This window comes from Haliotis rubra, unplaced genomic scaffold (genome assembly GCF_003918875.1).
Source record: "Haliotis rubra isolate DU_JTF1 unplaced genomic scaffold, ASM391887v1 Scf499, whole genome shotgun sequence".
Taxonomy (NCBI): Eukaryota; Metazoa; Mollusca; class Gastropoda; order Lepetellida; family Haliotidae; genus Haliotis; species Haliotis rubra.
In genome coordinates, this window is record NW_025767189.1 from 599,497 (window position 1) to 743,675 (window position 144,179).

At 40.5% G+C, this 144,179-nt stretch overlaps 3 protein-coding genes across 5 annotated transcripts; 1 reads left to right on the plus strand and 2 right to left on the minus strand.

Moving 5' to 3' along the window:
- Nucleotides 1–11,364: 11,364 nt before the first annotated feature.
- On the plus strand, nt 11,365–21,733 carry LOC124291652. Its single transcript, XM_046728702.1, has 2 exons — nt 11,365–12,218; nt 20,637–21,733. Exons 1-2 carry the CDS (start codon nt 11,946–11,948, stop codon nt 20,910–20,912), a joined length of 549 nt encoding a protein of 182 aa, XP_046584658.1. The 5' UTR covers nt 11,365–11,945; the 3' UTR covers nt 20,913–21,733.
- Nucleotides 21,734–24,612: 2,879 nt separating this feature from the next.
- On the minus strand, nt 24,613–48,061 carry LOC124291644 (transient receptor potential cation channel subfamily A member 1-like). Its single transcript, XM_046728695.1, has 26 exons — nt 47,948–48,061; nt 46,452–46,608; nt 45,814–45,989; nt 45,374–45,481; nt 44,509–44,617; nt 44,117–44,203; nt 43,192–43,196; nt 40,629–40,817; nt 40,383–40,541; nt 39,467–39,630; nt 38,905–39,069; nt 38,306–38,420; nt 36,090–36,256; nt 34,503–34,587; nt 33,669–33,728; nt 32,315–32,410; nt 31,541–31,611; nt 30,965–31,136; nt 30,423–30,512; nt 29,914–30,083; nt 29,309–29,438; nt 28,629–28,823; nt 26,191–26,259; nt 25,847–25,957; nt 25,249–25,409; nt 24,613–24,892 (listed from the first exon to the last, which is right to left on the minus strand). The coding sequence occupies exons 1-26, from the start codon at nt 48,059–48,061 to the stop codon at nt 24,613–24,615; spliced, it is 3,405 nt and encodes a 1,134-aa protein (XP_046584651.1).
- A 3,295-nt stretch (nt 48,062–51,356) lies between these two features.
- On the minus strand, nt 51,357–95,053 carry LOC124291649 (transient receptor potential cation channel subfamily A member 1-like). 3 transcript variants are annotated; one of them, XM_046728701.1, is made up of 26 exons: nt 94,615–95,053; nt 73,835–73,991; nt 72,418–72,593; nt 71,888–71,995; nt 70,921–71,029; nt 70,238–70,335; nt 69,605–69,652; nt 69,101–69,289; nt 68,225–68,425; nt 67,952–68,115; nt 67,295–67,459; nt 66,486–66,600; nt 65,704–65,870; nt 65,233–65,317; nt 64,757–64,816; nt 64,372–64,467; nt 63,748–63,818; nt 63,238–63,409; nt 62,429–62,518; nt 61,371–61,540; nt 60,403–60,532; nt 58,207–58,401; nt 56,724–56,792; nt 56,356–56,466; nt 55,763–55,869; nt 51,357–54,765 (listed from the first exon to the last, which is right to left on the minus strand). In XM_046728701.1, the coding sequence occupies exons 1-26, from the start codon at nt 94,669–94,671 to the stop codon at nt 54,531–54,533; spliced, it is 3,345 nt and encodes a 1,114-aa protein (XP_046584657.1). In that variant the 5' UTR covers nt 94,672–95,053; the 3' UTR covers nt 51,357–54,530. The 3 variants fall into 3 exon arrangements, with proteins under 3 accessions (XP_046584657.1, XP_046584656.1, XP_046584655.1); XM_046728700.1 differs by lacking the exon at nt 94,615–95,053 and adding an exon at nt 87,341–87,806; XM_046728699.1 differs by lacking the exon at nt 94,615–95,053 and adding an exon at nt 79,975–80,471.
- Between the last annotated feature and the right edge of the window lie 49,126 nt (nt 95,054–144,179).

Consider the following 144,179-nt stretch of genomic DNA (forward strand, 5'->3'; position numbering starts at 1 on the left):
ATAAAATGTTTCATAATAATAGACACAAAATATTTCAGAAACGATATACTTATGATCAAGCTGTAATCCTTTTGTTTTGCTGTACCGTCAAGATGTTCGATAGATTTTGTAAAATGGGAAATGTTTCCACTGTGAAATACACAAGTAGCATGTCTTTAACTGACGTTTTCAAACAGAATATCAGGAAATTAAAAGCAGTATAACAACATTTTTGTAGATATTTTGGACACTGCGTATCGTGTGCTTGGACTGAGGTAACACAATGCAGGTTGAAAAATAATTACTAGTATGTTTGCTAAATTCATTGTTCCAGCTTTATAATGGCTTGTAAATAATCGGGTCAGGATGAGACAAGGTAGTGACTGATGGTGTGATCAACGTTTGAGTGTTTGGCTTTTTGCCGCGCTCAGCAATATTCTTGTCATATGACACGGACTGTTATCGAGTCTGGTTTAGACAAACTAGTGATTGATATGATGAGCAAAGTTTGATTGTTGTTTAATGTCGCACTCAAGCTGTTTGAAACAACTGTATACGGTTCCATACATCAGGAATGTCTGTGACCGTATCACCTTGTTGGTGTATATACATGCATGTTGCCCGTACACCTGTAATTGAATTTCACTTAACTTTTTCACAATGGTGGTTTGTCGTTTGCCCGTTAGTTTATCATCGAGTCTGAATCAGACAAACTAGTAATTAATGGAATGAGCAGCGTTAGTACCTGTTGTTCAACGACACACTCCAGCTTGACGACGGTCACAAATATATCGTCGGAATTGACAATACCAACGATTGATGTTAAGAGCATCTACCCACACCATTGGAGTATGTATGTATGTATGTATGTATGTATGTATGTATGTATGTATGTATGTATGTATGTATGTATGTATGTATGTATGTATGTATGTATGTATGTATGTGTGTGTGTGTGTGTGTGTGTGTGTGTGTGTGTGTGTGTATGTATGTAGGTGCGTGCGTGCGAGCGTGTGTGTGGTTTGAGGTGATGGTGAGGAGAAATTGGGTTTAACGTTGTGCTTGAGAATATTACGCTCATATGACGACGTGCATGCGTGTGTATTTGTATGTGCGGCTGCTTGTACTAGCCCAGACTGAAGCTGGTTTTATAGTGCTAGCCCACTGAGATACCACGCCGCAGTGAAGCATGAATACCCCACTCAGACACATTATACTGATTCCGAGCCGACCAGTCCTTGTTGTACCCATTGATGCCGAACGCCAGGCAGGGACCAACAAGTACCATATTTTAACGTCTTTTGGTATGACGCGGTCGGGGATCGAACCCGCGGACGAACCGGGCGGACGCTCTAACCACTACACCACGGAGGCGGTCGTGTGTAGTTTGAAATATTTTGGTTTAATCCAATTCTCAAGTGTATATTTAGGGGCCGGGCAGTTTAGATCATAAATATACATATTTATCCACTATACCCCTGCAGCAATATAGGCTTAGCGTTTTAGTACAGTTAGTCGTACTTTAGGGTGGGGATATTTCCCTCTTTGTTAATAACGGTCCTTAGCCAAACTGGCACGTCTTGCATGAAATTCAATGGATCATATGACGCACAAACGCACCTCTCAGGAAAGTTATTAAATATGTTGTATGGGACACAGACACGGTTAAGTTAGTCGTTTTGTGACTTGAATCACACCATCGATCATCCAGAAATGATTTGTTTGGTATTTACGTGAGAGGAAAATCAACACCTTTTGACAACTCGTGGGGCCATGGCAGAGAAGGTTGACAATACCTGTACACTACGTCACCTGTAATTGCATATTGTTGTACGTGACAAAGCTATCAGTATCACCGCGACACCGGAATAACGAGTGCGGTGAGGGGGTCACTCAACCATGCTGCTTCGGCACCTGTGTACCTGTCACCCGGTGACGTCACGCCAGATCACCGGGATACATCACACGCGACGGGAGAACACACAATGGGGACAGGTGCCCTTGTAGCCCCACACCCCGAGGGTACCGTTCCCCACCCCCTCATCCGTAACTAAGCACCGACACAATTTGATGAAAGTTTGTAAACACAATACAGTCGCAATACTTGTTGATGAAGTCCGGCGCTGGTGTTTTTATTTCTTGATTAATGATTTGTTTATGAAGAGTTTCCCTCGCCCGAGGCTATCTCTACATGACGGCGTAATCGCACGTAGAATATTATGTATTCAGTTTGACTCAGTCACCAGGTGACCTGCGGGGTACGGACTGTGGGGTCACGAAGTACTTCCTCCACAGTGTGTTGTATCCTGACATACACTGACCCCTGCGTCTCCTTGACCAGTCCAGTACTAACGATCAGTTGACAGGTGTTACATGGATCGCCAGCTGATTGTATCCGCTCTTTGCAGATATATACCAATTAAAACAATAATTTTCTGTGGTGTGGGTTCGAATCCCGGATGGGACTCAACCCAACAAAAGTACTAGAATCTGTACCTAACTGCGAAAGGGTAATCCCAAATATATCATATGTTGCATCTGACCACTTTCTAAATGACAATGTCATTGTGTATTCATAACTATGTTTTCTGTACAGCATACACCGGTTAATCCGGAACACTAATCGTCATTGTTCACAGGACATCTTTTCAAAAAGTTACTAAATTAACATTATACGTTAATTCATACATATTTTAGTGCGGTTTGACAAATGTCAGCTTCACACATTTCAATAGGGACTGTAGTGATACCTAAGTAGTTAACTGTACCCATGTCGGGAATCAAACGTGGGTATAGGCGTGACGAGCGAATGTTTTAACCACTGGGCTACCCGCCGCCCCCCGATGCAGGAACAGAGGTACCATATGTGAATCTGCTATGCTGTGTTCACAGTATTGATTTGAATATTGCTGAAAGTTTGCCAGAAGCATCGAAGAAACACTGACATTTACTTCAACAAGCAGGGTTTTTCCAAATAATTCAATTGTTTAAGAACAATGCTTATACCTTTTTTTTTCATTCACGCAACAGTTTTATATAGAAGGATGTGACATTTTCATTCGCATGAATTACTTTTTAAGGTATAGTCACTTTCTATGGAAAGTGTGTGTGTGTGTGTGTGTGTATGTATGTGTATAGTGTGTGTGAGAGTTATACACAGTGTATTCTGAATATATGATGTCTACAATAGTTTTACAGTAAGCATAAAATCATGAAACCCAGTGATGTGCACTTATACAACAGTTGGCAACAAAATGATCCCACAAAGAAAACGTAACTACTTCAGATTCCTGTAAACAAGCTTTAAACAGACCTGTTAGGTAGTAAATTGATGAGTGCATAATTGAAGTTAACTCTGCCCTGAACCGTAGTTCCACCCCAGGCCGTAGACGCGTAGCAATATGAATAATCTACTAGAATATGGTAAGGATAAACCAAGAATCACAATAATGACCAAACTACGATGTCGGTCTACCGATAGAGGATCCTTTCAGTTTTAAGGGACTTAACTCTGTCAGAGAACTGGCGTAACATTAGACCACTGAACCACCCTTGCTCTACATATATACTCATGCAAATAATGGTTGTCACCCCCTTCATTTTTTTTTAATCAGAGAGGGGGTGTGGGGTGGGGGTTTGAGGTGTATGGGGGTTGGGGTGGGGAGGGGTTGACAACCATTATTGGCATGAGTATATATATGTAATCGAAAACGTGTTACTTTGAACTCATGAGAGGGTTGTTAATTTGATTCGAATTTGAATTTAGTTTTGACAGTGTTGCTATCAAAATAGCCAAGATGAATAATATCTGGGTTAATGTGCACATAAAAACTGAACAAGGTGAACTCAGCCTGCACAGTGAAGCTGGTGCTAACCAGAGAGGTAGTTGACGTCAGTGCTGGTGCGGAAGGGATTTCGTTTTATTGTAATGTTTGATACATGTAGATATCTCACCTTGGCAGGGTCACGCCAGCACCTGACTGGACACCCATGTTATATAGTTGGACGGGTGGTGTTACTTGTAAACCTATCGGTGTAACTGTATTAGATGTACACTTATCTGTCTGAGTTATATAAACACCTTTATGTCTGTGTATATGTACACTTATCTCCTACCTGTGTTATGTTTACACTTTTCTGTCTATTTGTGTTATGGGTACACTTATCTGTCTATTTGTGTTATGTGCAATTATCTGTCTTCCTTTGTTATGTGTACACTTATCTGTCTATTTGTGTTATGGGTACACTTATCTGTCTATTTGTGTTATGGGTACACTTATCTGTCTATTTGTGTTATGGGTACACTTATCTGTCTATTTGTGTTACATGTGCAATTATCTGTCTTCCTTTGTTATATGTACACTTATCTGTCCACCTGTGTTATGTTTACACTTATCTGCCTATTTGTGTTATGGGTACACTTATCTGTCTATTTGTGTTACATGTGCAATTATCTGTCTTCCTTTGTTATATGTACACTTATCTGTCCACCTGTATTATGTTTACACTTATCTGCCTATTTGTGTTTTATGTACACTTATCTGTCCATCTGTGTAATGATACATTCATCTGCCCACCTGTGTTATGTGTCCAATTATCTAACTGTCTGTTTGTGTAATATGTACAATTATCTGTTTTCTATGGTTATATGTACATTTATGTGTCTAACTGCGTTACACGTGCACCTACCTTTCCACCTGCGATATAATATATCCATCTGTCTATAAGTATTATGCTTTATGCACACTCACCTGTGTTACCTGTACAAGTTGCTGTTTACCTATGTTACCTATCTACCTATAGCTGTACATTGGTCTCTCTACCCGTTTTATCTTACGCTTATCTGCCTTACCTGTACACCTACATTATTACACATATATGTCTTTCAACAACCAGTAATTATGTTAATACACCCATCTTCGTTACACATTTCGACAGTTCCACGCACTGAAACATCCATATGTTTGAATTTCCTGTACACCTTCACCTACCCGAATAACCTGTACATCCACCCCAGGGTATACAGACCTATGTACCTGTGTGACGAGGTCAGTAGGAGCGTGGAATCCGCTTGTCTCCCTCAATGTGACAACCCATCTCTGTACTGCGTTGTTCATCTCAGACGCAGAACAACAGTTCTCTGTGTCGGGCTGTCGATATCGTCCCAACTCGAACAATCAACACACACACAAGCAGACAGTGTCAGAGAACACGTCTCTGTTCAACGCCACTTCAAACTTAACATAAAAAAGGCACCACGGCGAGTGAATCGCTGTATGTTTCCCATGCAGTTCTTCTGTTTACTAAATGACATCTTTTATATTCATTCAGTAATGTATTCTTAATAGTTTCCGTTCGTAAATATATGGTGGGTTTGAGTGTATTTTCTATTTACATACATCGAATCACTCGACTTAAGGGTCATATTTCTACCCAGAGTTACACTTAATACCGTGTCTCAGTAGAGAGACTCACTGTGTTTGTATCGCCAGCCAGCAATTCAACTTTTAACACCCCAAGTTTTTATTTGTATAAGTGGCCTAGTTTTCACGCTCGATATTCTGTTCTTTAGAAAAGAGCATGCTTGTGCATGCATTTTAAGTTGAAGTGAAAAAACAGGCGAAACCTTGACAAAGTAATACCTGTTATTAACTGTCTATTTGCGATGGTGATGATGAGATCTTTATTGGCTTAGGGTAAACTGTCCCAACACTTTATATCAAAATACACCTCACAGTGTTTAAATTTGATTCGTTCCAACTTGTCAAGTTATTTGGCAATAACAAAACCAAAATTAACACGGCTAAAGACAGTAAAGAGTATATCTTACAACAAGTATGAAGTAAATACCGTAAGTAATTATTACACACACATTGTTATACACCCTTCACCTTCAAACGTTTATAGTGCTGCCAAGTTTTACTCGTCTTTGCGAGAGCAACTATCTATATTTTCGTTCGCTAAACTCTCTTTGGTTGAATTCAGATTAAGCTACATGGGTCTTGAAATGATAGGGAAAACATTAAAAATCCTAAATGCTTTGATCTGACAGATAAAAACTAACAAATAAAACAAAACAGAATAATATTGACTTAAGTTGGATGATTTCAGGGGCTACAGGTCAGCGACGTTTATAGGTACAGAGGCAGAGGCTTTGCACTTGTCTGATTTCGTTGCCAGCTGTGAACGTTCTTCTGTCCACGTAACGTACACAAACTGAAACAACAACACATTACATCATTGTAATTATAATTGGGATTTTTAATCAAAATTTACCATCAGTAGAAATATTCTTTCCATTCCTGTGCAAAAGACTATAGAAGTAGAGATGACAAAACTGTATGGAACAGACTTCTGAAGGATGAAGGATATGTGGTATTGGCGTGGAACCAGACTTCCCGTGATGTAGTGTGATTTGGCGAAGATGTGAGTGTGTATGGAAACAGACTTCTGAAGGATATTAGTGTTCGATGTGAAGTAGGATGGAGTGAGTGATATTGGCGTTCTGAAGATGTGAGTGTGTATGGAACAGACTTCTGAAGGATATTAGAAGTGGTGGATAGTGAGTGAGTGAAGTTAAGTAGTGAATACGAGTGTGCATGATATTGGCGTTCTGAAGATGTGAGTGTGTATGGAACAGACTTCTGAAGGATATGAGAGTGAGTGAGTGAGTGAGTATATTAGGGAATACGAGTGTGCATGATATTGGCGTTCTGAAGATGTGAGTGTGTATGGAACAGACTTTCTGAAGGATATGTGAGTGATTGAGTGAGTACGTATTAGGGATATATGAGTGTGTATGGTATTGGCGTTCTGAAGATGTGAGTGTGTATGGAACAGACTTCTGAAGGATATGAGAGTGAGTGAGTGAGTGATGTACGTATTAGTATGAGTGTGTATGATATTGGCGTTTTGAAGATGTGAGTGTGTATGTAACAGACTTTCTGAAGGATATGAGAGTGAGTGAGTGAGTGATGTACGTATTAGTACGAGTGTGTATGATATTGGCGTTCTGAAGATGTGAGTGTGTATGGAACAGACTTCTGAAGGATATGAGAGTGAGTGATGTACGTATTAGTATGATTGTGTATGCTATTGGCGTTTTGAAGATGTGAGTGTGTATGGAACAGACTTCTGAAGGGTATGAGAGTGAGTGAGTGAGTGAGTACGTATTAGGGAATACGAGTGTGCATGATATTGGCGTTCTGAAGATGTGAGTGTGTATGGAACAGACTTCTGAAGGATGAGAGTGAGTGAGTGAGTGAGTACGTATTAGGGAATATGAGTGTGCATGATATTGGCTTTCTGAAGATGTGAGTGTGTATGGAACAGACTTCTGAAGGATATGAGAGTGAGTGAGTAAGTGAGTGATGTACGTATTAGGGAATATGAGTGTGCATGATATTGGCGTTCTGAAGATGTGAGTGTGTATGGAACAGACTTCTGAAGGATATGAGAGTGAGTGAGTAATGTACGTATTAGGGAATATGAGTGTGCATGATATTGGCGTTCTGAAGATGTGAGTGTGTATGTAACAGACTTTCTGAAGGATATGTGAGGGATGTACGTATTAGGGAATATGAGTGTGTATGTTGTGTGTATGAGAGAAGCACGTATTAGGGAATGTGCCCGTGAAGAATATATGTGTTATGATATGTGTGTTCTGGAGGATATGTGTGTACCAGTTACATGACATTGTATCCAGCAGGCGTTGAGAGGGCGATTTAAGGTCGGAAGAGGATGCAGGTGTACAGTGGGGTTAATTAGGTCACCTGTCGGTCAGGTAGATGGTCATCAGTGCGGTCATACCCGTCACGGTCCGCTTGGCAGAAACATGCACATATGACCCCGCGGATACAGACGTGGCTTCCCCGGGGATACAGACAGCCGTACCTATCTCTATAACACCACACCTATCTTGTCTGGCAGAACATCCTATACCAACACATCCCCGACGGTTTCTGTTCCAACACATTAATGTGTAGCAATATTAGTTTGTTTATCAATAACTAATGAATCGTGTGCGTATATACCTATACACAAAGGAGCAGATACTGATTTGGCAACAGACAACCTTCTATGTTAAGTGTGGCCCTATTTCGCACATATGTGTTAAAACCTTGTTTTTTTAACGCCGCACTCAGCGATATGCCAGCTGTATGACGGCGGTCTGTAAATAATCAAGTCTGGACCAGACAATCCAGTGATCAACAGCATGAGCATCGATCTATGCAATTGGGATACGATTACATGAGTCAACGAAGTCAGCGAGTCTGACCACCCGATCCCGTTAGTCGCCTCTTACGACAAGCATGGATCGCTGAAGACGTTAGAGTCTCTAGTAATTAACAAAGCATAATTAAGTATGGAATATGCATTATTATAATCAAAGTAAAACAATATCACGCATTCAGAGACTCATTATTGAATTTACATGAATTTAATACATTAGCGTAACAATGCGTATCTATTCATACATCGTCATGCACAAATACAGACCTGTATGGTCATTTACATGTGACAGTTCGTACTTTTATGTTCATCGTCATGTAGCAGTACGTATCTGTACGTTCATCGTCATGTAGCAGTACGTATCTGTACGTTCATCGTCATGTAGCAGTACGTATATGTACGTTCATCGTCATGTAGCAGTACGTATCTGTACGTTCATCGTCATGTAGCAGTACGTATATGTACGTTCATCGTCATGTAGCAGTACGTATATGTACGTTCATCGTCATGTAGCAGTACGTATCTGTACGTTCATCGTCATGTAGCAGTACGTATATGTACGTTCATCGTCAGGAAGCAGTACGTATATGTACGTTCATCATCATGTAGCAGTACGTATATGTACGTTCATCGTCATGTACCAGTACGTATCTGTACGTTCATCGTCATGTACCAGTACGTATCTGTACGTTCATCGTCAGGAAGCAGTACGTATCTGTATGTTCATCGTCATGTAGCAGTACGCATATGTACGTTCATCGTCATGTAGCAGTACGTATATGTACGTTCATCGTCATGTACCAGTACGTATCTGTATGTTCATCGTCATGTAGCAATACGTATCTGTACGTTCATCGTCATGTACCAGTACGCATATGTATGTTAATCTTGATGCACCAGAATTTATCATCAGGTATGTAGTTATGTACCACTAGGTTGGGGGGAACACCAAGAAATTGGCTTCACCTACGTTGAGAATCTCGCCCGTAACACGAATGTACGATTGAACCACAAGGTTACCCCCAATGCCTCCATTTGTATGAACATAGATACAATTAGAATTTTAAATTTGCAAAACAAAGTATTCTTTCTCCCAGTCCCTTACGATATTATTTCCAATTCGGCCCAACACTGTTTGTAATGCAAACGTCTAGATTTCGTCAGATCTGAAACTCCCATCTTAAAGGGGCTCCTCAATTTTAATGGCGCTGTTTGTTTCTCTCAGTTATGCATTTTCATAGTCATGCTGTTACACTTCACGGAATAATATCTTTCAACGCGGATGTCATTCAAACGATAAAGTAACGCAGTACAAAGAAGGATACGCAAGAGTGTTTTGTGTTTGTGTTCTATTGGGACACGAATTACATTGATTTCACTTAGTGCAAGGATACCGGAGATACATATATATGAGAGAGAGCGTGGGAACGTGTGGGTCGATTTATCAGCTTACCCCCACAAAATGTTCTGCTTTCATACACAACAAAATGATACAAACGATAGTACACAAGACATACCGAAAGGACAGGTATTTATACCAATAATCACCTGTAGAACAATCTCGGGCATTAGGTCATATTATGTCACCCGTCGTTCCAGACTTGAGACAAAACTTGACAAATATATAGATTTAGGAGGGATAACATTATTTGGTAATCTTATCATACATTTAATGAAAGAGTTCATATAGGTTACCTTAACTCAGAAGAATACATGAACCGCCTCCGTGGTGTAGGGGTTAGAGCGTCCGCCCGGAGAGCGGAAGGTCGCGGGTTCGATCCCCGACCGCGTCATACCAAAAGACGTTAAAATATGGTACCTGTTGGTCCCTGCCTGGCGCTCGGCATTAATGGGTACAACAAGGACTGGTCGGTTCGGAGTCAGTATAATGTGTCTGAGTGGGGTATTCATGCTTCACTGCGGCATGGCATCTCAGTGGGCTAGCACTATAAAACCAGCTTAAGTCTAGGCTAGTACAAGCCGCCGCACATACACACACAAACGCATGCACGTCGTCATATGAGCGAAATATTCTCAAGCACGACGTTAAACCCAATTTCAACTCACCTCACAAGAATACATGACATGTTTTATGGATAAAAGCTTCTTTTTAATTCTGTATAACAACGTATCAGAGCTAATCCTTGCTCCTTCGTCAGGTGAATGACGGAGCAGGCATTAATCTCTGAAATGTCGCGATCAAGAATTAGAAAGAAGCTGTTATCCATAAACCGTGTCATGCATTCATGTTCGTCCTACTTCTGAACGACTTTCAAGATCTTAACTCACAACTAACAAAAGAAATCTCACATGGATACAGTTATTTATTTATTTATTTTATTTAGCGTCGCACGCACAACTAAGGTGTTTCGGCGACAGGGTAGTACACTTATTAAGACTGAGTTTGGTTTTACGCCGCTTTTAGCAATATTCCAGCAACATCACGGCGGGGGACACCAGAAATGGGCTTCACACATTGTGCCCATGTGGGGATTCGAACCCGGGTTTTCGGCGTGACAAGCCAACGCTTTAACCATTAGGCTACCCCACCGCCCCTACACTTATTAAGAAATGAGGGGGGACAAGAAATAGAAATTTTGAAAGAATGGTGTTACTACCCCCCAAAAAAAAATAGAAACGGAGAATTAAAGGAAATTTAAATGGAAGGATGAATGGATACAAATCTGGAACACAAAATTAACGAGGGATCTGTGTTTGTATAAGTACTTTCCGCTGGGCACATATTTGCGTACCTGTCTGTACCTGTATAAACCTTCCCGTGGAACCTTGCGGATAACGATCCTATCTAATCAGTTGTTCAATGTTGTTATAAGCTATTGAAGCTTTAACGTTTATTTATGTTTATATACATCATTTCTCATTACAGCAGTCTTTATATCTCACAGTTAAGGCTTGCTTTCCACAAAAGGACATTTAAGTTAGGCAGTCACACACGACTTATAATGTACACACACAACGTACAACACACACTCACCGTGTGTGTCATCGCTGTAGTAATTGAGTGACGCAACCGTCATTCTCCCCCCGCGCGTCACGCATCACGACTAACTGACAACTGAAGCAGCCAATCAGCGATCTCGGAAGCACATTACGTCAACAAAGCCCTCCTCTATAAACACGGCGTCTGTCAACTCTCATTGAGAAAACACCCTGGACAATCTCAGTGAGCACAGTAACTGGCTCAGAGTGTGCCTATACACGATACACCCGCTGTACCAATAGGTCGGCCCACAGGGAAAACACAATACATAGTCTGTTCCTTCTCCTCTATACCGGGTTCTTGAGAAATTTCTCACTTGAGTGGAAGACACTTGACTGATTGATTCTCCGAGCGTGTTGTGCAGATTTAACAGTGAAAGACTACAGGATTGTGACAGTGGTTCTGAACTTGACAGGAGCTGTAGCAACAGTGATCAACTGATCGGATCAGACAATACTAGAGCTGACTGCTTGCATACTGGGAGATCCCGGCAGAGAAGATATCTTCCGGAGAAAGACGTACCAGGAGATGTGGATACTGATAAATAATTATCTCTGATTGGACAACACGTTGGTGTCACGTTGATAAATACTAGGAAGCTTGTATAAGGAGAGTCAGGTATCCTGATACTTAGTCGGGATTAGATTAACCGATTGGGGAAATACGACACGTTGCCTTTCCAAGACTTGTGGATTAACTTTTGTAGACGTTACTCTGAGCATTGACTTGAACTATGAGGAGTGTCGTCGGCAGCGTAGAAGAGGGCGTCAGTGCCACCATTTTCGACAACAACAACATCAGCAGCAAGCCCATGGCAAGTGTCGTCTGCAACGAGCACGTGCAGAACGTAAAGGATGTGCAGGCAGCTGATAGCGTGAGTCTGCCCACGAGGTATAAGAAAAAGCTGCAGCAGAGAGGGAAAGAAACTGGCGAGGATGAGGAGAAAGATTTGGAATCTCGAGAGAAAGACCTTGGGGTGGCTCTCAAGTGGATCAGACAGGAAATAGTAAGTGCCATCTACTTTAATTTGTCTGAATGTTTCTTATTAATCAACAGGGGCGGTAAGGTAGCCTTGTGGTTAAATCGTCGTCTCATCATGTCGATGACCGGGTTCGATTCCCCTCGAAGTATGAAACCCATTTCTGTTTGTGGCTGGTATATTGATAAAAAACGGCGTTGTACTGTATTCACTCTTTATAACTATCAACCAGAGACTTAACGCCCACTCGAGGGACACAATCGTGTAAAACCTCGTACCCTCTATTCGCTTTTTAAAAAGTCACAATAACTGCCTAGAATGTCATCTATGTATTGATCAAATCTAATGTAGAAGAAAATCTGATAAATAGTTGCACTTATGGTTGGGGTTAAACTCTGAAGCATGGATTACGGGCGATAAACTTTCCACAGGTATTACATTGCCACACACTCCCATTCATGAACAGACCCTAAACCCATAAGCGCGAGGCTTTAACAACCGCCGATCTTATCTCGTGGTTTAAAACCCAAATGAAACCTGTTTCTATATTGGTGTACAATTGAGAGTCCAAACGGTATATGTTGAAACAGTCATTGAAACTTAAATTAGCCTTACTCGTTGACATAGGCTATATATCGCCTTGTTATCGGTGTGACACTCACTCAAGAGCTATGGCTCACACCGTGACATAACGCTGTGGTCGTGCTCACTGCCTACTCTACACGTGTTGGTTTGGGAGGGGCACACAACGTTGCTATCATGATCAAACGTGCAGGGCGTTGTTCAGAACTGCTGCTTGAAAGTGTACAAGACAATCCCATGTACATTGTATTTATAGACATACGTATAATTACCTGTTAAGTGATTACCGCTTGACGTTGGTTTTATGGCTTTACTGTTACACTACGGCGTATGTGATGCTAGGGAACAACCTTTGATATTTGGTGTCGAGGAGGGCAAGGACTAAGATATATTTGTAAAAATATTTTATCACACACACACACACACACACAAAAAAAAAAAAATAAAATAATTGCAACATTCCACAGAAACAAGTTCGTGTTATGATACTGTGACAGAAAGATTATTCTCTCTCTCTCAGAAATCTCAATCACCTCCACCCCTTGACCCTCACCCCTCAGGTTAATAAACTGCCTGTCCCCGGTAGACACCTGTGTCTGACAAAATATTCGTTTGAGTCTTCCTCAGAATTATACTCAAAAGCATGCATATCTATATTCGTCATTATTTTATGAGTGAGTGAGTTAAAATTTTACATCGCACTGACAATATTACAGCCATACAGCGATGGAAACAAGGTACCGTATTTTGTCTAATAAGCTCCGGGACTCTAATAAGCGCCGGGGGCAAAGCAGTTCACTAGCAATTACGGTAATTACACCCAGTGAGCGTAAAAGTGCCGTATCTGGAAGTCCTCATTAAAGGAAATACGGTATTCATATCAAACATGTTTTATGAAATAACACTCACACTATGCAACATAAGAATATCCTCTCCCCTAATTGTAAACAGATCGTAATGCTATTCATACCATATGCATTCCCAAACCTGCCCACCGACATTCCTTCATAACGCATTTCATAACATTCAATGTCCACAGATCAATAGTGCACTATAAAACACTCTATATCTACCTGGGATAATGGCTTCCGGAAATACCTTATCCAAACATACGCCTAAATGACATTTTCAATGACTGTTGACTGAAGATTTCAGCTATGCATGACATTATGCTAAGCAAATCCAATATTTCACAACCACAATACAACGCTTACGACACGCGATCGAGAGATAAATACACACAATTAAATACTAATACACTTAACTGCCGGACAACCAATACCAACATCTAAAGAATGCATGTCATGAGATATTACGCAACATGGTCGTACAACGTGGTACCATCGTGGAGTAACAGCCATGTAACGCTTGGGGATATTAATTCTATTTGGGTTAAATACCCTACTTTACCTGTCAATGTTTAGACAGAGGTAGTTCATTTTAGCAGGTGCGCGGACAGGCTTAATGGGGTCTGTAATAGCCCGCGGTCCGCTTGAAGTGACCGTAGGTAACTGTTGTTGTGATCGATGTAATGTTACCCCAATATTGGTAACATGAAGCGCAGGCCATTGACACTGACTGACAAGAGGTCCCGGCCGTACGGGTCGCCAAGTACATCTTCAACATTATGCTTTTGTTTTGGTTCGTTAAACTTAAGCCTCGAGGCATGGATATGAGTGCATGCGGTTCTAACTGCGTTGATAAGACATGCACAGGTGGCCGGGGTGTATTGTATGGCTCTATATGTTAACCTTGTAATGGATACAGGTACCTCGTAAGGATGGGAAAGCCGCAATAACTCGGTGCGCCTTGTGGCAGCAAGAGTTATATGTTCCCCGGGGAGCTGAAATTGATAATAAGATGTGCCGTTGACATCCACTGATCGAGGGAAAAAATACCAGCGCTTTGAGCATGCACTAGTGCATGTATATATGCGCTATATAAATATCAAATAATAAAATAAATAATAAATAAAATAAGGTACATTTTGATATACTCGAGGGTAAGTAGTTCAAATATCTTGATTTGGGCATATTTCGTGATTTCGAGTATCGATACACTTGATATATTACGGGATTATTCAAAGGGAACTATTGTTTACCAGCGCTAACTTCGTGTCATACCACACAAAGCCTATCACGGGCAAACCAGAGGTTGATAGTATGAAGAACGCCCATGTCGTCTGTGATACGCAATCAATCGAGTCATAGACAAATCGATTCATTTAGTCGACCCTTTCGACAAGTATAGGTTACTAGGGACCAGTCCAGATATGCCCGGGAAACCAGACGGGACCCAGTTTAAAGAATCAAGGGAACGGTGTATGAATCATGGTCATGGTAGGAAGGTCAGAAGCTCAATCCCTGGCCTCGTCTTACCAATATACGTTAACAATGATGCGTGTATCCGTGCCTAAGGCTCAGTGTTTAGGGATAAAACAAGGATACATACAAGGACAGACCAGCTCAAAGGCAATAATATGTGTCTGAGCGTCTGGAATAGCACATGCACTCTCAAACGCACATGCACTCGCAAACGCACCCGTGTTCATCTGTAAATTTAAGTGAAATACTCTGAAACGAGATGTTAGACCCATTTGACCCACCTACAGTATGTAGACGGTCGTAATAGTATTCGCCCAGAAACAAGGGTTTCCATACAAACTGTGTAGATAAGAAACGGTGCACGATAAGATGGGAAACTGAATGGTAAAGGCAAACAACATATTCATATATTAGCATTACACTACTGTTTAATTGTTCGATAGGGGACTGCAATAGTAAATAGAATTTCAGTTTGAACAACGGCATCACTTCAAGTGCACATTTATGATACATTTCCTCAAATTGTTCAGTCATTTATCGATCGTCTGTGAACTAAGCTAAGTCAAAATAATATTAGAAGGTTGGAAGACTATGCTACGATTGCAATCAGTTTATGTTTAAAGAAACACATCGTTCTAAACAGAATACGTAAAATGGTTTTTTTTTTCTTATCTATAAAAATATGCATAGCCTTTGTGACCTTTGACACTGGAAACCAAAATTCAGAAAACATCCTTGTGGAAAATGTAGGGTTCTGTGGATGTTCTCACCAGATACTTGAGTAAGTTAAGTGTTAGTGCTACGCCGCTTTTAGCAATATTCCAGCAATATCACGACGGGGTACACCCAAAATGGGCTACACACATTGTACCCATGTGTGCAATCGAACCGGGGTTTTGGCATGACTAGCGAACGCATTAACCACTAGGCTACCCCAACGTCCCTTACCAGATAAGAGATGCTGACCAAACACTATCACATGTATACTACAACCCCGTAATAAGATTTGTTCGGTGGTGCATATAAGACCCCGACACCACATGACGAGAACCGTCTGTTCGTAAAAGCCCCCGTACGTGGAAGCATGACTTATGAAGACCTACGGCATGTTGTACTGCACTACAGACTTATTGTGTGCGTGGCATCGTACTGTTAGAGAAAGGTTCACTGTAGGCATGTACATGGGATGTATAGATATCGTTTGTATCATTGTGTAAGCTGCAATTGTAGAACAAATATTGCATTCACTTGCAAGAACATGTAGAATTGGATCTTTCAGAAAGCGCGCATATCTGAGTAATTGTTTTGTGTGGTAAACGTGACTATGGTCGTAAAGAGCTGAATATCGATATCTAAATTTGTCTCTCTAATGCTAGAGACAATGTTTTCCACGAGTTATAGGTAGAACAGGGGCTTAACTTAAGCCTAACTTAATTTTACTTTGCTCGGAGTAATATTGTGAAATTGACACATCTCATAAGGCGGCTATATTTGGGAACACAACTTGACGAACGGAAGTCTAGTGTTCCTGAAAAATGATTTTGGAGGTCCTTCCAACTGTTTTGACAAAGCCTCCAAAATTTAACAACAGCACGAAATTCCAAGATCAACAGGAAGAATTTGTTCTGGTTGTATTTGACGAGGGAGGAGACGACGACTGGGACGGGGCTGGGACGGGGGAACATTTGACGAGGTATTGCGACACGTCTTCACGAGAAAATGGCGTAATTCAATTAACCTCGTCCTAAAAACATTGAGACTTATTGCCTCTGCCAACAATTCAGGGGATTGCAAAACGAACGTCCCCACGCCCTAACCTTGCCCCCCTCTACCCCTACCCCTCACGGACCCCACCCCTGTATGCATAGGATGTAGTCGTCGGCCGAAGCAACCTCAGCAATGTTTTTTCTCAAGGGTTTAAATGCAGGGGGATGGCTAAGGAATAGAGCTCCTCAAACATATTTGCTGACTTAGGCGGGAATGGCGGATTCTCGAAATCCCCTCCTTGTGGCCTGAAGATCACGGCCAGTTGGACGTCACGTGGTGAAGCACGGACGGATTAACAGATTATCCTTGTGTTTGTTTGGCCAACAAGAAACCCAGAGGCTTAATTGACCGAGGGAAGTGAGCGGGAGGCGAGAATGGAGGCTCGGGACAGATATAGAACCAGACAAATACTTAGGGATAAATACACAGGACTGTCTTACATGTATTTGGGGAGCATCTGTGTCTTTACATCTACATCCAAGTGTCTGTATACAGTGAAGGCGGGTAATTAATGCAACCACCTCGAACCACAGAATAGTAAAACTTAGCAAGAGATAGTGATATATGGCGAAACATTCTGACAAATAGTGATACATAGCAAGACATTGTTGAAATAGTGATACATAGCAATTCATAGCTAGAGCCAATAAACATTGCATGGCCCCGCTATCTCGCTATAAGCTGAATACAGCACGATTTAGCAAGAAATAGTAAGAGACAGGGTTTGGTTTGGTTGTTGTTTAACACCATACTAAGCAATATTCCAGATATGGCGGCGGTCTGTAAATAACCGAGTCTGGACCAGAGAATCCAGTGGTCAACAGCATGAGCATCGATCTGCGCTATTGGGATACGATGACATGTGTTAACCAAATCAGCGAGCCTGTCCACCCGATCCCGTTATTCGCCTCTTACGACAAGCATGGGTTGCTGAAGACCAATTATGACCCGAGTCTTCACGGGTCTGTAAGACACAGGGATATATTTCACAAAGGTTTGCAAAAGTTTGCAGTAAGACACAGAGATATATTGCAAACCTTTGCAAACCTTTGTGAGATACATAGCAAGGCATTGGTAGCACAACATTAACTTGTGTCTGAAGACCATAGGACCTAACTGTCGGGTGATCCGTGTGTGTAGCAGGAGGCGACCAAATATAGATCGGATTGACCCCGTAACGTAGCTTAATTGGGGTAACACTAACACCTGGGTCGTTGCTCATGTTTTCAGCCAGTGGTTTGCTGGTCCACGCGTGATCATGCATACTTCCGTGATAGAACAATGTTATTAATAACCGCGGTATCAAACGACATTCATTCAGACATATTTTTGATCGGCATTCCAGAAGCTTGTACCTCCATAAAATTATTTGCTTCATCATTGATTCATTGATTGACATCGGAATTTTGTCGTTTTCTCTCACATTGTTTTCTGTACCCTCTTCCCCTTAGCGTCACTCTCCCCCTCCCCCAACTCCACCATAGTTGTAACGCTGCTGCTAGGTTAGTAATGCTACGACGTATAGATAATCCAAGTCTTGTAACGTGTGATATTTGTGGTTACGCACTCTCTGAAAGAACTCATTCCTGTACTTTTTGGGGTTGAGTCTCATCCGGGATACCATTCCATACCTAATCGCCAGATCTAAGACTTCTTAATCCCGAAGGCATTGTCTGACTACCGATTACATATATGGACTTGACATATCAATGATTGCGTGCTATAAACCTGAGGTGAGGCGAAATTGGGTTTAACGTCGCGCTGGAGAGTATTTCGCTCATATGACGACGTGCATGCGTGTGTATGTGTATGTGTATGTGCGGCTGCTTGTACTAGCCCAGACTGAAGCTGGTTTTATAGTGCTAGCCCACTGAGATACCATGCCGCAGTGAAGCATGAATACCCCACTCAGACACATTATACTGACTCCAAGCCGACCAGTCCTTTTCGTACCCATTAATGTCGACCAACAGGGACCAACAAGTACCATATTTTAACGTCTTTTGGTATGACGCGTTCTCCGTTCTCCGGGCGGACTCTCTAACCACTACACCACGGAGGCGGTCGCTATAAACCAGAACTGCATAAAGCAGCGTTGATGACATGCATTGCAAGTATAATATACATAACGGGTTTGCCTGTAGAGCTAGTCACGTATTGTAAATGCAGCGCTAATCCTGTATAAAACTAGGCCGGTCTTCCAAGGGATAACACACACAGCTATGTGCATCCTTGCCTGTTGGATACGAGTACATATTCCCACTGCTCGCCACTTCCTGTTAGGATTTTTAAGAACTGCTTTAACTTGTCAAGGAAGCAGTATTTCTGTTTGTCTGTACACCGCCTGCAACAAGGCAATCACACCGGGTACACTTTTGACAAGTCAATATTTAGCTGTGGCAAGTGTTGATGTTGATCACGTGAGATGGACAAACTTCCTGTGTCACCTGATGCAACCCGCTGCAGCCCGGCCCAGTCGTGGGATCAAGACGTGTATTTTCACAAAGTCTCCTGGATCAGCGCCGCTTACACACACGGCAGTTATGTTTGATAATATTAACATGGAATCCGTCTAACCTTCACCCATGTCTCACCAATGGGTTGACAATGGTCTTATCGCTGCTTCAGTTTGACATTGACTTGCATAAGCGACACAGTCAGTGTTTTAGTCGTTTTGGTGTTTTGCCTAAAAGTATTCAGGTAAAGAAAGCACAGTTTCTTTTCAACGCCCACAACATACCACTGACTGGACTTACATCCAGTCTGAGGTTATGCAAATTGGATCAACCCTACGCAGCCTTATTTCACCACACTATCTTAGCTTGTGTATTCAATAATTTTGCGTCTCGTTTGGCTAAATTGTTTCATTTTCGTGATAGGAATTAACTCTCTTAGTTTTCATTTACACACGCATTTCTCTGTTTATCAAGATAATATTAAACCTATTCATCTACTTAGTTTCGACACCATATTCCTGTACGTAGTAATAATACAAGTGGTGAGCCTGCAACACCATCTCCCTTTCCTGGGGGCGGTGGGGTAGCCTAGTGGTTAATGCGTTCGCTCGTCACGCCGAAGGCCCGGGTTTGATTCCCACATGGGTACAATGTGTGAAGCCCACTTCTGGTGTCCCCCGCCGTGATATTGCTGGAATATTGCTAAAAACGGCGTAAAACAAAACTCAGTCAGTCAGTCAGTCTCCCTTTCCTACAGCATATAGTTCACGCTGTTACATAACCAGAATACTGTTCAAAGTGGCATAAAATTCAGTTTCTAGTTTTGTACAAAATTCAGTTTGATGGTGGATTATTTTAGTTGCATGCGAGAGGGAACACGATTTGTCAGAGTTCTGTGACCTCGCTTGCATGTGTATTCATGGACCAATCATATCTTGTGTGTAGACACTGACGAACAACTTAATCTGTAGTGATATGATATTTTACCAACAAAATAAGGACACGTTTTATTGTCAAGTGTATTGGAGACACCATGAAAGCTATTTTATTGGCATCTAATGGCCAATCTTCATACGACCGAAAAGAGAACCATATGGTAATATATGTGTGACCATGCAGATTATATTCCGTGTCGGTTGGCAGCGTGAACTGAAGGTAGACAACAGTTGTTTGCCTGGTCGAGATTCGACTAACTTCAGATCGCGGTGTTAAGGCTGCCACTTTGTTATACAGTTGGTGTAATTAGCCATTCGTACTTACAGAATACTAGCCATTCAATGTAAACCACCCGTAACACTTTCATTCTTTCTCCACAGCTACAGATGAAGGAGCAAGACAAATCTCTCCTCAAACAGTTCATCGAGCTCCGGGCGAACATCCTCCAGCTGAGATGCATGTACGAGTACCACTCATCCAACTCCGATGTCAGCAGCCTCGAAGGCAGCACCGCATCCCTCAACGACGCACACAAGCGCCGACACAAATTGCCACGGAGCGACAGTGACTTCACCTCACGAACCAAGTCCCTCCTGTCTCTGCAAGGCTCTCCCAGGTGTACTCGCATCAAGTGGAGGAGTGACGAGTACATCTGAACACGACAGATCGGGTACCTTATGTTTCACTTTAGTTGAGCTGTGATGGTTGATGGGTGTAGACGCACCCCAGCATGGACATCACACTGTTTGTGGATGCAGCTATGGGACAGCAGCATGTGCTGGACCAATTGCAGCTTCCCATTGAATGACTCCTGGATACAACCTTATAGATGAGAGAGTCGCCTGATGCTGACGTCAAGGTGTTGCTGATTTTCAGGAATGTTGCTGAAGGTTCCTACAGGGACTTATCCCATTGGACTGTGCATGTTAGCCCAAAGACAACCACCTAGTTCAGATCTCATTGGTCATTTTTTTTCTATGTCTTTTATCAGTTTTAATGAGTACGTATTGCAGTGTTGAGATGGAAACATCAGTTTCTACCAATAAACTGTAACACTGTTTACAGCTTAACAGCTGCCAAAGATCTGAGGATGCATGCCGGTAAGATGTTCCAGGTACGAGACATTCAAAGACTCGCTAAAATCTCTGATGACGATGTCATCACTAACAAAACCCTAAGGGTAACCAACGAATCAAGAAACGTCCGAGTCTGAACTGTGTCTGTATTGCTGTCTGCAGACATTCCAAGATCATTTAAGATGCAGTAGTTCAACATGCCCAACTGGGTTGGTCCAACATGGTGGTGAACGAAACATCTAGATCTCCCCCAGGACTTCATTGTGAAGATGACGTTATGAATTCCGGGCGTGTGTGAGAGAACTTCATATTGACAGTGTTTGTTATGTTGACGATGGTGCTATGTTAGTTTCATGTTAGCAAATACAAAGTTTATTCAATAAATTATTGCCCTTATTTCATATTGTCTCATTGGTTATATTTCCTCCCGAGACGATGAGTTTGTAGACATGTCTGGGACGACGTGAGGACAAGGCGGTTGTTCAAGGCCTACCATTGACTCAATGGTAGAGGAATGTTTCACAAATACTGTCCGCATAGATCAATACTATGTGGGGACTCACATTTAACATTTTTAAGGAATCTCAACTTTTGCCTCGTCCTATTCATGAAGCTTCTAATATTTGGATGATGTTATGACTTGTCCCATACGCGAAGACGCTGGCATTTTGGTGATGATATGCCCTATCCATGACATAAAGACAAGGATATTTCTACCCTGACCCACACGTGAAGTACCTGGCAGTTTGGAAATGCCATGAGTTCTTCCACACACGAAGTAAGACACTGGGTTTCAATAAAGTTATGGCTTGTCCAGAACACGAAAACACTGGTCTTTTGACCACATTATGATTTGGTCCTTACATAAAGACACCACCTATTTTTATTATATCATGCCTTGTTGCACACAAATAGGTACTCACCTGTTAATAATGTTATGGTTAAGACTCGAATATTTACATCCGCCATATAGCTGGAATGTTGCTGAGTGCGGCGTAAAACAACAAATAGACAAACAAATCATACGTGACGGAGCGCTTGCTTTCTCCATCCCTTCAGCCCCCAAAGTGATGGAGCTCCTGCCCAGGAAGGTCGGTGGTTTAAGATCAGACCGCGTCAAGACATTGCAGATGGTACCGTGATTGCCTTGTTATCCTGCATCATGTTCGAAATATGATAAGGACCAGTCGACTGAGACACATGCGTGAACGCACACAAGCACTCAACTACCTTACTGTCAGTGTTACGGTTAAAACGAGTGGGTGTATTACGCTATAATCTGCAACATCGCATCTACCAAAGCGATGGAAAGGACCAGGTTTAGGACCAGGTAAACCCTCATCGCAAAGCGACGCGCATTCACCTTGGTTCCATCTCATAATGACAGGATACTCGGTCTTGTTTTAATTCCGAGTAATATGTAACAATAAGGCTTGTAAAAATATACTAGTCACTGAAAGCCTCCAAGCCTCCTGTTTAAAGCAATCCAGGAGACAGGAGTGCAGCTCAAGCCGCTATGGTGCACAGAGTGCTCTCCCTTTTCTAGATCACTGAAGCACCTCTGAAACCGATCCATGCGAGTATGCTACGTTGTTGGCGATTAAATACGGAAGTTTTATTTTCTGAATAAAACTGTCAAAGTATTGCTAGAAACAGTTTCAGTTAGGTACATAAACTGATATAATGAAAACAGGCTGTACCTGGGAAATATTTTACCAGTGCGTCATCGCTATAGGCACTCCTCTCGAAAATGCTCAAACCGACAAGTGAAAAAGATCTATAATCACTCGAATTTATTGATTCCTGCAGCTGAATCAATAGATTCTTTCATTCCACTTCCGGAAACGAGTGATTTTTCCATGGATTGTTGATTCCATTTCCGGAATGAGAAGATTCAAGTGTTTTCTCCGTTGATTGTTGAAGATATGAAATAAAATGATTGGAAAGCTATGGACACTATTCATATTCAAGTAGATAGCAGATTGTAATGAGAAAGGTGGATTGTAGTAAATATATATTTATTCTTTTAAACGTGTGATATATACAGGAGGATACCAAATACGTATTCATAATATAACATACAAAACAATTACTAGCTGAAGACAGCCAGTGTTATGAACCCATAACAGTTAAATACATACAACACGTTGATCGTAAACAATTGGTATGAGTGCCTGAGTGGTTTTACGCCGATTGTAGCAATATTCTAGCCAATATCACGGCGGGGGTGACCAGAAATGGGCTTCACACTTTGTGCCCATGTGGGGAATCGAACCCGGGTCTTCGGCGTGACGAGCGAACGCCTTAACCACTAGGCTACCCCACCGTCCCACAATTGGTATGATACTAACGTCATCAAATATTCGTATCAAAGAATTTATAGAAATTGCAATACCCAGCCATCATTTTTTAATGTTATTGTGCCTTGTTTTGTGTTGTCACGACGTGTATGTTCTTCTGTCCATTGACAATCATGTAAAGATCAGTTTCCTAATGGGCACGTCATATATGTTTGGAGAAAGTGTCATTTCCTAAGCTCAGGAGATAAACACATATGTTATGCATGTGATTCAATATAACCTCTAAACAAAACGTGGTGAAACAAACCTGCTCCATACAACACCGCTGAATTGGTGGAATGCAGAAACAATCTTTTGACGAACGCACCTTGTACAGACACTAATGCTGTATTGTGACCACTGTACACTAATGGCTTCACCTTCAGTTCAGAAAAACACTACTATTACATTCCTGGTTTTACCCTGTGGTTTACTGTGCACGTATGGCAGGTAATCACAATGATGTGATTGGTTTGATCAATTCCTCAACATACCCTTTTCACATACAGACAGATGAGACGAAACCGGAATCAGGTTTATAGGACAATGGTTATTAAATATCAAAGGTAACAAAGGTAATTGTTTACCTGCCGTCAATTATACAAAAATCACGGCTTATATTAATATGATAAACACCGTTGTTTCGAGGTTGAAGTGCCCCGCGCAAATACAAATATCTAAAGTTCGACACAACCACAAAATGATGACTAAATACGGAATATGGAGGGAGCAAACCTTTTCTTCGAGACAACTGTATGTTGGACACATGAAACTTCGACATTTCACTGTAAATAATATTCTATACTCAATATAAAATACCTGTGGAGTAATGGGTTGTCAGTCACACCACAATTCGATATATGCTCAAGTAAACGAATACGTATGAACGGATTATGTACATAGTTCCAAGAAGTACCCCCCTACAGTATATAATCTTGACCTCATCTCCTGCCCCCTCGTCCCCGCCTTCCTCCCCCTCGCCCCCGTCCAGCGAACCGCTTCCACCGGGCCACCACCATGGACTGCTGCAGCATGACCCTCCCAAGTGACGTGGACGACCACTCCAGCGACTGGCCGTCAGGGAAGAGCAATGACTGGAGACTATCGGCAGAGGCGAGGCCTTCATCCCTGGCATCTTCCTCCGAGTGAATGTCCATCCCCCGGGCAATCTGACGCAGGAGGTCATGGTTCCGCTCCATCGTGCCCGACAACTCTTTCAACCTGGGAAGAGAGTGAACAGAATAATAACTTATTTCATTCTATAAATGAATATAGATGTGTACATTACTTGCTTGCAAAAAAATAGCATTTCAATTTGACTTGTGTAAACGTTAACTACTTTATAATGGTCCTTTTAATAGATAGTCTACGCCAGAAGAAAGAAGAAAAACTACCAGTGTATTGCCATAAGTACACAGCTAATGCAGCTTCTGCTTGGAAAGCATGTGAAACACGCACTAGTGTTACAGGAAGTGGCTTTAAGAATAGTTCGCAGTTTTGTGACTATTAATCGGCATGCTCGTGAGATCAATCATCGCACAAACTAACGAAGCCACCATGCCCTAATATGGGTGTACCTGTTCTTCTGTTTGTTCAGCTCCGTGTAGACGTATTGGTTGTGGGCTGCGGTTCGACCCTCGTCCATGCCGTTAAACTCGTTGTCGTAGGACATAACCTTGGACCACATCTGTAGTGAAACAAGCATGGCCATGAGACCTTCCACAGATAACCCAAAACACTGAACATAACAAACCACATACTTAACAAACCGTAGCTTAACCCTTACCACTGCCTAACCCTGGCCTAACCAACCCTACCCACAGCCTCCGCATGTTAAGGGACAACGAACAGGATCATCAGGGTATGGAACAGAACTCAAATGTGACATAACTCTTTGAGAATTAACCGTGCGTGTTATGTACAGTACGTTCTAAACGAGAAAGACAAATGTATTCCAAACCCATTAGAAAGCTCGTGTCTCTTAACCCACAGACAAGGCGACAGAGGATATGATCTGTCACACAAATAATGTTCTTTCTGATGTCATTATCAGTAAATTATCAAAAATATCTGTCAACTGAAATGCGACATTATGGTGCACATTGGGTAGGTGTAAGGTGAAGCATCCATTAGTATGCTGATTCCAGGTTCCCTGGACATGATTAGGGTACTGACGTTCTGGAGGAAGGTCCTCCGTCTGTTGGGGTACACTCTGTAGGTTTCCTTGTCCAGCTTCACCAGCAGCTCCCTCGGCATCTTCCTCTCTATGTCCGAGTGGAGGTTCACCTTGGAGACAGGAGATGGCGTCACAAATGTTACAGGAATATTAATACAGTTCAACACAATATTACTGCTGTAAGTACTTGATGTCTTATGAAATTGTATCTTACATCACAAAGAGGTACAAAAGAAGCAAACGTAATTTGTCATCAATCTAGAAAAACAAACAAACGACGACAGCCATTTGTTTCATAGAAGCGACTACACCCTGTGCGTGGGTGAAATCTCTGTTGTGTTACCTGGAGTGTCAGCCTCTGTAACCGAGCATTGGTCAGCACACTCTGGATGTCCCCTACAGCAAGACCGATCTGAAAAATCCCCACACAACATAGTGGTCATACTGGCAACACAGACAACATAGTGGTCATACTGGCAACACAGACAAGATAGTGGTCATACTGGCAACACAGACAAGATAGTGGTCATACTGGCAACACAGACAAGATAGTGGTCATACTGGCAACACAGACAAGATAGTGGTCATACTGGCAACACAGACAAGATAGTGGTCATACTGGCAACACAGATAGTGCGAAGACAGTGGTCATAGTGGTCATACTGGCAACACAGACAAGATAGTGGTCATACTGACAACACACCTGACAAGATAGTGGTCATACTGGCAACACAGACAAGATAGTGGTCATACTGGCGATAGACACAGACAAGATAGTGGTCATACTGGCAACACAGACAAGATAGTGGTCATACTGGCAACACAGACAAGATAGTGGTCATACTGACAACACAGACAAGATAGTGGTCATACTGACAACACAGACAAGATAGTGGTCATACTGGCGACACAGACAAGATAGTGGTCATACTGGCAACACAGACAAGATAGTGGTCATACTGGCAACACAGACAAGATAGTGGTCATACTGGCAACACAGACAAGATAGTGGTCATACTGGCAACACAGACAAGATAGTGGTCATACTGGCAACACAGACAAGATAGTGGTCATACTGGCAACACAGACAAGATAGTGGTCATACTGACAACACAGACAAGATAGTGGTCATACTGACAACACAGACAAGATAGTGGTCATACTGGCAACACAGACAAGATAGTGGTCATACTGACAACACAGACAAGATAGTGGTCATACTGACAACACAGACAAGATAGTGGTCATACTGACAACACAGACAAGATAGTGGTCATACTGGCACATAGTGAAGATAGTACTGGCAACACACAGACAAGATAGTGGTCATACTGGCAACACAGACAACAAGATAGTGGTCATACAGACAACACAGACAAGATAGTGGTCATACTGGCAACACAGACACGATAGTGGTCATACTGACAACGCAAACATGGACATGACCGTGATCATACAGGCAACACAGACAAGATAGTGGTCATCCTGGCAACAGACCACAACAACGCCAAAACCAGATTGATTTAGCACTGTGTGTAAGATTAGTAAGGGGAAATAACCGCGGAAAGTTTATTACGACAGGTGGCGGAAAGTCACGTAGCGTTTTAGTTCTCAACTTTGCAATTATGTTTACTTGTTCTCATTACAATAAAAACTTCGGTGTTATGCCTGCTTTATGTGGTTTTTCCCTGTGACATAGCTAAACAAAACGTAGTTTAGTGGAAATATAATGGCAGTATCAGTACGGGGGCGTTTTTGTTCTCAGCTTAGAGGTTTCATGAATGAAATTGTACCTCTTGTTTGCCTTCCCCGGGGCTATTGATGTGTACATTGTATATGATCTTGGATTTGGTGTGGATGTAGTTATTTCTGGACTTGGCAAATGAAGTTCTAATTGTTCCAGTTACAATAAGTCTGTGTTACCACTACTTAATGCTTTCATTTCCCCTTGATTTAGGTTTGCCAAAATCTATATTTAACCTTAACAATGAGTGCAACTGTGACTTCAAACACTGTTTGATGTCACGTGTTATTGTATTTGTATATGAAACCGGAATGAGTTGTTATAACAGGGGACAGGTTTCCCAGTTCTTGTACATATATATAATTAACCTTGAGTTGATCACATAAGTAGTAATAAATTACTGACTACGATGAGATATTATGGTACATAACAATTTTAAATCCTGTTTAAACCCTGGCATATAAATAATTATTGATCAATATAATTATTTACAAAACTGAAAAAAATATATAAGACCTCTATGTGGAAATAAAAAGTACAAAAGTGATACGTCAGGCGACTATTAATTTACCTTATGTCGCAAATTCTGAGGGTTGTGGGTGCTACTGAAAGCAAGACATGCGCTCGTTTTTTTCTGTCATCACTGATTTTTAGTGATTTATTCATATAATTTTCAACGTTATTTTCCGATAAACGTCCAATAAAACTTGTTTCCAATCATTCTCTGCTGTGACTTTACATATATTTAATTTATGTTATTATTTGTACTTCTATATCTGTGAACGTTTTGATCTACATATACGTGTATGTAGTATATACAGGTACACACATACGCGCATACAAATACACAATGTCATACACCTGTAAGCAAATGCAAGTGATTATTGTACAGGACAAAGACATCCTCATTAACATAAACTTCTTCAATTATTGACAACTCTGTAAGCAGATAAACCTATATGAACTTTGAGCACAACAACCTCGGTATTAGTTCTGAGAGAGAGTGAATGCCGCTTTTACAGACACAAGATTCTTACCAGGAGGTTCATGAGAATGATTGGCATGAAGAGAACGAAGATTGTCATGAAGAATAAGGTGCCATGGGCATAGTGAAGAGTGACAACCGAGTTGTCGTTGTACGGCTCGTTGTAGGTGTCCATGTATTCCATCTCCAACATCATCGTCACCGACCGCAACATCGCCAGCCCTGGGGTCGAATACGCATGCGACTTCTGTGAATGGACAAAACCCCGTGAATTGTCATCATCAAAATTTCATGATCATTCTAATTAAACATTCATTGCATTGTATCTTCAAATTGTTTAAAACGGCGAGGCTACCATATTTGTTCTATATCGAATTTTGATGTTGCTGAATTACAGTACTCTGTTCCTATCAGTGTCAAGTTCTTCATCAGGGCATCTACATGATTCGACCCAATATATACATAAAATGTATTTTGATTGTGTGTATTTGAAATGTGTTTTGATGTGCATAATAATGAATTTACCATTGGAACAATTCACAGACTCTTCTTAGAATCAGATATCCTTACTATGTAAATCCTATCATTTCATGTCACTTCCGTTCTTTAACTATGGATTTTTAACTATTGACTACGGATACTGAACTCGGTTATAGTCAATTTAACTATAGACTATGGATATTTAACTACTGAATATGGATATTGATCACGGTTAAGTTGACGTGCACATACTTCGTGAGACATGAGGATGTAGAATGCGAGGCCGAAGGCGATGACGAGGATGGAGAAAACGACGATGACCTGCAGGAGAGTCTTGAGGATCTCCACAAACATCACCACGTAGATGCCGAAGAAGTCGAACCTAGTGGACAATACGTTATACATGTCAGTCAGTATCACGGGAGCTCATGCCAGCCGTCTTTGCAAAGGAGTTTACTATTTCTAATTATGATAAATGTCCATTGTAGGTACAAAGGGGTCGAAAATGTTATTTGTTACTTCTTATGATGAGGATAAGTACATGATGCACTGGGGCACTCTGCTAGCACTTTTCTAACAGAAAAAAACACCACAATTGATGTGTCAACAGGTACAAATGTAACTTCAAGACAAGGAATATGAAGTTCCTTCTGATCATGTCAAGAAAGCTACACTTACCGCTGACGAACACCCAACTATTTTCACCATCATAAAGGGACTGTGCAAAAATTACAAAGGCAAGAAAGGTAGGGAACGCGGGAATTAAAACCACAAGACAACTGAACCACAGCAGAAGAGGTTTACTCATTTATGGAGAACACAAAGGCACTTCGTCAAGGAAAGTAGCCTGGATGTACCTCTGTAGGAAGACCAGACAGTTGAACCAAGCCAGGAAGACTGCGAATGCCCCGACCTCCCACTGCCAGTGTGTGGAGTAGTGAGCCAGGAAGGGGGACACGAAGACGAGGGTGAGGACGTACAACAGCCACTCCAGCACGTTCTGACAGTCTGTGAAGTAGCGCCACCTCTGTAAGGAGAACATCGACCAGATTAGAAACTGACCTGAGATAATACTGTACAAAGCTACCAAGGGATATAGCGGATCATGAATACGTTCTAAAACATCACCTAATACGGTTCAAAAGTGTACACCTGATGCATGTCAAACATTTGATTCAAATTTACAGGGTGGGCAGCCTTACCCCCTTTAAGTGTTTACTACGCACAAATCCAATGCCTCTAGCCATTAGTCAGGTGTAACCATCCAGTGTCTGTCGCAAACACATCTTTGTAAATACGCTGGTTCCAAGGAATGGATAGTTTGTGTTTTGTAATCATCCAAGAACCTAGTGTAAGCGGTAAATACCTCAGTAATCATCTGGAAGATCTCCTTGAGGATGTTGAGAGCGGCAAAGACCTCGATGAGCCACAGCAACACGGTGAATACAGGCGAGAACTGGTGTACAGAAAGAAGAACAAGGTATCATTGTGTCATCAATTTTCTGTTATTCTCTAACCCTATTCAGAAATATTCTTCATTTTTGAAATGAGAAATGAACCATCAGGTTGCGAGAAAAAACTACCTTCAACATGAACCGCGGAGTTTCAAATGTCCATTTGCATTTTGGGGCATACGACATTGTAATTGTATGTTTATGAATACTGTTTACGGATTCTTCCTTAGTGAAAGAGAAATAAACCAACTACCTGTAATTTACCCTTCAACATGAAGATGGCCAAATGCATACTGGGGTATCTGCGTATTGTAATTGTATGTTAATGGTATTCCCGAAATCGGCAACTTTGCCCACACCTTGGCTTTGGTTTTACCAAATCTTAAACTTTAGACAAAAGAGAAATATAAGGAAATATTGTTGATCTTATGAATATCCTCAAGGTTGAACGTACATAGTGTCCGCCAAGATGGTTCCCGTGCAGAACCTTGATGGTGGCGTTGTCGACTTTACCCTCGTCGAAGTGGTCCAAAGAGTCGTGGCTCACGACGAATGTGGTGAGAAAAGCGAGGAAGGTGAGGTAGATCAGGAGGTAGACGGAGCAGTACCATCGACCATAGTAGTTCCTGAAACACACAATGCAGAAAACTGCCAACAGCAAGTTATATCTCGAACGGTACCGGAAATCCACCCAGGGCATACTGGTCATGACCAAGATTCAGGACGTAGAGATTTGTATGAGAACAATGGGAAATATTAAAAATCAATGAATGCAGCTGATGGTTTGACTGCCGACTAATAATATATTTACGTTGATATGCAATATATTATCTAAGATTGTGTCATACAGGTGGTCCTGAACCATCAACACCAAACCCGTAGGAAGTGTTACCTTGATGGCGTGTTTATACTACTGGTAAGAACAGAGTCAATGCTAATAACGACTACCTGACTTAGATATCTATTTACTATCTGAATATATCGATACAAATACTCTTCAGTATCGTGAGCATAATTATCTTTGACATACCACTTCATCCTGAGGAAGTTGACGCACACAGGATGGGAGAGACACTCGACTCTGCCGGTCTTCACCATCATCTGTACAAAACAGCTACAGAACTTACTGTGTTATGACACAACGGATAGGCAATGTGTAATAAGATTATAATATGAACTACGGTATATGCATGAATTTTTCATACTAAACAAAGGCCATACCGGCACTAATGTTTGTTATGCGAATGTGTTGAAGGTTGGGTGTAGGAGGCCCGAAGTGATGCAGGTCTGAGACGTTTACTATTTCGGTGAAAACCCTAGAAACATAAACGGGAACAAACCCACAAACATAGATTTTCCTGGTGTGCCCAAGGGACGTAATTCACTGCGCCTCACGCGACTGGGCCACCCGTACCCTCAGGAAACATCATTTGACTGGTATTTAAGAATGTAACAGGTCCAGAACACCACCGGCTAACTGGATAGATGCTCCGCATACAGTAAAGAGCCAGACAATCATTCAAGATTTAGAGTGAGTGAGTGAGTGAGTTTAGTTTTACGCCACACTCAGCAATATTCCAGCTATATGGCGGCGGTCTGTAAATAATCGAGTCTGGACCAGAAAATCCAGTGATCAACAGTATGAGCATCGATCCGTGCAATTTGGAACCGATGACATGTGTCAACCAAGCCAGCGAGCCTGACCACCCGATCCCGTTAGTCGACTCTTACGACAAGCATGGGTTGCTGAAGGTACATTCTAACCCGGACCTTCACGGGTCTCAAGATTTAGAGAGATACTGACATTCAGCTCTGGCATAGGTTGGAGGGGCGCTCCGCCTTGGGTCTTGTCCAGTAGGGGCTTAATAGCAGATCGCAGGTACTTGAAGTTGAAATCTATCTGTAAACACACATACACCTGTATAAGGGGTATAAGGGTTTACCTGATCATCTATACAAAACGAACCCTAAGTCGAGACACCGTGAGTTTAATGACACAGTCAGCTGTGTTTGGCCCAAATTTATGTAGTATTGCATGATCAAAGAGTTTACGGAAATTAATGGTAAAACATCAATGTTGTAGTTATACATGATAAAGTTTAACATTATTAAATATTGAACAACAGGGAAAGTTATACTGATATACAGCTTCTTTATTATAATGTAAGCGACGTTTCGGTGTAGCTGGTAACACCGTTATCAAGCAAGTGGGTGATATAAAGAAGATGTATATCCATATAACTTTCCCCGTTGTTCATCACACCAACTTCTAAATGCACTCAAAGAAGTTATTATAAAGTATTGACAGGTCAAAATAAGTGGTATAGAAATGAAGGTCCACTTCTTAATGATAACACATCAAATCATCAAACTGTTGGGATTGCTGAAGGACATTCATCCTCGTAGTGACTGTTTGTGTAAATGAATACATCTTCTTTCTTACAGAAACGAAAATATTCGAAAATGGATGGTTTGGAGATTCCTATGTTTGTCTCTGAACTGCATCACTGATGTTAAGGGGGTGAGTGAGTGAGTGAGTGAGTGAGTTTGGCTTTACGCCGCTTTTAGCAATATTCTAGCAATATCACGGCGGGGGACACCAGAAATGGGCTTAACACATTGTACCCATGTGGGGAATCGAACCCGGGTCTTCGGCGTAACGAGCGAACGCCTTAACCACTAGGCTACCCCACCGCCCCGATGTTAAGTGAGAGTAAAGAGAAACGTAATTCACAGTTGGCCTATTAAATATAACCACACCTATCAGTAATGTCATCACAGTGTACATCAACCTCTTCAGTTAAAGGGACGGTGGGGTAGCCCGGTGGTTAAAGCGTTCGGTCGTCACGCCGAAGGCCCGGGTTCGATTCCCAACATGGATACAATGTCTGAAAGCCCATTTCTGGTGTCCCCCGCCGTGATGTTGCTGGAATATTGCTAAAAGCGGCGTAAAACCATATTTACTCATTCACCACTTTTCTGTTGAATAAAACCAAATATTCTTCCTGTATACATTCTCCTTGTGCATAATGGTGTGTATCACTTTCTTGATAACGGTGTTAGCATCTACACCGAAAGAAGTTGTCTATTCATACAACTTCATTATAGCAGCTTCTAAATGCCACTCAAAGAAGTTGGGATATTATTCAGCAACTCACGAAATAGTTCCTACTCCGAGGATCCAGGCTTGACAGCGACTGACAGCGTTCTAACACAACCTGCATGGAAATACATTAGATATATAAACATTGTATCTGGTGCAAATCGACCACAGGTGTTCGGAGTGACTCACCAAGGTTTATCGCTCTTCTGTTGCATAATATGAACTAAACGACGTGAGGGGTTGTTTACTTTACACCAAAACGCTTCCGGGAGAGTAAAACGCGAGGGGTTCATTACAGATAAACAACGACCACATGAGATACGAATAATGTAAACAATATTTTCAGCTTCTTTAAGGATGCTAATAACATTTACAAGCTTCAAAACATTATTGCCTGTATGTTATATGGGCGCCTCATTAAATATAGTCTCGCAAACCTGGACAAGTCCAATTTATGAATATTTATTTTGATGTTTCAGGTTTCAGCGTTAACAGTATTCAAAGGAAATGTGCCACATGTATAACTGACGGCCATTATCTGCTCCTTTCACCTTTTTACCAATTTCCATATCATGCCCACATTTCGTTGGTATGTTGGTAATTGCGTTCGGCCCAACCTCAACTAAGGGAAACAACTCACTACCTTCTCCGAAATAGCATCATCCAAGTCACGTCGTCATCAAGTTGAGCGAGTATGTTCGAATCTCAAGACATGACGTGATGATAGAACAATGTTTTGCAGTGAAATAAACCACTCCTCGTTCTTCGTTAGTTTTTTATTTATACGTCTTGTATTTGTGATATTTGCTCACATATGTGAGTCTGTTAAATAACATATATGTATGTTCATCTATGATCCAGTATGTGATATGTTCATATATTCACCCACCATGCAGACTTCGGGCAGCTGCCTTATGAGTCCCACCATTGGACACCCATACAGGGGTGACGTCATATCCATCGCTTCCTGCCACCTGTGAAAGGTCACGTGGTATCAGTGTTAGGAAACAATGCGGATAACGGTAAAAGTCACATGGTAAACAGTTTAACAATTGATGTACTCCACAAACAATAAGAGGGCATATATCGTGATTTTCATTGCACCGATATGTTTCTGCTCCTACAAAGTTGGTAAATTGGTAAATTCTTTAAAATGATATTAACGTGAAAGACATCCCACTGTAATTGTTTTCATTGCGCTCACGTATTGCACTACTTTCAAGAACAGTATTCTATCCTTTGAAATATTTGTGAAACTGACTAAACAATTGGTTTGTTTCTTGCGCAGATTTATATTTCTACTTCAAAGACAAAGCTGTCACATCCTTTGAAATATACATCAAAATGACAAAACAACTGTGTTTGTCTGATTGCTATAATAGTAACGTCTACTTCCTACTTCCGAATAAAGAATATCACAGCCTCTGAAGTGTACATGACAAAAGAATGGCTATGTCCTATTTCCCTGGCCTTGAGTTCTACTTCCTGGAAAATATTATTGAATCCTTTGAAACATACATGAAATTGATCAAGACAGTCCCGTAGTGCGGGACTCTATTGTCAGGTTACTACCACCACGTCCTGCACAGCGTGAGGGATTTTGCTGGCGTAGGCAAAGTCACGTCGGCAAATACCAGTCGTCACGTGATTTCCTGTTCATATGTGGGATGCGATACAGTGATTCATTAATTTGATTGCGTTTCAAAATATAATGAAAGATCGACATCTAATGAATAGAATCGTGTCGTGTATTTCACCTGAACTTGTTTTAAACTGAGTAATTGACAACACGGAAATACGATGAATGTAATGAAATTGTGTTACACTTATACGTGAGTAAGTCTGAGTTCAACCTTTAACAGTGTTCCTTTAATATCACGGCGTGACGGCTTAATGTGGTAGTTAAGAGCACAGTGATGCAATCACAGAACCGTGACATCATAAGCGAACCTGGCAAACCTTTAAACACAACGTTAACGAACCGTGATTCGAACCATAATCACAAGTTTCAGGCGTACCAAAGAGACGACTGGGCACCCGTTAGTCTTTACGGCTAAACGTGACCATAAATAGTCACAAATGTAAGCAGATAAGACAGGATTTACAAATTGTCTCAGATTCATTAAATATATGTAGGAAATATTTTGTGAGATACTTATGAATACAGTTATTTAGTTATTTATTTTTCTTTTGTACATAGGAAGGCATTCTCAGTGTCATCATAGTCGTTCAGGGCCCCGTTCCACAAAGCGATATTTACGCTTTGGTTGTATAAACGATATACTTTACGCTTTGGTTGTATAAGATACCATATACTTTAACATTAAATATATGCTAGCGATAGTCGTTAGAGCTGCGGGAAGGCATTTTCAGTGTCACGGGTTTCAGGGCTAAGTCGATTCCTGGACTATATACTTTAGGGATATCATTATATGTATGATGTATGTCACATTATATGTATGTGTATGTCACAGACCGTTTATGGATGACAATGCCCATGGCGACGTCAGCGCTTGCATGTTGGATGGCGTTGTCGAAGAACGTCCTCTCGTCAACATTCTGTGTAAAGCTGGCACCCATGGACATGAGGAGGGTGACGGCGCTGGTGTGGCCGTGAAGCGCGGACAGATGGAGCGGTGTGTCCTGAAAAACTGGGTACTCTCAGTGAGTGTGGTTTGTACACGGTATTAGTAATATCCTGGCGTGTCAACTAATTATAGTAATAATAAGACAGTTGACCGAAGTGATGATGTGCTCAGAAATTTACCACTTTGATGAAACCTCGAGCACGATTATTGTGCTGACAGGTCTGGAAACATAATCAGACCGATAGGTTCCCTGCCTAATCTTGGTGATATGAAACCACGAGTATAGGTTCCTGGCGCGTCAAAGGGACGCAACACTGATCTGCGAGTTAGATACTGGTCACATATTACAAGGGTGGGTAGGTCTGAGTATTTAATGCAATAATGTGCAGAATATAATGAAACTCCCCTAATACTTGTAACATTTTGGATGATTTTTGCAAGGACTTTGGACACATTTGTCAGGCGATTCCACGAAGAGACGAAATGAAAAAGGTATTTATATTTTGTTTAAAACAATCAAATGTTTCACGACCTACCGCAAATGTGTAATATTCTTTTTACCCTTTCCTAAAGGCTGTCATATATGAGTGTGGACCATACCGGGAGTCCTTCTGAACACAACATCCTATAATAGATGACTGACTGACTGACTGAGTTTAGTTTTACGCCGCTTTTAGCAATATTCCAGCAATATCACGGCGGGGGACACCAGAACTGGGCTTCACTCATTGTACCCATGTGGGGATTCGAACCCGGGTCTTCGGCGTGACGAGCCAACGCTTTAACCACTAGACTACCCCACCGCCCCTATAATAGATGACCAGTCACTTAGTCGACTGAGTCAATTGTGTGAGGTAATTGAGCCATTGAGAAGGCTGTAATACCCAAACTAACACGTGGTCTCAAAACATTGAAAGTTTCTTTCGGCACTAGTCCGCAGTACAGCATCTTGATAAAAGTTAAAGAATTAAAACCACACTGAGACAAATACAACAAATAACACACACAATAAAACCAAACAACCATTTCAACCGTTTTAGTCATTTAGTTTCGGGTTTGAAAACTTGCGCTTAAAAATACTGCCCCAGGGCTGCCTATATAAGCGATACAAGATGGCCACTCTGGGTTATTGCATTTTGTCGTGACTTTGACTCAGAGACTGAACCAAGCTGATTCAGTGTGTCATCCTTATCAGTATTTATTGATTACCACACCATCGATGCCTGGTTAGCCGGGCCTTGTGTCAATAACCCTTTAATATAGAATATTACACAATGAAACAATGATAACTCGTTTTCAATGTATTTCGGACAACCACCTTCTTGTCACAACATGTTAACATGTTTAATATTAGTAAATCGCATACAAAATATGAATAGCTCCCTATATGATTTAGAAACTAAAACACTCTAAGGCGTTTCACAGAAAGAGTCACAAGTACAGTGTACAGTGTACAGTGGACGCAGAGTTAAAGAGTGAGTGAGTGAGTGAGTGAGTCTAGTTTCACGCCGCTTTTAGCAATATTCCAGCAATATCACGGCGGGGGACACCAGAAATGGGCTCCACACACTGTGCCCATGTGGGGAATCGAACCCGGGTCTTCGGCGTGACGAGCGAACGTTTTCACCACTAGGCTACCGCACCACCCCCAGAGATAAAGAGATGTTTGTTATCGAAGTTACAACAACGTGCAGTAAACTTGGACAAAGTACTGTGCCTATATGTCCCAGTCACCCAGCTGTGAATAGGTACCTCGTAAGGGCGGGAAAGTCACATTAACTTAGTGCGCCTAGTGGCTGCAAGAGTTGTATGATCCCCAGGGAGTTGAGATTGATAATACGATGTGCCGTTGAGACTGACAATCTAATGATCGAGGTAAAAACAAAGATGCGATTTGAGCATGCATGTAGATGGGAGGGACTATAGCGCTACATAAATACCCATATAAATGAGGTAATTTATTGTCCCCAACAGAATTGGTTTATCTATAATATTCTCCTTAATGGTAACTTCGCTTGGCTTATCGAACAACGGATCCCTCGATATATTTCCACATAGAATTCGAGTTAACGGGGTCTAATGTACACCTGTGCGCATCACTTACGTCATCGTTGTTGCTGAAGTCCAGCAGATGGGGGTACACTCCCAGCAGTAGCCTCATGCAGTGTGTGTAGCCGCTGGACGCCGCCAGGTGGAGCGCAGTGTTCCCATCAAAGTCCCTGTAAGAACACCACGACAATATCATATTGAGATAGAAACGTTGACTGAAGGAACGAAATTCACCCGAAGCTGACTGTGCATGCGATGGCCAAATATAAGAACTGTAGTTCCTTGGATCAAGTTCTGCAGCTGATTAAATGCATACATTTATACGTGTCTTTAAAATTATTCGAAACTCGTCATAAGATGAGGGATATGTTTTGTGTGGAACAGGTCAGTTCATTCTGATCCTTTGAGCTCTTGTCTTCAGATGGTAAGTAATAGCATAGTGGTAAAATAGTTCTCAGGTTCGTTTCTCTAATAAGGCAATAATTTGAATTCCTCTGCTGGTGTCCAATCATGGCTTATAGCTGTAAGAATGGAGCAAAACGCTACTCATTGTCATGTCACACATAACCTTTAGTGACAGATGTATTTGATATTTAAGAGAGCTACCCTCATCAAACAAGTTTTTCATTCGGTTCCTATCAGAGGATACGCTACCTTCCAGCCATCGCTCCCTTCTGTAGCAGCAGTTTGACAACTTTCGTATGTCCTCTCTCCGCCGCCATGTGGAGCCCAGTCTGGCCATGTGTGTCCGTCTCGTTGATGATGCTTGCCCCTTGGTCACTGTCCAGTAGGCGCCGGCACGTGCTCAATCGCCCATTCCTAAAGTAAGACACAACAGCGACTTTAACAAACAAGAACATTTGTATTTTACGTCAGACGTGCCTGTTATCATCTTAGTCTCATACCTTAACTTCTTACTTAGCCTCGTGCACATCAGACCCGTGAAGATCCGGGTTAGAATTGGTTTTCAGCAACCCAAGCTTGTCGTAAGAGACGACTAAAGGGATCGGGTGGTCAGGCTCGCTAATGTGGTTGACACATGTCATCGTATCCGAATTGCGTAGATCGATGCTGTTGATCACTGGATTGTCTGGTCCAGAATCGATTATTTACAGACTGGTGCCTTATATCTGAATGTGGCGTTAAACAACAACCAATCGTACACATCCATGTTAAATGAACACCTCCCCGTCATGACAGTATTTGCCAAACAAACCTTGCAGCGAAATGGAACGGTGACCGTTTTTCATTATTCTTGGGACTGATGACGGCTCCCATCTTGAGGAGGTCGTCTATGGCCAACAAGTGACCCTCCTTGGACGCATAGTGAAGAGGTGTGCATCCAAAGTCATCCTTCTCGTTCAGGTACTGCTGCATCCCCTGCAACATTCGTGCAACTAAACATTGTTTGTGGTTGGGACAACGCGGAAATGAGGAAACTATCATGTGCATTTCTGCAATTTACTCAACGGGAGATGATCAACACGGATGTCATACTGTGATGTCACTACTCACGCTGAGTAACAATAGGCCATATGAGACAGGAAACTGTCATTCAAACCATGTATAGTTGTGAGAAAAAGTGTTCTAATACCATTAGCAATATAGCACTAAACACCTGAAAAGGTATTACGGCTGTTTTTGTTAAACAAAATTTTGTGTTTAAGGATTCATCTTATTCGACACATTACAACATTTACATAGAAACCTCCTGAGGAGAGTTAGAGAATTTGAGGGTGATATGGGTTGAGGGGGAGATGAAAATGGGTTTTATGTCGCAGTCAGTTTTATTGCATTATATGGGAACGTGCATGCACGTGTGTGTTGCTGCTTTGCTGTTCAGACCCGAAGCCGGGTTCTGAGTGCCAGACAACTGAAATACCTTCAATACCTCATTGACATGCAGTGTACAATCCGTGTTTTATCCCCTAAAGGCCGAACTCCATGTACCGGTAAGATGCGGCCAAAGGTTCGAACTATGGACCAGAAGCTCTGTCCACTAGACTACAGAGACGGACAGCGATATGCAGGTCTACTAACTATATATACAGTACAGCAGTAATGTTGTCTTGCCCTTCGTCTCAGTTACCTGTAACACATTACAGCCAAGGTCGTTTATTTTGCCACCGAACCTGATTGCAAGATGTAAAAAAGTTTCTGTTTTGATGATCCTTCACATGCATGTCTGCCTTGTTGCCAAGGAGACATGTGACTGTCTCCCAGCCACCCTTTGAAGCAGCCAATAGGAGAGGCGTCTTAGCCTGAGTGTCCTTGACATTCATATCAGCGCCCTGTTGAAGAAGAGGGTTCATATATTAACACCCAAAATGGAAAGGTTTATTATTTCAGCTGCTTCAGTGTAGTATTATGATTTGTACCTTTTCCATTAGAAATTCTACGACACTGAAGTGATTAAAGATGGCGGCTCTGTGAAGTGGGGTCATGTCGTCGATGTCGCGGACACTGAGGGCATCAATGAAGTTGTCAGGCTGCATCTCGTCCATGAGGTATACCATAGGGAGATTCCCCTGTGAGCAGGCGAAGTGGATAGGGGTTGACCCGTCATCCTGGCAACACGGCAAAGGGGAGACAGTGAATACATACAAGGGGTGCAACGTGAATTATTTTTAGCAATGAGAATGAGAGCGACACATATGTTCCTATACTTGTGGTTGCATGGATCTTAGAAAATTGTAAACTAAATTTGAAGAAAAATATAGAAAAGATTCATGCAACCACAAGAACAGAAACAGTGTCTCCAAGATAATGAAATAATTAAGTAAATTCTAAACAAAGCTAACTTCTTCATTGACTGACTGCAACTATGTATGTTTGTGCCAATACTTTTTAAACGTAGTATCGCGCTATACTTCGGCATCATTAATATGGCTATATTAATTACGTTGAAGAATACTCTGGCTCTGCTGTGGAGTCTTCTAGCAGATATACTGACTATGTTTAGACTTATTGCTTTTGTTTAGAACTCTTTACCTGATACCTTGATATAAAATGACCAAGTTCCACTATCTTAAACCTGCCAAGAGTCAAATTGATAACGAGCATCGGACATAATCCAAGGCCAGTTTCTCTTAAGCTAACAGAGCCAAGGTATTTCGGTTGTTTATATTCCACGTTGTACAAATCACGCGCGTACCAGATATACCTTCGTGGCATACTCGCAACTAGTCATCCATTGTACACAGTTATCATCGATACTTCAGTCAAACTAAATGGCACAATCTCAAGTTCACAATAACAACGTCATCGTAAATTTAATCAGTAAGTGCGAGTATCTGCGATAGCTGGAATAGGTACATAATACGGACGACATTCACACATCATTGTGTGGCTGGGTTATAAATTCACGTGTATTCACCAAGGTATGGTGTTGTGTGTGGGTTGGTATAGTGGTACCTCTTGCCAAGCGAGCTGATTCCCGCGTTGTAATATTCGTTGATGGAAAAGACACAAACCACACTCTGACGTTGAGGTGAGGTGAGGTGAAATTGGGTTTTACGTCGTGCTGGAGAATATTTCGCTCATATGACGACGTGCATGCGTGTGTATGTGTATGTGCGCCTGCTTGTACTAGCCCAGACTTAAGCTGGTTTTATAGTGCTAGCCTACTGAGATACCATGCCGCAGTGAAGCATGAATACCCGACTCAGACACATTATACTGACATTAAGCCGACGAGTCCTTGTTGTACCCATTGATGCCGAGCGCCAGGCAGGGACCAACAAGTACCATATTTTAACGTCTTTTGGTATGACGCGGTCGGGGATCGAACCCGCGACCTTCCGCTCTCCGGGCGGGCGCTCTAACCACTACACCACGGAGGCGGTCCTCTGACGTTGAACACTGTACACATGTGACCCCGAACATTCAGTGTTTGTTGGTAGGAACATGCTTTGCTTCAAACTGTATTAATATGCAAACCCACTAAACCCGAACACCATTATCATACATGTCATTAACACACGCTTTTCTCTTTTTAAAAAGAGGACAACAGACCATAAAAAATGATCGACATTGGAAACAGATTTAGTTGTTTACTTAAACATTTCCAGGGAGTAAAACATCAATACCAGCCTGTTATTACATAATGGTGGTGTACAGGTGATGCATAGCTGTGTTAAACATGCTAAAACTGGCTAATGGCACCTTGTGTTGGGTCGTTTATGTACTCAATGAAGTAATTTTGCCGTGAGTTGATTTCAAAACAACGCATGTAAAACGAGTCGGTTATATTGGGGTTTGACGTAGAATTAATTTAATCCCGGAGAAGTGCATATGTACTTTTATAATAGTATATGTGTAAATATACAACAATGTACGTTGTAATTGCAGACTAGATTATTCAAGATCACTGCCTTTAACTAGAATATTTATGAATCATCTGTTAACGAAAGGACCCCACTCCACCCAAAACCAACCAAACAACCGACCGATTGATCGATCGATCGATCAGACAATCAGTTAATCAAAGAATCAATCAAATATACAGATAAACAAACAAACAAGCAAATAAATACATAAATTAAAGATAAAAGTAATAATAATCATCCACAAATATCGTATATCAATGTTGTTTAGATACCTGATGCTGTACTGCAACTGACGAGCCTGCATTCAAACACACTTCAACAACCTGCAGAAATAAATGAAAGAATTCCTGTTTCAATACGTCCAGTAGGTAATTGGTTTTATAAGTAATGATGAGGCCTAATTAATGTTCTCTTAGCATGGAATGTCCGGAACTGAACGGCTTGACTGCCTCCACAAAGCCCCCGGTAATCACTCATCTTTAGATAAACCATTCAGCATAATAACTGAGAAAACATTTCCTACTAATATTATCTCTACATACAGGAAGTACGAGATAACAGTGATAAGGGCTAACTTTTCAATGTATGGAACGGATGATCAAGCCGCACTTACCTCTCCTGTAACAAATAAAGAGATGAAGCATAGGCCGTCTTCATCATTATGTGAGTTGCGTTTTAACGTTGCTTTGTACTTGATAAAAGTATTTCGCTTACATCATGGCGTGTGCAAGTAAACACGGAGTTATTGAGACCTAATGTTTTCGGTGAAAGCATATGAGCTGTGGTGCTGACAATGCTTGAAACAGGCCCTGGGAGAATCTTGGATTCAATCTGCTCATTAACGTCGCTATGTAGGGTATGTCACACACATCGCGGTGTGCAGCTTGATGTATAATAAGCCCGGGGTTATTAAGCCAATACTGCACTTTTGAATTATGTGACACGGGTATGCTGCTAAGCCTGGAAACAGATTCAGGAGAACCTGGGATTCAAACCCTCGATCTTTGCCTTATGGCAGGCAAGAACAACGCAACTCTGAAGAGTGATTTTCCAGTTTAACTGTTACACAGCAAACTACGTTCATATAGAACACGCTTATAACGAACTGATGGGTATAACGAGGGTGCTTTGGTCCAGGCCACTGGATTTTGCTTTTAGACAAAATCCGTTTATCGAACTACGGTTATTTCAAACTGGGATTAGTGGTCCCTTGAGTTCGATATAACCGACGTTTACCGTACATGTAGCTAGAGTAACTGTTAAATACATTATGTCATGTGAATTACTTTATTCATCATTGGTATTTTATGGGAAATTGATACCCTCATTTGTCTGACTACGAGAAACATTACCACACACATGAAGGTAATAATATGTGCAAAGAAAGTGTAATTATAACGTTACAAAAATGAGTATATAAATTGTTTTCTAAAATATCTTAAATTTATGAAATATTGACAGAGAAAATACATACAGAAATTGTGATAACAGACACGATTTGTTTCGACCTTAATGCTAACGGACTACCTTCAGATTACCACTGTGGACAGCGGAGTGGAGGGGCGTGTTGTTCTCTTTGTCCAGGAAGGACAGAATCTCATCGCGTTTGTAGCCTCGTTTGATTGCTGGAATAAACCATGTGATGTGGTTGACATTTCATTATTTACGCATTGATCACATAAGAGAATGTTTGCATTAATAACACCATCGATTGTCAATACATTCCGTTATCAGTGAAGGAGAGGGGTACATTTCAAGATTGAAGCATTTCCACATTGATTGACAGTACGGTTATGATTATAAACATAGCTATATATAGGAATAACGCTTATATGATAACGTATATATCAATGTTGGGAATATATAGGGATGAATCAAAGGATAACGCAATAATAGAAACTTGTTGTAGCTGATGGTGTAAGGGACTCACCGGCCTGGATGAGGACACTGAGAGTGTCTGCGGACGCCGACTTGGCGGCAGCGTGGATGGGATAAAAGCCATTGTCACACTTCATGTTGGGTAGAGCGCCGGCCTCCAGCTATTAAGGGAAAGGTACTGAGTTGAACCCATTTACGCTGGATTTTCTAATATGTGTATCATTATGTGTTCGTCTGTCTCCTATGTTGTGTTGTGTGGCATGATAGGATCGTAGGCACGAAGAAGTACCACTGCTACCACCGCCAGTACCCCTATTGCTGCTGCTGCTGCTGCTACTACTGCTACTACTACTTCTAATATTACTTTAGAGCTACTGCTACTGCTGCTTCTACTACTACTTTACTACTACTACTACTACTACTACTACTACTACTACTACTACTACTACTACTACTACTACTACTACTACTACTACTACTACTACTACCACTACTACTACTAACCACTATTATTACTACGACTACCCCTAAAGATCCGGGTTAGAATTCTGCTTCAGCATCCCATGCTTGTCGTAGCAGGCGACTAACGGGATTGGGTGGTCAGGCTCGCTGACTTGATGTTGATCACTGGATTGTCTGGTCCAGACTCGATTATTTACAGACCGCCACCATATAGCTAGAATATTGCTGTTAAACATTAAACAAACAAACAACGCCACTACTACTACTAATCATACTTCTAATACAGCTACTGCTACTACTACTACTACGGCAAATGCTACTTCCCGTACTACTACTAAAACACTGCTAAAAGAATAGAATGTTTTAGAGCAAGACAGAGGGTCTGTTTCTACATGCTAATCAGTTGTCATTCCCCAACGTCAACATGGAACCTCAGAGATGAACGTGTTTCTCACCAGCAGCCGTGCACATTCCCCCGTGTTCATATTAGCACAGAAGTGGAGCGGCGTCCCTCCCATCTCCCCCCGTAGGTTCACGTTGACATCCTTGTGCTTCACCAGCGCCTGCATGAATTGCAACAACGTTGATGACAACTTAGAAGATATACTTTAAATGACGTTAATGAAGTACGATGTTGGACAGTGGCAGTAATGACATAAGAGTGACGTTTAAACTCCTTGCCAAAATGTTCCAGCCTCAACAGAGAGGTGCCTCATGTATGGGCAAGAGACACTGACCCCTGCTTTAACTGAAGAAGTCAGTATTTTTTCCTGTAGTTAGGAGTATTCAAATTATATCACGTCGAGGGGTACCGGAACTGCGCTTAACACACTATACCTATGAGGGAAATCAAATGTATAAATGGAATTAGTCACTGTAGTCCTGCATATGTCACCTCGAGAGACTTGAGATATCCCCCATCAGCTGCCACGTGCAAGGCAGCCATGTTTTTGTCGTTGAGGACGTTGCTGTCAGCGCCAGCGTCCAACAGGAACTCGATACCTTCCACCTGTGACGCCTCGACGGCGTAATGCAAGGGGGTGTTGCCATGGTGATCCTTCAGATTCAAGTCTGGGAACGGAATGTAGTATCGTGCAGAAAACGCATTGTTTTACAGAGACGCTGTACTTAGTTGCATGCCACATTATTTAAAAGAAAATGTTCTACGACAATTTTATTTTATGTGTATTAAGAAAGGTAAGACTTTGTTTCAGAAAAATATTGAATTTCATGCAAATTCTTAGTGAAATTTTGTGAAAGTTCATTATAAGGTCCAACATGAAACTGAGAGCCATGCGCAGAGCTTGTCACTGCTATTGACATAGTCTGTCTCAGTCCCTGAACCGCATTATTTTCCCTTCTACCTAGCAAGCCTGCATTACTACAGCCTTAAATGAAGTCAGTTTAGATTTCCTCTGGTTCAGGAAATTCTGAATCTCAACGGGGCTCCTTCCCAATGTAATGGGATTATTTGTTACTATCAGAATTACATATATTCAGAGACTCGGCGTTAGTCTACCATGCACACATTACCTCCACCATGTTTCACTATTGACTGCAGAATGTTTGTGCGCCCTCTAGCAGATGCATGGTGAACAGGTGCTTTCCCCTTGGCGTCCTTGACATTCAACTGTGAAGGGTCTCTCCTGTAGACGAGTTCAAATTCTTCGAGGTCCCCTTGACCTGCCAACTGCAATACGGACCACGGAAAGAAAATAGGTGTGATAACAAACATCACCAATACAAGTTCATGTCATTGTAAATTTCGCTAACACAGCATAGTATCAATGTTGTTCTCAATTTACATGTCACCAAGATATATATATTATATGTTTTCGAGACTATATAGAGCATATTCTACTCAGATAAATTCTTTTACGATCTACCATTGAGTATCTTTCATAACCTTATTGATTGGTTTGGTTATTTATGGTTTACGATATTCCCAGGCGCCCTACCCTCGAATGTGAGTATGTCATTATTCATTGCCTTATGATAACAGCCTTGACCTATTGATAGTTTGCTTCATGTTGCGTCTACTCAGATAAATACTTTTACGATCTACCAATATACTATCTTTCATAACTTTTCTATTATTCATGGTTTACGACATTCCCAGGCGCCCTACCCTCGAATGTGAGTATATTTTCATTCTCTCATGACAAATGGCCTTGACCTATTGATAATTTGCTTCATTTTGATCCAGTTTCTATGACACGCAGCTAAATATAGTCGTCCGAGCAAGCAACACACATCAAAAGAGAAATTCTGTGTTTGAATAGTGATAAAAGAGTGAGCGAGTTTAGTTTTACGCCGCTTTTAGCAATATTCCAGGAATATCACGGCGGGGGATACCAGAAATGGGCTTCGCACATTGTACGCAAGTGGGGAATCGAACCCGGGTCTCCGGCGTGACGAGCGAACGCTTTAACCACTAGGCTACCCCATCGCCCCTAGTGATGTAAGAAAGTCATGTCCCAAACGAAACTTCGTATTGAAATGGATTCAGGATATTTATTACCGTAAGAAGAAGATAGTCTGGAAAATCGAGTGTGTTGGCGCCCTTCTTCTCTATAGAACAACTTTAGAAGCTTGATTTTTAAAATACGATAGGTTCAGAGAATCGAAAATTCGAAGGAAGCTACGTTTGGCAACTTTTATAAATCTGAAAGAATATAATACATACAGAGAGGACATCAACTTTACACAACACCGACAACATGAAGCCTTTCCGAGATGATATTTGTTACACTGTCTCTGCAATTTCACCAAATTGTTGCTATTATACGGTATAACTTAGCACGAATAAGATGGCTTAACACCTCTTTTCCGACATATCGCGGGTGATAATAGTCCACGACGAGTCAGTTCGTACACATATTCAATTAGGTGATATAAAAAACCCCATTGATATTGCGCTAGCACACCTAGTTTCATAAGGAGAGGGAATTTGGGATTCGAACACATTCTCAGCGGATCCTTGCAAGATAAAGGGACACGAGTTTTGGTATCTAATAACGATGACCTACCTCTGTGAGGGACAGGCGGACACTGGCGATGCTATCCCTTCGCTCATCATCAGGGATGGAGGGGATCTCCGATCTTCTCCATGACTCCAGCCATCGGTTTATTCCCTTTACCATTCTTGTCATATAAAACGTCAACACATGCAAGTTCGTATATTACTCCAAGAATAATACAGGAAATCTGTTCAAAGGTTGTATGTATATATGCTTCCGGCGGCTCCAAGCATCAGTTGTGCATAAATACCCGCATTAGTTACATAAAGTACCTCTTAAGAACGGTCTACATCACGATATAAATATATATTGGCTGTTTAACCTTCTCATAACCGATCCAGCAATCAATTCACAACAGCGTCTATACTTCACTGACGAGATCTAACACTTGTTCCAGTTATTGAGACTATCAAGTCAATGACGCTCACGTTTTGTCCACATCGGTGTTCTATCATTCATCGATGCATTTGACATGTGAAAGTCTCGTACACATAGAACTGAACCATCAAAGTTAGTTTCACTTTGATCTCAATTTTGTATGTCAGTGTCACGTGACTGGTCAACCGCACGAGCTGACACCCTGGTTTACTCAACTTCCTCGTTTCCCTGTACCGGATCAGCAGGAAGTCAGTGTTTATATCTCTTTTGTGGTTTATATCAAATATTCAGTGCATCAGCAACTCAGATTTCGGTGGAAAAAGTATCATTTGTGTTGAAGGAATACTGTCAGTTCTGTCTTTATTGTCTAGAGGTCAAGCAAACACTATAGTGTACTGGAAGAAAGAAAAGGTCACTTTCTCCAAAATGAACCCAGTATGTCTTTGTATATTTCAGGATACTTCTATCTCTATGCTTCCATGTAAACAATGGAGAAATGTAAATATAATCTTGCTTTAGTTTTTAATGGCAGCTATTCTCGCAGTTGTGATGTGTGTACTGGTGTATTGTATTCCTGTTGTATATGTGAAGTGTATGTGGTGTTGTATATGTGACGTGTATGTGGTGTTGTATATGTGGTGTTGTATATGTGACGTGTATGTGGTGTTGTATATGTGACGTGTATGTGTGTGTTAAGTGTGTGATGTGGTGTTGTGTGTGTGATATGTGACGTGTATGTGGTGTTGTATATGTGACGTGTATGTGGTGTTGTATATGTGGTGTTGTATATGTGACGTGTATGTGGTGTTGTATATGTGAAGTGTATGTGGTGTTGTATATGTGACGTGTATGTGGTGTTGTATATGTGAAGTGTATGTGTATTTGTGTATGTTATGTGACGTGTATGTGGTGTTGTGTATGTGACGTGTATGTGGTTTTGTATACGTTGTATATGTGAAGTGTATGTGGTGTTGTATATGTGAAGTGTATGTGGTGTTGTATATGTGACGTGTATGTGGTGTTGTATATGTGAAGTGTATGTGGTGTTGTATATGTGAAGTGTATGTGGTGTTGTATATGTGGTGTGTGTATATGTGAAGTGTATGTGGTGTGGTATATGTGAAGTGTATGTGGTGTTGTATATGTGAAGTGTATGTGGTGTTGTATATGTGAAATGTATGTGGTGTTGTATATGTGAAGTGTATGTGGTGTTGTATATGTGAAGTGTATGTGGTTTTGTATATGTGAAGTGTATGTGGTGTTGTATATGTGAAGTGTATGTGGTGTTGTATATGTGAAGTGTATGTGGTGTTGTATATGTGAAGTGTATGTGGTGTTGTATATGTGAAGTGTATGTGTATGTATATGTGTTGTATATGTATATGTGTATGTATGTGGTGTTGTATATGTGAAGTGTATGTAGTGTTGTATATGTGGTGAGTGTATGTGGTGTTGTATATGTGAAGTGTATGTGGTGTTGTATATGTGGTGTATATGTGAAGTGTGTGGTGTTGTATATGTGAAGTGTATGTGGTGTTGTATATGTGGTGAGTGTGTGGTGTTGTATATGTGGTGAGTGTGTGGTGTTGTATATGTGAAGTGTATGTGGTTTGTATATGTGATGTGTATGTGGTGTTGTATATGTGAAGTGTATGTAGTGTTGTATATGTGAAGTGTATGTGGTGTTGTATATGTGAAGTGTATGTGGTGTTGTATATGTGATGTGTATGTGGTGTTGTATATGTGAAGTGTATGTGGTGTTGTATATGTGAAGTGTATGTGGTTTTGTATATGTGAAGTGTATGTGGTGTTGTATATGTGAAGTGTATGTGGTGTTGTATATGTGAAGTGTATATGTGTATGTGGTTTTTGTATATGTGAAGTGACGTGTGTGGTGTTGTATATGTGAAGTGTATGTGAAATCTGTGTTGTATATGTGAAGTGTGTGTGGTGTTGTATATGTGAAGTGTATGTGGTGTTGTATATGTGGTGAGTGTGTGGTGTGTATATGTGAAGTGTATGTGGTGTTGTATATGTGGTGAGTGTGTGGTGTTGTATATGTGAAGTGTATGTGGTGTTGTATATGTGGTGAGAAGTGTGTGTGGTGTTGTATATGTGAAGTGTATGTGTTGTTGTGTGGTGATGTGTATGTGGTGTTGTATATGTGAAGTGTATGTGGTGTTGTATATGTGGTGAGTGTGTGGTGTTGTATATGTGAAGTGTATGTGGTGTTGTATATGTGAAGTGTGTGTGGTGTTGTATATGTGAAGTGTATGTGGTTTTGTATACGTGAAATCTATGTGGTGTTGTATATGTGAAATACATGTGGTTATGTTTAGCTTATGTGTATGTAATTTTGCATTCGTGACGTGAATGTGTATTTAGGTGATTCTTCGCTTATAGTGTATAGAATTTACATATCTTTATCATTAGTATTGCAATGTTGTTGTGTATGTGGTGTCCTGATGTTTTGGGTATTACGTTTATTATGTACTCTTTACATTGTATGCAATAATTTGTTTTTTGTTGTGTGATGTGTATCGTGTTATGAATTGTGTTGTGTGCTATGTATTGTTTCGAGACGTGCAATGTGGTGTATGTTGGATATTGCGTTGTGTAAATTACATTATGCTTAGTGTTCATTAATGCGTATAGTGTAGTGTGTTTTGTGTGTGATAAGTGGTGGATGTTTGTGGTATTTTGTGTTGTATATTTCATATATGGTATGTTGTGTCTTGTATTTTGTATGTGATAGCATGTGCCTATTTAGTTTGTGGTGTGTTGTCTTTCATATTTTGTATGAGTTATTGCGTTGTTGTGTGGTATATAGTGATGTGGAATGTGTAGCATCCCGTGTTGTATATTGTATATGTGGTATCCTGTGTCTTGTATTTTGTATGTGATAGCATGTGCCTATTTTCCTTGTGGTGTGTTGTCGCTTGTAGTGTGTCTAATCAATTGTATGTTGTGTCTTCAGAGGATGTATTTAGAATTTTGTGGTGTGTGGTGTGTGGATTCACAGAAAGACAACACGCTCATATATCAACAACAACTTTTATTACTCTCAATACATAAACAATAATCACACATTATCACCATAGAGACAAATGTATCACAGGAATCGTCCATATGTTTATACGGATTCAGGCGAAGGTCTAATCTTGCAATGATTAGATTTTGTGTTAGTGAGCTATTCATCGGTCTCAAATGAAACCAAACAGACTGTAAGTGAGGCGGTAAATCGGTGACAGAGGGAGCCAACAACAAATTCTCACGAACCTCTAAACGTAGTCGTGTCATCTGTCGTTGACAGTTCCGACTCCAAAAGGATTTATATGTATTGGTGGCCGGGACAATTGGGTTGATTGTGTTCATGAGCTTGTACAAATAGCTATAACATGTAAATATGGAGACATACAGGCCTTCGAGCCTTTGAGAAACCGTTAGTTAGTGGTACTCGAACACTTATTAATAATGTTTATATTTTTCCTCGTTTTTTCCCAACAACTTTTAAATGCTTATAACTGGAATAACATCCACTGGATGAGAACGTACCATATTGCTAAACGGGTACAATAGCCAGATACTAACATCAATACATTAATAACAGAATAATCTACTTTGCCACAGCAGGCACTCAATAACAGATGGACAAGAGACCTAAATGTTTCTAAAGATATTGGACCAATGTTGTGCTGTAACAATGATAAAAACAGGCAAATCTAGTTACACCAACAGCTGCTAATTTACACAGAAGATTATTTAAGGGGTAATTGTGCCGAACGCAAATGACGAGTGAGAGGGTTACCCGTTTGTTTGGTTACAGGACAGAAACACAAAGGTACCCAGGGTAAACATGGTGTTTTATGTCGGATCGATGGCCACACCAACTATAAGGTTCTAAAACAGAAGCACACTAGTAAACCGCCCCCTTGCGTCTTCCATACCCAATACATCCATTGATAAATCACTCTTGGGCAAACACACGATACTGTGAGTCGGAAACACGTGTTCAATGTTAGTCGAATAAACATGCCATCATGTCTGATTAACTGTTGTGAGTAATTACACTTGCCAGTTGTCTCTGAGATTATTACAATGTTGAACAAGGACTTGTGGTCTGACCATAAACAGATTTTAGAGGCTGTAATAAATGAAATTGCAAAAACACTGTCATCCTGACCCATAGAATGCATAATCGCACGGATGTTGTAGTATCAACATGAGTTTTTCAGGCTTTCAGGAACTAGATGGAAATAAAAGCGCGTCATTGTTCTTAAAGTTTGCGTTTGGCGTGACCATCTGAGAGGCGCCTCAAAGGCGTTTTTACCGATAATGTGAGAGTCTGAAAATGCATGTATAAATATTTTCTTGCACGAGATTTATTCACAGAATGATAATATGACCCTCTTGTTGTTTTTAAGGGTAAAGGTACTCAAAGATCCATACATCACAAGTTGGTAATATTGCCTCAAGGTCTCATGTATCGACATTTGCCAAAATTCAATCTTTAAAAGTCTCATTGTATAATCTGTTTAAGGCACATCGCGTGGTGTATAAAGAAATAATAACAATATCGTTTACACAGCCTGTATGCGGTCTGTAAAGGCACCAGTCTCTATAATGTAGATCTGTCTTATTTCCAATTGAAAGGAATTAATGGTATCTGATTGAAATTGAAATGTTTGGTGCATTGTTGCTTCTGGGTGTTTTAAGGGGTATCCGGGTATTGTGTTCCAACACGCGTTTCACCCTCACCCCGAGTCCACCAACCCCCGCAGTCATTAACTACAGAAGCTATACAGAAATACACGAAGTCATGTGCACACCATAATCCACATGAAACATATACACATGTCTATACAGAACAGACAGAACTTTAATTACCAAACATAAGTAAAAATTTAATGAACAAAATGATAATACATATCACATCAACACGTGCAAATGTCATACGATCCTATGAAATTGACAACGTATGAGACACACTACACTGATACTGATACAGACGAGATTCAACCTCTATATGAAATTGCTTACTATGAAAGGGGATCAGGTTTTAAAAAAATTCTTTTGCAACTTTCGGTATTGACATCTTATCAGTGATGCTGAAAACACTGTTTTATTTCTTTCTTCCTAAAAATGCAAAACTGATCAGTATCTGTATCAAAGGTTATGTCATGACTGAAACGTAATCACTGGACATTTTGCACGTGAACAATAAACATACATAAAAGTAAACAATAAAACATTTTGTGTGTAAATAAATGCACTTATTGACATTTTCGACTTCTTGTTTCGGAAGTTTTAGGGCAGCACAACCATGCTTAATGTATCGCCATCAAATTTCCTAGACGTCTTAAGTAGTTGTCGCGTGATACTTCATGTCTTCAGAATACCTGCCAGCATGCTTCATCAGAGGGAATATATTGTTTACGAAGGATAAAAATATATTCAGTACATGAAGTTTACTTGTTGAGACTGAGGAAGTAACCATCCCCAAGGAGGCAATGGGATCGTTTCCTAAAATGTCTGGTTTTGTTGCTGGAGTTAATGTCAGATACATACCATTTGCATTTTCGCACCACAGAGTTTTTTCAGGTCATTTCATCAGTATATGTCTGGTTATTAAATACTTCATGCATTATCATTATTTCTTCCCCAAAAGGATATATTTTGATATATCTAATCGTTAATCAATTTTTGCGATTCCAACTGCACGACTATGAAGTGGACCTTCAGGAATGAAGGTAAGGTTACCTGAGTAGACAGACTACATTCGCATATGCTGCGAATATCTTGTTGGTAAAACTTGTAATGAAAACTGATTTACCTTCGCTTGAGATCTGACTAAACTTATAAAACAGATCCGTTTTGCTATTTAAGTCCAACAGTTTCCGAATGGCGACACCTGTTGCGATTCCTGTACTCTGGCGCTTCCCAATTTAAGCTCTTGTCTTGGATTCGTTAGACCTTTGTTCTCTACATACCAACCCATGTGAACATGTTTTCCAGAGCGTCCTCAGCAATACAATACCCCGTCTTTACACACCAAAGTCTCACTCATTCCTTCTTCACACGCTCAAGACATTTCTCAAATGGTTTCACACTTCAATGCGTTGTCTTTTCAACTCCTTTGTCAGTCCGATTTCAGACACAAGCATTTTCTATTTTGCATCCATCTTCATCACATCTCATCGCATCGCCATCACATCTAATGCATGTTGCGCTTCCATCGGGAGACGACCATTGTCTTTTGCAATAGCTGCTTCCCACTCTTGGACGACGGCCACACCCCCTTGCCCGAGGGGTGAAGCATAGACTCCAGACTGTCGCAGGGGGACAGTCCTTCATCCCACACTTCATCCTCGGTCTGGATCTCCATCTTCTGGACAATCAGCCGCAGCAGCTGGTGGCTCTTGTCGACGGATGCGCTCAGGTCCTTCATTCTGTCCAACAGAAGGGTTACAGTAAAATGACTGACTGTCGGAAATTCAATGTTTTGGGACATCAAAATTACACTGTCAGCATGGCTGTTGGTTAAGTGGAATTTTTGGATGCGGGTTTCGGGGTAGAGGAAGAGGAATACAGATTTTATCTCTGAAAGCTGACCATGTTCTCGGTCCACAAAGCGATCTCGGCGCTTAAGGGATTGTAATTTCCACAATCCCATTGTATTGTGGCCAATCAGTTTATGTTCGGTTAAAGCGGACATCACTGCCAAATACCACAGCAATTACACATTCTACGTGTGCATGACACACCTCGCTAAAATCCGGATCCAACTGCACTTTTACTAGTGGAGCTTCTAGTGATTTGAGTGAATGAATGTGTGAGGTGGGTCAGACGCCGATTATAATATTACATTTATACGACGTCGTGTCAGCTAATTGAAAGACAAAGTTGATGAAGAAGTGACGGTCGCTAACGGTAGGGCATGCTTTAGCTTTACGCTAACAACTGGTGTCATTACTAATTTCCTGAACATTTCTATATTCAGCAATATTTGTAAACTAAAGCATAATGATCACTGTATTTTCTGGTCGAATTTGTCTGGTTACAGATCGTCGTTGCATGTCAGAAGAACGGCTGTGTGAATCATTTTATGTGAGTGTTGGTAGTGTTTGTTTAAAGCCGCACTCCGCAAACTACCAGCTGTATGACGGCGGTCTGTCAATTATCACATCTGGACCATACAACCCAGTGATTAAAATCATGAGCATCGATCTACGCAATTGAAATACAATGGCATGTGTCAACCAAGTCAGCCAGCATGGGTTGCTGCAGACCAATTCTAACCCGTATTGCTTGCTACAGGTAGAGCAGGTCCCACGAACACCTTGTGTCATCGCCGATTTACAGTGATATATTCGTATAGTTTTCACCACTACGTCACCGTGTACGCCCAATGGAATATGTTTCGTCGGATAATCGATATTTACGTACCTAGTTTTCTGCTTGTAGAGTTCTCCGTAGATGTAGTTGTTGTAACAATTCTGGCCGTCCGCAAAGTCGCTGCTCTCTTCGTCATATGACATTACCATCGACAGCAGCTGTGAAACACAGAATATATACATTCATTCACCTACCAGTATATAACTACTAAACTCTTCAACCAATCTTGAAATTGATATTTATAGGAAATCGGCGCTCGTTAATAAAAAAGTAGCGGCGGATGGGTAGCCTATTGGTTAAAGCGGTCGCTTGTTACGCCGAAGACTCGTGTTCGATTCCCAACATGAGAACAATGTGTGAAACCCATGTCTGGTGTCCCCGCCGTGATGTTGCTGGAATATTGCTAGAAGCGGCGTAAAAACATACTCATGCACTCGCAGAAAAAACGTTTATAAATATGTGGTGGAATTGGCGTTCTCCTTGAAAAAGAGTAAACACGAGGCTACCCAAATAATCCCCGAGATCCACCGATTCGAAAGTCATGGATATGTAGGCGTTGTATTCAGTAATGTTTATCCAGTACATGAAACATACAGACTACAATATATTTCAAACGCCTCTACATAATGGTACGTATTACGTACCTGGGAGACCATGTGCTTGCATTTGTTGGGGTAGATCCTGTGGGTGGTCTTATCAACTTTGGTTAATAGCTTGTTCGGCATTTTTCGTTCCATGTCTGTGTGGAGCTCAACCTGCAGTCACAGAATATGTCGTATATGTCAAGTATACCCAGGGATAGAAAACTTTAGAAAATATTACACAGGTTGGTATTTCAATATAGTAACGGGAAAAGTAACTGTGGCGTAAATGTTATGTTATGAGAAAAAGATAATATGTAGCCATTCGTCGGATTTTTACCTTGTCAAAAACAATAACTATTTTAAGGAAACAGAGTTACATGCATTAAGAGACGGGAGCCGTAACATCTTCGTGTGACAGCATGACGTACCTGCATAGCTAGTCTCTTGAGGCGGGCATTTCTCAGAACAGACTCGATGTCACCGACAGCCAGACCAATCTGTACAATAAAATAGCTTTTGAGTTATAACGTTAACAGATCTTTGGTTAATCCTATATGTAGTATGTGTATATCACTATTCACAGTGTATATGTTAATCAATATAACAGAAGATATGGGATCATTCACAGTGTAACTCTACACGGTGGATTCTACAAGGTGTAGCATGGTGTATTTTTTAATCATTTACCTAATGGTTTAAGGAGAGGGATTCTACAATGTGTAGCTTGGTGTATATATTAATCATTTACCTAATGGTTAAAGGAGAGGGATTCTACAAGGTGTAGCTTGGTGTATATGTTAATCATTTACCTAATGGTTTAAGAAGAGGGATTCTACACGGTGTAGCTTGTTGTATATGTTAATAATTTACCTAATGGTTTAAGAAGAGGGATTCTACACGGTGTAGCTTGTTGTATATGTTAATCATTTACCTAATGGTTTAGGAAGAGGGATGCTACATTGTGTAACTTGGTGTATATGTTAATCATTTACCTAATGGTTTAGGAAGAGGGATTCTCCAAGGTGTAGCTTGGTTAATCATTGTATATGTTAATAATTTACCTAATGGTTTAAGAAGAGGGATTCTACAAGGTGTAGCTTGGTGTATATGTTAATCATTTACCTAATGGTTTAAGAAGAGGGATTCTACAAGGTGTAGCTTGGTGTATATGTTAATCATTTACCTAATGGTTTAAGAAGAGGGATTCTACAAGGTGTAGCTTGGTGTATATGTTATGTTAATCTATTTACCTAATGGTTTAAGAAGAGGGATTCTACACGGTGTAGCTTGGTGTATATGTTAATCATTTACCTAATGGTTTAAGAAGAGGGATTCTACACGGTGTAGCTTGTTGTATATGTTAATCATTTACCTAATGGTTTAAGAAGAGGGATTCTACAAGGTGTAGCTTGGTGTATATGTTAATCATTTACCTAATGGTTTAAGAAGAGGGATTCTACAAGGTGTAGCTTGGTGTATATGTTAATCATTTACCTAATGGTTTAGGAAGAGGGATGCTACATTGTGTAACTTGGTGTATATGTTAATCATTTACCTAATGGTTTAGGAAGAGGGATTCTACATTGTGTAACTTGTTGTATATGTTAATCATTTACCTAATGGTTTAAGAAGAGGGATTCTACAAGGTGTAGCTTGTTGTATATGTTAATCATTTACCTAATGGTTAGGAAGAGGGATGCTACATTGTGTAACTTGGTGTATATGTTAATCATTTACCTAATGGTTTAAGAAGAGGGATTCTACACGGTGTAGCTTGGTGTATATGTTAATCATTTACCTAATGGTTTAAAGAAGAGGGATTCTACACGGTGTAGTTTGTTGTATATGTTAATCAGTTACCTAATGGTTTAAAAAGATTGATTCTACAAGGTGTATATGTTACAAATGTACCAGGAGGTTCATGAGAAGTATAGGCATGAGGAGAACGAACACAGCCAGGAGGAACAACGTCAATGTGCCGAAGTGAAGGGTGTTGCCGAGGTCATCGGTGAAGGGTCTGTTGAAGGATTCCATGTAGTCCATCTCCAACATCATGGTAACCGTCCTCAACAGCGCCAACCCAGGACTAGAATAGGCCCTCGATTCCTGAACATAGAAGATACCAAAAGATTTAACACTGTATTGAAGAAATGGGTGGACCTTTTTCAAATGACCTACAATGAATTTCATGAGGGTATACAGGATTGTCCTTTCCACAGTTTGTGTTCAGATTCTCCACACAGTACTGTAGGGTTGTTACAAATAAGAAATAAAGTCTAAATATTTCTACATTGAAGAGTACAACTAGTTCGTTCGGTTAGGTCACTGTCTAGTTAACATCATGTAAATACAGAATATTCATACAACAAGAGATCTGCCCATCAAATCAAAGTTCCAGGTTATCAAAACACGGTGCAGTTTAACTCCCTAAAGCGAATTATCGAAATCCGTGATCACTCAACTGCGATAGCTCGTTCATTGTCAACGTTGAATATTTATTAGTTCAGCAAAAATACCCTACTTTATCGCATTAAGAGATGACTTGCAAATTTATAATGGACTTTAAAAGCCCCCACAGTTAATTCACTCAAGGTATTCCGTTAAACGTTTATGGGCGCTGTAGGTGGCTTGAGAGAACAATCAGCGAGGATTGACTTCGTTCACGCGTGTTTACGTATGGTAACTGCTAACGGGTCTCTGTTTACACAGGACTGTTTTCAAACTGTAACAAAGTAACAGTATCACATGAGAAATTACCAGTTACTGCCTACACGTATTACACGAAGTATAGGACAGAACGACGTACAAGTGCTTTAAAGCTTAAAGTACAAGAACCAGCGAGTGGCTGGCCACCCATAATAGTCGTTGCAATAGTCAACGGATAATTTCGACCTACAAAAGAGTACTATTTGATCAGTGTATTTATGGATATGAGTTCCATTGTTCAGAACAGATGATCAATTAATCATTTCCTATGTAGAGCCGTGGATGAAAGTACCATAATCGAAAACAAACACGAGTACGTAAATTTGGCGTGACGAGACGTACTAAGCGATATGGTAACTACAGACCATTATGCTCGTTAATTAGAGAACAGATTCAGAGCGATAATGACCTGCTTCAGTTTGATTTCCTTTCAAAGTAAATAGTGATTAAGGGCTTTACTGGATGTACCCGGTTAAATTACTAACACCAAACACAGATGAATTGTTGAGAGTAGATATTAAACAAGGAATAATGTGGACTTCTTTTGTTTATGATGTTGTTCAATAAACAGGTGTCAACTGTTAAATACGGTTCTAGGTTCATTTACATTTATTTTGCTGACGCTAGGATATTGTATTGATAGTTAGGTATTTTTTCGTGTTGGTGAATATATTTCTGTTTGAAAGCACGGGGCAAATGCACGAGATACCGTTTGGCTTGTAGACATATATCAACTATCCATCCGAAAATTGTAGAGTAAACGGTTGTGTTGTGCCTGAAGTTGTATGGGTGAATATACGTAGCAAAAGTACGTTATTTCTCGACGGATGTCAATGACCTGATGCTAGTTCTGTTTGAAGAGTAGGCTTTTTCGGGGCAGCTGACCATATAATTATTTCATTTAAATAATTATCCTTTTCGTCGATTACACTTATCACAAGCGCCTTAGATAATCGCTAGAATCTCTCTGACTACGGACTTTGCAGTGAAGGTGGATGTATCCAATGCTTTTAGCAAGACAAACCGTCTTGAATTGATCTTTAGTAACCCATGCTTTTCGTAAGAGGCGACTAACGGGATCGGGTGGTCAGACTCTCTGACTTGTTTACACATGTCATCGTATCCCAACTGCGTAGATCGATCCTCATGCTGTTGATCTGGATTGTCTGGTCGAGATTCGATTAATTACAGACCGCCGCCATATAGCTGGAATATTGATGAGAGCGGAGTAGAACTAAATTCACTCACTCACTTTTAACAAGACCGGACTACGCATGTGAATAGTTTGAGTGTGAGAATGAGGATGAAGGCGAGGGCGAACATGTGAATGGGAAAGGGCGAGATAAGTGGTACTGTGAGGATGAGGATGAAGATGAGGATGAAGTTAAAGATGGGACGTACCTCATGTTTGAGCAGCATGAAGAAGGCGAGGCCGAAGGCGATGATGAGGATGGAGAAGACACAAATGACCTGCAGGAGAGTCTTCAGGATCTCCAGGAACATCACCACGTAGATGCCGAAGAAGTCAAACCTTAAATTGAAATGGTTTCAAAAATCTACTTTTTGTCATTCTTACATTGTATTTCACTTCGGTAACCTGGAGAATACGACAAGAGTAGCATTGTGAAATGTTTAGAGGAGTTGCAACTGTGACACAATACTTGTGCAGTGTCTTGAAATTCTCTGTACAACGTGCTTCAGTATAACAGGCTTTCCATATGGGCCACATGGAATATTTTATTTAATGTCTTTGGGTCAAAACTGAGAAGCTAGTGGACATTCTCCAAATTAGCATTCCCAATATATTCACATTTGCATCTAATACTCAGAGTCAAATGTTATGTGAATGATGCATCACCTATTCAAATGTTTCTTAACATGAGTAAAATACTTTCTACCATTTGGGAATATTTGTAAGAAATGGTTATTAGAGGAAACAAAACTCGTTAAACGTCAGGGAAAGGATTCAACAGTTAGTTGTTGTCGTCCCTCGTGTGAGTGAGTGTCGTTGTAAGCCTTTTTAGCAATATTCAAGCAGCTCCAAAGCTGGGACACTAAATTGTGTATAACATATTGTACCTTTAACCTTGGTAGAAACCGAACTATAACACTTTAACCACTAGACTAGCGGGGCGGTGGGGTAGCCTAATGGTTAAAGCGTTGGCTCGTCACGCCGAAGACCCAGGTTCGAATCCCCAAATGGGCACAATGTGTGAAGCCCATTTCTGGTGTCCCCCGCCGTGATGTTGCTGGAATATTGCTAAAAGCGGCGTAAAACCAAACTCAGTCAGTCAGTCACTAGACTAGCCCAGTACCGAAACCTTGCTGAAAGACGAATCTTGTCAGTAGACGATGGTGCCATTGCTTACCTCTGCAGAAAGACGAGACAGTTGAACCAGGCCAGGAAGACCGCCAGTGCCCCGGCCTCCCACTGCCAGTGGAAGGAGCGATGGAACAGGAAGGGGGCGATAAACAAGAGGGTGGCAATGTACAGGGACCACTCCAGGAAGTTCTGTCTGTCCATGAAGTAACGCCATTTCTGAAGCACCAGATACATCATCAGGAACTACATGGAACATTATTTACTTCGATATCGTAATTTGAATTTTGAAGTATTCGGCTTTACTGTGTTGGTTCTTTAGTTTTTATTCACCCAGCTGATAAACCGGTTTTCGTGGTTTGGATGAAGGGTTGTAATAATTGGTTAAGAGATCAGGAAACTTTGAATTTGGTCCTGTTAGTTAGAGTATAAAGGCTGAGAAGGCGACAAGAGTAACGGGGTCCCGGGAAAGTGTTCTTGATTAGCTCTAGATTTTGCTATATGGTCGTTACGTTGATTCAAATGGTGACTAGGATTAAGTTGCATATGATTAAGGTGTTGATTTGTGTTGTTGCCTCAGGATTGAGGCTGTGAATGCATTTCATTTTCGCTGCATGACACTCCGTATAGGGTTCTGTCCTTCCAAAGGATTGTGGTGTCTCAGAAATGCATGGGTGTTGTCCGGGAATGAAACTCCCAAACATTTCAGCCAGACCACAGGGCTGGTTAGATGTAATGCTTGCCAGCCCTGGCCAAAACGTACCTGCCCGCAAATATGTTAGGTTTGACAAGCGACGTAGTATATCATCAAATTGGAATTCATCATTTATTTTTACGAGTGAATTAATAATGATTTATTATCCTGAAATATGATGAATAACTACATATACATGTCTAACTTTTAATCCGACCGTGGGGCAGGGGAATTTGAGAATCTGTCAGTCCGTGTTGAAAACTGCCCGTCCCGGGTGGTCGGGCAGGCAGGTATTTCGAACGCTGGTGTTGTAAAGGAGTAGGATGGGACGGGTGATCATTTAAATACTGAATCCTAGTGCATGATTTGAATCATTGTACGACGTCATGCATACACTGAGAGACAATTCTTACCTGGGTTACCATCTGGAATACCTCCTTTATCATATTGATCACAGCGTATATTCCTATCAACCACAGTACCACTGCGTACATTGGTTTGAACTGTTAGGAAAACAAACAAAAGATGCAGAATATAAATCTGTAGGCATAATAACACTAAGATAAATCGCGGGTAGTCTTCGAGGTATAATAAATGTGCTGAATAACATCGTTTATATTCTTTGCAGCGGCAAATATGCATTTCCTTTCAAGATACACAGAATTGCAAAATAATATTGAAGTTTACTTAAAGCAATCCTGCTTGGACGTAATCGAAGGGTCGTAGTTGTGTTTTCATAAATACAGTATGCTGCGGTTAAAATGGACTCGGGACGCTAAGGTGTCGATCGTTTTAGCTTGATATAACCATAGTGGAGACAGTTAGTTTTATCAGACAGTTCATTACAAACGTATTCGTTAAAGGTAAATGTACTGTATTAACAATACTGGTGTATATCTACATCCAACCTGTTCATTGAACTGATGCCTTGCTTGTGCCACTACTCGCACAGGTCAGTTACACTCGACATTAACCACCTCCTTATAGATTTCGCAAATTATCACTAAGTAAGTAAGTTTAGTTTTACGCTGCTTTTAGCAATATTCCAGCAATATCACGGCATAATGGGCATCACACATTGTACTCATGCGGGGAATCGAACTCGGGCCTTCGGCATGACGAGCAAACGCTTTAATCACTAGGCTACCCCACCGCTCCGTATCACTGAGAGTTTACTACTGACAGAGTTAAATATCACTGTTGTGACACAATAACCACGTACCCGGTAGCCGCCTTTGCTGTTCCCTTTCAGCATCTCCATCGTGTTGTTGTCAATGAGGCCGGCGTCGTGATGCTGAAGTGAGTCATGGTTGACTATGAAGGTTGTTAGTAGGGCCAGATAGGCGATATAGATAAACAGGTAGGCAGAGTATATCCACTTCCCATAATAGTTCCTGTAAACGTATAAAAGAAGTATGTATATTTTTTCGAATCCCGGTTAATACGATTACTTTTCTAGTTTTGTCAGCACCCACATGCTTGCTCAGCACCACCCACATCATTACGCTGTCGACCCGTGACATAACTGGACTAGTGCTCAAAGCAGCACTAAACACATCATTTGGTGTGAGTTTGATGAGAAATGTTGGTGTTGAATGAATATATCTATTCCAGCAATTTGATGGTGAGGATGAATAAACCACGAATCATTGACGTGGGAAACGCAAATGTTATCTGAGTTATAACTTGTAAATACTTGAACATCAATATATTCTGTGCAGTTGTTATTTACCATTTCATCTGCAGGAAGTTGACACAGACTGAGTGCGACAGACAATCAACCCGTCCGTTCCTCACCATCGCCTGAAACAGTAGTAAAAGGTACATGTAGATTATTCTGTGGACTGTACAGGTGTTCTATCTGGGTGTCTAGGGATCGGCGTGAAAGGCATTACCTCAGTGTATTCAGAAAGCGTTCTCCCATGATGTCAAGAAACTATCATGATGTGTCCTACCCGAATCAGAAATATGCTACCAAATGTCTTCAAACTGAAAGGGCCCTAATGGGATGTCTTCAAACAGAAAGGGTGCTACTCTGGTGTCTTCAAACAGAAACAGTCATACCCGGATTTCTTTAAACTGAAAGGTGCTAACCGGAAGAATTCAGCAGAAACATTGGTCCTAGGTTGTCTTTAAACAGTAGGGGTGCACCCAAAGTTCAATGAAAGATTCACATTCAAGAGTCTTTGCAGGTGCCTTATTAACTGTTTTAACACTAAGATTTATAAGGAGTTTACAATTTTGGTACGTAAAGTGAACGCCTTTTTTCATGATTACAGTCATTTAATGATATTCGTAATTATACAGGGTACAGGATTGAAGTGACTGGGGTATGATCCGAGTAGCCCTCACTTACGTTAAGTTGTGGCATAGGCTCAAACTCCTCTCCCATCTTCTTCTTCAGCAACATGAAGCTGGCCGAACAACGCAGGTACTTGAAGTTGTAGTCTATCTGGAATAATCGAAGTAGAATTGTTTATGTATCGTCCGGGTCTGTTCTAAATAATCACGCTGAGGTTCAACAGAACAGTCGAGAACAGCTGCACGATTCCCTATGCGGAGGTGGGCAATATTCGCTCATCCCTACATATTTTAGCTCCGAGATTAAAGTACACGATAGCTGCAGGGGGAGTCGCTATATTGCCATGACAAAATATAGTCCCTTGTTTGAAGCATTGTTTATGGAGTCATCTTGATATTTCGTTTATCGAATCTTTGTAGGTATCTACATGTGCACCTACATAATAATCTTTGCTTCGTTTGTCGTGGTTGGACGTAGTCTGACACCTATCTAGCACGGCCTGAAACAATAAGGACAGAAGATTATGCTTTTTATAATGTTTTTACTTAGATGCAAAAGAATGTTGAATAAATTGCACTGAAAATAGCAACAGGATTACCATTACAACTTCTTTCAGTATTTGTCAGGACCCGTGAAGATCCGGGTTAGAACTGATCTTCAGTAACCAATGCTTGTCGTAAGAGGCTACTAACGGGATCGGATGGTCAGGCTCGCTGACTTGGTTGACACGTGTCATCGTATCCCAACTGCGCAGATCAGTGCTCATGATGTTGATTACTGGATTGTCTGGTCCAGACTCGGTTATTTAAATACCGTCTCCATATACCTGGAATATTGCTGAGAGCGGCGTAAACCTAAACGCACTCAGTAAATGTCGGACTAAAAAGTTATATCTTATGCTCTGGCTGTACCTACCATGCAGACCTCCGGCATTTGCTGGATGAGCCCAATCATTGGGCCGCAGAACACGTTGGAACAAATGTCCATTGCGTCTTCCCATCTGTAGAGAGTAGAATAATAATACAAGACACATTCGGAAGTGTGATACATATACAGACGTTTAAGCCAATACATGTTCTGGGCCCCGTTCCTCAAAGCGATCGTAACCCTAAGATGATCGTAACTCCCATACTTTAACATAGACTTACGACAGTCGTAGCGCTACGATCGCTTTGAGGAACAGGGCCCTGATTTTGGGTAAGTAAGATACGGGTAAGATTGGTCTTCAGCAAAACATTTGCGTTGATCGATTCTTATGATATCGATCACTGGAGTGTCTGGTTGAGACTCAAGGTTTTACATAGCTCCGTTTTGTAGTGGAATAATGCTTAGAATTGAGCAATTAGAAACAAACAAATTTACAAACATTGCAAATAACAAACAAACCTGTCATGACCAACAATGCCAATTGCAACTTCGGATTTTCCTTGTTCAATGGCGTGGTCAAAGAATGACCTTCCATTGGTGTTTTTGCTGAACTCTGCTCCCATGGTCATCAGAAGGGTCACCGCGTTCGTGTTGCCGTTCAGAGCTGCCACGTGCAAGGCCGTGTCCTGTCAGATAGACAGTATAACTTCCTTAACTCACATTCATTGGTTATCTAGTGACATGTGGACTCAGCACAGTTTTGTTACCTATGGGTTATGGATGGACAACTATGATCTTCTCTGAGAGCCTGCTGTCTCCACTAGTACACAGATTTAACTACCGAAACCAAATTTGTCTCAACAGTAACTGACGCAATCTTTAACTTAATCTCATTTCTGAGATGCATTCAAATGTATACTTTGATCGTTCAAAGAAATGTGTTTGGTTTGCCATGATCATATTCCTCAGGAAGTATCATGTGTGCCTACAATGGCGACATTCCTTTAGGCTAGGATCACAACTGAGCTAGTGAGTTTGGTTCAACCCAAGTTTGAACAGTATTTCAGTTCCAAAAAAGATCGGCTTGTGGTGGTAGTAAAACCTATTGCAGACTTTACACTGTTACCATTTTGTAGCATGATGCCGACAAACCTTAAATATGCCACACTGGGGTTCGATCCCACGATCATAGGTTTCTGGCGAATTATTGCGCCTTTGACATCAGAGCCACTGGTTCCTCCATAAGTTCAAATAGACCTTACAAAAACTTGACGTGACGTTGAATTGACGTCCACACTTACTCCGCGTACGTTGGTGACGTCGAGCAGGTTGGCGTGCACACCCAGTAGTAGCCTCATGCACTGTGTGTAGCCGTTTGACGACGCTAGGTGGAGTGGCGTGTTGCTATCCCTGTCTCTGAAACATTGGGTGATAATGTGAGAAATATTTAACGGTATAGATTTATCACAGAAGCTGACATCGTTACTCACAGGTTTCGCCCAGAGGGGGACACGTCGTCGATTCAGGCATGAGTGAATACATATGCAATCAGAACCATTTATCTAAGGTGTGCAAATTTACTTTCGTGGGCATATATATAACTTCCTGGATAGGGCCTCAGACGTTTAACAGTTTAGTGAAACTCACAAATAAGCAATGTTGATGACAAACATAACCAAAGCCTTGCTTTCGATCTTATGGATTTTTGTCCGTCATTTAGATATAAATTCCCTTTATCATGCGTGTTCCTTGAGGTTTTAAATGACTTAATCATATTTTCCCTTAATCTAGGGTCCTAAAACTTCCAGCTTACATATATCACAATTCCCCATATCGTTCGTTCCAAATAATTAAAAATATTAATTCTCTTATATCACGCTTATATACTGCCCGTCGCTTACAAAAACCACCGATACATAGATACACATAGTCTCATGCACATACAGACGTTCATAAGCACATATACACTGTCAGAGGCACATTGACTCAAACACATGCCCAAAACAGACACATGCAGACACACAGGCGCAGACACACATGCACTGTGGCACTGTCTTACGGGATAGGATGTAACAGATTAGGGGAGGGTTTCCACGAGGCTTATATTTACCTAGCTGCCACCGCCCCTTTCTGTAGAAGCAGAGTCACCACCTTGACGTTTCCGTTGAGGGCGCCAAGATGGAGGGCGGTACGGCCATCACCGTCAGTCTCGTTGATGATGTTGGGCCCGTTCTCGCTCTCCAACAGTCGCTTACAAGTGTTGAAACGTCCGTATCTGAAAATAGGGTAAACCATATATAATCGATATGTTTGATACTCAGTATGGGAAAGTTATCTACATGTAGTTAAGGGACCATGTATTAAGCATGAACTACACACGTTTGAATGTTTGATGTTTCCCTCTTGATGTATGCCAAACAAACTACACAGGTGATTTCATTTGGATGGATTAAATTCATAATAAGTGAATGGGGTGTAATGGAAGTACACCACGACGCTTTGCAGATGTCATGGTAACCGATGACCTAAACAATAAAATACATGACTACTTTCTCTGCCACTGAACCTGGGTAGACATGAATATCACACTGGTTAATGCTGTTTGTAAAATGAAAAATGAAAAAGATGGAATAATGATGTTGGATGATAGATATGAATCTTATCCGAGTGTCTTTCGATATCAGATACATCAATACTTATTGATGAAAAGATTCGGACAGATTTTCTATTTTAATGTAAGCAGTCTCTCATAAGGACAGAAGCTTACCTTGCAGCGAAATGGAAAGGAGATTGTTTCATGTTATTCTTGGGACTGATGACGGCTCCCATCTTCAGGAGGTCGTCTATGGCCAACAGGTGCCCCTCCTTGGACGCATAGTGAAGAGGTGTGCATCCAAAGTCATCCTTCTCGTTTAGGTAATGCTGTATACCCTGTGGAATAACCATTTAGTACCAGTATATATATCGACACCATTAACCATAGTAACGGTCATCTTATTTTGGATCTGGTTAAGATTCCATGATAAACACAGCCCCCTACCTGCAAAATACTGCAACCGAACTCTTTCAGCTTGCCACCGAATTTGACAGCAAGATGCATGAAGTTCCTGTTGTTGTGATCTTTGGCCTTGATGTCTGCTTTGTTGCTTAGGAGGCACGTGACTGTCTCAAAGCCTCCTTTTGAAGCAGCCAATAGAAGAGGAGTTCTTTCTTGGATGTCCTTTGCATCCACATCAGCGCCCTGAGCGATTAAATAATAACACGTCTTTCATAATAGCAATATCCATACAGAAATACAAATCTTGTCAAAGACGTTTGCATAATAGATCCAATGATAAATGACTTCTCTTCTCACACAGGTTTATTTGATTTTGTTAGAAGTTCTTGAAAGGCACGTTTTATGGGTAACAACTTTTTTCATTTTTGATTACGCTGTGAATGATGAAGGAGGTGAGGTGATGTGAAATTTGGTTTAACGTCGTGCTTGAGAATATTTCGCTCATATGACGACGTGCATGCGTGTGTATGTGTATGTGCGGCTGCTTGTACTAGCCCAGACTTAAGCTGGTTTAATAGTGCTAGCCCAATGAGATACCATGCCGCAGTGAAGCATGAATACCCCACTCAGACACATTATACTGACTCCGAGCCGACCAGTCCTTGTTGTACCCATTAATGCCGAGCGCCAGACAGGGACCAACAAGTACCATATTTTAACGTCTTTTGGTATGACGCGGTCGGGGATCGAACCCGCGACCTTCCGTTCTCCGGGCGGACGCTCTAACCACTACACCACGGAGGCGGTGAATGATGAAGGAGCAAGAATTGGTTATTCATAGTGTTATCCATTTGTTTATCATGCTATACATTTCCGACACTTTGAATGATAGACAAATCTTTGAAGTAGTTCACTCACCTTCTCAATGAGGAATTCCACGACCGGTACATGGTTGAAGATGGCTGCCCTGTGTAATGGCGTCATGTTCTGGACGTCGGTGGTGAAGATGGCGGAGAGGAAGTTGTCTGTCTGCATGTCATGCATCGTACGAATCATCTCCAGGTTCCCCTGGGCGCACGCAAAGTGAAGGGGGGTCGACTTGTCATCCTTGAGATGAAATTAAACAAATTGAATTTAACACTTGAATGTGGCCGAAACTTTGCATCGACATTGGCAGCTATGTCTTTGTTGAATATTGCGGCGTCAAGCTACATTCATCCACACACAATATCTGGTATTAAAATTATGAGAATATTACAATATTTCTGTAAACTTAAAATGATATGGTAAGTAGTTGTAAATTCATAATGGAAATTATTATATATACGTCCGATTTAAAGGAAATGATCTCGATTCCCTGAATTACCTTAACACAGAATCAAATGAAAAATGTCATATTGTCTTCATGCCCGTATACAGTACCTGTTGAGCGTTGACAGGCGCTCCTGCTTTAAGACAGACCTCAACGACCTTGACAGCAGATAAAAGGTTCAATGTATTAACAAGCATATCTATTACATTACTGTACACATTCAACAATTGCTTTGCCGGAAAAGCGTATTTGCATATTGTAACACAAGAAGCATATGTCACGAGGGTACATGTTACGATACAAGCAAAATCAAATAGTCCGTATTCCAGCATACTACATCTCATCTAAATGGGTGTGTATTTACACCGCTCTAAACATCATTTCAGCAAATTTCACGATAGAGACACAAGAATAAGGGTTCACTGTCAGAATGTGAGGAATCGAACCCGATCGTTTACGTGATGATCAAACGCTTTAACCACTAGGCTACACATCCACTACGTATAGTTTATAAAACAAATGAAAACATATTATATAGTCCTGTGTAATTCATATATTTTAGCAATATTTATCACAATATAAATCTGCTACTGATTGCCATACAATAACACGTCAACATCCTGGAATGAATGAATATATATGGCCTACAATATGGATCGGTCATACTGAGTAAGGAACTTAACTGAGAATGTGTCTTCACTGTGTGTCAGTTTGGCCAAGAATTAAACAGTGAAACCTCTTACCTTGAGATCACCGCCATGGACAGCAGAGTGAAGCGGCATGTTGTTTTCCATGTCCTTAAAGGACAGTACGTCCTCTCTTTTGTAACCATTCTTTATTCCTAGGGTGAGGACATTGAGTTTCAATATAATAAAAAACGTAAAACTACCAGGGACCTTACAGGCCAGATGTTACAGGCATAGTTTCACTTCATTAACAGCAGGTACTTTTGTTACTACAATGTTGATACGCTTCGAAGAATTTATTTTTCAAGAATTGCTGGAAAACCTCAACTGTCATTATGTGTTCATACCTTCATACATACAAGGATATTTCTACATTAAACTTCGTTTAGGAATATATTCTTTTCTTTGTCATATGATGTTTAAATTAGACCAATTTAAATAAAGAACAACAAATTCGAATTTGCAGTCGTACTTTTGAAGATCAGGGTGCAGCTGTAGAAAACGATCTTAGCGGTAAGGTGATACTAATCCCCATACCTTTACACGGACTGACATTAGTTACGGTTGCATTATACAACGGTAGCCTGGCGGTGCCAGTGGCGCAATAGGTCCATGCATCGCCCTTCGGGGGCTCACATTATTAATACATTGTTATACCCGAACACATCAATTCCACGAGAGTAGAGAGAGTAGCATCCAGAGATTCAGACTCGGTGAACTGATGCACTGCAGCTACTCACCTGCCTGGATGAGGACCTCCAGGGTTTCAGCGGACGCAGACTTTGCTGCCAAGTGGATGGGGTAGAAACCAAAGTTGCATTTCATGCACACCTTAGCGTTGTAATCCAGCTGAAGGAGAAAGTCCTAACATTTACACTTCCGACAAAATACCGGAACTAATGATTTGAATGTGGCTATCCTTGATGTGCCTGTTTATAATACCCTGGCGTTCTATTCCAGCTGAAGGAGAAAGTGCGAACATATACACAACCGACAAAATAAGGTAACTATTGATATGAATGTGGCTATTCCTGATGTGTACATGTATAACACCCTGGAGTGCCGTCTGAACACAACATCTCATCACGATGAAATTTCACATCTTGCATGAGTAGCATTAAGCGAAAAGAAGCAAAAGTGAGTGAGAATAAAATGAGAACTTGCAATCAATAATGCAACTGAACTAATCGCTCACTTAAAATGCCTCTGGAATATTGTCTCAATAAACCGACAAAAGGCAAAGTCTAAGTATGTCATGTTGGGCGAATCAAAATGTGTCGTTTTTCGACTGTGGAATAGTACTGTCAAAAGGGTAGGGATGCAAAAAGACTTTGGTTTGGAAGACCTGAAAACAACTCATACACAACACCTTCTCATGACATTAATTACGCAACGTACATATAATTAAAATGTCTTCATTTTATTAACGGAAACTCTGTACATTACCGTTAAGGCGAATGTCAACACTTGCCATTAAACACGACGTTATGCAGCTCGAATAAAATCAAGGCGTCCTGTGGACACACACAGGCAAATATATGGCTATGTTTGTCTAATAATCTTAACTACGACGTTTAACCCCATTTCACCTTATCTCACACAAACGAACACCATTCTGTTTCTTGCCTTATATGTGGCATAGTAATAATACAAGAATATATTCAACACACGACATGGTTATTTGATACGTATAAGTCTTATACTGACCAGCAATCTGGCGCAGGCGTCTTGGTTCTTGAGGGCACATAAGTGAAGAGCTGTGACACCGTCTTCACCTCTTTGGTTCACGTTCAGGACGTCGTGTTTTAGCAACGCCTGTGGAGGCAATGTCAGTGTTCATTCCATACATTAAAACAAACACAATAGCACACAGTCCGTGGCTTATTTCCTCAGTTTAACAGGACGGCTTCAAAATCATTTTGAGCTTTCGGAGGCATATTTTGCGAAAAAAAACTGTTGAACTTAACGTTACGTTCATAAAGTAATGATAAAAACTGAAAAATGCGTGTGGGTTCATGAAAGTTTCATATTTTGCTAAGTCTTCATGAATGGAACTCACTTTCCTGAACCTTGTGATTACTTTAGATGGTGGTCATGTGCAAGTTGTATACCGTTTTAGGAGTTGCATTCAAGATGATCTGACGTCACGCTACTAGAAAAAGGTCCTCATCAACCAATGAAACAGTGATGCTGGGATAATGGTCTCATATATCTGCCGCAGCAGCCAGTGGACTCACCTCCAGCGACTTGTAGAGTCCTCCATCTGCCGCTACATGCATCGGAGGCATAGACTTGCTGTTCATGATGGTGGTGTCGGCTCCAGCATCCACCAGGAAGTCAATACTTTCCACCTGCTCAATCTCCACGGCGAGATGTAGGGCTGTGTTGCCGGAGTTGTCCTTAATGTTGAGGTCTGAAGAATATAGTCGTTGTTTTGTTTACCATTAATGGTCATGACAAAATGTCAACTGTTTATATGTTCCAGTGAGTGTGTAAGATGACTGAAATTATGTTTGTTGGTTGGTTGGTTGATTAACGCGGCACTCAGCAATATTTCAACTACATGTCTGTAAATACTCGAGTCTGGACCAAACAATCCATGATGACCTTCAATCTACACAATTGGGATACGATGACATGTGTCAACCAAGTCAGCGAGCCTGACCACCCGATGACGTTAGTCGCCTCTTACGACAGACTTGGTTGCTGATCACTAATTCTAACCCGGGTCTAAAATTGACACTAAAATTGAGACAAGGTCAAATCTAAAATAGCTTTAAAAATTTGGCTGTTTATTTTCTTTGATTCTAGACCAGGGCGATGTTATTAAGCCCGTTTTATAATCATATAATGTTTGGTCAATTTTGTCAAATGAATGGACAGGCTTTCAGCCAAATTGTAGAATGTTTGAAATACTTAGGCGTTAAGTAAGCTACCCCTGCAATGGGTGTATTCCACACGGTGAATCTAACATACATAACGCTATTTTAAGATATGATGAGTAAGTGAGTTTTGTTTTACGCCACTTTTAGCAATATTCCAGCAATTCCACGGCATGGAACGCAAGAAATGCACTTCAAACATTTTACCTATGTAGGGAATCGAACCCGGGTTTTCGGCGTGACGAGCAATGCTTTAACCACTAGACTACCCCACCGCCCCGACGAGTGCTTTAACGTCGATTGACGTGTTTAGTCATATCATTACTTATCAACAAACTTTGGGACGAATGCCTGAATAGATACAGGTCTTCGACACAGTGAACGAATCTAGGTTTGTGCTAATGAACCTAAAAACATCATCAGGAATAACCGAGATTCGAACACATGATCACAAGTTTCTTGCACGCCAAAGCAAATTGTGTGGCCTTTACAGTAATGACCTAATAAGTGTAATGAAGATATGCCCTCGTATCAAGCATGTTGTATTAAGATATTTTGCAGTCCGACATTGCTGTCCTCCGTGTTTATCTGATAGATATATCAACGTGGATGATTACGGTAAGTAGAATCTAAATCACATTATTTCCAGACAACGACACAGTGCGACTGCAGTGCCACTCATTAAACGGTTTTATATCACGTACATACATCCATAACAGTAAACTATCAGCTGCGATCAGTGTCAACCATGTACATCAGAATGTAATCTTACCTCCTCCATGTTTCTTTATGAAGTCTAGTATCTGTATGCGACCTTTGATCGCCGCCTGGTGGATGGGGGCTCTCCCTTTGGAGTCCTGTACACTGAGTCTAGATGAGTCTAGATTGTAGATTCGTTCAAACTCCTTGATGTTACCGCTACTGGCAACCTGAAACAGATATTGACAACTGAGTCACAATCCTCCTTTTAATAATAATAATAAATAATAATGTGGGTATTTATATAGCGCTACATCCAGGTACTAATACCCGCTCATGTAGCTACAATACTGTAGGAGAAAAGAAAATAGGTAAAACTATTTACAGAGAGACAATTGAACATAGAAAGTCTAGTAATGGGCAAGACGAAAAAAGTGGGTTTTTTAGAGACGATTTAAATGTGTCCAAAGATTCAGCATTCTTGATGTGAGTGGGCAAGTTGTTCCAGAGACTGGCGGCTGCGTGTTGGAATGATCTTTTCCCATAGGGTGAGAGTCGAACTTTAGGAATGACAAGTAGCTGGTGATTTTGGGATCGTAATGGTCGGGTTGGAATGTACTGACACAGAAGACTGGAGAGGTATTCAGGTGTTTGTCCATGTAGAGCTTTGAAAGTGATATATAGAATCTTGAAGTTAATCCGGAATTTGACAGGCAACCAGTGTAGAGACATCAGAGAAGGTGTGATGAGAAGAATAACTTTGGATTTTTCAAAAGAATTTCATCCTGAGTATATACTCATGAAAACAGCATAATGAATTTTGTAAATATTTTTTGACCGAGACTGGACACATTTCTGAGAGTTTCTGCACAAATGGGTTTCCAGAACTAAACCTGGGCGTGTTATAGGTAGGTGATAATCAACCCGATCCTGGTTAATGAGGTTTCATATCAAGCACTTAGCATTGTTCACTTTTCGACGTGTTATTAATAATTATGTGTGTGTTATTTTGCATGTGTGTATGTGACAATACTAAGTACATTTCAAATGTAATGAAACACATATGGTTTGGTGCATACCAATACACACAACGATACCATGTCGCTGCATCATTTAGTATGGAGCGTCTATTCTCATATGCAGATGTACATACACTTCTGGGATAGATGTATTATATATGATAACAAAAGGTTAAACTGAATCATATTGGAACAATAGTATTATGCACTGAAGATACAAGACGGTATCTTCATTATTGTAGCATACACATAGTAATGAGTAATGAAAAATTCATACCTTATTTCAATATATCAGGTCGGAAAATGAGACATGAATGTTTAACCATCTTCCCACCTTCATCTTTCATCATAACGTACCAGGTCTAAATCGTTTTAAATATTTTGATGATGTCTTTCATATCCCAAAATTAAGACTTTGTTCAGGTTCGTAAATAACTTCTGAATTCAAGTAAAAAGCTTTCATAAGACATCCTCCAGCATCTGTGGCAAAATGTAATTCTATTTGTACCATATGTGTATATTTTCATGTGAACAAATCACACGGCAGCTTGCATATGTTCGTGATGGGCGCCACTAGTGGAACACGATACGCCCGCCATTGCCAAACGCGTATAATTACTGTTTTATACAGAACAATAAACACAAGCTTATGCTGTTTACAGTGGACCCTGTGTTTAGCAAGGATTTCTTATGAATATATAGAAAGGCTTTTGTTGGTTTTATTCATAGATCCAATATCTTGAACTTCTCTGTAAGTCCGAATGAAAACAAAAAAACAACACATTGCTACTTTCTCAAATGCTCTTATGACATCCGCACAAGTCCAAAACAAAAGCAATATCTGACGTTTTTACAGAATGTATATTAAATGGATATTCCACATTCAACATAAGCTATAGGATTTGGTGTCCGGAAAGTACCATATACAAATAAGTCATGCCACCTCTCTGCTGATACTCCAATAATATGGATTAAAAAACAAGTGGACTAAGTATATAATCCTGACTAAAACTAAAATGAAACCAGGGGCATGGGGTAGCCTAATGATTAAAACGTCCGCTCGTGACGCTAAAGACCCGGGTTCGATTCCCCACATGGGTTCACTGGTGTCCCCCGCCGTGATATTGCTGGACTGACTGACTGACTGAGTGTGGTTTTACGCCGTTTTTAGCAATATTCCAGCAATATCACCGCGGGGGACACCAGAAATGGGTTTCACAAATTGTAGCCATGTGGGGAATCGAACCCGGGCCTTCGGCGTGACGAGCGAACGCTTTAACCACTAGGCTACCCCACCGCCCGATATTGCTGGAATATTGCTAAAAGCGGCGTAAACCATACTCACTCACTCCCCCCAAAATGAAAACCAGGAGTAGTGTAAGGATACAGCGTCTTACACTGACATTAGAGACCGATAACAAACACTGCTATTATTCCCCATTTTATAAATATTAGAATCTATGGTAAAAAATGTCACATGATATCTCCGTTCTTATAAACAGAAATTTCTGTGTTATTCTTTCAAAATGCATACATGATCTGTGGTAGAGTATTCTCCTCCGAAGACAAAATGTTGTTTTATATCGCAAATTTGCCCATTGAAGAATTCAGGTACAATTCTAGTGTATATGGTGATATTCTCCTGTGGTTGTCGGGTTTTGACCGTCCACCGTGTGACGTTAGGAAATAATTAATGCTTCGGTCCTCGCATCAGGAAAAACACAGCGTGTTAAACATCGCTAATAAAGGCCACGCCAAAGGCTTAGGAACCGTACCATGTCAATAACTCCACGATTTGTTCCTGTCGACGTTTTTCAGATAATGAATAGCCGAATGAAGTGCTCTGTCAGTGATAAATGACTAAAGAATACGACGGTTGACTGATAAGTTCAAAGCCTTACGGAGAAATAATAGCATAGTAATACTATAACTGAAACATTTTGTTGTGGACATTACATGATATCCCAGAGATATGTGCACGTAATCTTGAGTCAACTGTGCGAACCTTTCCGCAATAAAATATACAGGGGGTGGATGTGATCTTTGAAAAATAAACAAACTCGGCCAAGTACGGGAAGATGGTTGTTTGGACTCATATATTATCCATATAATCAATCGTTACAAGAACTAGCTAAGTCATTATCAATCAGCTCTCGTATATCCGTTACAGCTAATTGGTTTTCATGAGAAATATTTTGACAGTCAGTGTTTGGTTTGTTACATCCTGATATCACGTCAATATCGACCATGTTTCTTTCTACAGGAAATACGTCTGATTTCTTTCAAAACTGTTGACGAACCAGTCGCTTCTACTGTCAGTCTTCAACTTTTATAGTTTGAGTTACATGTCTATTCTTGTGTATATGTTTCTCATTAGACAAGACAATGTGTCCATGCAACCACGTGCAGCATTGATCCCACGATCATGGCAAGTGGTACGCATTATTAGTTTCACCTCGGACCGCAACAAATGACATTGTAATAGTGTTGATAACGGTACCACTTCACAATCCATTGTTGCATGTTTGATGTCCACTTCACACAGCTACGGTTCTGAGTAAGGTGTGTAACAACATGTCCGGTACCTGGATCACCTTAAAGGCTGAGGTCAGCTTCAATCAAACATCGCTAAATGTTGCATAAACTGCGCAGATTATATTTGTCGGAACAATCGTGGCGTTGCCCTGCAATTACGGAAATCAGCAGACACAAATAACAACTTGTTGCCCGATGCTATCCTTTTCAGAGAGTTTTCACAGCTTCTTAATGGATCGGATGGTGCCTTGTAGACTTAGTTGATAGCCTGTCGTAGTACGCCGATGATGTAGATCATTGCTCATGATGTTAATCACTGGTTTGTTTGGTCCTCGATCACCCGTGAAGATCCGGTTAGAATATTGATCTTCAGTAACCCATGCTTGTTGTAAGAGGCGATTAACGGGATCGGATGGTCAGACTCGCTGACATGGTTGACACATGTCATAGGTTCCCATTTGCGCAGATCGATGCTCATGCTGTTGATCACTGGATTGTCTGGTCCAGACTCGATTATTTACAGACCGCCGCCATATGGGTGTAATATTGCCGAGTGCGGCGTAAAACTAAACTCACTCACTCACTTGGTTCTCGATTGTTTATCGGTCGTCATATGATGGTATTATTACTAAATAATGCAATCGGCAAGCCATAGCATGATGTTCAGCAATCCATTTACATAGTTATCACCATCATCTTCCCTTTACGCACTAAGGAATCTGTTTCGGTAGAAAATCGAGACTTATTATTATCTGGCTCTGACTTTTCTATCAACGTTATGTGAAAAGTATAAAACCACCTTACAATTAAATAATTATGTTGTTATAATAACGCTGTATATGATACATATAACGGAATGGCATTTGGTCCACAAATATGTATCAGTACAAAAAATACCACAACGATAGAAACCGTGTTGTACTAAGGAACTTCATTGTCCACATATGTTCCAATATACACGTCCGTACAATGTTATCATACCACTATAAGCAAAACGCCCATACAGAACGTTTTTTGTTGGATTCGCACCCTGTTCAGATATAAACATACTACACCTACATGGCACCTTGGTAAGATTACAATTACCTTTAGGGTTAGCACCCTGCTAAGATTTTAAGTAAGAGAAAAACATATGGAACCTAAGTTGGCACCCTGGTAAGGGACACTTATAAGGCACCAATATAAAACACTTCTGGGATTGGTATCCAGGCAATATAAAAGCACCGGCCACCTGCGGAAAAGGCACCATGGTAAAATGAAACATAAGGAAACCACAGATCATACGTGATTGGCTGGTACTATCGTAAGCTTAAAACACATGACAACTTTGTTGGAACCCTGGGCTCCTACAAAACGTACGTGTGACTTTGGAATCCTGTAGAGATAAAAAAAAGATGCAAAATAACATATGCTATAGCTATACACGGAAACTGCTTGTTAGGTAAGTACCCGGGTATGAAAACATATTTTGCACCGCGGACAGAAATTACTGTTGGGATTGGCAAGTCTGGAATCTAGTAAGCATGTCAATACCTGGTATTCTCCTTAGTGATAAACACATACGGGCACCTACGGAAATTACGAGTAGACTCAGCTTCCTGTTAAGATAAACGAATACGGTCACCTATTGACAGTACGTGTAGAGTCAGTACCCTGGTATAATAAACGCATACGGCCACTTGCAGAAAGTACTTGTAGACTCAGTAACCTTGCAAGAAAAACGGAATAAGATCAACTACAGAAATTACGTGAAGAGTCAGTACCAGGGTAAGAAAAACGCATGAGGTCACCTACAGGAATTACGTGTAGAGTCAGTACCAGGGTAAGATAAACGCATGAGGTCACCTACAGGAATTACGTGTAGTGCCAGTACCAGGGTAAGATAAACGCATGAGGTCACCCACAGGAATTACGTGTAGAATGCGCACCCTTGTATTATAATCGCATACGGACACCTACAGAGATTAGGTGTCAAATGTGTATCCTGGCACGATAAACGCATGGTCACCTTTAGAAATACTTGTAGACTCAGTACCCTGGTAAACTAAACGCATACGGTCACGTACAGAAAGTACTTGTAGAGTCAGTACTTTGGTTAGATAAACGCATGAGGTCACCCACAGAAATTGGTTGTAGAGTCAGTACCAGGGTAAGATAAACACATACGGTCACCCACTGAAAGTAATTGTAACGTAGAGGCAGTACCCTGGTACAATAAACGCATACGGCCACTTACAGAAAGTACTTGTAGACTCAGTAACCTTGCAAGAAAAACGGAATAAGATCAACACAGAAATTACGTGTAGAGCCAGTACCAGGGTAAAATAAACGCATACGGTCACCTACAGAAAGTTCGTGTAGAGTCAGTACTTTGGTTAGATAAATGCATGAGGTCACCCACAAATATTAGTTGTAGAGTCAGTACCCGGGTAAGATAAACGCATACGGTCACCTACAGAAATTACTTGTGGGCACAGTACCCTCCTAAGGAATGCGCATAAGTTCTCCTATAGAAATTACTAGCAGAGTACTTACACTCGTAACATAAATGCATACGGTCACCTACAGAAATTGTAGCGCCACTGGTGAAAATATATACCTTGCAGGTCATTCAATTAAATAAACAAACGAAATTATGAGAAAAAGATAGTACACTTACTTCCAATGCCGTGATTGTGGCGAGGGATGTTTGACTCCCGAACTGAGAGCTATTGTCCTTCCCATCGACCACCAGACCATGTCCTGTGGCCATCATATAGCTAGGTCTCCTACACTGACCACACGTCGGTTTGGGGGTAGGTAGGGACTCCAGGGGGTGGGGACTCACATCTGCTAGACGATGTTCTAATCCTAACCATCGTCTCCCAGTTTTCAATAATTCAGCTGTGAACGGCATGCTGTCTAGATCACAATCTGCCTAAAGTTGAAGTCCCAAGGCACACTGCCCTCAGAATGATGCTCTTTAACGTCGTGATACAATTTTATGTTACACTGATAATAAGGCAGTTATTCCGTAGCGATCACGTATCAATCAGAAGTTCCAGAGCTGAGTGATAACTCCGTACAACGAAACGATGTCTGATGATATGTGATCTTACTTTGATCAGTTCCAGCTGAAAGCTTCGATATCCCAAAAAATGTTTACGTCATCCTCCATGGTTCTTCCTCTGGCGCACCCTCCGGTAAAACGATTGTGCCACCAAGCAAACACATTGGTATTGGTTGTATAAGTCATGTGATCAAACGAATAGCTAAATAACGGGAAATCGATACTCAACACCAATCCACTAATACAAATCAATGTTCTAGATCATACGGTGATGAAAACTCGTCGATTAAGGACATACATTGTCGCTATCTACTGACAGGAACGGCACACAATAAATACAACAAAGGTAATACCTAATGTTTGACAAGTTGTTTGGTGTTAGTCTCCGGCAGCGCAAACGCGTGTACTAAATGCACCACTGATTCTGTTAACCCGTACTTGTCCATCGTGATTGCTGGTGTTTATTTCGATTTGGATTATCAACATCTGGCTGGCAGTTTGCTTAATTAATAGACTACTTTCATGAGACATTGGAGGGACGTTATATGGTATTGGGGATAATATATAGATTCTAGAAAACAGAAAATCAATCAGGCAAGCACTTATTGGGTTTCAGTCCGTCGGTACACATTAATTGTTTGGTTACGTGGTCAGTCCATTCCTTGTGTAAACCGCAGTCGGTTTCATCAAATTTGAAAGGTCCAACATACGAGCGTATTCGCCATCTGTTTTAGAGGTAACTAAACAAAACGTACACAAATTTTTATCTCGTACAAACGTTTCCACTGAAAATTAACGGAATAGTTTTAACACTTTACCCGTATGTCTCAGCTAGTCTAGGTGTTTCCTAATGATGAAAATATATACAGTACTAAATAAGCCTCATTCGATTTCAAAAAATATTAAAGGCCTACATACGAGCGTATTTGCCATCCTTATAAGAGGCTACTCAGGCCACGATATAATATAATGTACACAGTTTTTTATCACGTAAAAGGTTTCCACTGAAAACTAACAGAATCGTTTTAACACTTTTACACTTTGCCTCAGCTAGTCTTGGTGTTTCCTAATGAAGAAAATATAGAAAACTAAATAAGCCTCATTCAATTTCACCACCTATTAAAGGCTTACATACGAGCGTATTTGCCATCCTTATAAGAGGCTACTCATGCCACGATAAAATATAATGTACACAGTTTTTTATCACGTAAAAGGTTTCCACTGAAAACTAACAGAATCGTTTTAACACTTTTACACTTTGCCTCAGCTAGTCTTGGTGTTTCCTAATGAAGAAAATATAGAAAACTAAATAAGCCTCATTCAATTTCACCGAATATTAAAGGCTTACATACGAGCGTATTCCCCATCCGTTTTAGAGGCTACTCAGAAAATTAACGGAATAGTTTCAACACCATTAACCGTTTAGGTGTTTCCTAAAGATGAAAGTAAATATAAAACTCAATAAGTACATACATGTATGTCTGATTACCCACAGGCGTTGTAAATGTCTATGTCACTTCATAATGCTACACTTGGAAAAAGCAGTTACATCAGAAATGTACTGAGATATGAGAAAACAGCTCATTATTCACACAGGCTTCAGTGCTTAAAAAAATAAAGGGACTTGAATATTTCATTGGAGCGATATTCTGTTTCAGAAATAATTGGCGCCAGAGCCTCAACACGTAGACAGTCCTGTTAATGATAAAATGCGTACAATACCGTGGCTTTATTAAGATGTCAAAAGAACCCAATAACGTGTTTCACATAAATTATAAGCAGAGTAGTTTCATGATGCTGCCTGTAAACACATTTATAATGAAAAGGATATGTGGTTAAAGCGAAGACTCGAGTTCGATCGCTCACATATGTAAACTTAAGCCAAACCTGGTATTCTCCTTCGTGATATTGATTGCTTCAGTATTGCTCACCCCCTAACGAAAAATAAATGAATACAACGCATACAAACACATCATAAACTGAGAGTGAAGTTTTGGCCTCAAATGCAGACCGGCGTCTTATGAGTGGGGTTACAATAGAATTTCTGAGGACCTTGATAGGATTCGAACAGCGCACCTTGGTATCCGAGATGCCTTGTCCACATGCCCAAAGAGGTTAATCCCCATTAGCAAACTGACAGGATGTTATCTGTGGGTGACTCAACGCTTTAGGTGCAACACAATGTTCTGGTGACAGCAACACGCTCTCAAGTCATAAGAGTGAGTGAGTGAGTTTAGTTTTACGCCGCACTCAGCAATATTCCAGCTATATGGCGGCGGTCTGTAAATAATCGAGTCTGGACCAGACAATCCAGTGATCAACAGCATGATCAAATCATAAGAAGTCATAGAAAGAGTTGTTTGACTCATTAAATTGTTGTTTTATAATTTGTTTATTTATTCTAAGCATTTACACGGGTTTGCATGACAGCGTGTATAAGAGAATAGAGCATGGCAATTTGACCAAACCATATTGAAGTAGTCTGTATTACAATTAATGACATATACTTTGGTAGGTAGGTATACTTTGCTAAATTACAATTTCAGTGAGCTCCTTCTGTATAAACTGGAATGTTGGTGGGTATATATTCTTCCTAAATTTGAAAATCATTCGTTTTGGCAGGACAATTACAAGGGTTAAGGGATTGAAATGGTATTCCACATTTAAATGCACGATCATTTTGAAAAAGAACATTTGTCATAACCCACTCAAATATCGCTTTATCATTTCCTCTCTGTGGTCAAAGTGGTAATGGGTTGCAAGTCGATAGGTAATTGTCATTTGATGTATCCTAGTAGCGGGTGTTATTCTAAAAGCAATTAATAAGCAGATAAAATCACTGGGATGCCGTAACATATCCGATAATGAGATTTTCAAACTGGCTTGCAGATGAAGTCCATGACGTCACAGGTGATGTATAACATCTACCAAACCACAGTCTAGAAAACCACTTGTTCATGCCAAAGGAAATAGAAAGGTAATACCACAGAAGATGTAAAATAGAATTGCAAATGCTTTGTTATATAAACGATGTAAAGCCATGTTTACAGCTCTTGTCGTTTGACATTTGAAACGATTTACTTCATAGCCTACAACAGCTGGTAAGGTGACACTACTTGGGATATCAGATCAATGATGGATTTTAACTTGAAGGTTTATTTACAACTATCGACCAGTTTCTTATCCCTTAAACAACCACTATTTTGGACATGATGATGTCAACACTTGTTTATAGTTCAAGGTGTCACTCTTGTCTCGGTTACAAATGGAGGTTCTGTACTTCACAAGCTTTGACACTCCAGGTACATAATGCGTACCGCGCATTAACCATCATCTACCAGGAGGACCCAGCTGAAACCTCCACACAATGGCTTGTTTTACGGATCTTCCATTGTCTTCAGTTTGATTTGTATTTGATTTGTCAGCGCCATATCCGCACTCTTGGGTAAACGTCGAACCTGAGGTTTTGACATCCAAAAGCCTCCTGACCAAACCTACCCCGAAACTCTGGCACTGAGTTTATCCTCAGCAATATTTCAAGAGTTAAGTTTAACCGCCTTCCCGGCAGCTCTCTGATCATCCTAATTCTAACACCAGGATTCACCGTCAACATTTCACCTTGCACATGTGACATTCTGAACACTAACCACTGTCATATTACTGACTACTCATGACCAGGTTCTCTGTCTACCAATTTCAAATTTTAAATCATTTTATTCTCAAAAAGAACCACCCACGGTGGTACAAGAGAAAGGTTTTCTTTACATAACGATAATTAGTACTTTACAAGAAGTCGGTTATAGCGGTACAAATGATTGGCGACATTAAGACATTTTGGTTGAAAACAATTATGAACCACAACCAAACGACTCTGCCAACCATACATATGTACAAAGAAAACACGCACCACCACACTGATCTTTCTGCAGTAGACAACAACACGTTATAATAATTAAGAAATTTAAACAAGATCAGTTAACTCGATATCTGATATTACATAACGAAAAATACATCGACACAAATACAAAGTTGGTGCTCGTATTACGTTTCGAGTATCATAGCTGTCATTCAGCTGGTAAATGAAAATATGTCGTTCTGGGTACCTGTACTGGACTGGATCCCTCACTCCCACACTGACACACACGCGCACACGCTAACACGTGCTTATTCGCGTAGGACAAAATTTCTAAACGCTTGATGCACTTTTGTCAGGGGCGTAGCTACCATTATAGACGAAGTAAATGTGTGTATTGAGAAATTTTTCATACTTTATGGATAACAGGTTCTGTATTATATCATGATCGGTATAGATTCTTGACAAGTATCGTACTTTCCTTATTATATATCAACTCAAAATTAAGTATCGTACTTTCCTTATTATATATCAACTCAAAATATGTCCAGAGAGAGAGAGAGAGAGAGAGAGAGAGAGAGAGAGAGAGAGAGAGATTGTTAGATCACGACAAATCAACACATACGTGTGGTACATCTAATAGCATAAGCCACACTCTGCTAAACATCGCTAAAATTCTGTATCAGATTAAATTCATCAACATTAAGTAGGATTTTAAATTGCCCATTTTTTAATCACTATTAAAATGGGATGTGATGATATTTGTACAAGTGCATTACTGTGATGAATCTAAAGCGAACATAATGGCCCCTTGTGTGATGTTAGATTTATTTAACTAGAAACATATTAGCGCCGTGCGTGGAAACACATCACAATGATAGCATGCTACAGCCACGCCCTGTTCAATCCACCGAGACTACTTTGTTCGTTTCATTTTTCATTACGTTGTTTACATAGTTTACCATATGATGTAGAATCGAAACACAATAATAACAAATTGCGAAACAGTTTTTAAGCGGTCACAAAATAATGAAATGAATATTATTGAATACCTTATTTAAGCTTAAAGCAAAATATTCCGACAACAGAAACACCCAAGTGAACCCGAAAACAACGGTTGCATCCATCTGTTCTTTCTTTTATAACATTTATGTGGGCGATCTCAGACACAATGTCTGCGACACAAATTTAATTCATTTAATTCAGTGGAGTATAATACTGAGACCGAGACTGAGACCGAGACTGAGACTTAGATATACAGACTGAGATATATAGACTGAGATGTATAGACTGAGATGTACAGATGTACAACTATGAACCTCGGGGGTGAATGAACGACCCGTAACGGGTCTAATTCTGTAATATCAACACGAACGTTTTGACAGTAATCATTTAGGAGAGCCGTTGTCACTCACACAGAAACGGAATCGTTTTTCACGATTAGGAATGAAAATTTCAATGAACAAAAATGTTAAACAGACACTACCTTTAGAGCGCATTCATCCACATCCATTGAGAAGTGTTTAACCTTACTTCTGCGACCTTGCCACCTCTTGCTAGCCATATAGTAGCACGGTATGAATAATGTTCAGCATAGCAAAGAAACATAAACAGGTTAATGCCTAAACGACTTTGTATAAGCAGGTTTGTCATGAATCATTTGACACCCAGGGGGTTTACATCTCAGGGATATCGCTATCGCATGTTGTGAAATTCCCTCCACATTTGCCCGGAAGTGTAAATCTGAAGCATGAAATTTTGCTTGTCATCATGAAGCCAGATGATTCGAGTAGGGACGCAGTAAGGTTGAGTAATAGTGGGAGTAAATGTCACAGCATTGTAAACTTTAAATAGAACTTGAATGTGGGATTTAAATGAGATTTAAAACTGGAGCGTGTGAGCGGGGCTTGAATAAAATGTCGGGGTTATACGATGAGGGATGACTCGACAAACTGGACGTTCTGGGGGATGAGGCTGACGAAGTTCGGACTGTGTTGTGTCACCCTCTTGACCTATAGGACAGTTACACAGGCGTGTCAATAGTAGATTGGGGAAGTATGTTTCGAAACGCTGTGAGTGGATGGGTTTATTCTCTATACAGAAGGTCAGACCGACCATGGAAGAGGTGAGTGTGCTCACGTTACGCCATACACCCCTCTCTCTAACTACAGTAGTGTCGCCCCGTTCAAGATAACATGGCTGGTCGTGTTGACATGACTAAGGGGCGATATAAACTGGCAAGGACGCCTTGCAGAAGTTTAGTCTGTTTGTGGTGATCATGCGTCGCCCATACAGGGACACAGTTCCTCCAGGTCAATACATATATTTTGCTTCGAGTAATGCTTCACACATCAATGGATACACTACATACAGCCTTACAAGCCTTGCAAGAATACATGTAGGGGATGGCATGTATTTTCGTAGAGTTGTTAGCAATGACTTAACCTATATCCTAAGACATAGAGGAATGCTCATATCCCGTACGACCGTCGAATGTCACAGGCGTCACTAAACCTGGGGGTGACGGGAGGTGGTAGGGGTGACGAACGGGGGTAGATAAACGAAAGGGGTTGGGGGGTAGAAGGAAAGCAATGACGAGATAGAGAAATGTTCATTCAGGGTTTAATGGACGAATGTTATGGAGCATAATTTCACTATTACCTAGGGCTGATGCCTTAGGGGTGGGGTGATGTGGGTTAGGTGATGGGGTGGACGTGGTGGGGGAGGAGAGGAAAGGGGAGGGCTACTGGTAGTGATTACACACCCGATACGAGAGAACCTTCCAGTCATGTCTATATGCCGAGGGGTTATTGACAGGAGATTTGTCGCCGACCCATTCAGAAAGGGCAAACAGCGTGAAATACAAACTATTAACCTATCAACACACAACAACAACGTACAGGATAAAGACTTTCTGATCTTAACTTCATGCTAAGTCACGCATGAAGCAACGGCATACTGTAAAACTACGAGTGAAAAGTATTTTAGCTCGTACTAGCTCCACAGGGGCCATGTCGGCTCTGTTTACCTATACCCATTGAATGTCAACGAAACGTATCTTTCGTCAACATCTTTCATCGGTAGCACGGTCTACCTTGAACAAATACATAAAGTACACTCTACCTTCAACATCCGGAATGGACTCTCATCAACAAGGCAGAAGTCTCTGTCGACTGAAGTGCTCTGGGATATGTTTCGTATCCGGGACAAGGGTATCTTCCCGTTCCATACTCTTTCCTTACCCCGGTCTTTCGTGGGGACGCTAATATAGGAAACACTTCCACGTTGACTAGACTGTGAGTGGACACTGCTCCCGAAAGACTTTTTGCGAAGTGATTTGAGCATGGTGCTCTGTTGATCCTCGTTGACGGATTGATACACTAACGGTGATTAAGCTGAACTGACGCGGGAGGTGTAAACACGGTGCTATACGCCGACGTTTTAACATACGCTTCCGTTGTGTGGGGCAGTGACGACAGCTCCCGAAGGAGAACTACCCAGAACGTTTGTACTGCGTCTAATTGTTACGGTTGTTCAACATGCAGTTGGAGTGTTCTACAACTAATCGTGTGCTGTTGATGACAAGTACTGAGACTGTTAAGCCAGGTCGATCAATCGGAAGTATTTGTTTAGTAATCGTCTACCTGACACACAAATCAGCGGGTCCTGATAAAGAGACCAGTGAGTACAGAATCATGCATTACCCCCATAAATAACCACGGGTTTGGTTACACATAATGCAGGGGACTTTCACTAATGCGGGAAGAGATCAAACGGTTCAGGGTGTTGAATTACGATGGCCACTCACAATCTTATCTTCAGTCCTCACAGATTCTGTCACTGACATTTTGAGGAGCATGCACACGACTGACTATATCCGATGACTTAAAACCATTTAGCATCGAATCTGTTTATATAGTAGTGACAAGTATGTGTATAGTAGAACCTAAGAGAAATTTCTCGAAAGCATGTAAAATGCAAAGGTTACGTTATTTAACCTGGTTAGGGAAATAACAAATTTTCAAATATATAATTATAAAGGGCCAATCCCAATAATAAATACGTAAAATAAACAACGTAATCGAAACTTTTAATAAAACGACCTTACATAATTTCCTTTGATTTTCAAAGCTGCGCCGTTTTCTTTCTTTGTAACAAAAAGAAGGCATATATTTTGCCCTTGTTGACCAATGTCCGGTAGTTCCAGCCTTTAGTAACCGCTGTATAAAATTGTGGAGGGACAACCGAACTCGCTCTCACTATGAAGAATTCATAGCGTCATACAACTCTGGCGCATAAGTATTTTGATTTGGGTTTTAAAGTTCGAGGTTGTTATTTATTGTAAACAGGTGGATAATGTTATAAATTTGACACACAATTTATCAAAATTATGTTCGATGCAATCCTAATTTTTCGTTGTCCCATGTGTTACTGTGTTTTAAGGTGAATAATTGCCTTGCCTTGGTGTGTGTTTGTGACGAGTGCCGCTGGGGTAGAAGGATCCGCTAATCGGTTCGCTAACACTTGGCAGGCATCATCATTATTTTGTAATGATCCATAAACACATGCTTGTGATAATGTAGTCTGAATCATACAATGGACTCTACTTACAACAGGAATTGCTTATGATTCTGGAAATGGCTTTGTGGCTTGTATTTATTCATTCAAAGTGGTCGAAACAAACAGTCAACATTCCATCTAACCTCTCCTATGCATGGCCATGCATAAACCCCAGACACACAAGCACTGCAAATATATCACTGTCAGGAGTATTGTGTTTTGTGTTCAGTAAAGGCTTTATGTCCGATATTTGCATGTGAGAAAAAAAATCTTGAGACTTAAGTTGGTGTTACGGTCGTGGTCATTTTATCTTGCCCAGTGTAATTATTTCAAGCCCCCTTCCAGTGACACCTGACAGATGTGATTGTGGTGTTGTGTACACACTGATAGCGTGACTAACACCGTTATATAGCTGTGATGAAAGCGATTGCAACTATGGTGTGAGATCCATCCAGAAGCCTCTCTATTGTACCAGTCACCACGCGGGGGCATGACTGGCGATAACTGATTCAACCATGTTGACGATGACGTATAATAAGTGAAAAATATATAGATACTCGCATGTGCTATTATTGCCTGCTTTTAAGTAGAACCGTTATAAAAGGCCTCAAGCAATATTATGTTACCTCACGCTTTTAAATAAGTGGTAACGGAAACATAATGATAGAGAAGAACACGAATTGTCATGCTTTTGAGCATAGTTTTTGTTTTTTTGTCTTTGTTTGTGTTGGAACCCATCGAATATCGAACTGGACGACGGCATTGTTGAGCGTGATTCACCCGCGCCTGAGCAGGCAGAGATGAAAACGTTATGCCATTCTTGTGTGTGTGCGTGCGCGCGCACGTGTGTGGTGTGTGTGTGTCTTATATATGTTTGTGTCTGTCTCTAGGAGTATGTATGTTTGTGTCTGTCTCTAGGACTATGTATGTTTGTGTCGGTGTGTGGTCCTGTGCATAGAGCTCAGGTCACAAATCAGTTGAAGTTGAGCAACGTTGGGCGCGGAGAGTCATTGGATGGGTGAACGTGTTTGGCAGCTTACTACTGGGAGTTCCTGTCTGTGTTCTATATGTCTGTCTGTCTCTATTGCTATGTATGTTTGTGCTTGTTCTCCCCCTACCGTAATACTGAATGTAACGTTTGATCTGTGCACTACATCTGCCTGCCTGTCTGGCTCTCTCTAGGACAATGTTTGTGTGGCCGGTTCTCTCCTACCGTAATACTTAATGTGTGTTTCTGTCTGTGCCCCAGTATCTGTCTGTGTACATGACTGTTATGATTATAACGTGTTGATTTCCAGGTTGAAACAATACGTTAACCCAGAAATGTACAGTGAAAAACCAACACCACCCCCAAAAAAAAAAAAAAATAATAATAATTTTTTTTTTTTTTAAATAAAATATAAAAAAATATCAATACCATTAACAGCTCTAGTATAGCATTAACGAGGTTTACAAATCGATAGAAATTACTGCAAAGTAATGACTATGATTGTCATAAATATAAGTGCAGTCACTATGGGAAAGCAATAAAGTCATCGATAATGATATTAACCCAGCAGCAACGGAAGTGGGCCTAGTATGTGTCGCGACTATTGAAATAATTATCGTCGAACACAAGTTGGTTTTGATGTAATGTGACATGATGGAGGCATGTCATTGCCCCCTTATATAGTGTTAGTACCTTCCAGAATGTGCCGTACTATGCCCCATTGTCTGTAGGTGTTCTGGAAGATTCCAGATTCCGGCTGACTCGAAATGCATCTAAATATAGTACCTTCCGCATCACAGTTTACATTCCCGACAACTAATCGCTGTTTAAACAAATCGTTATTGACCTTAACTGAATCTTAACAGAAACAGTGGCATATATTTTCAGTATTTCATGAATGTAGTTTTGGACTGGTTTTGTTTATACCGTACTACCGAATATAACTGTATGTATGTATGATTTTTAAGTGTCTCTTATATCTCACTATCAAAAATATACATGTTCATCCGTCTGTCTATACAGAGTGGTGCTAGTGTTTTAATACGTTAGTAATGAAACTAATTGTTTGACTGCATCTGTCTGTCCATCTGCCTGTGTCTGTCTCTGTCAGTGACTACCTTCAATACATTAATGCTAAATACAAATGACTACACTATTACCGTTTCTGTCTATTACCGACATAGATATAATATATTCAATGCTCTTTGCGCAGTACTCTTAAGACTAATGTAAAAATCTTTATTAAAAAGTTTGTAATTTAATTTTAATCTATTCGATAGGACAATCTGGATCGAAACTAATTACGATACTATTCTCATATTTGTTTGAAGCATCAACAAACGCAAATATTCTTGAAGAACAAGATGAACATACATCTAATAAATAATTAGAACGTACAAACGTTGTCAACAACACCGACTCAGATCCTTTCAGAATGCATCTGTTTTTTCCTGCTTACAATAAAACATTCCGTTACTTTATTCTTGTTATTCACTTCGGTAACTGAAGACGTTCATGCTATTAAACCACTGGTTGGGATGGTCTGTTATTTCATCATTCATCATGAAATGGCACTGTAATGTATTTGCCTGTTGCGTAAAGGAAAATTCGTTCAAGTGCTTTCGTATCATCCCATCGGTATTTAACTGGGTGAGGCTTTTATTCGAAGTGAATATAAATTAAAATGAATAAATATTTACAACAAAGAAGGTGATCCTGGCACAGTCAGGCGAGAAAGGCTCATCATAAAATGAGGGTCCTTGCCCCTTTCAAACGCTGCCCAGACAGGGAATGGGACTTGACACAAGAAATGCTACTTAGTCGAACTCATCAAAACCATTTCGCAGAATGAGGAGACTCCCGATGTCAGTCAAACGCCAGAGAGGTACCAGGAGTTAGACACAAAGTACAATGGAAGTCGGACAATTGGTTACTTGGGATGCAAGCGTGACATTTCGTCAGCGAGGTCGACAATCGTGTCAGTCACATTCGGGTCAAGGGGACAGATAATTCTTGAATGTAAATGACTTCATTGTATTATAATAACCATTATCGTATAGATAAAATAACTAAATGCAGCGAAGAGAGTTTGGTTGATCCCAACACAGTCAGCCTGATTAGGCTTATCATCAGCTAAGGACCCAGGCCAACCTTACACGCAGCCCAGACAGGAAATGGGACTTCTCCTAGGAAACGATGCGTAGTCCAACCCACCAAAACGTTTCGCAGAATGTGAGACCGGCACCCATTAACCAGAGCGTAAGAAGGACAGTGTTCATGGCAACAAGAACCGGCCAATCACATTCGTTTTAAAAGGGACAAGCAAGGTAAAAGGTATTTCAAGGATTGTACCATGAATGGACTTCTGAGTCAAAACCACAGGCATTGTGAAGGCAATAACAATATTGACATCATCATAAATAACAGAAGTATAATAATAATCATATATGCTGTAACAGCTCAGTTGTGACTGATATAGGTTTAATAAAGTTGTTTTGCCGGTGAATCGAACTCGATGGGACCGGCGAGACGTAGATTTGAACACGTGTGAGAACGCTACGTTGTCATGTTCACCACGTGCTCTCCCCCGCACTCAACAAATACCACAGAACATTGACATAATTATTTCATCAATTGAAAGAGGAAAATAACAAGTGGATCAAAGTCTGTGTATGTGCGTCAAGAAAAACAGAAACAATTACACCTATGTAAGTTTTATTGTACTAAACTATCCTTTGAGCATTAAACATAGATTAACCACAATATGATTCAAAAAGTCAGGACAGTCGGATATTAAACTTTGTATACTGTTTGTCTGGACCATGATGATCCAGAAGTTCAAACTTCCGGGCTGTATCACCTCAGAAATCAGAACGATTAAGATTCGGGTTAAACTGAACTCCAGCTACCCATGCTCGTCGTAACGGGATCAGATGGTCAGACTCTCTGACTTGATTGACACATGTCATCATTTCCTAACTGTGTAGATCGATGCTCACAATATTAAGATTCGGGTTAAACTGAACTCCAGCTACCCATGCTCGTCGTAACGGGATCAGATGGTCAAACTCACTGACTTGATTGACACATGTCATCATTTCCTAACTATGTAGATCGATGCTCACAATATTAAGATTCGGGTTAAACTGAACTCCAGCTACCCATGCTCGTCGTAACGGGATCAGATGGTCAAGACTCACTGACTTGATTGACACATGTCATCATTTCCTAACTGTGTAGATCGATGCTCACAATATTAAGATTCGGTTAAACTGAACTCCAGCTACCCATGCTCGTCGTAACGATATCAGATGGTCAGACTCACTGACTTGATTGACACATGTCATCATTTCCTAAATGTGTAGATCGATGCTCACAATATTAAGATTCGGGTTAAACTGAACTCCAGCTACCCATGCTCGTCGTAACGGGATCGGATGGTCAGACTCTCTGACTTGATTGACACATGTCATCATTTCCTAACTGTGTAGATCGATGCTCACAATATTAAGATTCGGGTTAAACTGAACTCCAGCTACCCATGCTCGACGTTACGGGATCAGATGGTCAGACTCACTTGACTGTCATCATTTCCTAAATGACACATGTCATCATTTCCTAACTGTGTAGATCGATGCTCACAATATATATCACTGGGTTGTCTGGTCCAGACTCGATTATTTACAGACGGGCGCCATATAGCTGGAATATTGTTGAGTGCGGCGTTAAACAACAACCAAACATAGCTTGAGAACATGTAATGTGTAAACAGGGCGTTATTCGTGGCTGCCAGTCGTTTGTACAGACGTAACTGATCGATGAGGTTGTAATGGTATCCTGTTATGTAAAGAGTGACAATGTTTTCGAAACATCTGCTATGTGTATCGGAATGGAAGGTTACCCGTTGCATACATCATCTGGCCGTGGATAGGGATACTGGTTGTAACACGTGTAACAACGCGGGGACAAACCACACTTCCTGAAATTATTTCATGATATAGGTGAGGTGGGGGAAAATTGGGTTTTACGTCGTGCTTGAGAAAATTTCGCTCATATGACGACGTGCATGCGTGTGTATGTGTGGGCGATAAAATATCAAGCATAAATTGTGTGGAATGAGTGGTACAATGGAACATCGATGATGATGATGATGATGGTGATGATGATGGAAAACTCAAAGCTGAAATAGTGTGTATCCATTCAAACGTTGGTAAAATCGAACAACATTGTTGTTGATGATGATGATGATGACGACGACGATGACGATACGTGGAATACACATATCTATGATAGGTTTGTTTTTATCCATAAAATAGTTTGTTCACACTAGTTGTTAGCTGAGTATATCAAAACTCTTATACATTAGTATACCCGTGATTTACTTCGATGTGATTGTCCGATATTGATAATTTGCATATAAACGACCGGGTAAAAGCAGTGTACATTTGACAAGTCAAACATCACTCAACTCATTGTGAAACTGCGTCCCATATTTGATAGGACACTAATTGATAAGATACACTGTGACATACTATCACCTGTTTTACTTATGTCCAATACACAACCATCCAATAATATTTCGTGTTCGTTTAAACTTTAGCCACCACCAAATATGGGTGTATAGACAGGCAGTATTTATAAGTTGGCATTTAATATGATTAAAACTAACATCAGAACGTCATCCATTGGAACGTAGAGGTAACTGCTAACGACGTCATCATTGTCATTAAAGTAGTAATGAGTTTCTTCCACACATGGGTACAATGTGTGAAGCCCACATTGACGTACGCCACCACAAGCATCACCCATTGGCATTCATTATTCCTTGACATGCAACATAGCAACCTACCTTCAACATTCGGAGAGGACTTTCGGTTATTAGACACACTTCTCCAACCACCGTCATTGCTACTCTCCGAGGGTAAGGGAACCGCGGGGTAGGGGCGCAAGGATGAAAAAGACAATTGCAGGTTTCCTGTCCCACACGTTCAGTCTCTGCCTTATACTTCTCACATACCTCTGTTCACGCTTTGGGTAATGACAACCTCCGCCCTCTCAGTCCTTGCAACATTGAATGAGCGTCACAACCACAATCTTCTAGTGTACGCTTGGAGTATTCGGTGTAACATACGGACGTCAGCTTCTCTGATAATATCGATAAACAACGTTTCAGACCAGGGATGGTTAGTGTATCGATCTGTGGTGCAGTTATAATTGGATAAATACACTCAACTCATCACTCAAACTATAGCAAACAATTTTTAGCAATTTGGGTCTCACTTCTGTTTAACAGGTATGTAGGCTTGTGACTCATTAAGCACAATTCGCTGGTCAGTGTCAGCACTTAGAATCATTAATTGACCTTCCACACGCCGAAGTCATAGAATATCATAAATACTGGCAAATTACAGCACCATTGTAGCTATAGATACCTCGGGCTAGAATTGGTCCCCAGCAACATATGATTGTCCCCCTGATGCGAGTAAATGGATCAGAAGGTCAGACGCGGTTTGTTGAGTTGGTTGATTCTAACAAACCCCGATGGCGTTAGATATCGTTCAGAATATCAATCACTGGTTCGGATGGCCCAGATTTTATCGCTAACAGACTGCCTTCATATGGCTGGAATAAGTTCCAGGCAAGTAAGAACAAGTAACAAATTAAAGCTTCTCCCAGATTCTGACATCTCTACTATATCTATGTATTTCCCTGATCCTGTCTGACCTTGAGTTAAGGTCTGCGTCGGTGAAGATCTGGTATGTACTAAGCCATGCTTGTTGCGAGATGGTTGTTGTACGGGGCGACTAACGGGATCTGATGGTTCAGGCATGTCATCGTATCCGAACTGAACAGATCCATCCTCCTGATGCCAACCACCAGGTTGTTTTTGTCCAGACTCCACTATTCACAGAACACCTCCATAAAGCTGGAATATTGCTGAGTGTATTACAACAAACAAACAAAAGCCAGGTTCCTTCTTAGATGGAGGGTACTGATGGCCCAATGATTTGTATTGTGAATCTCAACAGGAACATCTACGTACAAAGATATCTTGGGTACAGTGGTGATCCGGTGTTCTCTGTAATTCCTCTCTATCTGGAGATACTACAGATCAATAAATATACAACTGCATTATAAATTGTGTCATAACCATTTCAATTTTCACGATACACCAAAAACACATCAACACAACATGCTTCAGTGCTGTCGTACAATGAAAGTTTTGTTTTGTTGTTTTGCAACACAGGAATTTGTTGAATTATTAAATAGTTTTATTGCAACAGTTTGAGTGGTGAAATGAAGCACAGCACGAATTGCTAGATTGTGAGAGTCGTTGGAAATTTTGGATGTGGAGCAAGTATGATGAGATCCTCAGATGCATTTGGTGCCCTTCATGGGAGTGAGTGAGTTTAGTAGTGTCGCGCCGCTGTTAGAAATATTCCAGCAATATCACAGCGGGGGACACCAGAAATGGGCTTCAAAAATTGTACCCAAATGGGAAACGAACCCGGGTCTTCGGCGTGACGAGTGAACGCTTTAACCACCAGGTTAAGTATTACCTATAAGTTAAAAGTAGACCGTAATAATTGCGATGGTCATATAATGTCCATGTTTAAAACATTGTTGTCGCTCTTAGACACACAAATGGTACCATCTACCTTGGCCTGATAACGTTACTGAAACGACATCAGGTGAGTAGATTGTTCGGAAAAAACGCTATGTTACCAAAACCAGAAACAAAATGGGTATAGATTACCAACATAGGCTCGTAATGTGTCTTTGTTTGTTACAGGTGGCATTTTATTGTCCTCGTTTGACCACTGTCAAACGCGGACACATCGGCAGAAACCCGTGGAGGTTTTTAAATAATAACTCTTAAAAAAGTATTTCAAGGGATAGTGTATGATAAAGAATAATATTTCGAAACCCATAATTCTGTTTGCTTAATTTCGTCAGATAATCGTAACTGTCATATTTCTGGCTTTTACGTTTTTATGTTTTAAACACCCGTAAAACAATTTAGTAACATTAAGGTCAGGTGTGTAACATTGGATACGACATACACGTATACTATTTCCAAAAAAGAAACGCATAACCTAGAAATCTGTTTCAAAAATGTTGTATTTTCAAACAAGTGTAACTCGTCCACAAATAGACTTTAGGAAATGAATTTTTGCATCAGTTTAGAAGAAGGAACTGTCTATACATTCAAGGTGATAATTTTAGATAACGCAGATGTTGAGCGCCATAGTGACGACGTAACACGGGCCCGACGTCGGATCTCCTGGCTCTCAGTCCAACCTGTCTCAACCTGTTCCGTACAGTTTGACCTGATATCATTCAAAGTCCAGGCACCCTGGCACGATCACGCAAATGTAGTACCCGGATGTACCGATCTTGGGCTACAGTGGTGACTCGAGGTCTGCCTGTACGGGGACCGTCATTTGTTATAACGAGTTGTAAGCTCTGATATCGTGCCCAGACTAACATTCAGACGGCTGGCAACGGAAGATTGGTAATCTCCAGCGTGGATTCGTTCAATGGCGATGTTCCGTGGCGTAGTGATTTGACCTTGAAACTCCTTCAAAACGAATGCCGATTTCAAGAAGTAATCTGGATTTTCATAGCCACACAGTGCATGCTCTTTGCTGCACAATTTTGACTGGAAGGTGGTTTCTGTTGCGTTGTGGTGATACCTTTGTAATCCTTGTAAGAAATCTCAGCGAAATCAACATTTTCGATTTTTTACTTGTGCAATTGTAAAATCATGTTATCAACACATTTGTTACATATTTTGCAGATTGTTTGAACACAAAAGGTAATTATTAAACTTTTAAAATTACAAAATCTCTATGCGTTTCTTTTCTTTGATAGTATATAATATAAAATAACCTTCACGAGAGATACAGGTAGTAGGCAGATGAGTAGAAAGCAAACCATTCCTAACAAAAAATAAACAAATGGATATGTAAACTAGAAAATTAATTCTGCATCCAGAGCACCCGAATGAGAATTCAGCGGAACGTAATGATCATATATTCAACACGCCATCATTATGCTACAGTAGATGATCACGCTCCATGTACTATTGAGTTCTCGCATCATATCCTTAATGAAGACGTTATTAACTGTCTTGGCGATGTAATTTGTCAGTATTCACTTGTGGAACTGTCCTGCTTCCAAGGAAATTATCGGTTAATCTATAAACGTCGAGTTGATACAGTATATTTTTTTACAATACTTTAACTCAATTAGACATATTCCCGCAGCTTCTGGCATAGTGACAACATCACAGTAAAGTACAAACACGTCAATAACTCAATTGCCAGTGTTCGTGAAGAAACGTTTAGTGCAAAGTAAACGTAACGGGCGAACTATAATTGAAATGATTCCCGATAATGCTTTGCATTGACACTACAAAAAGTTCTGTGTGGATTATGGTGACTTCATTCAGTCGAGGAGTGTTGAACATGAATGTTGGCTTCACTCTATTAAAGCGCTGTCCCGCTGTGTTGTAAACATGGGGAGAAAAACTAGTAAGAGCAACCACCCAGGCACACTTGCAGGTCAAGATGACACTATACCTGTCAGGCCACGTTATTGGGGAAGAAGACCCGTGAAGGTCCGGGTTAGAATATTGATCTTCAGTAACCCATGCTTGTCGTAAGAGGCGACTAACGGGATCGGGTGGTCAGGCTCGCTGACTTGGTTGACACATGTCATCGGTTCCCAATTGCGCAGATCGATGCTCATGATGTTGATCACTGGATTGTCTTTTCCAGACTCTATTACTTACAGACCGCCGCCATATAGCTAGAATATTGCTGAGTGCGGCGTAAAGCTAAACTCACTCACTCACTCACTATTGCGGAAGAAAGGACGGATTGAACTGTGTAAAATATGCCACCACGTTGTGAATCCAAAGAGTAAGGATTACTTGCATAAAAACCAATAATTATTATAATGCCCAACATGGGATTCGAACCTTGCAATCATCTCGATATGGTGTCCCAGACAACCCGTGCCCCTCGGGCATTGATTCATTGAAAAATGAGTATCATGTTGGTCAAAAGAAAGTAATATTCCAAATGGATGTCCTGTGGGGTAGCCTAGGGGTTATAGCGCTCGCCCGTCATGGGTACAATGTATGAAACCAATTTCTGGTGTCTCAAGCTGTGATACTGCCAGCGGCATAAAACCATAATGACTCACTCGCAGAGATGAGTTTGTACACGTGGACACTGGCTTGAGGGTGGCCATTTTCTGACTCATTTGACAAGCGTTTAGTGCTGACATCAGCAGCTATCGAACAATACAAAATCCAAGAGTGAGTGTGTGAATGAATTTGGTTTTACGTCGCCTTTGGTAATATTCCAGCAATGGTCCTCATACATTGTACCCTTGTGGGAATCGAACCCGGGTCTTCGGCGTGACGAGCGAACGCTTTAACCACTAGGCTACCCCACCACCCCCCCACAAATCTAGAACGAACACCAAGCGATCTCAAAGCCTGAGTAACGATGAGGGTTTCCAAAAGAGACCTGACTTCTTCAACACGGCGGCAGTTTCCATGATCTCCCATACATGGTTGATGTGAACAGCTTTCAACGTCACCGTCAAGGTCACGGTGTAATTTCGGGGAAGCCTAGATTCGAGAATTATAAAGTACCACTTTTGTTGTATTCTGTTCTACAACTCAACAAGCGGCGGTGGTTAAAGCGTTGGCTCGTCACGCCGAAGACCCGGGTTCGATTCCCCAAATTGGTACATAGTGTGAAGCCCTTTTCTGGTGTACCCCGCCGTGATATTGCTAGAATAGTTCTAAAACCGGCGTAAAACTAAACTCACTCACGCCAAATATATTGCAGTTAATACCAATTAACCTCACTAATTCGGCTCAGTCTTGTTTGTTTGCAATCGTTCGCAAAATTATTTGCTTATGTTATTGATCCAAATATAAATATACGCATATTATGCATACGTTCTGGATCAACAGCGGTCGTCAATGCATTTGGTTCTTTTCTAAGCTATATCGGACGGACGAAGGAGTAGTGCCACTTTAATTTTTCCACAAAATCTTTTACACACACACACACACACACACATACACATATATATATATATGTATATATATATGTATATGTATATGTATATATATATATATATATATATATATATATATATATATATATATATTATTATATATAGCACAGGGCATTCAGCATCGAGTCCTGTACTCCATCCCGCCGTGATGTTGCTAAGAATATATATATATATATATATATGCTTAGCCAGGGCATTCAGCATCGAGTCCTGTAACTCGATCAAGCGATGGAATATAGTTCTCAGATTTGCATAAGTAAATAGCCGAAAGAGACCAATGGTAACGAGATTTAACAAGCTGTCATTACCCGGAAGCTGATAATAGCGCCGAGATGTCGTGATAACGTGAACTCATCGTGTCTGAGTAAATGTTTTTGTCTAAACATTGGTCTATTCTTGAGACTCCGAAATGAAACAATAGATCTTCATAGTGCTATTTGTTCCATTTTTTCCATTAGGTTTTCATGACTATTAAATATTATTGTTATTATGTCATTTAGAAGGGGTGTGGGTGATAGGGTATCTGTACAGAGCAGCATCACGCTGCCAGGATCCAGTGTAGTAGAGTTCTAATGACAGACTCGTAGTGTCAACACTACCGTGGTGGATCAATGGAATTGCCTGTAATTTCACTCAGAAATACCGACTAATGGAAAGAAAACAGTTTTGTACTGGGACACTTTCCGGAGAATTGATACTTGTAACCGGGCACAAAATATGAGATTATCTGAGAACACACGCGTTATTGGTTTAAGTATCAGTTGAATAAATCGTATATTGGTTTACAGTTCAGCTGTTTTCAGCTGCTAATGACCGGATCATTATTTCGCTTACGGCGGACTTCTCCGGTTGGCGCTGAAGACATTGTTGGGCCGCTTCTTTCACTATTGAAGTTGAACCGTGAGCGACGCCGGTCCGATTAACACAAATCAGGATTATAAATCTGTGTAATATATATGCATACATGGTACGTGTGTTTAACATAAACCTTTTTCATTACCACCTAAACGGGCCCGCACAAGAACCGAGGATAATACAAAACTCTCCAAGGTGACTTACGTATGTGTACAGATAAAAGTTCTTGAAATGATACCCCATGGTCAAGCTTCTTCAGTTCATCTACAGTGAAATTTCATGATGGCTACAAATGAAACCACAAGAAATAGTTCGATGGTGATGTTACTGATACGAGTATCGTAATTGTATTTTGGGCAACACCCTTTCGGTGTTTCGGTGATTGTTTTGATAACGTTAATAATATATTTGCATATTGAGTTGTTAAAAGGGTATTCATCTCAATCCTGAAACTATTGCACGAGCATTAGTATTTACATGTAAATTAATAAATTATATTTTCAAATACGTCGAAATATTCCACAGCAGTTGTCATACCTTATTCGTTTCTTATTTATTTAGAACACATAAAATCTGTACATAAAATAGTAAAAGGTTTGCGGAGCCAAATATTTTTTTTCCATTTTTGTAAGATATTTGTTCATATGGAATTATTTCTCTTTAATGTATTACTCTCTATTCCCTCAAGTCGTTATCATGAAAAACGTACCATTAACTAAATGATGACATTAGTCAAGTAAAGAAGTGGTAAATCAAGGTACATGCATGACAATATTTTTATTCTTAAAAATATTTGGAAAGATGAATCGCAAAACTGACACTAAAAGTGGTTTATTACTGAGTAAATGGGAACTTAATTCAATATCTATATTCATTAAACTGACATTCAACAGTACGTCGAACAAATAATATACATTGACATAGAATTACTTCATATGTTAAGAATCATGTTGAGTGTATCTAATATAGCTAATACAACTGTAAAGTGATATCAATGCACACTCCATCGATACTGTCTACAATTATTCAATTCTGCAACAATAAGCAGATGATACATAGGGACCACGCTGTCACATCGAGACAACTGGATGTTCGACACAACAGTATATGACTGTTGTATACTGAACTGTTCAAAGCAGCTTAAGCTAAAGTCAGTAATTGCAGCACCCCCCGACCCCTCCGACCCCTCCTCAAAATAAACAAATACATTATACGACAACAGCAAAACCAACAGAAAACAAAAAAACCCAAACAAAACAAATAAAAACAAAGCAAAACACAAAAGAAAACAAAACAGAAATAATAAAAAACCCCCCAAGAACACAATCAAAAAGGGAAAAAAAGACAAATTGCAAGAAGTGTCTCGAATTGATTAATCTCGCTATAATATCACGTTTTCGTGAATTTTTGCCATTGGATGTCGTAACAAGTTCTCATGGTTACATATTCATCCCAACAGTTACGTGTTCATCACGAAGTCCGTCCTACGTAAATATCATATTTACATTACAGTTAAAGATAGAACCAAATTAAATAAGAAATCCTCGTTGTAAAGATCATGTTTCTGAGAGACGTCATCACACAACCAATCACGACAGTCAATGACACATGAGCCCGATCGCTAGGATAAAATCGTGGAACTATTATGTTATTGGAACTCTCAAAGCACACAGTGTTGTTTGACGTACATGTAGATAATGGGGGGATTATTATTATTGCTGTTATACTGTGTAGATTACTCTGGCCCTGGTGTATAAATCGTGGCATCGATTTACCTATGATCTTAAAGTCTGTCATAAAGTTTATATTACGTGTGTAATCGGTTAGTATGTTGTTGGACATGCAGATCATTTTGAAGTATTGCTGTATGATTTGAATATAATGACCCTGATAATATATTTATTCGATACCTGTTTGATTATATTGCGATTTGTGAGCTTGTGCATATATACTCTCCCAAAAGAAACGCATCATGAAAATAGCAATTTCATGTAGCAATGAATTAAAACGTGATTCATTTTACAAAAGGTTTTGCTCTGTTTATGAGTCCTATGGTGTTTATGTTTTGAAACATCACAACAAAACGCACCATCCGTAAAATACCCGTATTTAACAGCATGAGTTTCAATTTCGGCGTGTAGTGTTACAGAATACACAATTCACATGCAATGCACGTGAAAGTGAAAGATCAGATAGTCTCAATGATGGGTATAAAAGGTTGATCGCTGTCTGTCCATTATTCACTGTATTTGGAATATTGTTGACGAACGCAAAATGCCACGTTTAAGTGAAGCCAACCGTCATATCGCCATTGGTTTGCTTGAAGCTGGCCAGTCTTAACGTGCAGTTGCCCAACGCATGAATGTTCACCAAAGCACCATTTCACGGCTCTGGGAGAGATATCGCCGGCAGAATGCGGTAGCAGATGCCCCTCGTAGTGGGCGACCTCGAGCGACCACTGCGGCGCAGGATCGCTACATCCGGGTACATCACCTGCGTCATCGAACAGCTACGGCGACCAGTGTCGCTCGACAAATACCCGGATTGAGGAGGCTTTCTGCACAGACCGTCAGGAACAGGTTGAGAGAAGCTGGTTTACGTGCCAGAAGACCTTATTTTGGCCCTGTGCTTCGACAACAACATCGTCGACATCGAGTTCAATGGTGCAGCAACGTTCAGGCCTGGAACCTACCGAATTGGCGTAGAATCTGGTTCAGTGATGAATCACGATTTCTATTGGAACGACGCGATGGAAGAATGCGGGTGTACAGACGTCGACGTGAACGTTTCGCCGACGCTTGCGTTCCCCAGGTGGACAGATTCGGCCGGGACAGTGTTATGATGTCGGGAGCGATCACCTGCCGTAGGAGAAGTGATTTGGTGATGATCCAGGGCAACCTGACAGCTCAACGGTACTGTGACGAAATCCTACGCCCACACCTCTTTCCAATCATTGATCGCCAGAGGGAGTTGTTTCAACAGTACAATGCCAGGCCCAACACAGCACGTCACACTAGAGACTTCCTCCAGAACCACAACATCAATGTGCTCCCCTGGCCCTCAAGATCACCGGACTTAAACCCGATCGAACATCTGCGGGATGCCCTGGACAGACGGGTGCGACGCCGAAACCCTCAGCCCCAGACACTTCAGCAACTCGCACAGGCACTACAGGCAGAGTGAGCTGCGATTGGGCAACACGAGATTCTGAGACTTATTCATTCGATGCCGAGGCGATGCCGTGCAGTTCTGGATGCCCACGATGGTCATGCCCACGGTGGTCACACGAGGTATTGACTTCAGCGCCACCACACGTCTCCATGTGACACTCAAACTGACTTTCCTCGAGTTGGTGCCAAAGACGGATAAGTCTACATTCCCAGTGTGCAATTTCGCTATATTTCATTGACTCATAAAGCCTACAAGATGTGTCAAAATAAACATAAAAATACAGTTGAAATTCCTATATGAGTTTCTTTTTTTGGGAGAGTATATAAACAAATGTATATACACACTCCGTCACAAAGAATAGGCCATTATGAAAAAACGTTATCTACTCTGAATTAAAAACACGTGTTCCCTCTACATAAAAGAATTCCGGTTTCATTAAATATAAAATGTCAACGTCACGGTATATCAGTCTTGAATAAATGAACAGATTGCATAAGGCGCAAGGGGCTAAATAATCATAATATATATATAAATGGATCACTGAATATCAGTCATGAGTGAGTGTGAGTGAGTTTAACTTAAAGCCTCCGAGTCTGGACCAGACAATCCAGTGATCAACAGCAATTATCTACGCAATTGGGGTACGATGACATGTGTCAACCAAGTCAGTGAGCCTGACCACCCGATCCCGTTAGTTGCCTCTTATGACATGCATGGGTTACTGAAGATAAGTTCTACCCCGGATCTTCACGGATATATCAGTCATGACATCAGTGAAGGAGCTGTGTTGTTTTGAAAGGATATGTTTACAGCTATCAGAACTATGTTCACGTTCAGCTTGTGTATGATGATGTGTATGATGGTAATGTTCCATTAAGGAATCATTGCAAGTGTACTTGGTGGACTGTGTCCCAAACACACTCTGTGGAGCATGTGCAGTAACAAACCCAGGAATTGGTATGCGACACAGGGCACAGGCAGTATCCAAGTATGTGGCATGTACACTACATATTGATTGTACACACGTTCCCTGGTTACAAACACACCATTTTTTGTCTGATATATCACATGCACGCCATGTTGGCCGATCCTCTCTGAGGTGAGTTGAGGTGAGGTGAGGTGAAATTGGGTTTAACGTCGTGCTTGAGAATATTTCGCTCATATGACGACGTGCATGCGTGTGTATGTGTATGTGTACTAGCCCAGACTTTAGCTGGTTTTATAGTGCTAGCCCACTGAGATACCATGCCGCAGTGAAGCATGAATACCCCACTCAGACACTTTATACTGACTCCGAGCCGACCAGTCCTTGTTGTACCCATTAATGCCGAGCGCCAGACAGGGACCAACAAGTACCATATTTTAACGTCTTTTGGTATGACGCGGTCGGGGTTTGAACCCTCGACCTTCCGCTCTCCGGGCGAACGCTCTAACCACTACACCATGGAGGCAGTCTCCTGTCTCTTGCTCCATACTTGTAACAGGTATCATTGTGAACCAAAACAGATGATTTGTGTATTGTGCCGTATACATTACGGAGGGAACTGTCCTTCATGTGTTTTCTTGTCGGCGAGACATGATCGAGACAATATTCATACACAAACCCCAGTAGGAGGGATATGAGTATAGGATTGATATGAGTGTGACTGAGTGAATTTAATTTTACGCCGCTTTAAGCAATATTCGAGCAATATCACGGCTTGGGACACCAGGACTGGGCTTCACACATTGTACCCATGTGGGGAATCGAACCGGTGTGACGAGCCAGCGCTTTAATCTCTAGGCTACCCCACCGCCCCCAGGGTGAATATGAGGGTAGGGGTGGGTATCAGAGTGGGATTAATATGAGTGTAGGAATGATACTAGAGTGGGATTAATATGAGTGTAGGATGGATACCACTGTAGGGTTTATATAAATGTGGCGTGGGTATTAGTGCAGGATGGCTGTCAGTGTAGGGTGGCTGTCAGTGCAGGATGGCTGTCAGTGTAGGATGGCTGTCAGTGTAGGATGTAGGATGGCTGTCAGTGTAGGATGGCTGTCAGTGTAGGATGGCTGTCAGTGTAGGATGGCTGTCAGTGTAGGATGGCTGTCAGTGTAGGATGGCTGGATGGCTGTCAGTGTAGGATGGCTGTCAGTGTAGGATGGCTGTCAGTGTAGGATGGCTGTCAGTGTAGGATGGCTGTCAGTGTAGGATGGCTGTCAGTGTAGGATGGCTGTCAGTGAAGGATGGCTGTCAGTGTAGGATGGTTGTCAGTGAAGGATGGTTGTTAGTGTAGGATGGTCTGTGAATGGTTGTCAGTGTAGGATGATTGATGGCCAGTGTCAGTGTAGGTGTATGGTTGTCAGTGTAGGATGGCCAGTGTCATGATTGTCAGTGTAGAATGGTTGTCAGCGTAGGATGATTGTCAGTGCAGGATGATTGTCAGTGTAGGATGGTTGTCAGAGTAGGATGATTGTCAGTGAAGGGTGATTGTCACTGTAGGATGGTTGTCAGTGCAGGAATAGTGTCAGGGTAGGATGATTGTCTGTGTACAATGGTTGTCAGTGTAGGGTGATGGCCAGTGTAGGATGATTGTCAGTGTGGAATGGTTGTCAGTAGTAGGATTGTCAGTGTAGGATGGCTGTCAGTGTAGGATGGCTGTCAGTGTAGGATGGCTGTCAGTGCAGGATGGCTGTCAGTGAATGGCTGTGTGCAGGATGGCTTGTCAGTGTAGGATGGTTGTCAGAATGATTGTCAGTGTAGGGTGATTGGCCAGTGTAGGATGATTGTCAGTGTAGAATGGTTGTCAGCGGATATGATCAGTGTCAGTGTAGGATGATTGTCAGTGTAGGATGGTTGTCAGTGTAGGATGATTGTCAGTGTCAGGATGATTGTCAGTGTAGGATGGTTGTCAGTAGTAGGATGATTGTCAAATGTGAAGGATAGTGATTGTCAGTGTAGGATGGTTGTCAGTGCAGGAATAGTGTCAGTGTAGGTTGTGATGATTGTCTGTGTACAATGGTTGTCAGTGTAGGGTGATGGCCAGTGTAGGATGATTGTCAGTGTAGAATGGTTGTCAACGTGATATGATTGTCAGTGTAGGATGGTTGTCAGTGTAGGATGATTGTCAGTGCAGGATGATTGTCAGTGTAATATGATTGTCAGTGAAGGGTGATTGTCAGGATGATTGTAGGGTAGGATGATTGTCAGAATGGTTGTCAGTGGAGTGGTTGTCATGAGTGTAGGATGCTTGTCGTTGAAGGATGATTTCTGTGTACAATGGTTGTCAGTGTAGGATGATAGCCAGTGAGGATGGTTGTCAGTGAAGGACGGTTGTCCGTAGGATGGGATGGTTGTCAGTGTAGAATGGTTGTCAACGTGATATGATTGTAGGATCAGTGCGTAGGATGATTGTCAGTGATGGTTGTCAACGTGATATGATTGTCAGTGTAGGATGATTGTCAGTGTAGAATGGTTGTCAACGTGATATGATTGTCAGTGTAGGATGGTTGTCAGTGTAGGATGATTGTCAGTGCAGGATGATTGTCAGTGTAATATGATTGTCAGTGAAGGGTGATTGTCAGGATGATTGTAAGGGTAGGATGGTTGTCAGTGCAGGAATAGTGTCAGGGTAGGATGATTGTCAGTGTAGAATGGTTGTCAGTGTAGAGTGGTTGTCATTTTAGGACAGCTGTCAGTGTAGGATGCTTGTCGTTGAAGGATGATTGTCTGTGTACAATGGTTGTCAGTGTAGGATGATAGCCAGTGAAGGATGGTTGTCAGTGAAGGACGGTTGTCCGTATAGGATGGTTGTCAGTGTAGGATGATTGTCAGTGTAGGATGAATAACAGTGTAGGATGGTTGTCAGTGAAGGATGCTTGTCAGTGTAGGATGATTGTCAGTGTAGGATGATTGTCAGTGTACAATGGTTGTCAGTGAAGGATGATTGTCAGTGTAGGATGAATAACAGTGTAGGATGCTTGTCAGTGAAGGATGATTGTCAGTGTAGGATGCTTGTCAGTGTAGGATGAATGTCAGTAAAGGATGGTTGTCAGTGTACGGCGATTGTCAGTGTAGGATGAATATCAGTGTAAGATGATTGTCAGTGTACGATGGTTGCTAGTGAAGGATGTTCGTCAGTGCAGGATGATTGTCAGTTCATTATGATTGAATGTGTAGGATGGTAGTGTAGGATAACTGTCAACGTAGTATGATTGTCAGTGTATGATGATTGTCAGTGAAGGATGATTGTAAGGGTAGGATGGTTGTCAGTGCAGGAATAGTGTCAGGGTAGGATGGTTGTCAGTGTAGGATTGTCAGTGTAGGATGAATATTGATGTAATATGGATGTCAGCGTTGGGTGGATATATGTGTGGGATGGATATCACGGGTGACATTTACAATAAAACATATCTATCACAAACAGTAAAGATTGAGTAATATTTCTTTTGAGAAACTCAAATAATAGCACCCAATGACGGAAATCAATACCTTAACAGTCTTTACTGAACTAGTGGTACATACGGCATTTCAGCATTTCTACAGTTTGGAAGACGGTAAGGTACGATGTGACTTACACGATGGACAGTTATGGAAGTATTTTTGGAAATCATGAAAATATTTGTACCTAATATACCAAGTATACAAATGTAATATCGCGATTTCAACAGTCCATGTTGAATTTGACTGGATTTAGAATCAAGTGAATTTCAGATTAACTGGCTCTCGAAAATAAGGAAACGGCATCAGCCCTTACCTTACTCATAACGTACGAGGATAACCCATAGCATTGGTTCTCCACATTGTCTACCCTTCACAGTGAAATAATTGACATTGATTCCCCTTAGCAGTTTTGTGTATCACTTATCATGAACTAACCACTTTCAACACGATATTGGTATTATATACACCAATTTAAACTTCTATCATTTGATAATCACTGTATCATCAAAACATTCCAAGAAAATGATGAAATTCTCATGCATGTTCATGGATATTTAAGAACATATAACGCAGGTGCTCTTCTGTGTCTGTCTGTGTGTGCACGTGCGTGTGCGCGTGTGTGTGTGTGTGTGTGTCTTTATTTAATACTCAAGTCTGACCAATAGGAAAATAGCTCACCTTGATTATCCATAAGGGCCCATCTTGTAATCTGCACACACAGTCATATAGTCGTGGCGTTTCTCCACTTCTATCTTCTTTGGACACCATGGACTTGGCAAACATCCTGAATTTCTTTTTGGCCATACTTATTTTTCTGATGCAAAGAGACTACCCCTGTACGATACAGCAGTCTGCGAGAATGACGTGTAAACAAGTGTTCAACACAAACTCAGGAATATCCCAATTTGAACAAGTTAGTCCAAAAGAACAATGTACAAAAGTCCGTTAATGCCACTTGAAGAACACCATTTACATTCAATCACAGCAGAACTTCAATGAAACTATTGGTGTTCAATGGCAGCCAATCTCTTAGTTCAGTCGTGACTTTAGTAGGCAGTACTTGTCGGCCAAGTTCCGGATAGTGTTGTCGCTCGGTAACTACATTCACCGTGCTGTAATCAATACAAAGCCTAATTTACCCGTGACAAGGCATTGTTTACAGTTACTTAGGAGACAGAGCTGATGACGGCTCTTGAAGCTAAAACTATTGTCATTGAACACGGCAGCTAATATTTACCAATGTAAAAACGAATCCAGATTCAATAGTCAATTATATATATGTCTTTGATTAGTTTGCATTTCTTTTATTAATGTGATGTTGTTTTTACAAATATTTAATCATTGTGGAAACAAGGCACTAGTTATCTAAATGAGTGAGTGGATTAAAATTATAGTCACATCGGCAATATTTCACCCATACTCGTGACTAAAGCATATCATTTATTTATAATAAATAAAGTTATATTATAAAATATGTCAACAAAGGACAGTAAAAGATAAAGAATTACAATTACCATGGAACTTTAAAATTAAACCTCTATTATGGACAATATAATATACAAACGGGCTGGAGATTACCAGCAACTGGAAGGAAGGTCAACCTACTAGGGACCATAGGGAATTAAGTACGTGTGCTTCCTGCATGGACCCTCGCTGGATTTACATCATCCATTCAGCCGCTGGAGATTTAATTAAAATTTAGCCTTCAGTTAAAATCACAAATATGCTAATTTAAAAAGTGTGTTAAGCTTAAATTTACTTGAATGCTTTGGGACCCACGTCACCCACATATCTGAAGGGTAAAGGTGGTATGCGGGATTTCAGTATGCTCTGTTCGAATATGTGCTGTCACAACTGAACCATGAGATGTTTTTGTAGCTGATGATTTGGCAGAGGAACTGTATATTTGCCTGTTTCAGACAGCAAACAATTATACATGAATTCAATTTTATTTTTTTTGTTCAGTGTTTAATGCCGGACTCAGCAATATTCCAGTTTTTACAGACCGTTGTTATGTAGCTGGAATTTTCAAACTGTATGACAGCCATCTGTAAATAATCCAGACTGGACTAAACATTCCAGTGAATAAATCATGATCATCGATCTGTGCAATATGCGATGAAACTAGCAAAATCAGCGACCAGGACCATCCAGGATAATCCCCTTAGTCGTCTGTTTAAGGACCAAGATGTACTGCCAAAGATTACCTCAGTTCGTTGTGAAACCAACAAAAGTATCGTTAATTTCATTATCTACAATAAAAACGAGCGTTAGCTACGACGATTGAGAAAAGGGATTTGTGAAGTGCATATATCTTCATTTTATTAGAACAGACATACTTTGAAATGATTCTTTATAATGTGGAGTAGAAATAAGTGTAACACTGCTTTTAAATGTATATTATGTACCTTATGTATGTTAATAAAACAGCTAAAAAATGAATTACTCATTTATCATGCGGTCTGGTCTGCTCAAATACGACTCCCGCTGATAAATCACATCCTCCGAAGTATAGGCTTGATGTCGGTGTATGATGGATACCAGCGTATGATGGATATCATTGTAGGATTAATGGCAGTGTAGGATTGATATCATTGTAGGATTGATGGCATTGTAGGATGTGTAGGATAGATATTAGCGTATGATGAATATCATTGTAGGATTGATATCAGTGTAGGATGGATATCATTGTAGGAAGGATGTCATTGTAGGATGGATATTAGAGTAGGATGGATGTCATTGTGGGATGGATTTTAGTGTAGGTTGGATATCAGTGAATGGTGGATATCAGTGTACGATGGATATCTTTTTTTCAACATAAGGACGTATCGTACATAAACATGATGTAATTTGTGACATAATAATATTAATTCCACTCTATCTGCAGTAAGAGATGACCCCCGACTCGAAATGTGACAGTACAATACATCATGATGTATTGTATTGTGAAGCATGTCGAGTCGGGGGTTATCCCAAAATATATTTTAAAAATCTTTAATCCTCGCAAAGACATGATGGCCTGTGACTTGCAGCCCATCTCATTGGTAAATGTTCGCATTTATTAAGACATACCTGTAGCTGTCCGTCTTTTTACTCATATTCTCACCAAGACAAGAAATGTAATCATCCACAAAGTGACTCATCAGCATTATTGTTCAAAGCTTCTTTGGTACAATCAGTCTTAATGCTAAACATTTGACAGAAAGGATTCCGCCGGGGAGATTCCCTGATCTTGACTGAAATGGTCACCATGTATCACCTCGTATTTGAAATTGTTATCTGGAGATGTAAGGTGAAGTAATCTGCCCCTCCATGCAAATTTATGTTAATCTTTTAAAATGACACCTTTTGACGTTGCATCATATGCATTCTCTACTTCGAAAACGATTGAAACACTATTCTGCCTGTTGAAAATGAAAATTTCGATAATTGTTTCTGAGAACACCAGATGGTTAGTGTTACACTGTTACTCCTGCAGTTATTGGTCACCAAGTACCAGACTGACTGTTGACCATGCACTAATTTTAAACCACAATTAAGTAGTTATTTGCGGTAGTAATTGGATGGACCAGTACGATCTCGGCCAGGATTTGGCATACAATGATAATGACACTAAGTCACTAGGAGGTAAACGCCTATTTGTTTTTCGTAAGAAAACACTAATTAGTGTTTCAAAGCAAGAATCTGTCATGTGCTTCAGGAGTTGATAAAAAGTGTTATCCCGAGGGCTGTCTTAAGTTCATGGAGTGAAAATGTTTCATTGTAATCCTCAACATTATCAGAGTAAACATTGACCTTTTTTCTTTTTCTTGTTTTGAGCTTTTAATCATGTTCCACGCATTGGAATTGATTTCAGATACATAGTTCCCTTCAGATTGACGTTTAAAGGTTCAGTTGAGATTTTAACGTTACTCAGGCTCAACATGTTAGGGTGTCAGCTGAAATATTTCTCATCATTCTTTCGTTTTTGTCCATCTTGTTTGCAATCATTGCCACACCTTGGTTTATGTATATGAATGTTTGAACAGGTTATTCTTGGTAATATATCTGTCTCCAATATCATTTTATCATCTGAAAATGGTTGTATAGGATCAGGAACATTTCTGATGTCAGGTTTGAGTTGATCAGTGGAACATGGTTATGGATAAACGTTTGTCTCTCAAGAGTAGGAGAACCTCCTGTAGCTTTATCAGTAGGCGGGAAAACTGTATGGTAATGACTGTACTGACTGATGGCTCATTGATCGGTTTAGGTAAGTTTCTTGATGATGAAAGGCGATTGTTCAAAGGTGAATTTAATACAAAATGTTGCAGTTCCATTGAATACGTCCGTCGGGATTACGGTAATTCAAAATGATCAGATCGCGTAATATTGAGGAAGCCTCAGTTTTACTCCAAATTACACCATCTAGAAATCGAGTTGCCTCCATGTCCAGGGCCCCAAAGGAATTATGGACTTTTCTGGTGACAGGTGGCGTGTGGTTGTGAAATTTGCATCTGCTCTCACTGCTGTGTCAATAATTCTTTTCCTTTTTTACGTTATGTTAAATGCACTATATATAAGTCTGGTTCTGGCACTGCAGTATCTGAGATTCTGAAGTTTTATTATTTGGTTTGGGAGATTTTACAATGTCACAGCTGAAGTGGTGGAAATGATCATGGCTTGCCCCATTTCAGATCAGTCGGACAGACAATAGACGCAGTGGTTATAGCAGAACGGTGACTGCATCACAGTAGAAAATAGTTCGAGGGAAGGAAAATGTTGTTCATGCTTGATGACCTTCAGGATTTCTTCTTCTCGTTGCCACACGAGGAATGATTAAGAAGAGACAATGTAGTTTTCTGCTGCTTAAACATTTCATGTCCGAACTTAATCTTTGAACTGATGTCGGTCGCTTCAACAAGACCTCCTTTCTTTACAGGCTATTGAACGGACAAGTGCTTGGACTGTATTCTATTTGGTCATCCCAGAAAATCCTCTTATATGACAATGAGACAGCAACCTAAATGCTGACAAAATATTTCGATTTGGGAAATATGACGGGATTGCAGTCTCTATGAACATTGCAAAAGGACAGAACCTGATGTGAGCTTGGTGACACCAGTAAGCTATCCGCAGATATCACGATGTTTGATAACAGATTCTGTGTAATGAATTCTTTGCCACACATTTCAGTGTAGTATAGTTTTCAAGCATCTTTCATCACAATTGAATATGAAATGATCAGCTTGTTTGAAATTAAGTTCAGTGATAACATTCACGGCAAATAAATTAAAGGTTGATCAAAGTTGAGGTTTTAACAGCCACATTCCTGATAATGCCGCTCCATAAATCCGCCCCCCCCCATCCCAAATTAAAACTGAAACGCCAAAGACATTTGTGCGCACATTTAGAAATATTGCCATAAGTTGTTATATTGATATTTTTGTACACTGATCCCACTTAACGTTAACATGTCAACATCTATTATTTAGTCGAAACATGCCAGAAGACGAATATGTGACACTTGCGAATTGATAACGGCCACTATATAACTTGTATACACGATTCATCAGATAGACCAATTTCTTTCCAGTCTACACACAGGAAGTGGAGAGATGTCAGAGAGACAACTCTCTATGTTTCTGTAAAGGTTCCAAAAGACCCTTCAAAATGGGCATGTGTTTCCAAATCACCATCATCTACCGACAAAGAACATTTGATGCGATGCAAACTGTTTGTGCTTCAAATTATATGTTTAATACAAGTTTCCAAATATAATTTATTAACACAGGCATGTTTAAGACGGTATGAACCATATTGTTTCAAATTCATTTGCTGTAAACGATATTAGATTAGACGTACTTTCTTTTCAGTTACCCATGGGGCTCAGTTCAATATTAGTGACGCAGACTTTTTAAAAACACATAGGACATATCAAAAGGTTATTGAACGTGTTAAACCATATTTTGTTTCCATTTTTATAAAAACTGTTTCATCCGTGAGCGCTTAGCCTTAAATTCTAAACAAGCATTTTCGCTAAGGTGACATAATCCCTCGCGGCAAATTATCAAATCAAACTTAAATAGTAATGAAAGTGAAGGTCGTAGTTTTAGATTAAGTCAAATGTCAACAAAAACAGACCAGTTGACCAGTCAACCTCTCTTGGTATCTTGCTCTGTAGTTGTACAAACACACAAATAGTTTTAAGACTCACTTTTACTTTGACATGAGTGTCATGGTGTATGAAATATGCAAAAATAGGAACAAAGAAATTGCTTAAATATCAAAAAAACATTCAAGAGAAGTCTTGAAAGTCTATGAAGAAACTCCAGTGAACCGTTCTTGATATATCTTACTGACAACCTTAACATGTAGGTTAACATGCTGAAATCTTTAAAGTGTCACTGTGACCTTGAAACACTTAAGTGAAGATCACCGAATTCGACTGGGCCCTGCACCTTCCCTATAATATAAAGCTTGCTGTCAAATATGAATAAATTCCAGGGAATGGTTCTTGAGGTATATTGCTGACAAGCTTAACATGCAGGTTAACATGCTGAAAGTGTCGCGGTGAACTTGAACATTATGGCCTTTGAAGATTAAGGTCACCAAACCTGACTGGGACCTTTCACATACTGTGATTAACCTAGGTACCAAATATGAAAATAATCTAGTCAACGGTTCTTAAGATATTCCAATTCGTACACATGTACGTACGGACGGACGGAGCATAATACTGTATTTCTGATAGGAAATTATTAGGAAAGTTCTTCTTAATGACAGAGCTGACTGCTATTCATTTACCTTCATATTTACCTTCTGTCCGTATGACAAAATGTACCTCACAACCTATATCTGCAGCGATGTTATTATTCTACAAACACAATAAAGACGTGCAATAAAAGGAATTCTGACAAAGCAAACCAACATATATTTGCAATCACACTTTCCTTTGTATTCATAGATACGCATAGTCAGAGCAAATACGTAGACAAATACCACCCTTTGTTTGTAGCAAATATTACAAGATCAAATACGGAGGCATTTATAAGACAAATAGAAAGTCTTCTCCGTTTGTACATAATAATGTGTGTTCACTGAATATGCATATACATCCTATGTACAGTCTTACATCAACATCCTTGAAAAGTTTTCTTTTCCAATTTCTTTATTCACTACTGATGATTTATCTCAAAGGGATGTATCCTAATTTATGACCATGTCTAATTATGTCTGATTTAACAATTAATCCTATACTTATTTACACTAATATTTGATAGAAGATTTATTTGCACGTTTCCCCTCCAACCAGGAGATGAGTGAGTGAGTGAGTTAAGATTTACAGTCACATCGGCAATATTACATCCACATCATGACTAAAACCATTCTCTCTATAAAGTTGGATTTCAATTAAGGACAATACAATATATAAATTGGCTATAGGTCGCCAACAACTGAAGGTAGATCACCATACTAGGGACCATGGGGACTTACAGTGCCTTTGCTACCTGCATGGACCCTAGTTGGATTTACACCATCCCTCAGCCGGTGACGATTGAAATATTTAGCCAAACTTTAAAAGATCAAAATACTACGTTTTAAAAATCTGGTAAGTTTAAATTTAACTTTGAAAGTTTTGGGACTTAGGTATCCTCTCAGGAGGACAATTATTTTACGATACTTTAACCCCCTTCGAGGATACAGCCACTAACAATCGCAGTTGCTAATTTATACTACCATGTTTAAAATACCATTTATCTATTTACAAAACATATTATTCAAAATTTATCAAGTAATTCTATTTCCTTTAAAAAAATCAATAATCAAATGATAATTAATGTTATAAAAAAGATCCCTAACTGTTTTGACATTAAAATATTTATCCCTTGTGCTGTGAAAAATCAATACATTCAAGAACCAGGATATGAAGATGTGGTGGCTAAGACAAAAATACAAATATATGCGCATCTTTCTTTTTAAAAATGTCCTCCAATATTTTTAAACCGAATTTCAACACGGTACTACTAAACAGGAACAAAATTTTAATTAAAGATTTCTTAGTGGATGAATATAGAAACGGTTTTCTCAATTTAGCTATGCATCACAAGTGATTCTAAAGAATCCTGTTAGTTCTAGCCTGGTATATTGCATTAACTGTGTTTGAATCAAAATGATTTCCTGCAAAATATACATCTAAATACTTGCAAAATAGATTAGGAACATACTTACAGTTTTTAAGGGGCAGTGAAGTAGCCTGGAGGTTACTCAGAAGACGCGGGTTCTATTCTATTCTGCTAAAACCAGCATCAAACCTTACTCACTCACCCCGAGACTTTTCCACGCAATTCAACCATACTTACGTTTTTAATATAGAAAGAACAGAACAATTTGTGAAAACAACGTTTTTTGCTTAATCCAGGTTACCTTACATGAATCCGAAATGATTATTACATCTAATCAAACACGAGGGCACAGAGCTAGATGATATGTGGTAATAATTAGAATGTTCTTTCAGTAAATGGACACAGTTTTTTCTATGAGGACGGCCGGGCACACCAGAAATTGGCTTCACACATTGTACCCATGTGGGGAATCGAACCCAGGTCTTCGGCGTGACGAGCGAACGCTTTTACCGCCGGGCTATCCCACCACCCTTGTATTCAAATTAAATCGATGGGTGGACTTGCGTCATGTGAAGGTGTGTCAGTTCAAAGTGGGAGAAATATTCCAAGTGACGCCGATTGTTAACTTAATTAGTTAGCACTTTAGTGACGCTCACTAGCACTGACATGGTGCTATGAAATCAAAATCAAAGAGAAACCTTTCTAAAACCAATTATCTCCTTTCACAGCTCTTTCAAAATCCCCAGTGTATATAATAGTGCAGCAAATAAACGAAATAAAGGGATCATTAAGGGGATGATATCAGTTTAAAGGCTAACTATTTTGGTACGTTGACTTAATGACTCTGGTGCGTCGGTGTTGTTTTCCTGGTTGATAGTACACAGTATTTAACGGGAATTAACATCCTATTGATCTGTACAAGCACACTATGTTGTGTAATGCTGGTAACTGGTTGACTGTGAAGAAATGGCACCGCCTTTCGCCATTACAGAAAACAATGAACTGACGTCATTGACGTTAAGTTATATTTAGTTCGAGTAAACAGTACTTGGGCCTACGATGTCCTTCTACATGATGTTGTATGGAAACAGTATTATTTTTTTTCAAATCGAAACAATACCCACACTCAAACATATATGCACAAACGAATACAATGTGAAAACAACAAACATAATAATTGATGTACAATTAACAACTGAATTGTAACATTGATTAGGAATACAAATCAATCCACATTACTGCCGATTGGCAGTTCACAATAGAATGACAGTTCCAACAATGACAATGTAACAGAAGTGGTTATAGCAGTAAAGTCAGTAATGATAATATTTACCTGGGTATATAGTCCCCATAAGCTGGAGCTTCGCATGTTGAACGAAATGAAGGGGGCATACAACACATCTTTGCACTACAGTGTTTGTGTTACACTGGTACCAATGCAGAATAATGGGGTTAAACACACTCTTTTTGTAATCAGGTAGAAGCGAATGTTCATTAGTAATCCTCGTGGCTTTGGGTACAGATCCTTGTATTCCTCAGGAGGGTGACAATGTATTGTTAGAAATTAATTCGTCCCTCCACACCTAGATTAGAATACGATACATGCGTATGTATAGAAACTGTTACTGAATATATAATCAGCCCTTCATACACACATACACACACGCGCACACACGCACACGCACTCGCACACACACATACATACATACATACATACATACATACATACATACATACATACATACATACATACATACATACATACATACATACATACATACATACATACATACATACATACATACATACATACATACATACATCTTTGGTGTTTCTTGTGTGATCAACACGATCTTGGTTGTGGACAACAGATGACATTAGTATGGAATCCGAGAAGGGACATTGTCGCGTTGTCGCATAGTCGCCCTCTCAAAAAAATAAAATGAGGCAAAATAAACCAAAACGCGACACGCGACATCGCGACAACGTGACATTTCGCTCATTTGTCGCATTGTCGCGATGTCGCGTGTCGCGTTTTGGTTAATTTTGCCTCATTTTGCTTGTATTTTAGAGGGCGTCAATGCGACAATGCGACAACGCGACAATGTCCCTTCCAGGATTGCATACATTAGCGCCCGTTTCATATGGTTGTCGTATTTTGCAACTTGAAGGAAGAACAGCAGGTATACATGTGGGGTACACGAACTGGAGACAACAACACTGCATTGGTCGTGTTATACATGGAGTAGTACTTCTAACAGAAGTAAGGGCGTCATTGTGAAAAGAAGACAAAACATTTCAAAGTGACATACCACAAACTATACACACTGTACTATTTATGTATGAGGAACAGTATTAAGAGTGAGTGAGTTTAGTTTTACGCCGCACTCAGCCATATTCCAGCGATATGGCGGCGGTCTGTAAATAATCGAGTCTGGAAAAGACAATCCAGTGATCAACAGTATGAGCATCGATCTACGCAATTGGGAACCGATGACATGTGTCAACCAAGTCAGCAAGCCTGACCACCCGTTCCCGTTAGTCGCCCCTTACGACAAGCATGGGTTACTGAAGATCAATATTCTAACCCGGATCTTCACGGGTAACAGTACTAAGAAATAGTAATTCCAAATGTAATTTATAGCGTGAAACTGGCTGGTTTTTTTATTGGATGGAATACACAATTATACCAAGATCAAGGAAACAAACGTTACGTTCCTAAGAAAAGCAAGATTTATTGATGTCAACTTTTTTATTGTGAATAAAGTTGACATCCATAAATCTTGCTTTTCGTATGCATTCCACTTCCAAATGCCCTTCAATGTTACATATCCTATTGTATAAAAATTGCCTCAGAAAAGAAAAAAAATACAAACGGCAGTTCCTGGTAAAATTGTATTGATATGCTATCATAATCTGATTACGATTTATATATAATTGTTTGTGATGACATGTTTTCATAAATAACCCCTATACTGAGAACAGGTAACATATCATCTCATCATGTTTATATCACACCTTTCTGGTATAAATCAGTTCAGTCTTCATGACAGATGGCGCCGGGATGTCATCCAGGTCAATAGTCGACGCGTGTGAACTTGAACAGTCAGATTATCATCCGATAAACCAGATACTGAAAGACATATCTATTTTGGTCTGGTACAGAGGGAACGATACAGATGTAGAAGTAACCAATATTGATTGTTACACCTGAACCTGTCTCTCTGTAGTGGGAATGCATAAATAACAGGTATAAACGTGGCAGGACGACTGAGAATCGAAGCTGTACGTTTAACGTGGAATACACGCGGATTGGTGTAGCTGTGACCATCAATGCGAAGTTTCAGTTTCATATCTTGATTGGATTTAAACATATTTATTCAAGAGAATGGATTGGGTACAAGTTATTCCAACTTAGTGAAACCCTCTCCTATTTACAGTGCTTACATGCAAAAGTGAAACAAACTATATGTACAGGGATAGAAACATATGTACAAAAAGAGAATAAGACATTTAAAATAAAGGAATACATTGAATACATGAATTATTTAGATCATAAGCATTATATCCAATTACTGAACCTTTTGGAGTTTGATATATGCTTTTGAACTTCTTTAAAAATTTGAATATTGTCACCCTACGGAAGATCTGCACTGCCATATCTTGACTGCATTCAGAAAACACGTATTTTAGCAATTATTATGCAAAGACGGACACTTACATGTAAGTGAATGAGTGAATATGTTTTTACGCCGCTTTTACCAATATTCCAGCAATATTACGACGGGGCACACCAAGAACGGGCTTCACACATTGTACCCATATGAGGAATCGAACCCGGGTCTTCGTCGTGACGAGCTAACGATCTACCTGTGAGGGTACCTAATCGCACCCGGTGAACTGAATGCTAATGCTTTACGATGTAACAGACATGTGGTTATTTGTTACAATAACTTCTAAGTACCAAAATATGAAACGTTTGGTAGCTCGCCATGACAACAGATCAATGTCGCACCACACTTTCACCCTAGCTCAATAATCAGTGGGTTATGTCATCTTTCACGACTGAGAAAATACATTTAAAACCGAACACTTGTCAGACCTTTTGAAGAATAAAGGTGAATCAGCCTTTAGAAAGCTTATGAAAATAAAAGTGCCAATGCCTTTGTGACTGGGTTTCTAATACTGAAATAGGAACTTGAAAGCCTTAAAAATGAGTGTACACCAAGTACAAAAATAGACAAAGCTGAATATTAATACTAATAATGATAAAATTGACATGCAATCAAGGTAAGATTAATATACCTTAGACATTCATACGGTTCTCTCAATGAACGAAGAATATTCTGACAAATATAGGTATATATAAACACCAAATGAGAACATCCATTCCTGTATGCTCCCACCGGACCAAATGAATGCTGGTATGTAAAATCACCACAATGATGATACGTGTTGATTTGTCTATGTCAGTATTTGGGCACCTTGAGCTATCACCAGTGATACAAAGCCATTTAGGCACTATTCTAAGCGTTTCATTTTACCATAGCTGCCCCTTTCTGGGAGTATGTGCCCTACGTTGTCACGACTTCTATTATCCAGCGTTCGAAATTAACGTCGGTTCTTAGCTATAGGCCAGAAGCCGACCGAAAACCGCTCGGACCCACAGCTTTTGTTTTCTCCAGGTCCTTATGGCCGACAGCTTTTTCATCCCCAATAACTAGAGTATTATTTCCATGTCAAAATATAGGGCCTACACATTCTGATCAGGACCCACCACTTTTTATTGTTCTGGGTCCTTAGGGCTGACATTATCACCAAGCTGACCTCACCTTTACTCGTGTACTTTGCACCAAGGATTAACTGACAGTAACCTATTCCATCACATTAGTTCAGCTGAGCCTATCACGTGGATACTGTACTGAAACAGTATACTAAATACATTTATCCAACTTGTCAAAGCAGACCAGTGAAAATCCGGGTTAGAATTGGTCTTCAGTAACCCATGCTTGTGGTATGAGGTGACTAACGGGACCGGGTGGTTTGTCTCGCAGGCTTGCTTGACACATGTCTTCGCATCCTAATTGTGCAGATCGATGGATTGGCTGGTTCAAACTCGATTGTTTACAGAACATATTGCTGAGTGCAGTTTTAAGCTGTGCAACAAACAAAATCAAAGCAGTTTTAAGTCTTTCCTGATAGAGCGCCTTTGGGTTTTCTTCACCTAATGTGTAGGAGAGTTCAAATGTGGTTTGGGTAGGCATTTTAGGTTCGCTTCTTACTCAATAGTCTCCATGAACTGCTTTGAATCCAACGTTGGTTGTAGAAATGCGACGCAAGCGCCCTCGTCCTTTAACTATAATAGTTCATGGCGAAAGTGTGCTTTATTACACTATACATGGTGGTAGAGCGAACTGTATTTCTTAAATACATCGGAAAGGTATGGAATTCTGGAAGGGACATTGTCGCGTTGTCGCATTGTCGCCCTCTCAAATACAATCGAAATGAGGCAAATTTAACCAAAACGAAACACGCGACATCGCGACAACGCGACATTTCGCCCATTTGTCGCGTTGTCGCGATGTTGCATGTCGCGGTTTGGTTTATTTTGCCTCATTTTATTTGTTTTTGAGAGGGCGACAATGCGACAACGCGACAATGTCCCTTCTCGGATTCCATAGAAAGAACATTGAAACCGCAATGTTTTATATAACCCACTTTCTTTATATGCCAACATTGTAAAGTTGCCATTTGACACAGTTTCTGAAATCACGGAGTTAATGAAGAGTTTAAATGAGTTTTGACCGCAGCTCCTCTCGTTTCAGAGTGTGGCTTAAGTCTTTCTGTGGTCTCTCCCACTATGAGTGTCTTCTTCCGCCTTGCCAGGAAGTGATTGTGGAATCAATCACATTGTTGACTGCAGGAGGAAAATGTTAGGTGAACATCTGTACCTCAATGTGGGACGCGTAGATGTGCTTTCATGTCACATGATCACATCTGCAGATTTGGAGGCAGTGTGCTGTGTTGGAGTGGAGGTCGGCCATGACGCTACTGTCTTCGAAGGATATTTAGAGTTGAGCTTGAATTCAATGTTCTTGACTGAAACAAACTGTATGTATGCAAATGAAGCCTGAACAAACGTGTATCCAGAGGAGCGACAAGGGTGCGTCTCCCTACAAGAAACGTACAGAACGTTTATGTGTTCTCAAAATATATAGGTGACACTTGGGAAAAGCAAGATAAACTTACAATAACATTGTAGCTTGTTCACTTAGTGATATATGTTCAACACAATTACAGCAGAACGTTACCAAATGACATTAAAACAAGGCGTTTCTGTTCTTAGTGCCTGGTATTTACCTGTATCTCTTCTCAAGATTGTTACCACATGGCAAAACTCAGTGATGGTGTTTATTGCCAGCAAAATGAATCTTTCCTGAAAAAGAGCACTTTTATTAGAATGAGTAATATTTCGTATTGAGAGAATGGCTTCCTTCCATTTATAAATATTATCATAATTGCGTCTTCGTTCAAAAAGCAAACTTAACTCTGTTATAGTGTTACAAGTGTCGAGGACTATATGTTATTACACTCACATGTATCCTCGTGGAATGGGTTTCGGATTCTTATAATAAGAACATCCGCTGATGTCGCATGAACAATTGTAAAACGTGTGTATAAACACACACACACACACACACACACACACACACACACACACACACACACATATATATATATATATATATAATCCGAGTGAGCACTGTCGTCCGAAAACCTATGAACATATTGTTCTTATGTCTAATAGTATTCATTATGTATATATTTTATGTTGATAATTTTGTGTTTTGTACTCCTATGGGTGACCGTGTTTGGCAGCTTGACTCCTGAGAGTTTCTAGGACTTCAGTCCTGCCCCACAACGAAGCACATGTGATACATGTGGTCTCACCTTAGGCAAGTGAGTTTGTTTAAAATTACCTCTGTTCACCCAGCAGAAAATGGGTACCCGGTTGGATAAAGTCATGTGACTATACCCTCCTCGCACCTAACAGGCAGCTTTGGTTATCCGGGGTAATAATCATTAGATTCTGATTAAGCGCCGCGAGAAATCACTTTGTGTTTGGAGACTGTGCGCTATAGAAGATGACTTATTATTATTATGATTATTGTTGCTGATGGCGGCCTGAGTGTAAATAATAGTTCAGATGAATTCAGGCGACATGAACGGCTATCACCCTATCGACCCACTGCTTCCATGTTTCAGAATACAATTCTCTGCCTATATTACCAGAAGTGCGTTCACACCCGCTTAGACTGGTTCATTGTGCTTAATTGTGTTAATCAGTCTTATGGGCCTCCCTCCACGACCCGTGAAGCTCCGGGTTAGCACTGTTCTTCAGTAACACATGCTTGTCGTAAGAAGCGACTAACGGGATCAGGTGGTCGAGCTTGCTGACTTGGTTAGCACACGTCATCGTATTCGAATTGCGTAGATCGATGACCATGATGTTGATGAATGTATTGTCTGGTTCAGACTCGATGATTTACAGACCGCCGCCATATAGCTGGGATATTGCTGAGTGCAGCGTTAAATAACAAACAAACCATCATGCTTCAAGGTATTATTTTACCGCAGCTTCCAGTGACATTGGATACGTGATGTCAGCAGTTGACGCATGTTTATCGTGGACACTTAGTCTGACTAACTCGTGTCAGACAATTAATTTTTAAAATAATCTTCCTAATTACTCATCGGGGACACCAATTTTTGTATGTTCATTGTTTAACGCCACAAAATATAATAATACATTCGTACAATACAAAAGGTAAACACTCTTCATACCAAAACTATTCGTGACCAAGTCGTGTTATCCCGGACAATAGTCGACCAACATCAATTTGAGGCTTTCCTGAAGCATTATATGACACGCTGTGATTGGTACCGGCGTGATCGCAATTTCTCACAAATTCAAGGAAAACATGATACAGTGTGACATATACTACAGGGAAAAATAACGTGAACGTGGATTCGAACAATTTACAAACTCTGTCAAAAGGTTATCACGCTGAAAATAATGGCCAAAAAGCGAAACGCTGCAAAGATAAAATAAAAACATTCAGCGATGTCCGAATCTAAGTTTGATTCATGCCAAGCCACCATAAAACATGGATGTAGATTTTATTTTGGCCAGACAAGTTCTGATCACCTCAGCAAACGCACCTCATTCGGAGTATAGAATTCTGCTGTTTGTAACATAAACTCTGGGAAAGTGGTAGTTGCCGTCGTTCAAACGTCCCACGGATAACTACCAAAATGTGAAGCGGTCGTAAAATATCATTACACCTTCCTTGCTCTTCATATAAAACACTCTTTCTCTTGCCATTCAGTTAGAAATTACAAACGAATCTTTTCAGTAACATGTTCAGTTGTATCCTTAGGCGTGGATGTAGTAACGAAAACGAAGCAAATTTTCTCTAGTTGTTCTGAAAATGTATATCCCACATGGGACACCATAGGAATCAAAGGAAATAGTTTTTCATACAGTCTCGTGAAACTACCAAAGCATATCAGATGTAACTGCAAAAGGTTTGTAAAACAAAACATGTGACTGCAAGAAGCTTGGCTTGCGGCGCTGGTGGGCCAGACTCTCCTGGCGTCAGGTGTCTTCTATTTCCCCAGCTGACGCTCACGCTGAATATGACATGCCTCGGTTAAGAAGTGTGAGTTAATTTAGTTTTACGCAGGACTCCAGCAATATTCCAGCTATATGGCGGCTTCTGTAAATAATCGAGTCTGGACCTGAAAATCCAGGATCAACATCATGAGCATCAGACTACGCAAGTGGGGCACGATGACATGTGTCAACCAAGTCAGCGAGCCTGCCCACCCGATCCACACACACACACACACACACACACATATATATATATATATATATATATATATATAATCCGAGTGAGCACTGTCGTCCGAAAACCTATGAACATATTGTTCTTATGTCTAATAGTATTCATTATGTATATATTTTATGTTGATAATTTTGTGTTTTGTACTCCTATGGGTGACCGTGTTTGGCAGCTTGACTCCTGAGAGTTTCTAGGACTTCAGTCCTGCCCCACAACGAAGCACATGTGATACATGTGGTCTCACCTTAGGCAAGTGAGTTTGTTTAAAATTACCTCTGTTCACCCAGCAGAAAACGGGTACCCGGTTGGATAAAGTCATGTGACTATACCCTCCTCGCGCCTAACAGGCAGCTTTGGTTATCCGGGGTAATAATCATTAGATTCTGATTAAGCGCCGCGAGAAATCACTTTGTGTTTGGAGACTGTGCGCTATAGAAGATGACTTATTGTTGCTGATGGCGGCCTGAGTGTAAATAATAGTTCAGATGAGTTCAGGCGACATGAACGGCTATCACCCTATCGACCCACTGCTTCCATGTTTCAGAATACAATTCTCTGCCTATATTACCAGAAGTGCGTTCACACCCGCTTACACTGGTTCATTGTGCTTAATTGTGTTAATCAGTCTTATGGGCTTCCCTCCACGACCCGTGAAGATCCGGGTTAGCACTGTTCTTCAGTAACCCATGCTTGTCGTAAGAAGCGACTAACGGGATCAGGTGGTCGAGCTTGCTGACTTGGTTAACACACGTCATCGTGTTCCAATTGCGTAGATCGATGACCATGATGTTGATGAATGTATTGTCTGGTTCAGACTCGATGATTTACGGACCGCCGCCATATAGCTGGGATATTGCTGAGTGCAGCGTTAAATAACAAACAAACCAACCAATCATCATGCTTCAAGGTATTATTTTACCGCAGCTTCCAGTGACATTGGATACGTGATGTCAGCAGTTGACGCATGTTTATCGTGGACACTTAGTCTGACTAACTCGTGTCAGACAATTAATTTTAAAATAATCTTCCTAATTACTCATCGGGGACACCAATTTTTGTATGTTCATTGTTTAACGCCACAAAATATAATAATACATTCGTACAATACAAAAGGTAAACACTCTTCATACCAAAACTATTCGTGACCAAGTCGTGTTATCCCGGGACAATAGTCGACCAACATCAATTTGAGGCTTTCCTGAAGCATTATATGACACGCTGTGATTGGTACCGGCGTGATCGCAATTTCTCACAAATTCAAGGAAAACATGATACAGTGTGACATATACTACAGGGAAAAATAACGTGAACGTGGATTCGAACATTTTACAAACTCTGTCAAAAGGTTATCACGCTGAAAATAATGGCCAAAAAGCGAAACGCTGCAAAGATAAAATAAAAACATTCAGCGATGTCCGAATCTAAGTTTGATTCATGCCAAGCCACCATAAAACATGGATGTAGATTTTATTTTGGCCAGACAAGTTCTGATCACCTCAGCAAACGCACCTCATTCGGAGTATAGAATTCTGCTGTTTGTAACATAAACTCTGGGAAAGTGGTAGTTGCCGTCGTTCAAACGTCCCACGGATAACTACCAAAATGTGAAGCGGTCGTAAAATATCATTACACCTTCCTTGCTCTTCATATAAAACACTCTTTCTCTTGCCATTCAGTTAGAAATTACAAACGAATCTTTTTCAGTAACATGTTCAGTTGTATCCTTAGGCGTGGATGTAGTAACGAAAACGAAGCAAATTTTCTCTAGTTGTTCTGAAAATGTATATCCCACATGGGACACCATAGGAATCAAAGGAAATAGTTTTTCATACAGTCTCGTGAAACTACCAAAGCATATCAGATGTAACTGCAAAAGGTTTGTAAAACAAAACATGTGACTGCAAGAAGCGTGGCTTGCGGCGCTGGTGGGCCAGACTCTCCTGGCGTCAGGTGTCTTCTATTTCCCCAGCTGACGCTCACGCTGAATATGACATGCCGCGGTTAAGAAGTGTGAGTTAATTTAGTTTTACGCAGGACGCCAGCAATATTCCAGCGGCGGTCTGTAAATAATCGAGTCTGGACCTGAAAATCCAGGATCAACATCATGAGCATCAGTCTACGCAAGTGGGGCACGATGACATGTGTCAACCAAGTCAGCGAGCCTGCCCACCCGATCCTGTTAGTCGCCTCTTACGACAAGCACGGGTTACTGAAGATCAATGCTAACACGGATCTTTACGGGTCGTGGGGGAAGCCAATAAGACAAATTATCAGGATGATTTTGGATTCAAACCAACGATCATAAGTATCTGTCACGCCTAAAGGACGCATAAATTTGCAGCATCAAAAACGACACAGAGTTTCGTCATAAGGAGCCAACTGAACATAATATCAATAACTAATAATAAAGACATTTATGGCGATCAGAGTACACTATTAAACTGAGGAATTACAATGTCATAACGAAATTATGTATAACCAATTCCTGTCTGTTTTAAACCAAGGCGGTGGAAAATCTCCAGTGTTGAGAGATGATGAACACGTCCCTCACGCTTAATGCTTCTCCACATGTCATATATGCGGTGTGGCGAACACATCAAAAGCTGAAAATATCAAATTAATTTTATTGTAATGTTTCGGACGAACATAATATCAGTCACACACTGAGTAGACTTGGCGACGACAGTGTGTTTGTTCTGTTTGAATCATGATAATTTGTGTTTTTTATTCCGATTTCCATATGAACTTCAAGGGCACAATTTCATGGGCCTGCAGCAATCTTCCGCAGCTGGCTACATTTCTCCAGGCCTTACAACCCCGACCACTTCTCTGACAATAATGGCTCATTCAGTCGCTCAGTGTGAGTATCGATCGAGTTATTTATTCATAACAATAAAATTGCACCCTCCTCTGTTGTGTTTTGCTTGGAACGACCGATAACGCCTGATTTTCAGGATTGTTGGAACTGCAAACAAGCTTGCTCTTCTTGATGATAAAGGTTTAATATTTCTAAACTCTGGCCAAATAAATACTGGTAATTATAACTTCACTTTCTCAGGACTAGATCTTACACAAATGTCATTTGGGTGTGTATGAAAGGGGCAGTTTAGGGAGTGAGCACTTTCCAGTTTTCACTGACATATCGTTGAATCCCTTACGAGCCCTATAAATGGAATTTCTAGATGGAGACATAAGTCTGCTAATTGGCATAAGTTAGTTGAACTGGTATAACCTGATCTACTAAGAGATGACATTGAAATTGAAATTATAATCTAACATATTTCTTGCATATATCTGAGAAAATAATATTGGTAAAACTTTCGGAAAACCAGCTACTCGACTTTCCAAGTAATGGTGGAAAAAGGATTGTGAAAAAGCTGATAACGCTCGACAAAAATTCTATATCAGACTTGGCAGGACATTCGTAGTTGCGTTATGACACTTTCAGAAGCTGGCTACATTCCAACGTCTTGTGTGATCATTAAAAAGTAGCAGCTGGCGATCGTATATATCTACAATAAACATTAAAATCTGTCTTCCGTTAATTTGGGCATAAGTAAAACGATTAAGTGGGAACTGTAATAGATCCCCAGTTCCTGTGTTGGATCAAAACGGTGTTTCCCATGAAGAGAAAGGCTATCTTTAGCAGATCAGTCTGAGACAAATGTTTATGAATATGTTTTAATAAAAATAATTTAAAACGAAATAACAAATGAGATATTCCTATTATTTCACAATCGTTACTGCTGAGTTTTCCTGACTATGATATGCCCTTCACCTGAGAGAGTTAATATTTGCAATATCAAATTGCAAGAATACATCTCCAGGTGCTGATGGATGTTATGAGCACTTTAAACATGCGTCAGATTCATCTCTAGAGGTTGTACTTAACATCAAATGTTCATCAAAGCTGGATACAAGTGAAGTTTTCCAGAAATTTGAGATGCTCCGGTGCTATCCCCGTTTCAGAACCTGAACAGATTCGGGAGATCATGTCCAGTTTCATACAGTGAGTGAGTGAGTATGGTTCGATCTTAGACACTCTTTGTTACATACAAATATAACCGTGAAATCCGGATATAAAAAAATACAGAGCCTCCCAAGTACCCTCCAAGTGTTTCCAACTAAAAGCTGGACAATATTCAAGGAGTCATGCAATAGTGTCCCAAAGGAATACCAAATGTGCTTCAGTATGAGAGTGTTCAATTTCAGTGCTGTGATTTCCTCGAATGTTTTGTCGATTTGAATAGTGCCATCGATAAAATTTGCAAACAATATATTTTTTAAGGCAAATTGTGAGTGACGGGCGCTGCCAGTTGAGCAGATCATGCTTTCCGTTTTCTCAAAAGCCTTGTGTTATCACTGATGTTCTGTGATCCAGTCGTGTAATTTTCACTATATAACCTTTTAATCTTCGTGGAATATGCTTCAGTAAGGAATTAAGACTGATCATTCTTCGGATTTGCCGCTCACCATTCTTTTATCGTACCGACGCAACAGTTGAAACAAGTGGACGTCCTGCAGATACAGTGATGTTTGTTTCCTCACAGAACGATCCCATCGTTGATGAATAACCTGCTCCTTGTATTGATGACGAGTCCAGTCTGTGTCGGTTAAACAATCCTTGCCACTCCGAGTCGGCATTCTGACAGAAAGTAAGATAAATTGTTCCTAAAATCCCTCATGTGGAAACTTCTGAGTTCACAATACATTTTTAATATCGTGCTATCACTAGTGATGAATAAGGTGTTCATCGGGGGTGACATGTTCTTCCAGTCCGACAGACGATGGATAGCTGATGGCCCGACCCTCATGTATATTGTCGGAGGATTTCCCTCGCCACTGGTTGGAATAATTCATCAGATTAGACCTACGATCCAGCTTAAAATAAAACCACACAGAAATTCCTCCGAACAAATGATAAGTTTGCTTTTTATGTAAACCACATTTGAAATTCTACACTTGACTTCACTGGCAAAATGTGTTTTCAAGATATCTCCTATGTTTGGATCTCAGATGATCCCCCCAGTGTCCATTGAGGCGTAAACTAGACAGGTTAGAAGAATTGTGCATTTTAACCTAAGGTTATCACGCCATCGAAGTTCTGCTTGGTGATAAATCACTAACACCTTGGAACTGTCCGCGATTATGTATGGAATACTGTAAGGGACATTCTCCCGATGTCGCATTCTCGCACTTTGGCATTATTAGCTTGCTTCCAAAGGACGAGATCGCGAGAATGCGAGATCGCGAGAATGTCCCTTACAGTATTCCATAATTATGCGAATGATATTTGTCTGCGGAAACATATTCAACAGACGCCTGCGTGTAATATTGGACGTGTTTGTCTTCGAATCACTTCAGCCAATTGGACATATTAGATACGTTTTGCGTTTTGGTTATTTCCAAATTAGGTCGACTTGTAATTGTAAACCAGAAGAAACATGCGTCATTGTGTCAGGAAGATAGTGGACAGACGTTGTTAAGGAAATTAATAATAACTTTCATATTCTGCGACTGAAATCGTTCGTAGACGTTAGTAACAAATCATCCAATGTTCCGGTTATTGAACACACTGGCGCTGAAGGGCATCACAGAAACGCCTATTAAATGACTTCTATTATGGTTTCTGTAACGACTGAAGCATTATATCAGATCCTATTGAACTATGAACTATCCATTTTTAATGTAAAACATGAAAGAAATAAAGTTCTCAAAAAATATATCAGACCCAGCCACAAGTGTTATCGAAGCTATAGCCACGATAATGATTTGACGAAAGTTACAGGTATCATCTGCATTAAATTACAATACTATCAACAGATATTTCAAAATTGTCTTCGATGGTATTTTCATGAGGTTATTATTGAGACTGGATCCCTGGGAGCTGATTAGGGGTACTATTTGTGACGTCTTGTGTCTCATTCTCTGATGTTGATCTGTTTCCTGGTATAGTGCTGTTTATTACTATCAACCTGAAAACTATTGATTGTTACGATAGCTGTTAGCTGTTTTGACCACCAGTAGTTGTTGCATCGTCCCCCATCCCCTTCTATGTCATTTTTGTTTCGTCAGTAATCCCTAAAACCTATTTGTTTGCTGCATCGTCTAACATTTTGCTTCATTCGTTTTGTATAGGTCAGCAATCCTCAACGTTGATTTGTTTGTTACGTCACGTATGCTTTAGTTTTCTACGTTGACATCGCCAAGGCTTATATGTTTGTTTCTTGATCAATCATCTGGGTGCCCTTGTTTGCTACCTCAACACTCACCATAGCTATATTGTTTCTGACTTCAACCGTCGTCGTCTTCGGATTTGCTGGTGAGAATTCGCAACACAGACATGGAATCAATCAAAGGTCCTGCTCACTTCTAATGAACAAATAATATATTAAATCAGCGTAACACGTGATATGAAGCCGTACTTTGATGTGATTTGAAACCTGACCGAACGTTTGGGTGTAATAGCCCCAATAACTTGTTATAAAGGAGAAGCAAGAAGAATATTGAAGGGAAAAAATGGGTTATAAGTTTGCAATTGTTTGAACATTACGCCAAATGGCTCATACCGAGAGTCATTGAATAGTTTCTCTGAAGCCAAATACCAGCTGTCAGAAGCATAATGAAACAAGAATGCAGATTATATTTATCATTTGGACTTATATTACAATCTGTTTGTTGTCTCACCCAGTGTCAATTAAATCTCTCTCGTGTACCAACAGCATGGGTTTCCCGCACAATCCGGAGCTCAAACATTCCTGACAAAGCCTTTTATGTAACTTAGATCGATTTATCTTGACTGAACACATCATTTTCCGATTTGAGGGTCGGCTCTCATTTATAAGCTGCGCGGATTACCATGGGGAATAAGGGAAACATTAGGTAATGTTGTTTCTGGGTGTTTTAAATAGGTAGTACAATAGCATACAATTGTATTGTTGGTTGGTCTGATTCCAAATCCTATGCTAACTGGCACGATAAGACGCTTTTAATTCAAAATTGGAACAAATTTATTTCAATGATATCTCTTTGCTCACCATTACATGATAATTGTACCGCATTACTGTCACTTATCGAGAGTAATTATGTAAAGTGGTTGATGTCAGTCATAACAGCTAGTTACAGCATCTAGTTTGTCTCTTTAGAGTGATATGTTGCAATCTTGGCTACAATGTGCAGGCATGCAATCTCTGTTGGGCTCCGCCAATCTTCTGAAGCAGATCGTGCCTAGATTCTGACCAGACAATCAGAGATTTCCAATGACAGTAGCATTGAACAGGATTTGACGGCTTTTTCACCACATAACGGCATCTTTTAGCACAAACAAACTTCATGCAGGAATACTCTATCTCTATATTTAGTGCAAAGAAGGTTCATATGTGTACCAAAGGACGTAAATATGAATGATGCGATGGTGAAATCCTGAAGGCAAATGCATTGTATTTCGATTTCGTAACTGAAGAGCAATGTGAACAAACATATTTGTTTAAGGTATCCTCTGCACTGACGTTTTTAATCCACAACAGCGTAAGGTGACGTGGACCCATGAAACGTCATACTATCACCACCATACCCCTCAGGCTATCACCCTTCCCATTTTCATTCCATTAAACACACAAGCGCAGATGAAAGATAGTGCTGTGCAGGTACAGAATTACAAGAATTGAGCTTAATTTTTCTTTTACAACCTTTTGCCTACAGTTCCTTTGAGTTCCCAGGGTCCTACTATCGTTACAGATTCGCCCTGATAATGATTCCTGTTCACTGATGTAGAAAATGGTTTATCCCCGCCATCCACTTGACTTGCCTCCCACACGAAGCTGACACAATAGGAGGATATCATTGAAATACTGGTGGCCATCAGACTAAACGTCTTCATTCACACACATGTGATCCGCCTAACACCAAACTGTTCAGGTACAGATGTGATCATGAATAGGCATCGGTTCTTGGTAATTGATTCAGATTTATGTGCATCTCAACCCCATAACGTTTGAAGAAAAAACAAGAAATGATTAAAATGAATAAAAAAGAGAAAGAATTAGAATGCAAGAATCGTGATTACACCGATAAATTATTGTCCCGTTCCATAGCAACTGAAACATGAAGAAATTATATACAAACGCGTTGCTATGACGATCACCAATTGGTATTCTGATGATACATATGCACGAGCATATATACCGGGGTACCAGTCAACAGACTGCCTTAAATACTACTGAGTGTGAAGCCACTGAAAGACAAGTCTATGAACATGGCGCCTGTGAGACTGGTTTCATCGTGATTCTTAGTCACTGCTCGGCGACATGCATGGCACATACAGGAAGCAAAGTTAACAAATCAGTTAGTGTGGAGTCTCACGCCAGGATCAGCCAGAATGTGTGACTGTCTGAAACAAACGTCACATCAGTCAAGTAGTTTCACTTTAACTGTTCAATAGATCACATGTCACTCAGTGTTAGTGGACTTGTCCATATGCTCTGATTCACGCCTATGCGTTTGATTATAAACACCTATGCGGAGGGTGAACAATGGACATATTTGTGGGAAATTCATGACCAGGGGATAGGAGGACAAATATGTCTGTTGGGAATATTATGTTTTGACTGGATGAAAAAGAAGCTGAATGTTTGTCTTGGTCCAGGAGTCAGACAAGTGCCAATCCGTTTGGTACCTACAATGCAGTCTGGGCTCTAAACTGATACACTTTAGGGGAACGTGTTTGAGAATTTCACTCTTGAACATCTGTAAAGAGTGGGTGAGTTGGGTTTTACGCCGCTTTTAGCAATATTCCAGCACTATCACCGCTGTCGACATGAGAAATAGGCTTCACACATTGTACCTGTGTCCATTGCTTCGGCGTAAGCACTAAGATACCCAACTGGCCCTCAGCAAAGGAAGCACTTGTGGGAAATACATGACGAAGTGGTAGGTGGACAAGTAAGGGATCTGTTGTGAATATTAACTCCTGCTGGATGACGAGTAGTGTGAATGTTTGTATTTGTCCACAAGCCAGACAGTAACCAGGCTGTTTCGAGTCTGCAATGTAATCTGGACCCACCCCCGCCATTGCTGCAAAGCTGATACACTGAATTGCGTCAGGGGAACGACACGACGGAGCAGTGTGTTCGAAAATTTACTCTTGAACCTCCATAAAGAGTGCGTTTTACGCCGCTTTTAGCAATATTCCAGCAATATCACCGCGGGGGACACCAGATATGTGTTTCACACATTGTACTCATATGGGGAATCGAACCCGCGTCTTCATTGTGACGAGCGGACACTTCAACCATTAGGCTACCCAACCGCCCAACCTTTGTAAAGAGGTTTTTTTTATTTATGAATATATTGATCCTTCATTTGGAAAGTTGATGCACTCTGATGAATACTGCGGTGGAGGTGGTCGGAACGTATTGTCAAGATTTCTCTGAGAAGAACTGCATGAATCAATGTTTGCTGTAATCTAGACCTGTAAACCTGAGACCTAACAATTGCCTTACTTTGCACTATACGTGAAAAATCTTCACTGTATCTGTAAGAAATCCTTTTGTTTCAACCGTTGCGTAGGTACGATAAAATAATAGAAAGCGCCAACGCAAGCGAATATTGAGTAAAAGTCTAAATAGTGACTTGATTACTAGTTTGCAATTATTTGAACATTAACCTAAATACCTCATACCAGGCCTAAAGGAATGGCTTCTCTGAAGCCAAATACCAGCTCTCAGAAACATAATGAAAACAGACTGCAGATTAGTTTTATTATTTGTTCTTATCAGATAAACTGTTTGTTGTCTAACCTAGTGTCAATTAAATCTCTTTCATGTAGTAAAATGCCCCACAACATTGCAGATAAAGCCATTTTTCTAATTTTAACTTGAATAAACAGTTCAATTTCTGATTCGGAGGTCAGCGCTCATTTTTAAATTGTGCGTATTACCATGGGGGATAAAGCAATGGGTAGTAACTGTGGTTTCTGGGTGTGTGAAACAGACTGCACAATAGCATACTGTCGTACTATTAGTTGGTGTGGAAGTGGCTGTTTCCCAATCCCAAGAGATATGTCACGACAATAGCCTTTTTAGTTGGAATAAATTTAGTTCAATGATATCTCTTTGCTCACCATTACATGATGTTTGTATCGCATTACTGTCATTGTTTTGGGGGTTATTTTGTAAGTGGTTGATGTCAGTCATATCAGCTAGCTGCAACCTCTAGTTTGTCTCTTAAATATGAGATGTTGCAGTCTTGGCTGTGATTGCATGTGCAGGCATCAGCAAATATTTTGTAGTGAATGTTCTAATATGCCTTGATTCTGATTGGACAATCACATTCCCAACAAACATGATTTGACAACCTTATCAATGAGTAAGTATTTCTTCCTATGTCAATTTAGCGCAGAAAGAGTTCATATCTGTTCCAAGGATCATGAATATCAATGATATGATGGAAAAATCCTCATAATCAAAGTCTGACATTTCAGTTCAAAGAGAACACCCACTGCATTCGCGTCTTTAATTTACAACAGCATAGGTTGACGACCACCTGTCAAACGTCACAACATCCCCCTCGCACCCCTCATACCATCACCCTTCTCATCGTCATTCCATTACACAGCAGCCCCATCATACCATCGCACTGTCACAACCACCAGACCACTGCATCAATCATACCCATCACGTATGTCAGACTATCATACCTTCAGATAAGTCACACAAAACCACCACAATACCACCAAACCATCACTGTAGTTAGATATTTGTTTGTGGGATCTGGAAGAATGAGAATGATCTACAGATAATACGAAAGTTTCATTGCGCTTGTTGATGTTAGAACGTTCAGAGTTTATAGTCCCAGCCTTTTAGTAAATGAATTAAACAAATATCATTGCGCTTGTACAGAGTTAAAAGAACACATTGAGCTTCATTTGATTTTAAAGTAAGTGTTTGGAGAAGGAGGGTCGTTGCCCCGAAAGAGGAATATAATCCTCTCTGCCCACTTAGAATACACCAAGCACGACGGAAAGAGGAAATGATTCTCATGCCAAAATTATCATTGGGCAGTACATTAAATCAGAACATTACGAATCGACGCCTAAATTCACTGGAGCACAGGATAATAACCAGGGTCACGGGTGTCCCACTTGTCTATGGCGCCGAAATTCCTTGAGTTTCTTTTTCATGCCATACGATTGTTACAGATTTGCCCTGATAACAATTCTTGTTTTGCACCAAACCCGTGCTCGTGAGTTTCATTAAGGTCAGAAACGTCTAATCCCAACAGTACACTTGGCTTGCCTCCCGCATGAAACATGTTAAAATGGGATTACATTTTCTCAGTAAAGTACAGATTCTAGTAGCTTTGTTGGGTTGAGCCATCCAGGATGTACTAAAATCTGTACTTTACTGAGTGCGGGAGGCAAGCCAAGTGTATTTCTAAATGACATTGTGTACTCATAACTCCGACATGAAGCTGACACAATTGGATATAACATAAACAAGTCCTCAAACTAAACTCCCTCACTAATACGCAGCACCGAACCCTTCAGGTGTACAGATGTGATCACCAACAGACTTCAGTTCTTGACAACTGATTCAGATTCAAGTGTATACCAACTTCATAACACACACAGAAGAACCTGAAAGGTCTAGCATATGAAAAGCATACTAAAAAACTGAATGCTAAAAGACCCTGAATTATACCTTAAAATATTTGTCCCGTTCCATAGCAACTGAAACATAGTGAAGCTGTATACGAACACGTTGTAATGATGACCAACACGTGGTATTCTGATGAGACGTATGTACCGGGGTAACAGTCACCACACTGCCTTAAATACTACTGAGTGTAAATGCCACTAAGAGACAAGTCTATGAACATGACGCCTGAGGGATTGGTTTCATCGTGAGTCTTCGTCACTGCGCGGTGACATTTATGACGCATACCGGAAGAAACAAACCGATTAGTGTGGCATCTCACTCCAGGATCGGCCACAGTATGTGACTGACTGAAACCAACGTCACATCAGTCAAGTAGATTCACTTTACCTTTGAAATAGAACACTGAATGTTAGTGGACATTTCTATGGGCTCTAATTCAGACAGGGGTGGAAATAACCCATTGCCCGACGTCCCAGTCCAGTGGGTTTTTTTTCTGTCGGGCAAGCAAATTTGTATATCACGCTGTACCGATGTCCAGTTGACTTCCCAATGTTAATAATGTTGGGTTTTAAAAAAATCAACAAGAAAATCGGCCGGTATAGTGGAAAAAGTAGCAGGGCAAGTGATTTTACATGTGCCACTGTACCCGAGTACACTAGCAACTACCCCTGTCAGACTGTTTTGGTTTCCCCATATACGTCTAAACGCACAGTGAACTGGACCATTTCTCAGCAATGGATGAATGAGAGAGTGAATGATTGGGTTTTATCAATATGCCAGCAATATATCACGGCGGAGGACACCAGAATTGAGGTTCACACATTGTACCCATGTGGTGAATCGAATACAAGCGAACGCTTTATCCACCAGGCTACCCGACGGTCCCTCAGCAAGGGAGGCATTTGTGGGAAATACGTGGAAGGTCTGTTATAGGTCTGTTGTGAATATTACATTTGTATGACGAATACGGTGAATGTTTCTATGTGTCCACTAGCCAGACACTAGCTTGGCTGTTTGGAGTCTGCAACACAGTCTGGACTTAGTTCCACCATTGACGCAAAGTTGAGAGACTTAATGACACCAGGGAGTACGGAGACCACGGCGGTATTCAATCTTTGGTCATGAGAGCAGTTGTGAGTTCCTCGAATGTTTTGTCATCAAAACACATTCAACCTGATTAGAATACTGCCATCACAAGAGTTTACAAACTGAATATACTTTTATTCAAACTGTGTGGGTGACTGGTGCTGCCAGTAGAGCAGGACATGTTATCCCTGATTTTCAGTGATCCATTGGTGTAATTTCCCCTAGTTAGCCTTTTACTCACCATGGAATATGCTTCAGTAGGGAATAAAGATTGATTATTCGCTTGCGTTGGCGCTTTCTATTCTTTTATTGTACCCATGCAACGGTTGAAACAATCGGATTTCTTACAGATACAGAGAAGGTTTTTCACGTTTAATATTCAACGATTTATACTCGCAAAAAAACCATCTTTGATGAATATCCTGTTCCTTGTATTGATGACGAGTCCTCTCTGTGCCGGTCATAAACAATCCTTGACACTCAGAGTCGGCATTCTGACGGAAAGGAAGATAAATAGTTCCTACAATCCCTCATGTGGAAACTTTGAGTTCACAATAAATCTTTAATTTCGTGCGATCACTAGTGATGAATAAGGTCTTCATCGGCGGTGACATGTTCTTCCAGTCCGACAAACGATGGATAGCTGATGGCCCGACCCTCATGTATATTGTCGAAGGATTTCCCTCGACGCTGGTTGAAATAATTCATCACAACATACGTACAATCCCGCAAATAAAACCACAGTGTCCTCCGTTACGGTAAACCACATGTTGTGATTTAATCTGCCAAAACACGCCCAGCATGATTGGAATACATCAGCTTTACAAACTGAATATATTTTTATGCAAACAGTGTCAGTGACGGGGGCTGCCATACAGCAAGACATGTTATCAAACAATTTTATCAGTGATCCAGTGGTGTAATTTGAACTATTTAGCCTTTTACTCACCATGGAATATGCTTCAGTAGGGAATAAAGATTTATTCGCTTTGGTTGGCGCTTTCTATTCTTGTATTGTACCGACGCAATGGTTGAAGCAATAGAATTTCTTACAGATACAGTGAATGTTTTTCACGTTTAATATTCAACTATTTATACTCGCAAAACAATGCAATCATTGCTGAATAACCTGTTCCTTGTATTGATAATGAGTCCTGTCCGTGCCGGTCATAAACAATCCTTGACACTCAGAGTCGGCATTCTGACGGAAAGGAAGATAAATTGTTCCTACAATCCCTCATGTGGAAACTTCGAGTTCACAATAAATCTTTAATTTCGTGCTATCACTAGTGATGAATAAGGTGTTCATCGGCGGTGACATGTTCTTCCAGTCCGACAAACGATGGATAGCTGATGGCCCGACACTCATGTATATTGAGGGATTTCCATCGACAGTGGTTGAAATAATTCATCACAACAGACGTACAATCCCGCTTCTGTTTAGCCAAATAAAACCATACAGAATGTAATCTGAACAAATGATAAATTTCGTCTTTACGTAAACCACATTTGAAATTCTACACTTGACTTCATTGGCAAAATGGAATTTCAAGATATTTCCCGTATTTTGGATCTCTGAAGATCTCCCGAGTGTTCAGTGAGGCATAAACTAGACAGGTTAGAAGAAGTGTGCATTATTAACCCAAGGTTATCATGCCATCGTAGTTCAGCTTGGTGATATATCACTGACATCGTGGAACTGTCTGCGACTATACGAATGACATTTGTCTGTGGAAACATTCGACAGACGCCTGCGTGTATATATGTCTTCGAACAACTTCAGCCAATTCGACATATTAGATCAATTTTGCGTTTTGGTTATTTCCGAATTAGGTCGGCTTGTAATTGGAAACCAGAAGAAACATACGTCATTGTGCCAGGAAGATAGTCGTCGGACGCTGTTACGGAAATGACGGACGAAGCGGACAATAAATATGAACTTTTCTGCGACTGCAATCGTTCATAGACATGACGAACGAGTGTTTCAATGTTCCAGTGATTGAACACACTGGCACTGAAGGGCATCACAGAGACGCCTATCAAATGACTTCAAGAAATATATCACTATGGCTGCTGTAACGGTTAAAGCAACATATCTGACCCAGCCACAACTAGAATCGAAGCTATAGCCACGATAATGGTTTATCAAACGTTACACGAATACTATTCAAGATTGCCGTCGGTGGGATTTTCATGGGGGCATTATTTAGACTGGAACCCTAGGAGCTGATAATGGGTAATATATGTGACGTGTAGTGTCTCATTCTCTGATGTTGATCTGTCTCCTGGTGTAGTACTGTTTCTTACTATCAACCTGTAAACCACTCATTGTTACGTTAGCCGTGTCTTTGCCCGTCAGTAGTTGTTACATCGTCCACCCCCAACCCCAACACCCACCCCCACCCCCTTCTATGTCATTTATCTTTTCTCGTCAACAATCCCCAAGGCCCCCCTTTGTTATTTGGGTCAGGTATTCTCAACCTGTAAACCATTGATTGTTACGTTAGCCGTGTCTTTGCCCGTCAGTAGTTGTTACATCGTCCGACCCTCCCCCAACCCCCAACCCCAACCCCTTCTATGTCATTTATCTTTTCTCGTCAACAATCCCCAAGGCCCCCCTTTGTTATTTGGGTCAGGTATTCTCAACCTGTAAACCACTGATTGTTACGTTAGCTGTGTCCTTGCCCGTTAGTAGCTGTTACATCGTCCACCACCACCCCACCTCCATCCCCCTCTTCCATGTCATTTGTTTCGTCAACAATCCTCTAGGCCTTCCTTTGTTATTTGGTCAGCTATCCTCAAGGTTGATTTGTTTGTTGTGTCATGTATACGTTTCGTTTAGTTTTCTCTGTGGATTTCCTCTCAGGCTTTGCTGCTTGTTTCTTCATCAATCATCTGGGTAACCTTGCTTGTTACGTCAACAATCAACATGGCTTATTATAGTTTCACGTCAACCGTCGTCTACTTGCCGGTGAGAGTTCTCAACACAGACACTGCATGGAATCGATAAAACTTTCACCTCACTTCTAATGAACAAATATTATATTAAATCAGCGTAGCATGTGGTATGAAACCGTCCTTTGATGTGATTTGAAACACGACCGAACCTTTGGGTTTAATAGCCCCAATTACTTGTTATAAAGGAGAAGCAAAAAGAATATTAAAGAGTACAATTGGGTTATAAGTTTGCAATTGTTTGAACATTACACCAAATGACTCATACCGAGCGTCATTGAATAGCTTCTCTGAAGCCAAATAACAGGTGTCAGAAGCTTAATGAAAAAGAATGCAGATTATATTTATCATTTGTTCTTATAAGACATTCTGTTTGTTGTACCAACAACAAACATTCGTAACACATCCCTGACAAAGCCATTCATGTTTGGTTTGTTTGGTTTGTTGTTTAACGCCGCACTCAGCAATGTTCCAACTATATGGTGGCGGTCTGTAAATGATCGAGTCTTTACCAGATAATCCAGTGATCAACAGGATGAACATCGATCTACACAAATGGAATACGAGGACATGTGTCAACCAAGTCAGCGAGCCTGACCACCGATCCCTTTAGTCGCCTCTCACGAAAAGCATGGGCCGCTGAAGACCAATTCTAAGCCGGATCTTCACGGGTGCCATTTATGTAACTTAGATCGATTTATCTTGAATGAACACATCAATTTCTTATTTGGTAGGTCAGCGCTCATTAAAATAATCAGAATAAAGCAGGCATTGGTGACTATTGTTTCTAAGTGTTTTGGTAGTACAGTTGTGCTGCCGGCTTGTGTGATAATGACAGTTTGCAAATCCCAAGCTAACTGGCACGATAAGAGGCTATTAAATCAAGATTGAAACAAATTTAGTTCAATGACTTGCTCACCATTACATGATAATTGCACCTCATTACTTTCACTTATCGGGGGTAATTATGTAAAGTGGTTGATGTCAGTCATAACAGCTAGTTACAACCTCTCGTTTGTCTCTTAAGTGTGAGATGTTGTAATCTTGGCTATAATGTGCAGGCATGCATATTGTGCTGGGCTTGGCTAATCTTCTGAAGCAGCGTTTCTATCGTGCCTCGATGCTGATCAGACCATCAGAGATTTCAAATCACAGTAACATTGAACAGGATTTGACGGCTTTTTCACCATTAAAAAACTTCATACAGGAATACTTTCTCTTCAAATAAGTACAAAGAAGGTTCATATGTGTACGAAAGGTTGTACATATTAATGTTGCGATGGAGAAATCCTGAAGGCAAAAGTGTTGTATTTCGATTTTGTAACTGAAGAGCATGTGAGCAAACATAAAAATGTCATCCACTGCACTGACGTTTTTAAACCACAACAGCGTAAGCTTGCGTGGACCAATGAAACGCCATACCATCACCATCATACCATCACGTCATACCATCACCATCATACCCCTCAAACAGTCACCGTTTCCATCATCATTCCATAACACACACACGCGCAGACACACAGACAGAGAGACAGACACACACATTAAACCTACACACTATAACACCACTATACCATAACACCCACTGTCCACATACTTCACTGTATAAAACATACCATCACACCGGCATATCTTAACACCTTCATACGCGTCATACCGTCACGTCATCACACACACTATATAATTACAATTCAAAATCTCTATTCCATAACTGATCACACCCGTTACACTTTCACACCTCCACACCATCGTACCTTTCCAACCATATCACTCCTCACACCATCCCAACAGGTAAGTATTGGTTTGTCGGATCTGGACGTATCATAAAATATCTCCTAGTAAATAGGTATTAAAATTTACAGAATTACAAGAATTAAGTTTCATTCTATGTGTGTGTGTGTGTGTGTGTGTGTGTGTGTGCATGTGTGTGTGTGTGTGTGTGTGTGTGTGTGGCGTAAGAGCAGGAGATTACTAAGGTGGCGGGGATGGAGAAATGTCGCAAGGGAGGAATATAATCTTCTTTGCCTTATTAAGATGCAGCCACCAAACAAGGGTGGACCTAAATGACAAAATAATCAGTAGGTTGTACACTAAGTAAGAATATGAAATTGGACTATTGCGTAACGGTGCCAATATTCACCGGAGCACAGCTTTATAACCAGAAGCGTGGGTGTCCCAAGTGTCCCAATTGCCTACAGTTCCTTTGAGTTCCCAGGGTCCTACGATCGTTGCAGATTCGCCCTGATAATGATTCCTATTCACTGATGTAGAAAATGGTTTATCCCCGCCATCCACTTGACTTGCCTCCCACACGAAGCTGACACAATAGGATATCATTGAAATACTGGTGGCCATCAGACTAAACTTCTTCATTCACACACATGTGATCCGTCTAACACCAAACTGTTCAGGTACAGATGTGATCATGAATAGGCATCGGTTCTTGACAATTGATTCAGATTTATGTGCATCTCAACCCCATAACATGTGAAGAAAAACAAGAAATGATTAAAAAGAATAAAAAAGAGAAAGAATTAGAATGCAAGAATCGTAATTGCACCGATAAATTATTGTCCCGTTCCATAGCAACTGAAACATGAAGAAATTATATACAAACGCGTTGCTATGACGATCAACGAGTGGTATTCTGATGATACATATAGACGAGCATGTGTACCGGGGTACCAGTCAACAGACGGCCTTAAATACTACTGAGTGTAAATGCAACTGAAAGACAAGTCTATGAACATGGCGCCTGTGAGACTGGTTTCATCGTGATTCTTAGTCACTGCTCGGCGACATGCATGGCACATACAGGAAGCAAAGTTAACAAATCAGTTAGTGTGGAGTCTCACGCCAGGATCAGCCAGAATGTGTGACTGTCTGAAACCAACGTCACATCAGTCAAGTAGATTCACTTTAACTGTTAAATAGAGCACATGTCACTCAGTGTTAGTGGACTTGTCCATATGCTCTGATTCACACCTATGCTTTTGATTATAAACACCTATGCGGAGAGTGAACAATGGACATATATGTGGGAAATTCATGACCAGGGGATAGGAGGACAAATATGTCTGTTAGGAATATTATGTTTTGCTTGGATGAAAAAGAAGCTGAATGTTTGTCTTGGTCCAGGAGTCAGACA

Bases quoted from the DNA above. Each gene is read 5' to 3' on its own strand.
- LOC124291644 (XM_046728695.1), bottom strand. From the start codon at position 48,061: ATGGTAAAGGGAATAAACCGATGGCTGGAGTCATGGAGAAGATCGGAG. The intron at 45,482-45,813 runs GTGACATATGCA...CAATTCATGCAG, and splicing joins GATATCTCAAGTCTCTCGAG to GCGCTGGTGAAGCACAAGGA. The intron at 39,631-40,382 runs GTTCGGTGGCAA...CGAATGTTGCAG, and splicing joins TTTTTACATCTTGCAATCAG to GGGATGCAGCAGTACCTGAA.
- LOC124291652 (XM_046728702.1), top strand. From the start codon at position 11,946: ATGAGGAGTGTCGTCGGCAGCGTAGAAGAGGGCGTCAGTGCCACCATT. The intron at 12,219-20,636 runs GTAAGTGCCATC...CTTTCTCCACAG, and splicing joins AGTGGATCAGACAGGAAATA to CTACAGATGAAGGAGCAAGA.
- LOC124291649 (XM_046728699.1), bottom strand. From the start codon at position 80,211: ATGCCGTTCACAGCTGAATTATTGAAAACTGGGAGACGATGGTTAGGA. The intron at 64,468-64,756 runs GTAGGTGCACAT...CGATTATTCCAG, and splicing joins AACGAAGCAAAGATTATTAT to ATAGACTACAACTTCAAGTA. The intron at 56,467-56,723 runs GTACGTCATGCT...CTGTGACTGCAG, and splicing joins TCAAGAGACTAGCTATGCAG to GTTGAGCTCCACACAGACAT.